Source organism: Chlorocebus sabaeus, chromosome 16 (assembly GCF_047675955.1).
Source record: "Chlorocebus sabaeus isolate Y175 chromosome 16, mChlSab1.0.hap1, whole genome shotgun sequence".
Taxonomy (NCBI): Eukaryota; Metazoa; Chordata; class Mammalia; order Primates; family Cercopithecidae; genus Chlorocebus; species Chlorocebus sabaeus.
This window is the reverse complement of record NC_132919.1, coordinates 58,149,411-58,293,589: the sequence shown is the minus strand read 5'-3', so window position 1 is coordinate 58,293,589 and position 144,179 is coordinate 58,149,411. Positions and strand designations below refer to the sequence as shown.

General features: G+C 42.7%; 3 protein-coding genes and 1 pseudogene across 5 annotated transcripts; 2 read left to right on the top strand and 2 right to left on the bottom strand.

The window, feature by feature from the left end:
- Positions 1-36,615: 36,615 nt before the first annotated feature.
- PRKAR1A (protein kinase cAMP-dependent type I regulatory subunit alpha) lies at positions 36,616-57,334 on the top strand. 3 transcript variants are annotated; one of them, XM_008011988.3, is made up of 11 exons: positions 36,616-36,759; positions 39,982-40,164; positions 47,376-47,546; positions 48,343-48,434; positions 48,634-48,695; positions 49,548-49,594; positions 50,386-50,544; positions 52,455-52,515; positions 53,483-53,604; positions 54,499-54,580; positions 54,858-57,334. In XM_008011988.3, the coding sequence occupies exons 2-11, from the start codon at positions 39,988-39,990 to the stop codon at positions 55,028-55,030; spliced, it is 1,146 nt and encodes a 381-aa protein (XP_008010179.2). In that variant the 5' UTR covers positions 36,616-36,759; positions 39,982-39,987; the 3' UTR covers positions 55,031-57,334. The 3 variants fall into 3 exon arrangements, with proteins under 3 accessions (XP_008010179.2, XP_008010178.2, XP_037849181.1); XM_008011987.3 differs by lacking the exon at positions 36,616-36,759 and adding an exon at positions 37,020-37,162; XM_037993253.2 differs by lacking the exon at positions 36,616-36,759 and adding an exon at positions 37,498-37,585.
- A 4,748-nt stretch (positions 57,335-62,082) lies between these two features.
- On the bottom strand, positions 62,083-123,973 carry FAM20A (FAM20A golgi associated secretory pathway pseudokinase). Its single transcript, XM_008011985.3, has 11 exons — positions 122,931-123,973; positions 79,283-79,467; positions 78,495-78,545; positions 76,330-76,408; positions 68,289-68,381; positions 67,373-67,488; positions 66,662-66,842; positions 65,518-65,627; positions 64,484-64,565; positions 63,940-63,999; positions 62,083-62,347 (listed from the first exon to the last, which is right to left on the bottom strand). The coding sequence occupies exons 1-11, from the start codon at positions 123,308-123,310 to the stop codon at positions 62,083-62,085; spliced, it is 1,602 nt and encodes a 533-aa protein (XP_008010176.2). The 5' UTR covers positions 123,311-123,973.
- LOC103243143 (glycerol-3-phosphate acyltransferase 3 pseudogene) lies at positions 87,640-89,323 on the bottom strand (annotated as a pseudogene).
- LOC119622134 (uncharacterized) lies at positions 123,321-127,322 on the top strand. The gene is made up of 2 exons (XM_073005090.1): positions 123,321-125,869; positions 127,074-127,322. The coding sequence occupies exon 1, from the start codon at positions 123,463-123,465 to the stop codon at positions 124,240-124,242; it is 780 nt and encodes a 259-aa protein (XP_072861191.1). The 5' UTR covers positions 123,321-123,462; the 3' UTR covers positions 124,243-125,869; positions 127,074-127,322.
- The last annotated feature ends 16,857 nt before the right edge of the window (positions 127,323-144,179 follow it).

The following is a 144,179-nucleotide window of genomic DNA, read 5'->3' as shown; positions in this document are numbered from 1 at the left end:
TATTTTGAAATTTCTAAACATGTAAAGTTTTTTTGTTATTGTTCTCTTTAAAGTTGATTTCAAATTTTGCAGAGAATATGGAGATGTGATGTTGATTTTTTGGGGGGGTTTTTAGGTTTCGTTGATGCCTTCTGTGTAGTTTCATATGTTTTTATGCATATAGCCTGGTCGATTTTGGCAAATGCTCTATAGTGTTTACAAATAATGTGAATGCACTAATTGTTGAGTGCCTAACTCTGTCTACTATGATATTTATAATCTACTATAATATTTATAATCTACTGTAGTCTCCTAGGTCAAGCTTTTAGACTGTATTGTTCAAAGCTTTTACCACCTTGCGTATGTTTGGGTTGCTTGATTGAACCAATACTAGGAGATAGTATGTTAAAAACTCTCACTATGGCTAGAAGTTGTTGTCATATTCTATTTGCCATTGCCAGGTATTTGTAGGCAGAAGGATTTCAGGGTATTTAGACTGTTATGTTGCAGGAAGTGGAGGTCTCCATTTTCTCCTTTCTTTATTAAAAGAGATATTTTTAGAAATAGATAATATACACACATTGCTCCCCCTCCCCGTCCCCCTCCCCCTCCCCCCCCTTCCCTCTTCCCCCTCCCTCCCTTCCTTCCTTCTTTCCTTTCTTCCTTCCTCCGTCTCTTTCTCTCTTTCTTTTTGACGGAGTCTCACTCTGTCACCCAGGCTGGAGGCAATCTTGGCTCACTGCAACCTCTGCCACCCGGGTTCAAGTGATTCTCCTGCCTCAGCCTCCCAAGTAACTGGGACTACAGGTGTGCACCACCACGCCCAGCTAATTTTTGTATTTTTCGTAGGGATGGGGTTTCACCATGTTGGCCAGGATGGTCTCAATCTCCTGATCTTGTGATCCGCTCACCTCAGCCTCCCAAAGTGCTGGGATTACAGGCATGAGCCACTGTGCTCGACTGAGATTTCTACTTTTAATGTCTGTTTTGTGCTCCCAAATTCTGAATCCTGCAGTATATCAAAATAATATGGCTTTTGCTATTTATTCATTTACAAATTTTAGACAAGGCCTTTAGTTGTCTTGGTACAATAGAGAAGTCCCAAACACTCACTTCTTCAGTCATATAGTAATTCTATAAATCCACAACAATCATCTTTGCTTATGACAGCAATGATCATAAACCTTTATTCCTTTACTCATCATGCATCAAATCTGGTTGACAATAAGAGGATATCGGAACACCATCTTTCCCTCCATCACTTCTAATTCATTTAATTATCTTCTTTCATCTGCTATATCTCTGCTTGTTGTAGCATTTTCTGCCATTAATTCATAATTATCATGTAAATTTTGTTCACTTCAGAACCAAGGCTCACTGTGAGACTGCAGTTTCACCAGTAAATATTCAGTTTTACAATCTTAATGTCATAGTGTGGAGAATGTTTCGAGTGTTGGGTTCAAATGAATTCTCCAGTTTAATGCTACTCCAGATCTTTTTCCGAACTCTTATCAGCCCGGCAAGTTGACAGATACCTTTTTTCCCCCGTGTGTACTTATTTCCATATTATTCAACCTATCTGGTCAAATTCAGATTCAGTGCTCTCTGGTTTTCTATGCTGATGATTTTCAATTACTTCCCTTCATTTTTTTTCCCCTATGCTCGATCTAATGTTTCAAATACAATTTTATTCTTTTTTTTGGGTATATCTTCCATTTTTATTTATTTTATTTGACATGGAGTTTCACTTTTGTTGCCCAGGCTGGAGTACAGTGGTGTGATCTCGGCTCACTGCAACCTCCACCTCCTGGGTTCAAGTGATTCTTCCGCCTCAGCCTCCCAAGTAGCTGGGATTACAGGTACCCACCACTACACTTGACTAATTTCTGTAGTTTTAGGAAAGACGGGGTTTCACCCTGTCGGCCAGGCTGGTCACGAACTTCTGAACTCAGGTGATCTGCCAGAGCCTCCCAAAGTGCTGGGATTACAGGGGACAGCCGTGTGCCTGGCCTGGATTACATTTTCAAGTAAGCTTTAACAAACTGTACTTGAGACACAACTTTATGAGTCCTTTAATGCCCCAAAATATCTATTATGTTTTCACATGTTTTTCGATATTTTGGCTTGGAATATAACATTTTGTTTAAAAACATTTTTCTTGGCTGGGCGCGGTGGCTCATGCCTGTAATCCCAGCAATCCCAGAACTTCGGGGGGCCAAGGCAGGCGGATCATGAGGTCAGGGGATCAAGAATATCCTGGTCAACATGGTGTTGACCATGTTGACGTGTAGAGACATGGAACCTTGTCTCTACTAAGATACAAAAAATTAGCTGGGCATGGTGGTGTGCGCCCATAGTCCCAGCTACTTGAGAGGCTGAGGCAGGGGAATAACTTGAACCTGGGAGGCAGAGGTTGCAGTGAGCTGAGATCACACCACTGCACTCCAGCCTGCTGACAGAGGGAGACTTCATATCAAAAAAAACCAAAAAACAAAAAGACAAACAAACAAACAAATAAAACATTTTTCTCTCAACACATTGAAGGCAATATTAGATTGCATTCTAATATCCAATGTGTTGATGAAAGTTGATATCAGGCCGGGCGCGGTGGCTCAAGCCTGTAATACCAGCACTTTGGGAGGCCGAGACGGGTGGATCACGAGGTCAGGAGATCGAGACCATCCTGGCTAACACGGTGAAACCCCGTCTCTACTAAAAAATACAAAAAACTAGCCGGGCGAGGTGGCGGGCGCCTGTAGTCCCAGCTACTCGGGAGGCTGAGGCAGGAGAATGGCGTGAACCCGGGAGGCGGAGCTTGCAGTGAGCCGAGATCCGGCCACTGCACTCCAGCCTGGGCGACAGAGCAAGACTCCGTCTCAAAAAAAAAAAAAAAAAAGAAAGTTGATATCGCTATCTGATTATTGTTCTTTTGTCATGACCATTTAGAAATATGTGTGTGTATCTGAATGTGTCTATATTTTATATTCAGTGTTTGGAACTTTCACAATACTAGGCCTAGGTGTGTTAAACCCTATGGTTTTAATATGTATATGTTGAACAGTTTTTTTTTTTTTGAGACAGAGTCTCGTTCTGTTACCCAGGCTGGAATGCAGTGGCATGATCTCGGCTCACTGCAACCTCTGCCTCCCGGACTCAAGCAATTCTTCTGCCTCAGCCTCCCGAGTAGCTGGGATTACAGGCGCTTGCCACCATGTCCAGCTAATTTTTGTATTTTTAGTAGAGACAGGGTTTCACCATGTTGGCCAGGCTGGTCTCGAACTCCTGACCTCAGGCCACCCACCCGCCTCAGCCTCCCAAAGTGCTGGAATTACAGGCATGAGCCACCGCGCCTGGCCTAGGCAGTCTTAATCCATTTTTCCATGTAGATTTACTGTAGGCAAAAAACTTAGACTGCTTTAACTGTAGTTATCCACATTCTATTTTTATCCAGTATTTTAGTTTCTACATTGTTTTTATACTTTTCACATTGGTAATTATAGCTATTATTTTTATCCAGTAAAAACTTGTTTAGGTTTATTCACAGTCTTAATAATTTCTTTTGTTTTTATTTCTTGTGTTTTATTCCTTCATCTTGGTACTGTGAAAAAGTCAGCTGTGGATTGAATTGCTGTTCTATTTTAGGTACAGATGACATAACCTGTCTTTTTCCTCTTGTTGCTTTCTACATTTTCTCTTTGTATTTGGTGATTTTGCAATTTTGCTTTGCTATTTTTTGGGCTTGGATTTATGTATTCTGAATGGGACCTGGCATATTTTTCGATGCTCACATCTATGGTTTTCATCAGTTTTGGATGCCATCAGCCATTATGTTTCAGATCCTTCTACCCCATCATCTCTGGGGTTTTCATTGGGAATATGTTATTTTTAAAAATGTACTTTATCCTCTATGGCTCTTAACTTTCCTATTTTCCATTTTTTATTTTTCTGTGCTGTGTTCCATGTAATTTTATCAGTCTTTTCTTCAAATTTACACATTTTCTCTTTTTCTGCATTTAACATCCTGTTTAACTAGTCTACTGAGATTTTAATTTCAGTGATTCCTATATTATTCCATTCTCACGCTGCCATGAATAAATACTCGAGACAGGGTAGTTTACAAAGCAAAGAAGTTTAATTTACCCACATTTCCACATGGCTGGGAAGGCCTCAGGAAACTTCCAACCATGGTGGAGGGGGAAGCAAACACATCCTTCTTCACATGGCAGCAGGAGAGACGTGCTGAGCAAAGGGGGAAATGCCCCTTATAAAAGTATCAGGTCTTGCGGGAACTCACTAACACGAGAACAGCATAAGGGTAACCACCCCCAGGATTCAATAACCTCCCACCAGGCACCTCCCACAACATGTGGGGAATATGGAAACTACAACTCAAGATGAGATTTGGGTGAGGACACGGCCAAACCTTATCAATTCCGTGTTTCATTTCTAGAAGTTATTTGATCCTTGAAGAAAATAGCAGTTCTTTTAAATCCTATGTTTTCCCCTTAGTTTTGATTCCGTCTTTTATGTCTTCGATTATGTAAACATGCTTGAATGAAAGTATTTTTGGACTGTTTTATAATTTAAAGTTTTGACCGTTAGTTTTCTATTGTGAGTTCATCTTCTGGGTAGCGCTATTTATGAGAATCTCTATGGCCTGAGTTATAGGAAGGGCCTTCCAGGGAGGTTTTTGTTTCTTCTGTTAGGTGCCCCAGGGATATCATTATCCTGGGACCTTTTTAAACATTAATTTATCAGTTTAGAGGTTCCCAGACAACTCTGCTACTATATATTTCAGATCCAAACCCACTGGAAATGCAGGCTAGGGGGTTTAGTTTTTCAGGGGAAAACTATTTTATCCAGACTCAGATGACACAAGCTTTTTTAAATTTTTTTTGAAACAGTGTCTCATTCTGTTGCCCAGAGTGGAGTGCAGTGGTGCAATCATGGCTCACTGCAGCCTCAACCTCCTGGGCTCAAGTGATCCTCCTGTCTCAGCCTCCTGAGTAGCTGGGACTATAGGCATGCCACGAGGCTCGGCTAATTTTTGTAATTTTTTTGTACAGATGGGGATTCATCATGTTCCTCAGGCTGGTCTTGAACTTCTAGACTCAAGCGATCTGTGTGCCTTGGTCTCCCAAAGTGCTAGGATTACAGCCAACACAAGGTTCTTTATCTTCCTGAGCTACCGGGTAATTTTCTACCCTTTTACTTGGTAGTAGATCTTCAAAGTCCTCAGTTTTATTCAGGAATCTTAGATTCAATTCTCTACCTCATGCAGGTCCACAGCTTCATCTCTATGTCTATGTAGGTAATAAAATCTAAGCCTGTAGCTTGTCAGTCTAACAGTCAGGTGTCTCCCTCCCCAGTTACAGCAGCAGCTCACCCTCTTGTGGATGGTCATATTTTCAGTGCCATTTTTGTTTGTGCTTTTTATTTTGCCTGTTTGCCTGTGGCATGTTTTTGGCCCTTGAGGTTTCCCTTTCCTCTTTGAAAGCTTAGTTATGTGTTAAAACAGCAGTCCCCAACCTTTTTGGCACCAGGGACTGGTTTCGTGGAAGACAAATTTTCCATGGACCAAGGTAAAGTGGGATGGTTTTGGGATGATTCAAGTTCATTACATTTATTGCGCACTTTATTTCTATTATTATTATATGTAATATAGAATGAAATAATTATACAACTTACCATAATGTAGAATCAGTGGGAACCCTGAGCTTGTTTTCTGCAACTAGACGGTCCCATCTGGGAGTGATGGGAGATAGTGACAGATCATCAGGCATTAGATTCTCATAAGGAGCACACAACTAGAGCCCTCACATGCGCAGTTCACGATAGGGTTCGTGCTGCTACAATAATCTAACGCCCCTGCTGATCTGAGAGGAGCAGAGCTCACAGTACTGGTCTGTACCTCAGGGTTGGGTACCCCTGCATTAAAACGTTATATTAATTGATCCAGAATTTCCAGGTAGCCAGACATTTTCCTCTTTATCATAGTCTTCCATCTTTCTGGAACCCTGGGATAGTTTACTCATTCATCCAGCCATTCATTCATTTTTTTCATGTGATATTATTTAAGTACCCATTATATGCTGGGCACTGGGGACATATACAGATGAATAGAACGTGTCAAAGCCAGTGGAAGCTTGAGCTGACAAGGAACACTTCTCGGATGGAACTTAAACTGAGATTTGTTGATTACGGAAAAGGAAACAGATGCGTATTGAGTGCTTGGTACGTGCTAGGCAATGCCCCAGGTGCTAGGGCACAAAGTGGAAGAAATGCCCTACCTTTAAGGAGTTTCTAATCTAGTGGGTGGAGCCAGAGACAGACTAGGAGATGGGTCCTGACTGTGTGGCAAGTGCTGTGTGTTTCAGTGGGGGGATGTACAAGCCGCCAGGGAGCAAGAAGACAGGGCAGGTCAGAGACGATATCTCCAAGGACACACTGGAGTTGAATTTTGAAAGACGAGTGGTGGTTAGTCGGATGAAGCCACAGGGAAAAAGATAGACAGATTTGACTGCATATAATTTAAAACTTATGTCGTCTTTATTGGCAATTTACTATGTGCCAGGCATAGTGGTGCATGTTTGCACACATCCTCATTTTAGCTTCACAAAAACCTTATGAAGATGTTATTACTCTTTGACAGATAAGGAACTGAGGCTCAGTTGCTTGCCCAATGACACACAACTATTGGGAGGTAAAACTGGAATTCAAATACAGTTTCATCTCATTTATATGCTATAATATAGAAACAAGGATTATTGGGACTTTTTTACGGTGCTGTAATAAGGAAACATTCACTGACTTTTCAAGAGGAAAAAAATAAATATTTTAAATGGCAAAGACATTTAGGATTTTAAAATTCCTCTTTGTTTTTATGTTTTGTACTTCCTTCACTCTGCGGCAATAACCCTAGACACAAGGTGAAGGTTATGTAGCTCATCAAACTTAGCATTATCAAACCAAATATTGTCCATACAATAAAGGTAAAAAGAATGGGCAGAGAAGGAGGCTTTGTGTGTATATCCATTGGCTCCCTTATCTGTTTTTACTAAGGTCAATCGGTGGACAAAGGAAGGGCCAGATGTCCTCAAATTGCCTTCAGCATATAAACTATTTGCTCTCAGCAAATATATCAACCATTCCCACATGTTGGTGACAGATGACCTGGAGCAAGCTATGAGTTTTCCAGGCAGAAAGTATTTCTTTATGATTCTAGCTTGATGTCTGATCATATCTGGATGTGACTAATTGTCCTTAGTTTTGATGAAGTCCAATTTATCGGTTTTTTTGAACAAATCATGCTGTGGTGTCAAATATAGAAAACCTTTGGCTAACCTAAAGTCACAAAAAAATTTATTGTGTTGTCTTCTACATATTCATTAGTTTAGGCTCTACATTGCGATCTGTGATCTAGTTTTTTTTTTTTTTTTTGGTCTATGATGTACATAGACCCAAGTTCATATGGGTTCATACAAATCGTCAAATTGCTCCAGCACCCGGCCAGGTGCACTGGCTCATACCTGTAATCCCAGTACTTTGGGAGGCAGAGGTGGGCGGATCACCTGAGGTCAGGTGTTCAACACCAGCCTGGCCATTATGGTGAAACCCCATCTCTACCAAAAATACAAAAATAAGCTGGGCATGGTGGCCAGCCCCTGTAATACCAGTTACTCGGGAGGCTGAGGCAGGAGAATCACTTGAACTCAGGAGGTGGAGTTTGCAGTAAGCTGAGATCGCGCCACTGCACTCCAGCCTGGGCGATAGAGCAAGACTCCATCTTAAAAAAATACAAAAAAAAAAAAACTTCAGCACCATTTGTTGAGGAGGTGGTCCTTTTTCACTGCATTGCCTTCATATCCTTGTTAAAAATCAATTGTCAGACCAGGTGCAGTGGCTCATGCCTATAATCTCAGCACTTTGGGAGGCCAAGGCAGGTGGATCACCTGAGGTCAGGTGTTTGAGACCAGCCTGACCAACATGGAGAAATCTTATCTCTACTAAAAATACAAAACTAGTTGGGCATGGTGGCGTATGCCTGTAATCCCAGCTACTTGGGAGGCTGAGGCAGGAGAATAGCTTGAATTCGGGAGGCGGAGGTTGCAGTAAGCTGAGATCGTGCCATTGCACTCCAGCCTGGGTAACAAGAGCAAAACTCCGTCTCAAAAAAAAGAAAAAAAGAAAAAAAGATCAATTGTCCATATATGTGTGTGTTTGTTTCTGGACTCTGTTCAGTTCATTGATCTATTTTTCAATATTTATGCCAATATCATGTTGTTTTATTACTGGGGTTTTATAATGACTTTCGAAATTAGGTACCATTAGCCTTCCAAATTTGTTCTTGTTATTCTAGGTATTTGTGCATTTCCTTATGAATTTTAGAATCAGCTTGTCAATGTCTACAAAAAATCCCACAAACAACTGCAGGTATTTTTACTGGGATTGCCCTGAAGCTATAGAGTAATATGGGGGAGAATTGACATCTTAGCAATGTTATTTTGGCTCACAAACAAATTAAATCTCTGTTTATTTAGGTCTTTAAAAATTTATCTCTGTAGTGTGTTGCAGTGTCCAGTGTACTGGTCTTGCACATTGGTCAGATTTATTTTTAAATGTTTTGTATTTTTGATGCTATTAGAAATGGGAGTTTTAAACTTTAAATTTTTCATTGTTAGTATATAGAAATACAATTAATTTTTTTATTTTGACTTTGTATCCTACAACCTTGCTAAACTCACTCATGGTGGTATCTTTTTTTTTTTTTTTTTTTGGGTATTCCATTGGGTTTTCGACAATTTTAATTCTTCCTTTCTGATATGGATGGCTTTTATTTATTGCTTTTGCCTTGTTGAACTGACTAGATCTTCCATTATAATGTTAATAAGAGTGATGAGAGTGGATGTCCTTGACTTGATCCTGATCTTAGATAGAAAGCATTTAGTCTTTCATCATTGAGTAAAATGTTCCAGGTTTTTCATAGATGTCCTTTAACAGGTTGAAAAAGCTCTATTTGGGTCAGTTTTGGAATCTTATCAAACGTAGCAAGAAAGGCTGACAAACAAAGTAGCGTTTTCCATCCTGACGGAGAAAGCAAGTGAGGGTGAAGTCTCAGATTCTGGAGACAATCCAAACTAAGGAAATGTCCCTAAATTTGTCATGAAAATACAAGTGAGGAGTCACAGGATATTGTTCACTTTCATAGTTCAAGGAAAAGTTAAATTTGCTCTGTTCGCTTTAAAATGAATGTGTTTTCTGCTACAAGTGGCAAAGAACTAACAAATTAGCAGTTAAGTTTGTAAGAGATCCATGGAATATATTAAGACATTGCAGACGTTATCTGTTTTACCAAGGACTCAAAGAACAACTTGAACTTCTATGATTTGCTGGATTCAAGGGCAGACTGTGGGCTGCCTTTCTGCTAGTTAGATTATTTTACCCACGAAACTATCATGGAAAAATGATCAAACAAGCAGTAGTTTTAACTATTTGTCTAGAATTGAAGGTAAGCTCAAGACAGATGGAGAGTGGGATGCAAAGATCAACTTCGCTTCCACAAACAGCTGAGTGCTGAGTGACCCCTAAAATGAGCTAATACTGGGCAAGGATGTTGTCCTAGACCTCAGAGTTCCCCTTTATCCTTGGATTGTGTTGTATAATGCAGCAGTGGGTTTGCTTTGTAAAAGAGAAACAGCGAAGTAAAAAAGGAGAAGACATCTGTTACTTCTAGTGAGTTAAGCCTTCTAAAAATATTTCCCTTTTAGTGACCACTTGTTATTTTGACCCTTTGATCTTTTGCTTTGGAAATAGGACCTTTGAAACTCTTCTACGTTCCTCCCTGTGTTTGTCAAATGATGATAATGCCTACACCACAGAAGAGACTCCATTTTACATCCAAAGCTTTTGAGGACAAGGGGTTGAAGTGACTGAAGGAGAAAACATTCCAATTATTCTTGCGAGGCCTAAAGAATTATGGTTTTTCATCTAAAAATTTATTTTAGAATCATTCCACTGACCCTAAGGAAACATACTTTAAGTTTCTTTATTTTGAGACAGAGTCTCACTCTGTTGCCCAGGCTGGAGTGCAGTGGCACGATCTCAGCTCACTACAGCCTCCGTCCCCTGGGATCAAGCGATTCTCCTGACTTAGTCTCCCAAGTAGCTGGGATTACAGATGTGTGCCACCATGCCTGGCTAGTTTTTGTATTTTTAGTAGAAATGGGGTTCCACCATGTTGATCAGGCTGGCTCTAAGTCCTGTCCTCAAGTGATCTGCCCGCTTCAGCCTCCTAAAGTCCTGAGATTACAGGTGTGAGCCATCGTGCCCGGCCTAAGTTTCAGTGATCCCCACAATCCATAACATGTTTAATGATTCAGTGAACTGTTGTTGATTCATCAAAAGGAAGGAAGACAGTCTCCCAGCCATCAGCCACTTTGCAATCAGTTTCACCTCAGTCACACTGGTGCCTGGACTAAGAGAAGAGCTCATGAAATTTTTTTTTTTTTAGTGCCCGCATGATTAAGGAGTCTTGAACGTATACATGGCTTTGCAGGAAACTGTTCTATGAAGTGATTGGGCTGAAGTCTGTCATAGCATCAGGAGGCACAAGCTCCTTATCTTGGTGCTGCATCTTCCTCCTTCTTCTCATCCTCCTCTTCCTCTTATTCCTTTTCTTTCCTTCCTTCGTTCCTTCCTTCCTTCTCCCTCCCTCCCTCCCTTTCCTTCATTCCTTCCTTCTCCCTCCCTCCCTCCCTTTCCTTCCTTCCTTCTTCCTCCCTCCCTCCCTTTCTTTCCTTCCTTCCTTTCTTCCTTCCTTCCTTCCTTCCTCTTCCTCCCTCCCTCCCTTCTTTTCTTCCTTCCTTCCTTCCTTCCTTCCTTCCTCTTCCTCCCTCCCTCCCTTCTTTCCTTCCTTCCTTCCTTCCTTCCTTCCTTCCTTCCTTCCTTCCTTCCTTCCTTCCTTCCTTCCTTCCTTCCTTCCTTCCTTCTGCCTTCCTTCTTTTCTCTCCCTCCTCCTCCTCCTTCTAATTAGCTTTCTCCTCCCTCTTCCTATTATAAAAATAAATTATGCTCATTGTAGAAAGTGATGATATAGTGTGACTGTGTGCTCTTGCTCTGGAATGAAACTTGAGCTGAAAATCTGGTTCTATTGCTAACTAGCTGCATTACCTTGAAGAAGTCACTCATCTAATATGTCTGTTCCTCAGGTACCCACGTGTTAATGGGTATACTAGTGTTAGTTACTTCCCAATGTCGATGTTGCATGGATTTTTTTTTTCTGAGACGAAGTCTTGCTCTGTCACCCCAGCTGGAGTGCAGTGGCATGATCTCAGCTCACTGCAACCTCCGCCTCCCAGGCTCAAGCAATTCTCCCAACTCAGCCTCCCCAGTAGCTGGGATTACAGGCACACACCACCGCACCCGGCTAATTTTTGTACTTTTAGTAGAGATGGGATTTCACCATGTTGGCTAGGCTGGTCTTGAACTCCTGACTTTGTGATCCTCCTGCCTTGACCTCTTAAAGTGCTGGGATTACAGGCGTGAGCCACTGCACCTGGCCTGTTGTGTGGATTTAATAAGACATTCATGTACACACATTGCACAGTGCCTGGCACATAGGGAGAGCTCAAAATATGGTTTTATCAATAAAAATCAGAAAAATATAGATAACCAACATTATAGTTCAACTGCTGGGAAATAAACTTTACTTCCAGGTACATTTTTACATTCTGGTGTTTTCAAATGAATGCTACCAAGTTAATTAATCAATATTTACTTAGCCTAGCACTGTGGTATATAATGAGAGGCACATAGTTATAATTTTTTTTTTTTTTTTTTTTTTTTTTTTTTTTTTTTTGAGACGGAGTCTCGCTGTGTCACCCAGGCTGGAGTGCAGTGACGCAATCTCGGCTCACTGCAAGCTCCGCCTCCCGGGTTCCCGCCATTCTCCTGCCTCAGCCTCCGAGTAGCTGGGACTACAGGCGCCCGCCACCACGCCCGGCTAGTTTTTTGTATTTTTAGTAGAGACGGGGTTTCACCATGTTAGCCAGGATGGTCTCGATCTCCTGACCTCGTGATCCACCCGCCTCGGCCTCCCAAAGTGCTGGGATTACAGGCTTGAGCCACCGCGCCCGGCCCACATAGTTATAATTTAAGCCAACATTTCCTGACTTTCTCCTGTGCTAATAATTTTTCTAGTATTCATTCATTCATTATTGACTTATCAGAAAAGTGGTTTGGGGCCGGGCGTGGTGGTTTGCCTATAATCCCGGCACTTTGGGAGGCCAAGGTGGGTGGATTGCTTGAGGTCTGGAGTTCAAGACCAGCCTAACCAACATCGTAAAACCCCATCTCTACTAAAAACACAAAAATTATCCGAGGCTGGTGGTGGGCGCCTGTAATCCCAGCTATTCAGGAGGCTGAGGCAGGAGAAAAAGAAAAACAAAAAAGAAAGAAAAGTGTTTTTTTGGCTATTTTGCATTTTCTTTGTACCAGATAATGTTCTAGGTATCAGAGGCACAACAGTGAACAACAACAATAATGGAAAAAACCTCAGAAATAAACAAAAAAATGCACTCATGAAGCTTACATTTGTATGAGAGAGAAGGGGAATAAACAGACTAGAGAAATTCATGTAGTACATCAGATCATGATAAATACGAAGCAGAGGGGAGTAGGGGGGCGGCATGGGAAGAGTTGCAATTTGAAGATGGCCAGGTGGCTTTTGAGCACAGACCCAGGGAAGTGGGGCAGCGAGCTCTGAGGCTGTTTGGGGAGGTCTATGTTTTGGGTGGAGGGAACAGCCAGCCCTGAATCGAGGTGGGCCTGGCTTATTTGAGCAACAGCCAGGATATCTGTGACTGGAGAAATGTGTGAGCAGGAGAGAAGAGCTGAGGTCTGAGGCTGACGGTGGCCAGATCTAAGGAGCTTGCACGGCTCTTGCAAGGCTTCTCTGCCCCATGTACACAACCTGATTGGTTTCTGGCCTGCTTTGACCTATGAAATGTGACAGAAAGTGCCAAGTGTCCCTCTCAGGAAGAGACTTTAAGAGCCAGCATGGGGCCAGGTGCAGTGGCTCACACCTGTAATCGCAGCACTTTGGGAGGCTGAGGTGGGAGGATCACTTGAGGTCAGGAGTTCCAGACCAGCCTGACCAACATGGCAAAACCTCATCTCTATAAAAATACAAGAAAAATTAGCTGTGTGATGTGGTGCAAGCTTGTAATCCCAGCTACTTGGGAGGCTGAGGCAGGAGAATTGCTTGAACCGGGAGGCAGAGGTTGCAGCGAGTTGAGATCATGCCACTGCACTCCAACCTGGGCAACAGAGTGAGACTCCGTCTCAGAAAAAAAAAAAGAGTCAGTGTGGGCTTCTCCATCATTCCTTTCCCTCTGCCACACGGTCCTATAAAGAGGTCACCTTTTAGACCTGAGCTCTGGAGTGAAGAAACTATGGAACTGGATTTCAGGCTCCCTGATGGATATGCAGTGTGAGAAATAAGCTTTCAGAGGGTTCTTTCTCTATCCTGTGTCTGGATTGGGCTTGTCTTGAAGCTTTGTGTGTAAAGCACTTTACACAATTTTAAAAATATATATTTTTTTATTTTTTAAAAATTTGAAAAAAAATCGCTCAGTTAGATTTTTACTAAGGCTTGTCTGAATAAGTGTGGGCTATTTCTAAACCCCAGAGGTGGGACTGACCAGATTGAAGTTATTGGTTAAAGATTTAGGTAGCTTTCCTAGGAGAAATAGGATAGAGGTTAGGTAAATATTAAGTGAGCACCCATCTTGAAAGTGTGTATATATATGTGTATATATACATATACATATGTATATGTGTGTGTGTATATATATATGGAAAGCATATATGTATATGTATATATGTATGTGTATATATACACATATATATGTGTATATATGTATATGTACATACACATATGTACATATATACTTTATATACTTTCCATATATACATATATACTTTCCATATATACACATATACATATTTACATATACACATATACACGTATATACACATATACATATACATGTATACACATATATATGGAAAGTATATATATGTATATATGTACACATATGTATATACATGTACATACATATACATATATACATATACATATGTGTATATATACATATGTATACATATTATATGTGTATATATGGAAGTATATATATACACACACACTTCTCTTTTTGAGAAAGAGTTGCCCAGGCTGGAGTGCAGTGGTGCAATCTCAGCTCACCGCAACGTCTGCCTCCCAGGTTCAAGAGATTCTCATGCCTCAGCCTCCCAAGTAGCTGGGGTTACAGGTGCGTGTCATCACACCCGGCAATTTTTTAAAATTTATTTTTATTTTTAAAAAATTGTTTTAGTAGAGACGGAGTTTCGCCATGTTGATCAGCCTGGCCTTGAACTCCTGTCCTCAAATGATCCACCCGCCTTGGCCTCCCAAAGTTCTGAGATTATAGGCATGAGGCACCGCACCTGACTGGAAAGTATATTTTTGCTCCAAAGAGGTGTGGGATATTTAGATATTACCAGGGACTCATGGAAGAATGGTAATTGGTCCCTTAAGTAATATAAAGGGATGTGAATCTTTTCTTTTAGAGAGAGGGAATGCCATTTGCCCTGGTTACTCAACAGGATTTGGAGGAGAGTTGTTTAGTAAAGGAGATGAGCACAGAATAGGCAGCTTTTGCACCCCAAAGGGAAATGTATCATTTTACTTGCCACTTGAGAGTTTCCCTTGGCTTTGTCTTGTTGATGATGATGTCTGGTTTGGAAGCCAACCAACCTGAGCAGAGAGCCCTTCAGCTCAAGGCCATCAGGGGTTGGGATTCTGTCCCAGGGGCCCATTGGCCCTCTGGGCAGTCCCATTTCACTGGCCCAGCTTGTGGCAGAGGGGGCAAGCTGTGCAGGGCCTTTCCCCGTTTATCCCATTGGGGCACTTTGCTTTCCAGTGTCCTGGCTTTTTGTACCTCTGGCAGTTACCTGGAGGAGTATCCTTAGGGCAACTTGGAGAGTGCCGGAGAGCTTGTAAAGCAGCCAGTCATTGAGGCTGCCCCTTGTCTCCACATTTCTCCTTTTTCTTAGCCCCGTCCTCCTATTCTGATCTGGGTTATAAAAGACAGAAGAGGCGAATCTGAGGACCTCCTGCACAGGGGTGTTGGGTTCCATGGCTGAGTTTTGTAATTTCCTTTCAGTTTAGGCCAAGCAGTATTACAAAGGAAAACTTTTTTTTTTTTTCTTAAGGTTTGGGGGAATAAAACTTTTCCCAGTTTTGGGGATGCCTCTGAGGGGCATGTCCTGTGGTATGGAGACACGATTATCCACCTGCGAAGAGAGAACAGAGGAGGAAAAGGAAAAAAGAAAGCATTCCCTCTACTTTCCTATTATCCTGAATGGGGCATCCTTCATTGTCCTTTGGGTTCCAGAATGAAGCAGTCTTGCCATGTATCCTTGGTCCCAACTCATCACAATTACCCACTTGAGAATAGAGGAGATACTGGAGTGAAGAGTGAGTTCTCTGTTTATCCTTGAGGTTCCAGAGTGAACTGGTCCTATTGTGTACCCCTAACCTTGCCTTCATCTCTGTTATAATGGTAATCTGTTAGCCTGGGAGCAACCTCCATCTCTGTCCTATGGGTCTCTTGTGCCTGCAGCCGTGGACCAGCCTGTCTCTTGTCTCCAAGACCTTATAATGACTCTCACTCAGAGCATTTTAGCAAAAAAATGATTCTTTCTTTCTCTTTTTCTTTTTTCTTTTTTTTTTTTTTTTGAGACAGAGTCTGGCTCTGTCACCCAGGCTGGAGTGCAGTGGCATGATCTCAGCTCACTGTAACCTCTGCCTCCTGGGTTCAAGCGATTCTCCTGCCTCAGCTTCCCAAGTAGCTGGGATGACAGGTATGTGCCATCATGCCCAGCTAATTTTTGTATTTTTAGTAGAGATGGGATTTCGCTAAGTTGGCCAGGCTGGTCTTGAACTCCTGAGCTCAGCCGATCCGCCTGCTTCAGCCTCCCAAAGTGCTGGGATTACAGACGTGGGCCACCATGCCAAGCCAAAATGATTATTTCTTTTCTCAGATGCCTAGTTCCTATGTTCTTTAAGGAGACAGGAAGCCTGTTTTTCAGCTCACTGCCGCAAAGGGGCTGGACTTCCCTCCCTGCAAGCTTTGAATGTGACCTTGCAGGTCTTGATGCTTGTTGAGAAGGGCGTGGAAGTCATTAGAGAAGTAGAGGCTTCAGGAGGAAGTGGGAGGAAGTGAGAGGAACACTCGTGGAAAGCCTTCATATGCTTGCAAAAAGAGCAGCCCTTGGATTCAAGAGGGCAATGTTCATTTGCTATCTTGACATAAAGCAGCAACCTCTGGAGGAGTTGGGGCTTGGGGTAAGAACTCACAAATGGCAAAAGCAGAGTTTTGCCTCCTCCCAAAGTGGTGTTAACTCAAAAAACAAAACAAAACAAAGCAAAAAAGCCAGTAAGTGGGATCCTTAAAGGGCCAGAATAAGGCCTCATGGAGGCGGACAAACTGCTTCAAAAGCCACCAGAAAACTTGGCCCCGAGGCATAACAGGAACGAAAAGCATATGGTAAGTCATAAGGAGCTGGCAGAACCAGAATTAATGTCTATCCTGGTCATGTGCCAGCAGACAGGGGAAGGGTGGGAGGTCATACAAGCTATTAGGTTAAAACCAAGTATAAATCTCAGGGGATATCCTCAAGGAAGCCTGTGTCTTTGTTGCTGTGCAAGAACCGCAAGCACACGAATAACAGGGAGCATGTGTTTAAGAAGTCATGTGGCATTTGAAGTGAAAGCCAAGTGGCCAACTTGCCCCTGAGGCCGATTGGGTGCTCAAGGCCTCTTTTCAGAAGACACAGAGAAAACAGGAGAACAGGCAGTGCGGGTTCTTGGGAAAGAGCTGATCTTATGTGAAAAAGCAGAGGACACCCCGGAAATTGCACGGTTTGAGGCTTTAGCTCTACCACCCTCATGAGCCTCTTGTCCAGGAGGGTCATCAGTGCCTTAGTTCCACTTGGTGCAGACCCCAAGGTCCTTCCCACCGCCGTGAGCCAGCCGTCAGGGTGAGCTGAAAATCAGCCATGGGAGCAGAGCCACTGTGGCTGAGAGGAATTGTTCTGGGCATTGGTTAGAGAGCAGGAGAGCGAAAGGGAGAAGAAAACTGTACAGGGCTTGAATGCCTGCAGCCGAAGATGGTGTAGAGGTCTCTAACCACTAGGGAACACATGTCAGCTCTGCAGCACCAAAGTATGTTAGCGCTTGGGAACGTATCCAAGTCACACAGCACCCAAGTATGCTACTGGTGGTGAATCTGTATCAGTATGAGTGTGCAGCAACCTCAATTCTTGCCTCCTCAGAAGAAAGAATTTGACTGAGGGGCATAAGGCAGAAGGAGAGGCTGAGGCAAGTTTTAGAGCGGGAGTGAAAGTTCATTAAAATACTTTAGACTCCATCCAGGTCCCTGCAAAGGATATGATCTCATTCCTTTTTTATGGCTGCATAGTATTCCATGATGTATATGTATCACATTTTCTTCATCCAGTCTATCATTGATGGGTGTTCAGGTTAATTCCATGTCTTTGCTATTGTGAATAGTGCTGCAATGAACATACATGTGCATGTATCTTTATGACAGAATGATTTCTATTCCTTTGGGTATATACCCAGTAACGGGATTGCTGGTCAAATACTATTTCTGCCTCTAGGTCTTTGAGAAATCGCCACATAGACGCATGGTGGCGGGGACAACACACATTGGGGCCTGTCAGAGAAGTTGGGGTCAGGGGAGGGAGAGCACCAGGAAGAATAACTAATAGACGCTGGGCTTAATACCTAGGTGAGGGGATGATCTGTGCAGCAAACCACCATGGCACACATTTACCTATGTAACAAACCTACACATCCTGCACATGTACCTCTGAACTTAAAAGTTGGAGAAAAAAGAAAGCTTTAGAGCAGGAACAAAAGGAAGGAAAATACACTTGGAAGAGGGCCAAGCAGGCAACTTGAAAGGCAAGTGCTATGTAATATTTTTTAAAAGTTAAGTTTTTCATATCAAAAAACTAAATAGGGAGAAGCTCATGGAATAGCCCACTCCCCGCCTACCCACACTTTCTTACTTTTCTGCAGCTAAGCCTCGGAGTGGCCACTCCCTGTGCTGTAGCAATCGCTTCCCATTTTGTCTCCTTGCCAAATTGTTCTTTGCACTGATGCCAAAGATATTTTTCAACATGCAATTTTTTCTTTTCTTTTTTTTTTTTTTTTTTGACACAGAGTCTTGTTCTGTCGCCTAAGCTGGAGTGCAGTGGCATGATCTCGGCTTACTGCAACCTCCACCTCCCGGGTTCAAGTGATTCTCCTGCTTCGGCCTCCAAGTAGCTGGGATTATAGGTGCATGCCACCACGCCCAGCTAATTTTTGTAGTTTTAGTAGAGATGGGCTTTCACCATGTTAGCCAGGCTGGTCTCGAACTCCTGACCTCATGATCTGCCTGCCTCAGTCTCCCAAAGTGCTGGGATTACAGGTGTGAGCCACCGTGCCTGGCCCAGCATACAAATTTAATGGTATCTATTTCCTACTTAGAGCTCTTGAGTGGAAAAGCATGAAGATAAATGGAGAATGTGGCAACATCGTACATCAAAAATTTTGAAAGAAAATTCTTCACAGCATTATAAATAGTTTCTAGGTGGGAGAATTATGGATGATTTTAATTTTCTTTTTTGTATTTTTCTATATTGAAAATATTTAAAAATATGTAATCAAAAATGCCCTTTACTGACTACCTGTTCTAGTTGCCACAGATTAAAGATGGCCAAAGAGCTTTAACACTCTTTCCATTGACGGACTGGGTTTAATTCCCTTCCCCTTGAATCTAGGCTGGCCTAAGTAGTTTGTTTGAATAAGTAAATATGGGCCAGTTGTGGTGGCTCATGCCTGTAATCCCAGCACTTTGGGAGGCTGAAGTGGATGGATCACTTCAGGTTAGGAGTTCGAGACCAGCCTGGCCAGCAGAGCGAAACCACTTCTTTACTAAAAAATGCAAAAATTAGGCAGGTGTGGTGGTGGGAGCCTGTAATCCCCACTACTTGGGAGGCTGAGGCATGAGAATCGCTTGAACCCAGGAGTTAGAGGTTGCAGTGCGAAAGATGGCGCCACTGCACTCCAGCCTGGAAGATAGAGGGAGACTTTGTCTCAAAAAATAAATAAAATAAAATAGCAGGAGTGCTGTACTGGGACTTCAAGGGTAGGTTATAAAAAGCCATGCAGCTTTTGCCTGGCTCTCATGGAACATTCTGTCTGGGAGCCCTGACCACTGTGGAAAAGTTGGATACCCTGAGTCTTCCATAATGTAAGTGCCTGGCACACGGTGTCAGCCAGCTGGGCCTGGTATATTAATCTTCCCCACCAAGCAGAAGCCACTTGGAATCCTTCAGACCAGCCCATCCTCCAGGTGAATGCCACCCCTGACCTCAGTCGACACCACATGGAACAGAAGAATCCCCCTAGCTGGGCTTGTCAAATGTCCTGCTCCACAAAAGGAGATATAATTATTGTTTTAAGCCTTATGTTAACTTGTTAGATAGCCATAGATAATTGTAATTCTATTAAACAAAGAAAGGCTTCTCAGCAGGGCTAAGATTCTCCTAGATCTGGCCTCTGTCTACCTTCCCTTCCTACCGTACTCTTCTTTATCTCTCAGGCTCTTTTTTTTGGGACTGGGTCTTGCTGTGCTTCCCAGGCTCAAATGTAGAGTATTTTAGCCTCGAACTCTGGGCCCTGCTTCAGTCTCCTGAGTAGCTAAGACTACAGGTATGTGCCACCACACCCTGCTGAATTTTTTTAAAAGTTTTTTTTTTGTAGAGATGGGGTCTCGCTATGTTGTCCAGGCTGGTTTCAAACTCCTGGCCTCAAGTGCTCCTCCCACCTTGGCCTCCCAAAGTGCTAGAGTTACAGGTGAAAGCCATCACACCTGGCCCCAGGCTTCTTCTAGGTTCCTGAACCAACTATGGTCTTTACCTTGGTGCCATTGTCTATGCCAGCTTCTTTTTCTTATTTATTCCATTTGCCTGGACTGACATTCCCATCCTTACTCCATTCCTCTGTCCTCACCTGTCTGTCACACCACCAGCTCCTCCATCTCCCTGGTAAATTCTTGTTGAGCTTTCAAAATTTACCTCTGATGGTGCTTCTGGAAAGACTTACTTCTCTGCATACAGGGTTCTATATCTTCTCTGTGCTAATGCTTCTATTGCACGTGCTTCTCTTATTATACTCATTTACTCATCAAGTACATTGTAGCACATTTGTTCTCATGTCCATTTCTTCTACTTATCTGTGTATTAGTTGCCTTTTGATGCGATAACAAATTACAAAAAAACTTAGTGCCTTAAAACCATATAAATTTATTATCTGGAATTCTGAACCTTAGAAATCCTAAATGGGACTCATCAGGCTGAAAGCAAGGTGTTGACAGGGCTACATCGTTTTCTGAAGGCTCTGGGGGACAATCTGTTTTCTTGCCTTTTATAGCTTCTAGAGGCAGACCACATTTCTTGGCTCCTGGTCCCTCCCTGTGTTCTCTCTCTCTCTCTCTCTCTCTCTCTCTCTCTCTCTCTTTCTTTCTTTCTTTCTTGAGATGGAGTCTTGCTCTGCCACCCAGGCTGGGGTGCATTGGAGCCATCTCGGCTCACTGCCACCTCCGCCTCCTGGTTTCAAGCAATTCTCCTGCCTCACCCTCTTGAGTAGCTGGAATTACAGGTATGTACCACCACGCCTGGCTAATTTTTGTATTTTTTGTAGAGACGTGGTTTCACCATGTTGGCCAGGTGAGTCTCGAACTCCTGACTTCAAATGATTTACCTGCCTCGGCCTCCCCAAGCGCTGCGATTTCAAAGTGCTGTGGCATGAGCCACTGCGCCCGGCCCTCTCTGCATTTTCAAAGCCAGCAATGGCCAGATGAGTCTTCCTAATGCTGCGTCACTCTGATACTAGCTTTCTATCTTCCTCTTCCACACGGAAGGACCCTTGTGATTACACCGGCCACATCCAGATAATCCAGGACAATCTCTCTATTTTAAGATCATCTGATTAGTAACCTTAAATTCATCTACAATATGAATTCCCATTTGCCATGTATTGTGACACTTTCATGGGTTTCAGGGAGTAGGACACGGACATTCTTGCGGGAGGTCATCATCTGGCTGACTGCGGCAGTCTGTGAGCTCCTATGGTAAAAAGACTGTGACCTATATATTGCTCTCCCTGAATGCAGAGCAGAATCCTGTTATGTAGTATATGAGGAAGACATGATCTTTGTTCAAATGGAGTTTATATTCTAAAAGAAGGGGTAAACAAGTTTTGATCTACTACCTGTTTCTGTACAGCTCATAAGCTTAATTTTTTACTTTTTTTTTTTTTTTTTTTTTGAGACAGGGTCTCATTTTGTCTCCCAGGCTAGAGTGCAGTGGTGCAAACACAGCTCACTGCACTTGACCTCTCAGGCCCAAGAGCTCCTCCTGTCTCAGTCCCACAAACAGCTGGGACTATAGGCACACACCACCATGTCTGGCTCATTTTTATATTTTTTGTGGAGACAGGGTTTTTCCATGCTGCCCAGGCTGGTCTCGAACTCCTGAGCTCAAGTGATCTGCCTGTTCAGGCCTCCCAAATTTCTGGGATTACAGGTGTGAGCCACTGTGCCTGGCCGTATGTTTTTCAGTGGCTAAACAAGCTCGAATGGAGAATGATATTTTCTGACATAAAAATTAGATGAAATTTACTTTAAAGTGTCCATAAGTCAAGTTTTATTGGAACACAGCCATGCCCATTCATTTATTTGTTGTCTATGCTGCTTTCACACTATAGTGGTGAAGGTGAGTAGTAGCAACAAAGACCTTATGGCCACAAAGTCTAAAATAATTACTTATTTGACCCTTGATAGAAAAAAATTGCTAGTCCCTGCTCTAGAGGGAACTCTAGAACTTTCTGTGAGAGTGGGATTGTACTATATCTGGACTGTCCAATATGGTAGCTACAGCTGGCACTTGAAATGAGGCTAGTACCCTAAGGAAAAGAGTTTTAAGCTTCATTTGATTATAATTAATTTAGATTTGAAGAGCTACCTGTGGCTAGTGGCTACTGTACTGACAGCCCTAGGAGACGAGATGATGATTATGGAGATGCTGATAAAAATGTGATAATTTGCCATGTGCCAAATGCCGTGCTAAGAGAACAAGGGTGATGCTCTTAAAATTCTCATTTTACAGATACAGAAAACTGAAGCTTAGATGGATCAAGTATGTTGCCCAAGGTTACACAGCCAGAGCGGGGCAAGCTGGAACCCAGGGAGGCTGACTCCTGAACTGTTGCTCTAACATTAGGCTATGCTGCCTCACGAAAGACAAGATGCATAGACTTCGAATTGTAACATGTGAGAGAATGTAATGAGTGCTATGAAAGAAGCAACAACAAAGCAGAGAAATAATTAAGGGGAAAAATTTCTGACCAGGGAGGGAAAAGACACCTTCTTCATGGGTGCCAAACGACTTAAGATGGACTTTAACATTTGGGCAGGATTTTGACTGACACTTAACATGTTTGTAAGCTAGGTAGATGCAACCACCTAAACAGAGGTGTGATGGGGGAAGTAGAGGAGGGGTTAAGGGATTGGAAAGCAGTCCACTTTGAAAATTCATGCCAGACCTTTGCTAGCAAAGGGCCCCAAGTTTTCTTGGCAGCTGGTGCACTTCCTCTTTTCTCTCCATAACAACCATGTAAATGACCTTGCCTTCCTTTTCACTTTGACTGGAAGTTTAGCTTCAAACTTGAGCTTAACTTGAGCAAGAGCAGAGAACCACACAGCTTGAATGTTTGAGTTTCTTCTCCTTTCCTCCCCGAAAGCTCAGTTTCTCCTCTAATGAGTGCTTTCTCTGGTCTTAATATTTGTTTTTATCTGTATTTTAACATCATTTCATTACATGTTTATTTCTTGCAATGCCCCCGGGGCCCTTTTGTGAATACGTATGGGTATAAATGACGGAATAGGTTCCAGTTGCAGGAGGATGTGGACGCAGGGAGATAAGTTTGAAAAGATAAGTTGGTGTCAGGCACTGGGTACAGTCAGGGTCAAGGAAGCTAGTGGGTGCTCCTGCGTTTGAGAAATAGCCTGAACCAGTTAGGTGCCATCCCCATGCTCTTATCTCCTGTAGCCTTGGCTGCAATCCTGGCAGCTCCCCACTCAGCTCTTGGAAACCTGGCAATTGGCCCTAGTTCCATCCCACGCCACTGCCCGCTTGCTTCCTCTGCTAGCTCTGATGTCTGTTGGCATCTTCTTCAAGTGTTAACTCCCAAACATCCTCAGTTTCAGTCTTGTTATTGGCATCAGGGGACACACTGGCATCTTACAACCTCTCCAAAGTACAGGCTGATCAGATCCCTCCCCTCTTTGAAGGTCTTTGGTAGCTCTCAGGTGGAAGTCCAAGTTCAGTAGCTTTGCTTAGGGTCCTTGTTCACACCCCAGCTCTGCCTCTTCCTCACTACATGACTTGGGCAAGTTGCTTAACTTCTGTATGCCGGAGTTTCCTTGTCTGTAAAATAGGAATAACAATAGTACCTACCTCAAAAAGTGCTGTGAAAGTAGGCTGTGGGAATCTATGTGAAACATGACAACCGTTCCTAGCACAAAAGATCTCTCCATGTGGTGTTGTCACTGTCGTGAGCTCTTCAGACTCACCTCTTGCCAATGCCCTTCACACAGTTTCTGGCTTCACATCCAACGGAACTACTTGTAGTTTCCTAACTTTGAGTTTTCTAAATTCAGATGAGCGTGAATTTGCTCATCTTTGGGTGTTTTGCACATTTCCTCTGCTGGAAAGTGTTCCTTCTTCCTCTTAACCTATTCTTCCTCATTCTTCTTATATCAGAGAGCAGGGATGTCATGAAGGTAGAAGGGAGGAAAAGAGGAAGAGAGAGAGAGAGAGGAGGGATATAAGTAAGCAAGACAAACTCAGCAACAACGGATGAGAGAATATTCAGAAATTAAGTGCTGAATTGCATTCCAGAATCCAAATCTAGGAGCAGGCAGGGCCGGGACAGCAAGCCAGGCTTCTGTCCAGATGGGCTATCCATCAGGGTTGCTTACTACGGCTCACTAATGACCATTATTAACACCATTGCATGTAAAATGTTTATTTCAAGGTAGAAAATGCACGTTGGGTTTTTCAGAATAGGTGTTCGAATTTCTTCCACAATTTTCTTCAGTATACAGAGGAGAATTGCTTGTGTTGGTCCTCTACAGTTGAGATCGCCACTGTGCTGTAAAGTAATGAGTTATAAGTGGTGGCCAGTGATCACAGCTCCTTGCTCTGGGCTGCCACCCCAGCCGGTGGTGTGGGTGAGTCAGGGTTGGTCAAAGTGTGGCCAGCCAGCCCAGGCTCTCCATGCAGTTATGACTTTTGACTAACTGAGCACGGTCACTGTTTCATGGCCTTCCCTTCTTGGATGACATGAAGACCATACATTAACAGGTCACCTCATAATCATCCAAACAGGAACCTAGAGATTTTTGTAATATTCTTTTCCAGGACAGGATATGGGACTTATATCATCCAAAGTTCTTATTTGCAAACAAAGAAACATAACCTAGGTGATCTAAGTAGAATCAGAATTTATTGATTATATACTAGATGACTCACAGAACTTCTGAGAAGGTATAAGAACAAGGCTTGGGGGCTGTATCAATTGGAAACAGTTCTCAAAATCACACTGATTTGGTTTGGCTATGTCCCCACCCAAATCTCATCTTGAATTGTAACTCCCATAATTCCCACGTGTGTGGGAGGGACCAGGTAGGAGATAATTGAATCAGGGGGGTGGTTTCCTGCATACTATTCTTGAGGTAGTGAATAAGTCTCACGAGATCTGATGGTTTTATAAGGGGAACCATTTTTTGCTTTGTTCTCATTTTCTCTCTTGTCTGCCTCCATTTAAGACATGCCTTTTGCCTTCTGCCATGATTGTGAGGCCTCCTAGCCACATGGAACTGTAAGTCCATCAAACTTCTTTTCCTTTGTAAATCACCCGGTCTTAAGTATGTCTTTTTTTTTTTGTTTTTGTTTTGAGATGGAGTTTTGCTCTTGTTTCCCAGGCTGGAGTGCAAAGGCGCGATTTTGGCTCACTGTAATGTACACCTCCCTGGTTCAAGCGATTCTCCTGCCTCAGCCTCCTGAGTAGCTGGGATTATAGGTGCCCACCACCATGCCCAGCTAATTTGTTTTATATTTTTAGTAGAGATGGCGTTTTACCATGTTGGTTAGGCTGGTCTTGAACTCCTGACCTCGGGTTATCCACCCTCCTCGGCCTCCCAAAGTGCTGAGATTACAGGTGTGAGCCACTGTGCCTGGCCTCAGGTATGACTTTATCAGCAGCATGAAAATGGACAAATATATACACTGTCAAAGTGCTCAGGTAAGGACACTATCGAGGATTCGTTCCCTGAGATGTGAGTAGAAAAGCAGTTAATGGAAACAACGCAGTCTTCACATTCTGTATATTTTCCCTGTGCCTTTTGATACAAGTTCCAAATGAACATTTAGCAGCATGACAACTTCTTGATTATTTATTCTCTCATCTCTTACTGGTTGGTCCATGCACATAGGTCCAGGTGGAGAGAGCTGGGAGCATACTCCTCCTGGGCGGTGGATCAGAAGTGTCATCTTGGTTTCCAGTATCCTGCCTGAGCTGTGAATTGCCCTGACTCTTCATTTCTCACTCTGACTCTCTGCAGCATCTGTCTGCTTCTCAGAACACTTGCTTCCCTTGGCTTCCGTGACCTCCTTCCTCTCCAGGTTTGCCACCTGCTGTCTAAATGTTCCTTCTGGGCTCCCTTCCTCCCTTTAACCTCTCACTGTTAGCCTTACTTATGATTCTATGTTCAGCTGCCTTTCTTCTTCCCACTTCTCTCTCAATAGCCTGTCCCAGAAGGGGTTGCATTCACTCCTATGGCTTTGTAATCAATAAGTTGATGATTTCAAAACCCTCAGCATTCTCTCTCTCTTTTTGAGACATGGTCTTGCTGTGTTGCCCAGGCTGGAGCACAGTGGTATAATCATGGCGCACTGCAGCCTTCAACTCCTGGGCTCAAGCCATCCTCCCACCTCAGCCTCCCGTGTAGCTAAGACTACAGGTGTGCATAACCATGCCTGGCTAATTTTTAAATTTTTTGTAGAGAGGGTCATCTCACTATCTTGCCCAGGCTGGTCTCAAACTCCTGGCCTCAAGTGATCCTCCCTCCTCAGCTTCCCAAAGTGCTGGGATTACAGGCATGAGCCACCATGCCCAGACCTCAACTCTCTTAAATTTCCAACCAGCAAGGAAGCAACTAGATGGCTCTTTGTGGATGTTCAACAGCCCTTCAAATGGAACACATTTCAAATGGAACCCTGCTTCTCCTCCTGTGTTCTCTGATTCAGTGAATAGCAGCGGAATCATTGTCTGAGTTAGAAATCTAGGTATCATCTTTGAGTCCTTCCTGTCTCCTCCTTATCCTTCACATCAATTCCTAGGTTCTCTCACTCTTATTTTCTTAATATCTCTCAAATCTGCCCAGCTTCATTCACCAGCATCAAAATCTTTTACTTTTAGCTATTGCCATCCCTTACTTGGATCATTGCAACAGACTTCTGAGAAGTGTTCAGGCTCCAGGCTCCAGAGAGCCCTCGCAGTCCCTACTCTTGTCCTTGCTTCATTAGAATCCAAATGATAAAATGTATACTTGGTCACATCTCCTCCCTGCATGAGACGATTCAGTGAACCCCCATGGCTATAAGAAAATTTAAACTTCTAAGGCAGGGGTTGGTAAACTCTGGCTTATGGGTTGAGTCACCTGTTTTCATGCAGCATGAAAGCTAATAATAATTTTTACATTTTTAAATTATTGAAAAAAATCAAAGAATGTGATACATGAAAATTATATGGACCTTATCCAAAATATACAAAGAACTCTTAAGCTCAGCAAGAAAACAAACAACTCAATTAAAAAATGGCTAAAATGGGGTCGGGTGCGGTGACTCACGTCTGTAATCCCAGCACTTTGGGAGGTTGAGGTGAGTGGATCACCTGTGGTCAGGAGTTCAAGACCAGCCTGACCAACATGGTGAAACCCCTGTCTCTACTAAAAATATAAAGATTAGCCGAGTGTGGTGGCAGGCGTCTGTAATCCCAGCTGCTCTGGAGGCTGAGGCAGGAGAATCGCTTGAACTTGGGAGGTAGAGGTTGCAGTGAGCTGAGATTGCACCATTGAACTCCTGCCTGGGCAACAAGAGCGAAACTTCGTCTCAGGGGGAAAAAAAAAATTTGAATCTGGTTCTGAGCTAAAGTTAAGTAAATTCTTAGCTAAGAAAAAATTGGAAATCCATCATCTATATTAGCAACAGATCTCAGAGTAAATTCTTAACTTCTATGATTTACGATAATTGAGCTGGACTTGATCATACAAGTTAGTCTAATAATGTATTGTACCAAAATATATACTTCATTGGGCAGAGTCAGAAGTGTTCATGCTCACAAGCTTTGGGAAAGTGAAAAATAAAATCATTTTAGATTAAAAAAGAAATGGCCAAAAGACCTAAACAGACACCACCTCAGAGAAGACACACAGGTGGCAAATAAGCACACAAAAAGATGCTTACCGGCATATGCCATTAGGGAATTGTAAATTAAAACAAGGAGGAACCACTACACATTCAACAGGATGCCTAAAATCCAAAGCACTGACAAATGCTGGCAAGGATGAAGAGCTACAGGAGCTCTCATTCATTACTGGTGGAATGAAAGATGGTACAGCTACTTTAGAATCTAGTTTGACAATTTTTTTTTACAAAGCAAAAGGTACTTTTACCATGTGATCCAGAAATTGAACTTCTTGCTATTTACTCAGAGAAGTTGCACATGGATGTTTATAGCAGCTTTATTCATAATTGCCAACACTTGGAAGCAAACAAGATGTCCTTTAGTAAATATGGATAAACAAACTGTGGTACGTCTATACAGTGGAATATTATTCAGTAATAAAAAGAAATGAGCTATCCAGTCACAAAAAGACATGGAGGAATCTTAATTGCATGTTACTAAGTGAAGCAGCCAGTCTAAAAAGGCTACATAGTGTAGGCTTCCAACTATATGACATTCTGCAAAAAGCAAACATATGGAGACAGAATATATAAGGAGCTCGAACAACTATACAGGAAAAAATCTAATAATCCAATTTAAATATGGGCAAAAGATCTGAATAGACATTTCTCAAAAGAAGACATACAAATGGCAAACCGGCATATGACAAGATGTTCAACATCACTGTTCATCAGAGAAATGCCAATCAAAACTACAATGAGGTAGCATCTCACCCCAGTTAAAATGACTTTTATCCAAAAGACAGGCAATAAGAAATGCTGGCAAGCATGTGGAGAAAATGGAACTTTTGTACTCTGTTGGTGGGAATGTAAATTAGTACGACCATTATGAAGAACAATTTGGAGGTTCCTCAAAAAGCTAATAATAAAACTACCATATTATCCAGCAATCCTACTGCTAGGTATATACCCCAAAGAAAGGAAATCAGTATATCGAAGAGATATCTGCACTACCATATTTATTGTAGCACTATTCACAATAGCCACAATTTGGAAGCAACCCAAATGTCTGTCAATAGTTGAATGGATACAGAAATGTGGTACAAGGCTGGGCACGGTGGCTCACACCTGTAATCCCAGCACTTTGGGAGGCCAAGGCAGGCAGATCATTTGAGGTCAGGAGTTTGAGACCAGCCTGACCAACATGATAAAACCCCGTCTCTACTAAAAATACACACACATACACAAAATTTAGCTGGGCATGGTGGTGCACACCTGTAATCTCAGCTACTCAGGAGGCTGAGACATGAGAATCGCTTGAACCCAGGAGGCAGAGGTTGCAGTGAGCTGAGATTGTGCCACACTGCACTCCAGCCTGGGTGACAGAGTGAGGTTCTGTCTCAAAAAAAGACATGTGCTACAAATACACAATGGAGTACTATTCAGTCATAAAAAAGAATGAACTGCTGTCGTCGGCAACAACATGGAAACAACTGGAGGTCATTTTGTTAAGTGAAGTAGGCCAAGCACAGAAAGACAAACTTCACATGTTCTCACTTATTTGTGAGAGCTAAAAATTAGAACAATCGGATTGATGGAGATAGAGAGCAGAAGGATTGTTACCAGAGGCAGGGAAGCGTAGTGGTGGAGGGGATGTAAGGATGGTTAATGGGTAAAAAGTAGTTAGAAAGGATGAGTAAGACCTAGTATTTGATAGCACAATAGTAAAAAATAATTTAATTGTACATTTAAAAATAATTAAAAGAGTATAATTGGATTGTTTGTAATGTAAAGGATAAATGCTTTGAGGTGATGGATACCCCAGTTACCCTGATGTGATTATTACCCATTGTATGCCTGTATCAAAATATCCCATATACGCCATAAATATATACACCTACTATGTACCCACAAACATAAAAAATAGACAGAAAAGCATAGGGAGACAGTATAGAAAATCAGTGGTTGGACAGGCGTGGTGGCTCTCACCTGTAATCCCAGCAATTTGAGAGGCCAAGGCAGGCTTTCTTGAGCCCAGAAGTTCGAGACTAGCCTGGGCAACGTGGCAAAACCCTGTTTGTACCCCCTAAAATACAAAAACTAGCTGGGCATGGTGGTGTGCACCTGTAGTCCCAGCTACTTGGGAGGCTGAGGTAGGAGGATGGCTTGAGCCTGGAGGTTGCAGTGAGCCAAGATTGTGCCACTGCACTCCAGCTTGGGTGGCAGAGCCAGACTCTGTCTCAAAAAATATATATGTAGATAATAAAATAAAATGAAAATCAGTGGTTACCAGGGCCTTAGGGGATGGAGAGAGGGATAAACAGTGGACCACAGGGGATATTTATGGCAGTGAATCTCTTCTACAGGATGCTATAATGGTAGATGTAAATGTAATTACACATTTATCAAAGTTCATCGAGTATACAACAGAAAGAGTGAACTCTAATATAAACTATGGACTTCAGTTAATAATAATGTATCAGGCCAGGTGAGGTGGCTCACGCTTGTCATCCTAGCACTTTGGGAGGCCCAGGTGGATGGATTGCTTGAGCTCAGGAGTTTGAGACCAACCTGGGCAACATAGTGAGACCTGGTCCCTACAAAAAATACAAAAATTTGCTGCATGTGGTGGCATGTGCCTGTAGTCTCAGCTACTCGGGAAGCTGGGATAGGAGACTGGCTTGAGCCCGGGAGATGGGAGGTCGCAGTGAGCTGAGATTGAGATTGTGCCACTGCACTCCAGCCTAGGTAACAGAGCCAGATCCTGTTTCACACATACACAAGTATCAATATTGGCTCTTCAACTATAACAAATGTACCACACTAATGCAAGATGTCAATACAAGGGAAAACCATGTATAAAGGGATGATGAGGTGGTATCTGGGAACTCACTGTACTTACTGCAATTATTTTGCAAACCTAAAATTGCTAAAATAAAAAGTCTATTAATTAGGATAATTATATCAATTTCAAATTCAGTGTTCACAAATTTTTATTGGAAGACACCCATGCCCATTCATTTACATATTGCCTATGGCCACTTTTCTGCTACAATAACGAAACTGAGAAGTTGCCACAGTGACCAGATGGCTTACAACATCTAAAGCATTTACTATCTGCCCCTCCCCGCTACCACAGACCACTGATTACTCCTCCAGCCTCACACCATCTCCCATCTTATCCTTAGGCCATCTCGAAAAATATTTTCCTTAGAAATCCATGCTCTCTTGCCCATCAGTTCCTCTACTTGAAATACCAGGCAGGACTAACTGGGTACCATCATGTCCCAGATACCTTTTTTGGCTGGCTTTTTCTGATCACCTATGCCTGAGTTAGATGGCCTTTCAATGTACCCCCCAACCCCACCCCCATAATTTGGCCTTTCTATTGAAAGAACTCATGTTATTGCTGGTCCCTTCAGACTGTGAACCTTTTTTTTTTTTTTGAGGTTGAGTCTTGTTCTATCACCCAGGCTGGAGTGCAGTGGCCCGATATTGGCTCACAGCAACCTTCGCCTCCCTGGTTCAAGTGATTCTTCTGCCTCAGCCTCCAGAGTGGCTGGGACTACAGGCGTGCACCACCACACCCGGCTAATTTTTGTATTTTTAGTAGAGAGGGGGTTTCACCATATTGGCCAGGCTGGTCTCAAACTCCTGACCTCGTGATCTGCCTGCTTCAGCCTCCCAAAGTGCTGGGATTACAGGTGTGAGCCACTGTGCCAGGCCCAGACTGTGAACTTTTAAGTTTGAGGTCATGGCTTATTTATCTCTGCATCCCTGTTACCTAGCACCTGTTAGTATCCACTAGCATGGATGATCAGGAATCACTTTATAAGGGATTCTAAACTTGGAGTCCATACATGGATGGGCTTTAGGATCTGTGACCCCCTTGAAATGGGATGAAAAAGGCTGTGTGTGTAAGTTTGTTTGGGCTTATTTCCTGGGGAGAAAGCCCATTGTTTTCATGAGCTTCTCAAAGGGAACCATGACCAGCCTCCAACAAAGAACAAAATGAAGAATTCCTGGAAGGGTATAGGTACATGGTCAGTACAGTGCCAACCTGGATAAATTAACAAGATTTGCTGACTTTGTCAGATTGACAAAAACAAAGAAAGTTAGTAATCCTGGTCAACAATCATACCATCTATGACACAAAGATCTGTGTGACAATAGCAAAGACATGGAATCAACCCAAATGTCCATCGATGAAGACTGGATAAAGAAAATGTGGTACATATACACCGTGGAATACTATGCAGCCATAAAAAGGAATGAGATCATGTCCTTTGCAGGGATGTGGATGGAGCTGGAAGCCATTATCTTCAGCAAACTAACACAGGAACAGAAAACCAAACACCTTATGTTCCCACTTATAAGTGGGAGCTGAACAATGAGAACACATGGACACAGGGAGCAGAACATCACACATTGGGGCCTGTTGGGGCAGTGGGGAGGGGGAGCATCAGCTAATGCATGCAGGGCTTAATACCTAGGTGATGAGCTGAGAGGTGCAGCAAACCACCATGGCACACATTTATCTATGTAACAAACCTGCACGTTCTTCTGCACATGTATCCCAGAACTTAAATTAAATTAACAAACAAACAAACATACATACATCTGAAAAAAAGAAAACCACGATCTTTTCATATTTAAAAAAAAAAGATCTGTGTGGGTGTGTGACTCATCCTTATTTTTTAAAGTCTCAAATCCATAACAAAAGGTCTGCCTTGTTTAAAAACAGCTTAGACCTAGGAGATGAGTATTCAAAGAAAGAACATTTTAGAAGAGATTCATACAAATATCTGGATTTCACTGAATACATGCTTGTGATAGTTAATTTTGTGTCAATTTGGGTAGGCCATGCTACACAGTTATTGGTCAAATACAAGTCTAGATGTTGCTGTGAAGGTATTTTTTTTTTTTTTTTTGGTACATGTGATTATCATTGAAGTCAATAGACATTGAGTAAAGCAGATTACCCTCTTTAATGTCTGTGGGCCTCACTCAGTTGAAGGTCTTAACAGAAAAGACTGAGGTTCCCTGAGGAAGAAGGAGTTCTGCCTTGGACTTGAGACTGCAGCATCAACTCTTCCTTGGGTCTAGGCTGCTGACCTGCCCTGCAGACTTTGCACTGTATATACCCAAAGAAATACAAATCATTGTATCATAAAGACACATGCATGCTTATGTTCATTGTAGCACTATTCACAATAGCAAAGACATGGAATCAACCTAAATGCCCATCAATGACAGTCCGGATAAAGAAAACGTGGTACATATACACCATGGAATACTATGCAGAGATAAAAAGAATAAAATCATGTCTTTTGCAGCAACATAGATGCAGCTGAAAGAAATTATCCTACGTGAATTAACACAGGAACAGAAAACTACCACATGTTCTCACTTATAAGTGGGAGCTAAACATTGGTTACTCAAGGACATAAAGATAGAAGCAATAGACACTTGGGACTACTAGAAGGGGGAGTCAGGCAGCAAGGATTTAAAAACTATTGGGTACTATGCTCACTACCTGGGTGATAGGATCACTTGTACCCAAAACCTTAGCATCACACAATATACCCTGGTAACAAACCTGCACATGTATCTCCTGAATCTAAAATGCAAGTTGAGTAAATAAGTAAATATGCTATTTTTGATGAAAATATGTTTTAGATTAAGATATTTTTACTTGGAACACTTTAGTGTTAGACCGAAGTTTGCCACCCTTCTGGTTTCTTGGTTAATATTTTCAATTAATGCTCAAGATAAACACCCCTCCTTAGTTTAAATGAGCATTTGCCAGTGAGAAAAGTAGGAAGACATTTTGGCATTTGGGTGTTTGCTCGAATTAGTTACATCTGAACCCACAACTTTGGGTCTCCTAGGAAGTATAAATACTCAGTACCATTGTCCACCGTAAGTAGGTGGTGATGGACTTGAAATTGGAAATGTGGATCTGTGTTTAGCCATTGGAAACTTTAGGTACAAGAACCACCAAGAAATGGACCACCAAAGTATTCCTTCCTTTCATGTTTTAGCTTTCTTAGTTCTATTTCTGCTTATCACTCGTATTTATTTTACTTTTATGGTTTTTGGTATTGTTTCACAAACATTGTAACAGCAATTGTGAAATTCTTTTCTCTTTTTTTGAGTGGGAAGGTCTTGCTGTGTGGCCAGGGCTGCAGTGCAGTGGTGCGATCATGGCTCACTGCAGCCTTGACCTCCTGGGCTAAAGCAATCCTCCCAGTACATGCATAGGTCACCACATCTGGCTAATTTTTAAATTTTTTTTTTTTTTTTTTTTTGTAGAGACAGCGGTCTCACTGTGTTGCCCAGGCTGGTCTTGAACTCCTGGGCCCAAGCAAGCCTCCAGCCTGGGCCTCCTAAAGTGCTGGGATTACAGATGTTAGCCACCACTTAAAGAGGAAAATTTACTTATAATCCCACTACTCTAGAAACGTATTTTAAAACTGAGTTTCTCAAGGACATAGGCCAAAGGAAAGGCTAACAGACCTTTGAAGCAAGGGCAGAAGGCCTCTGGAGAAGGGAAACCATACAGAAACTACAGTGGAACAATGTCATTTCTGAAAGGTAATTTATGAATACCAGCAAGTTGGTATTCTCACAGCGGCACAGTGGCACTGAAAGAACATTTGCACCATTTGGAAAGCACTGAGGCTATTTAGTTTTTCAGAACAGCTGTCTCACTGAACTCTCCCTGGGCTCAACTGTCTACTGCCCGTTTCCCTTTATGTCTCCTAAAGCCCCAGCATATGAGGATTTGGCACCTAGAACAAGGTTGAGTGTGACTGACACAGGAAACGGCCCGTGGCTGGACTGGCGCCTGCATGCAGCTGAATGGGGACACACAGCCAGGCCAGAGCAAGGAAGCAGCTGTCACTCAAAGCGCTCAGCTCAATGTCACCAGCTTGCTTGTTTCCTTATTCTTAGTGTCTTAACTGCACTTAGAAGGTAACACTAATGGTGGGATATAGCATCACTCTGACTTAACCTTGTAGTTTGGGTAGCTCTGCAGGAAGAGGGAGAAATGGGAAGTAAATTAACATTCATTTAATATATACCACACTGTACTGAACACTATATATATATATGGGGGGAGAGAGAGAGAGAGAGAGAGAGAGAGAGAGAGAGAGAGAGAGATCTATCCTGCAATGGAGAGTGATTAAGGTCACTGCCTGAGTTTAAGCCATGCTAGCTGTGTGGCCTTGGGCAAGTCACTTCTCCATGTCTCATGTTTTTTTCTGTAACAATAACAATATTACCTATGTTAATAATTATTATGAAGATTAAATTAATTAAGTGTAAAGCCCTTAGTTCAGTGCTTGGAACACAGTAAGTGCTATATGTGTTTGCTGTTATTACCCTTATTAGTGAACTTTAACACAGTCCTGTTCATCCTTTTATGACCGAGGAAACTGACATCCATGGAGATTAAGTCAATTACCGGACATGGCAGAGCCTGAAACCAAACTCAGATTTACCTGACTGCAATATTTTCTTCCCATAACATGACCGGGCCTGCTCAATGGTATCAAATTTCCTCTGCTGCTTGCCAGCGTAGGGTTCAGTTTATCAACTCTTCTTTGTACTGTCAAGAGTGAAATCCTATATGACTGAGGCTCTGTCTTTAATCCCCAATTCCGATCATCCCTGGAGAAGGGCCAATGGTCAACATTTGGGGAGTCAGTGAAAGGAGAAACTTCAATCCTCCATTCCCCCCTGTAGGCCTGATTGCCCTTTTGATGTCACCTATGTGTCCCTGACTATCAGAAGGCAGTGAGTAACATAACTAAATAAATCATCTGATAGACAGTACCCTTAGAGTCCTGGTGGATTTGGGGGAGCAGTCGGCCTCTCAGGGCAGCGCTGTCCAATAGGAATATAATGGGAGCCATCTGTGTAACTTTAAAATTTTTAATAGCTACATTAAGAATTAAAAAACAAAGGTGAAATTAATTTTAATAATATTTTACCTAATATATCAAAAATATCATTTCAATCTGGAATCAATATAAACATTATTGAGATACTTTTTTGTATTGAGTTCATTATTTACTTTAAACATACCATACAGCCCTTGAAGTATATACAATGTTACTACAACAGCTCCTAGACACTTGCATGTGTATTTTGCTTTTTTGTATTGTGTTGAATTCATTACGAATTTTAAGCACATAGCCCTACAAATATATACAATGCTACTACAGCAGCCCCCAGCCAAACACTTGGATATGTGTCCTTGATGGGCTTTCTTTATTCAGTTAGAGACTTCATGTGTCTAAAACTGTACCCTGTCTCCCTTTTCTTCCTCCTGAGACAGATACTCTGATGGGAAAAAAAAAAAAAAAAAAATGGCTGAAAGAGTAAAGTCGCTTTTCCTCCGAATTTCCCTCATTAGTGCAGCTTGTACGGACAGCTGCGATTTCTTGTTGGGTCACAGAGCGTTTGTGACAATCTGCACGCTTTGCATTTCTCCCCCTGTGAGGTCAGGAGTGATGGGCGAGGGGGGGCACTTCAGTTTCTAGAAGGACCCGGCAAAGTCCTTTCCCGTGCCTGGTTTCCACAGGGACGGTGTGGCCTGCACAGAGGACAGCACCCCCGGCGGGGAGAGCGGCCGTGTCGGCCCAGCGGAGACTCGGCAGGGCTCAGGTTTCCTGGACCGGATGACGGACCTGAGCCCGGGGCCCGGACGGCGCTGGCCAGGCACAGGATGCGCAGCACGGAGAGCGCATCCCGGGCATCCGCCCGCGCTCGGCCCCGCGGCGCAGCTGCTGCAGATCCGCGGGGGCAACCACCTCCTCCGGGGGCTGGCAACCGCAGGACTCTCCCCGCCCCGGCCCGGAGCCCTCCCCTGCAAGGGCCGCGGGGCGGAGTCGCCCACCTGTCATCCGAGACGCCCCACGTGGGTCAGCCGGGGAGGGGGCGGAAAGGAGGGAGAAAAGGCAGAGGCGTCGAGGGAGGCCGGAGAGAGAGTGGGGTGGACAGAGGAGCGGAGGGACTAGAGGGAAGCTCACGGTAGCTGCGCGGAGAGGGGGCGAAGAGCAGAAGGAGGAACAGAGGCGACCCAAGACACCCAGAGAGGGACAGGTAAGGAGGGGCAGGTGAGCAGGAAGGAGGAGAAAACCGGGCTAGGGAGAGTGCGGAAAGGAGAAGTGGCGGGCGTGAGAAAACTGCTGTGGATAAGGGACGAGTAAGATGGAATGAATGGCGGAAGGCGAAAGACTGCAGAGTGAGGGTCCTTCCAAGAGCGACGGGGGAGGAACTGGGGCTGTTGCGCCCTTAAGGTTGCTAAGGCGACGGCTCTGGCCAGAGCGAGGCGCATTGACGTCAGCAGCCGAACGCTGATTGGCTGCGGCCAGGCCGTTTCCGGTGGAGCTGTCGCCTAGCCGCTATCGCAGAGTGGAGCGGGGCTGGGAGCAAAGCGCTGAGGGAGCTCGGTACGCCGCCACCTCGCACCCGCAGCCTCGCGTCCGCCGCCGCCCGTCCCCAGGTGAGTGGGGTCAGTCGGGGGCTCAGGCTAGGTGAGCTTCGTCGCTTCGCCGCCCGTTTGGGGGAGCTGGACCGAGCCAAGATGGCGTCACGGGGAGCGACCTGCGGGGGGACGGCCGCACCCCCCTGCCCCTCCCCGACCCGGCGGGCGCCTCCCCTCAGGCCTCACGACCCCAGCTCCGAGTCTGCATCCCCAAGGCCATCTGGGCGTCGGCTTTGGTACGGGGCTTCCCAGCCGCCCAGCTCCCGCGCGCTGCCCCCACCCCACGGCGCTTGGAGCCCTGGGCCCTCCGCGGCCCTCCCCGGCCGCTTTCGCCCCCGCGCGCCGCGGCCTCCTCGCTCACCCTCCCCCATTTCCTGAAGGACAACGGCTCTATTTTGCTGGGGTCCGCCATCGTTTTGTCCGCTGGTCCTGGCTCTTCTTGTAAGCCGGCAATTTTCCTCTCCACTCTAACGACTCCTAGTCATTGCTAGCAGTAGCCTTTCCTCTCCATAGCGAGGTGATCTTTCCCCCAGCACGACGGTCTTAGTCGGGCTCCTGAATTTCCTTTTGTCTCCTTTCACCTCCCTCCCTTTCCCGATTTTTCCTCCTAAGGCCTCCTCGCCACCACTGTGGCCTTCCGACTGGCGTAGCTTGAAGTCTCGGCTTCCCTTCTTCATTTTGTGGTCATGACCGTGGCCTATGTGAAGTGAAGGGCATTTTCCTGCCCTTCCTCTAGAAAATACACGGTACCTATTAACCCCTTCAGGTCAGAGCCTGTGGTGACGACCGTCTTACTCCTTGAGAGAGTCCCAAGAGATCCGTCTTTTCAGCAGAGCAAGGAAAGCAAACACTTCCTCAAGATGACCCCAGGGAAGCCGTAACTTGGCAGGTCTAAGGGGGTGCGGTCTGAATCAGGAACAGTCTCTCAAAGTGTTTTTATTTATTTCCCAGAATGTAATCCTTTCGAAGCAATTTTGTCACAACTGAATTTTCAAAAGAATGAATCTGGGTATAGAGTCAATGCAGCGAGAGTTTTAAAGCAGTTAAATAATTGTGTGTGGGGAGGGAAGGCTAGGTTGTTGGGCTTTTACAAATAAGTACACATAGAGAATCCAAGTAACTCTATTAAAAATATTAAGACTGTGAAATCTGGTTATTCAGGGATTTACATGGTGACTGCATTAATCTTGGGACATTTCTGTTCGTATACTGGCTATCTTTTTGGTTTTTGTAATACATTAGTTGTTTCAAACAAAAACACAGTTTCACGCCTTAGGCCCAGTTCTCTCATCTCTACCAGCCAAAGACCTGATCTTAGAATGATTGATCGGTTGAATATTCTTGAAATATGACTGTGTTTTGAAGCATGAAAGATCTGATTTATGATTGTTCTTGGTGGTCTTCAAGTATTACTTGAAATGCAGACAATTCTACTGAAGTGGATTTTCAGTTCATAGGATTTGCCTGACCTGGAGAAGTGGCATGTATAAATCCTAATTTTTTTTTTTTCGTTGCCTGTTTATTTCTAAAGTAGCAGCATGATTCTTTTTCCATGGCTTCTAATTTATGTGCTTGTCTTGGAGCCACAAACTTTCTAATAGTTTGTTAATTAGTCTACTTGTTATTGACCTTTATGGTGAAAGTTGTCAAAACAAAATGACTGACAGTGTAGCACTTTAGAATAGCTCTTTACTCTGGTATTTCTTTCTATAAATTCTTTTAAATGTACAGTTTCATCTCAGTAGTTTACAATGCATTATAATTGGAAAAGTCTGATTAGTATTGAATTCAGTTGCTGAGTGGAAGGGACCACACTCTTGTCTTCTACTCTTAAGTGCTTAGTAATTAGGAGTTGGAAGAAAAACAATATATGACCCTGTTGTTAAGTTACTAAATTTTTAATTCTAGGGTAGGGTCAGCTGCTCATTATTATCTCTGTTTGCTTTACTTTACATAAAGGTACCATAATTTGAATCCTCTAAAATCCATTAAATGCAATTTATCCGTTAAATGTAATCCATTAAATGCAATTTATCTATTGATTCTTCATTCAAGTTTGAAACAAGTGTTAACATTGACCTGTCCAGATGAAGAAAATATTTTGACAATTTTCTATCCAAATGTTTTACAGTTTACGTGGTAAGGATTCTTCCCTCCCCCAACTTAGGATTTTCCTTCTTTTACCAGTAGTATATTATCATTTAGGGGTGGAATCTGGCAGACGATTCTGGAATAATAAAAGGTTGCTTTTAAAACTCATCTGAATTTTCTTGCATGGTTTTAAAAATTTTCATTACGCTAGTAGTTGGCTAATCAAATCCTCACTCCAGTGGTTTGCTCTGTGACATTAGGACACTCCCATGGGATAGAAGTTACGTGTAGGGAATGTCAGATGTTCTTCATTGTGCTGACTTGCTTTCACTTAGAGTTGACTTGTGTGCCCTGGTAATTCTCTGTCCTGTTTACCGTTTACCTACTTCCCACGTCATCATGATTTCTTTTGCCAGGGAGAACTGAATGAAATTCCCTTAAGGGCCTGACTTCAGCACCCGCCTTTATGGAGGATAGTGGCTCATACTTCCTCCCAGGAGCTGAGGTTATCGACTCACTGTTGCCTGCAAAGATCCTGCAGCAGGAACTAAATGAAATATTTACTTGGAATAATGCTATTTCTGTACATATTTTATTCCCTAGTCCCCACTTCCCTGTTTAAAAACAAAATCTACTTAGAAGAAAATCCCTATGAATCAGTTGCCTAATGAATTTAGCAAGTTAAATGCCAGGTTGGCATTTTGCTTTATAGTTTATACAAGCATATGTGTGTTTTTTTCTCGCAGAGAACCATGGAGTCTGGCAGTACTGCCGCCAGTGAGGAGGCGCGCAGCCTTCGAGAATGTGAACTCTACGTCCAGAAGCATAACATTCAGGCACTGCTCAAAGATTCTATTGTGCAGTTGTGCACTGCTCGACCTGAGAGACCCATGGCATTCCTCAGGGAATACTTTGAGAGGTTGGAGAAGGTAAAAATAAATGTAGGGAGATGATGAGGTGATTGTGACAGTTGTTAAATTTAATAACTGGAATGTTACTAATTTGTGTTTTTTGGAAGAAGAGGAATCTGACTAAATAAAAAGTCTAAAACAATTTCAAATAAGAAATACAAGTAGGGCATTTGTAATAATTAAAAAATTCTTAATTAGTAGAATTTATCAGAAAATGAACCTGTATGCTAACTGTACTTGGCTAACAAAGGGTTTACACACAATTCTTTGTGACTTTTTAAATTAGTGCATAAAACTATAACAGATAAAACTGATCAGAAGTAGTATAGCAGTTCTGTGAATAAGAAATTCTATAGTACTTGAAGGCAGTTAATGCTTCCCCCTTTTTGAACAAAGCTAGTAAGTGTAATAAATCTTATCCCACTTTTAAAACTAGTGTAATGAAACATGAATCTAGCTTGTGATTGATATATCAGAAATTTTCAATTAGATTCAGTCTATTTTAGTGTAGAGTATATCTGATGAATTACTGTAGAGTAGAGATACTGAGCTTGATGGTCCTCAGACATTTTACTCCATATTATTGTCAGGACTTGTTGCCCCTTGAAAAAAATTAATCCAGTTTTTCTTTTTTGCTCTTCCTCTTTGCGTGTAGGTCATTGTGACCTACATATATGGCATATGTTTTTCTAAGCAAAGTGATAATTTTACATCAGGGATAATTGAAACAAATGAATGCTTCAATTGAATGCTTCAGTTCATCTCCCTCAAGAAATGATGAATGCGAAAGTCTAGATCACCAAATATTTTCAATAGTGTATGTGATTTGCTTCTGTAAATCAGTGAGAGAAACTTACAGATTTTCTCTTGCATGTGGAAGTTATGAGGTGGTTCATAATGATTATGAATCAATTGAGGGACATTTCTTTGGTATATGATTATCTAATTGTATAATAGAAATAATTTGCGTTATTTTCCATTGGTTTTTATTCATCAGCATAGGTTATTAGTTTCTTATAATCAGCATAGGTTATTAGTAAAATAATCTGTACTAAGCTTTAAAAAGTATTTGGGTAGCTCAATGATCAGGTATTTCCTATTTTCTTTAAAAACTGATTGTTAAAATTTGTATTTAGTACCATGATCAGAATAATTTTAAAAAAACCAAAAAAAACCCTAGTCACTGTGAATGTTGCTTTGCCGTCTTGAAATTATAGTGGATGTTCTGGCTTTCTCTCATTTATGCAATTTCCAAATCGTGGAAGTATTATAGAGCCAGGCCATAGATGTACCTTGTTTTGAAGTCAAGTGCGTTCCTGGAGATCCGGTTTTGAAATGGGTCACTGTAAGGTGATCCCTCTTCTTTGGACATCAATAGAAACCATCAAATGAGGGGATTAACTTGGTGAGACATTAAGTGTGTATCTTTTTATAGGGAGTGTTGAATGTGTGATGCTAGTTTCAAAGCTTGTGGTTGCCACAGTACTGTTTAAGGACTAACAAAGGTGGAAAGCAGTGAATAATTATTAAAATGGTTTCTTTGCAGATGGGATTTTAGATTTAATGTGTTTCAGCTTCTTTACCTTTTAATAATTAAAGTCACAGTTCAGCGTCGTTTTTACTATAATTCAGGGGTCTTTGTTCACATGTATACATTCCTTCCAGGGTTGAATATAGATACCTGGATCTTTAAGTAACTAGATTTTCAACTTTTTAGTGGGTCAGTGTTCTGTGTATTAGGTGTTAATTTGTATGTTAGTCTATTAGTCCGTTCTCATGCTGCTAATAAAGACATACTGAGACTGGGTAATTCATAAAGGAAAGAGGTTTAATTGACTCACAATTCGGCATGGCTGGGGAGGCCTCAGGAAACTTATAATCATGGCAGAAGGGGAAGCAAACCCGTCCTCTTCACATGGCAGCAGTAAGGAGAAGTACAGAGCAAAATGGGAAAAGTCCCTTATAAAACCATCAGCTATTGTGAAGACTCACTATCACAAAAACAGCATGAGGGTAACCCCCCGCCATGATTAAATTACCTCCCACCGGGTTCCTCTCAGGACCCATAGGGATTATGGGAACTACAAGATGAGATTTGGGTGTGGACACAGCCAAACAATATCATTCCACCCCTGGCCCCTCCCAAATCTCATGTTTTCACATTTTGAAACAAAGTCATGCCTTTCCAACAGTCCCTCAAAGTCTTGATTCATTCCGGCATTAACTCAAAAGTTCAAGCCCAAAGTCTCATCTGAGGCAAGGCAAGTCCCTTCCACCTATGAGCCTGTAAAATCAGAAGCAAGTTAGTTACTTCCTAGGGGCATTGGGTAGATACAACCTTTCCAAATGGGAGAACTTGGTCAAAACAAAGGGACTATAGACTCCGTGCAAATCCGAAATCCAACGAGGCAGTAATTAAATCTTAAAGTTCCAAAATGATCTCCTTGACTCCATGTCTCACATTCAGGGCACACCGATGCAAGAGGTGGGCTCCCGTGGCCTTGGGCAGCTCCGCCTATGTGGCTTTGCAGGGTACAGCCCCTCTCCTGGCTGCTTCCATGGGCAGACGTTGAGTGTCTGCTGCTTTTCCAGGTGCATGGTGCAATCTGTGGGTGGATCTACCATTCTGGAGTCTGGAGGATGGTGGCCGTCTTCTCATAGCTCCACTAGGCGGTGCCCCAGTGGGGACTCGGTGTGGGGGCTCCAAACAATCCCACATTTCCCTTCCTCACTGCCCTAGCAGAGGTTCTCCAGGAGGGCCATGCCCCTGCAGCAAACTTCTGTCTGGGCGTCCAGGCAATTCTGTACCTCTTCTGAAATCGAGGGGGAGGTTCCCAAACCTCAGTTCTTGACTTTTGTGCACCCACAGGCCCAGTACCACGTGTGAGCTACCAAGGTTTGGGGCTTGCACTCTGAAGTGATGACCAGAGCTGTACCAAGCCTCTTTTAGCCAAGACTGGAGCTGAAGCAGCTGGAATGCAGGGTACCATGTCCTGAGGCTTCATAGTACAGGAGCCCCAGGGCATGGCCCAGGAAACCTTTTTCCCCTCCTAGGCCTCTGGGCCTATGATGGGAGGGGCTGTCCTGAAGGTCTGTGACATGCCCTGGAGACATTTTCCCCAACGTCTTGGTGATTAACATTTGGCTCCTTGTTATGTGAATTTCTGCCGCAGGCTTGAATTTCTCCCCCAAAAATGGAGTTTTCTTTTCTATTGCTTTGTCAGGCTGCAAATTTTTCAAACTCTGCTTCCTCTTGAATGCTTTGCCGCTTAGAAATTTCTTCCACTAGATACCCGAGATATCTCTGTCAAGTTCAAAGTTCCACAGATTTCTAGGGCAGGGCCAAAATGCTGCCAGTCTCTTTGCATAGCTAGAATCACCTTTACTCCAGTTCTTAACAAGTTCCTCATCTCTATCTGAGACCACTTCAGTCTGGACTTCATTGTCTATATCACTGTCAGCATTTTGGTCAAAGCCGTACAAGTCTCTAGGAAGTTCCAACCTTTTCCACATCTTCCTGTCTTCTGAGCCCTCCAAGTCTCTAGGAATTTCCAAACTTTCCCACATTTTCCTGTCTTCTTAGCCCTCCAGACTGTTCCACCCTCTTCCTGTTACCCAGTTCCAAAGTTGCTTCTACATTTTTGGGTATCTTTGTAGCAGCACGCCACCATCTGTGGTACCAGTTTACTGTATTAGTCTGTTCTCATGCTGCTAATAAAGACATACCCAAGACTGGGTAATTTATAAAGGAAAGTTGTTTGACTCACAGTTCCGCATGGCTGGGGAGGCCTCAGGAAACTACAATCATGGCAGAAGGGGAAGCAAACACATTTTTCTTCACATGGCAGCAGCAAGGGAAGGGTCAAGCAAAAGGGGGAAAAGCCCCTCAAAACCATCAGATCTCATGAGAGCTCACTATCACAAGAACAGCAGGGAGGTAACCACCCCTGTGATTAAATTACCTCCCACCAGGTCCCTCCCACAACACGTGGGGATTATGGGAACTACAAGATGAGATTTGGGTGGGGATACAGCCAAACCATATCAGTCTGAAAATATAGTCATATACTCATCACCTTCTTCCTCACTACTGGGGGGGTTGTGTTTCTGTTTCCTTCGACTGCTCCATAAGAAATGTACCAAAACTCTTGACAGTTGGTCTTTTGAAAACTTCTGCATTTTAATTCAGTCATCCGGAATTTGAGTCTTCTTTTACTGTTGTATTTATTAGAACCTTAAATAAGAGGAACTAAAATAACTGTGACCTTGTGTCTGGTGTGTCAGGTACTGTGTGAAGCACTTTACATACATACATACTCATTATTTCAAATGTATGAGGTAGGTGATTATCAGCATTTTACAGACATAGCAGTAAAACTGAGAGAAATTAAGTAATGTGGCTGTGGTCATAAGACTGTAGTCTGCTTTTGTTGGAGCAACATACAACCCCCAAATTTCACTGGTTACTACAACAGACCAGTCATGTGCAGTTCTTCTGATATCAGCCTGTCTTGTGTTCTGACACCACATACCTTGTTTTGGGGCTGAGCAGAAGGAGCAGCCCTATATAGGGCATGCTGTTCTCAAAGCAGAGGGAGGGCAGAAGCTCAAGGTGGACAGAGCCAAACCACACAGGCAAGCATGGTATGGCATGTCCACTTACATTCCATGGCCAGAGCAAGTCCTGTAGCCAAGCCTTAAGTCAGTGGGGGTGGGAAGTATACTTTACCCACAGGGAGGAGTGACAGAAGCAGGGAGGGAACAAATAATCATGAAAACATAGTAAGTTAGTAGTGGGGACAGAATTTGAACCTAAGAGTCAAGAAGATAGTGCAGAATTTAATGCAAAACCGAATGCAGAATTTGAACCTCAGAGTTAAGAATATAATTAACCACTGAGTAGACTGGGAGGTTTTTTCTAATTTTTAATTTTTTATTGATACATAACATTTGTATGTTTTTATGGAGTACATGTGATATTTTACATGCGTAAAATGTGTAATGATCAAGTCAAGGTATTTAGGTTATTCATCACCTCACTTAAAGAGCTGAGGAGGAAGGAGACTGACAGCAGGATGACAACAGCAAGAGAAAAGATGTAAAAATATATCAGTATATACTAGAAAACTCATGATCTGAGTAATGGCTCTGAGTTGTCAGATTAGGTTATGTTCAGACTGCTGTTTTTAAAAGACTCACTAGACTCCATGAGACAATGCTGAAATCAAAATGCTTTTGTTACTTCACAATTAATCTTAAAAATTCAGTGAAGTAGAATATAGTCCCAAATGAAATGTTGTTTGTGAAATTTTTCCTGAAATTTTTGTGAAATGTCACTGACAAATTTGGGGGGAAGAATTTGTGTTTTCATTTATACTCTTAAACTGTGTGTGTGTGTGTGTTTAGTATTATTATTATTATTTTGAGATGGAGTCTTGCTCTGTCACCCAGGCTGGACTGTAGTGGCGCAGTCTCGGCTCACTGCAACCTCTGCCTCCTGGGTTCAAGCGATTCTCCTGCCTCAGCCTTCTGAGTAGCTGGGACTACAGGTGCCTGCCACCATGCCCGGCTAACTTTTGTATTTTTAGTAGAGATGGGGTTTCACCATAATGGCCAGTCTGGTCTTGAACTCCTGACCTTGTGATCTGCCTGCCTTAGCCTCCCAAAGTGCTGAGATTACAGGCGTGAGCCACCATGTGCGGCCTATTTTTTGAGACAGGATCTCACTCTATTGCCCAGGCCTGAGTACGGTGGTGGGATCATGTCTCACTGCAGTCTCTACTTTCCAGGCTCAGGTGATCCTCCTGCCTCAGCATCCCAAGTAGCTGGGACTACAGGCGCGTGTCACCACGCCCAACTAATTTTTATGTTTTTTTGTAGAGATGAGGTTTTACAATGTTGCCCAGGTGGGTCTCGAACTCCTGGACTCAAGTGATCTGCTCCCTTTGGCCTCCCAAAGTGTTGGGATTATAGGCCCGAAACACTGTACCCAGTCATGTACTCTTAAATTTTAAACTTGGGGGAGACTTGAGTTTTATAGCCCTGTGTTAATATGAAATGAGAAACCCTTACTGGTTATTGGAAAAAGCAGAATTAGCATGAAATGAGTTTTCTAAAAACCGTATTTTAAAAAGTAGTTTACATATTCACATATTTCAAAGTTGTGCAAGTACAAAAGGACATAATAATGAAAGGTCTCCCTCCCACGCCATTGCTTTTCTTGAATGCTGCCAATGTTCTGGAGATTAATATATGGACACTTACAGGCAAATTTATATATAAAAGAGAAGTAATGGGTCAAATGAATGAGAAAGTAGAAGGTAACACATTTTTATTTTTTCCCTTTTACTTCAGTCATAACAACGAATTCTTTAGATCTGAGAGGAATTTGTTTTTAAGGCTCTAGATATGAAAAAAGAATGCTTAATAGTTTATCTTAGGTTTTATTTGAATTGGTCCAATAGGTAGTTTTAAAAACCTAGTAAACTCTTTTTGTCTTTTAACTTCAAGTTTAAACCTTGATTACAAAGAATGATCCTGCCTCTGCTGGGAGAAGTGTTATAGATAATGATCTTATTTAAATTCATGATTACCATCACATCATTTCATTATTTGTTTTTATCTGGGATCAAACTAGAATGTGAATTCCACAGGCTCAGGACCCTCTCCTATTTGTTTTTATATTCCTGTTGCCTAGCATAGGTCTTGGCATGGCAGATCCAGAAAATGGCTTATTGAGTTGATGAAGTAACTCGGTAATCTAGACATTCTTGGATCACTATGTTGGGCTTGAATTGTTTTTCCTGATAACATTTCGTTTGGCAGGAGGGTCTCTTGCTATCTGCAGTAGCATCCAAAAAAACCCAGTTTTCAGGATTTCGTCTTGCGGTGTGTTACTGTTGTGTGCATCACAGATCATTGTTGTCAAGACATTAATGAATATCTGATTTGTTACTCACATGTGAGTACTAATGGCTTGTACCAGTGGCTTTTGCCCATTAATAAAGGATAGCGTCTGTTATCATCTGAGGTACATTCTCTTGAGAGTGTTTCTTTTCAAGTGTTACTCTCTATTTTTTTTCCCTTTTGGAATCGGTCTTTTCTTCTTAACTTACGTTGTTAATGGAAGAAGAGATTGGAAGTGACTAAGATAGACTATCCTTGGAACGTGAGAATGCCAGCTTTACATGCTGAAGGATCTCATTTTGCAAACTTGTAATTTCTTTCAGGAGGAGGCAAAACAGATTCAGAATCTGCAGAAAGCAGGCACTCGTACAGACTCAAGGGAGGATGAGATCTCTCCTCCTCCACCCAACCCAGTGGTTAAAGGTCGGAGGCGACGAGGTGCTATCAGCGCTGAGGTCTACACGGAGGAAGATGCCACATCATATGTTAGAAAGGTAGTTTTGATATTTGAACATCAGGGAGATGCTTTTGGGACCCATTTGGTGGTCATCTAGTCTCCTTTGATGAGTGAATCGTAAAATACAAAACGGGGTGGAACTTCATTCATCCTGTGCAGTTCTTGGGTACTGGAAAACAGGTTTCTGTAATAGCATGCTGTCAGAGGAAATAACTAATAGTGATTATAAACCAGTGAATAATTGCATTTTGGGGTTTGTTATTTCCTTGCTGCTGCTGTTTTGCAGTAGAAGGAGGTGGGCTTTTTTTCTTGAATCATGATGTCCGGTTTCTGCTATCCTGTTAAATGTTGTGACTTTTAACATTTTATTCTACGAGCTTCATTTGTCCTATATTCTCCTCTTCCTCAGAGCCAGGCTGCTATTTTAGTTATGCTGTTAACCTTAAATGGGAACAGAATTGTCGCACTTGAGGCTTATGAAACTAACAGATCACAGACTTTAAAATGACTAATTATTATAAAATGCTTAGTTTTGCCTCAGAATAATGACCTTGGTCAAGGTGTTTTGGTTTGTTTCTTTAGTTGTTAACTGGGAACCAGGTACCAGACGTTATATTTAGGCCTGGCTGTAGGCAAGGAGATTAATTAGTCAATATTTATTGAGTAGTTTATGGATCAAAGATAGTACAAGTGTGTTGTAGTGAAAATATTTAACTCGAAGCAGTCTTGTTTAAATACCATAATGTGGCTTGACATTTAATTGAAACACAGGTTGCAAACATGAAATGTTTTTGGTTTATGGAATTGTCGTTTGACCTTCAATTCTTTTCTAGGTTATACCAAAAGATTACAAGACGATGGCTGCTTTAGCCAAAGCCATTGAGAAGAATGTGCTGTTTTCACATCTTGATGATAATGAGAGAAGGTAGGAACAGGCTCTTTCTTAACATTATTTTTCAAGTAAGGTTGTGATCCCAAATTATTTTCAGCACTTGTTGCAAGTTTTAGAACTCTTAATGATTGTTCACTAGATGACAATCAGGGGTCTTTAATACTAAGCTTAATGTTTGAAACTCATGGAAGAGACATGTGAAATGTAACACAAGGCCTTCTCTCTCTTGCAGTGATATTTTTGATGCCATGTTTTCGGTCTCCTTTATCGCAGGAGAGACTGTGATTCAGCAAGGTAAGGGCTTCTGGAGCATGCAGTATTGTTACGGGAGAGGAGGCGAGACTGCAGGATTTTTTTGGTTTTGTTTTACTGAAGTTTGTTTTCCTTGATCCTACCACTTTTTTTTTTTTTTCTGTTATGCTATTGGATTTTTCTGTTTCTTTTAAATTAAAATTTTCTGAGATGGACAGAACACTTTTTATTGGGAACTAATATTTTTGATACAGTTTTGTTTATAATTTAAAGGAAATGCCTACATTGTCTTATCTTGAATGTCATATAAAATTTCAGAAGCATATATATCTCTCATGTCCTTTATATTGATTATTAATCACTTTTAAAGTAAGAAATAAATGAAACACCTACATTCTTCATTGTATATAGCTCTGTCTGTTAAGAAGGTTCTAGGACTTATATAGATTTCTCACTTTGCCTACATAGACTAACATGGATCTGACTTTTTGACTATCTTCCTCTTTTTATTTTCTTATTTATTCATGACATTTTATGAATTGTTATATATTTCCATTTTGTGGCAACCTGATAATTTGCTATTAACTATTTGAGTTGTTTCTAATGTCCTTGTTATAGATGCCATAGCAGTTAATAACTTTGTAGACATATGTAGCTTTTAACAATTTTTTTCAGAGATGGTATTCACCATGAGATGACTAAAAAAATTTTTGATTAATTCTGTGACTTTTAAAATATATTGCTTGATTCCCCCCCCCCAAAGATTGTGTTACTTTGTAACACAGTCTTCTCTCACAGTACCACTATAAAATAAGTTTATTATTTTGTATTAATTTTGATAGTTTGTTTCTTTAGTTTGGAATATGCTTCTAACATTTTTACCAACTCTTTTAGGTGATGAAGGGGATAACTTCTATGTGATTGATCAAGGAGAGACGGATGTAAGATTTACTCATATAAAAAATATGTTGATCTTAAAAGCCAATGTATTGATTGCTTCTGAGCAATAAGATTAGTGATTTTGAAGGATCATTACATCCCTTGTATGTCAGATTTTATTAATACCTTTTGCCAAGTATTTTCATGACACAGAGAAATTTTTTAAAGGTAATTTTCTGTTCAGAACTTTTGCTGGAGTGGTGGTTAGGAAGTGTGTGTAGCTGGGTGCAGTGACCCATGCCTATAATCCCAGCACTTTGGGAGATGGAGGCAAGAGGGTTGCTTGAGCCCAGGAGTTCAAGACCAGTCTGGGCAACAAAGTAAAACCTCACGTCTTTAAGGGGGAAAAAAAAAAAAAAAGGATTCTAGACCCAGCCATTAGCTAGCAAACGTAATACAGCTTTCTTATTCACAGATGAAATGGGGACAATAATAGCATTGATCTTTTAGGATTATTAGAAAATTCAGTGACCTAATGCAAGTAAAATGATTAGCATAGAGCTCAGCATGGTTCTCTAAGTATCCATGACTGGTATTAGTGCTTAGCCAACCTCTTTCCCTTACATCCTTACAGAGTGCTTTTTTGTTATCAGATAATTAAATCAGGTAAATTTTAGACACTCAATGTAACTCATCAGAAATCAACTATTCTCTATTGTGTACTGCAAACATAATATATTCTATTTTTTAAAACAAAGTTTAGGATTGTGACGTTTTTAAAAGGTTGAGGGTTTCTAACATTTATGTGTTTGTATCTAGAAAAAAAACTTTTTTGATGTCACTTGCACTTTAGGTCTATGTCAACAATGAATGGGCAACCAGTGTTGGGGAAGGAGGGAGCTTTGGAGAACTTGCTTTGATTTATGGAACACCTAGAGCAGCCACTGTCAAAGCAAAGACAAATGTGAAATTGTGGGGCATCGACCGAGACAGCTATCGAAGAATCCTCATGGTAAGAGACCATGCTATTTGAGAGTGTGATTTAGAATTCTCATCTATGTAACTAATGTTTGAATATTACCAAATTAAAAAGAGAATCTTTCTTTCTTTTAATGAGCAAATATTTCTTACTTTTAATGAGCAAATACTTTGCATTAAGCCCAGCTTAGCATTATTCATTATGCCATTTTAGGCAGTGATATTTTAGAACAAAACCTTGGGAAACAAGATCTGGTATATTTTTGCTGATCATCTCATTTTGGGAAATCTATCCATTTGCGGGTAGGCACATCTTAATTTACCTGATTATACCCATTACAGCATGATAGGTGCTGCTTTTAAGTGCTTAAGGTTATTTGGGGCCATTCAGAAATAATCAGCTTCCCTAACCTGTGAAAGTGGATTATCAGTAATGCATATGTATGTCATGTCCCCTCTAGTTAAAGGAATAAACAAAAACTAAAACCATTGGAACGTTCTGGTGATACAGTCAGATTTTTTGAGAACCTTGTGATAAATTTATAGGATAGCTTTGGATGTTTAAGTCCCAGTCAGTGCATTGGTCATTTTCAGTGGTTTTCTTAAATTTGTGCAGTGTCCATCTGACCATTTGAAAATGTACAGTCTGATGTACTTTGAACTTTTTCTGCATTTGGGATATATGGATAGATGAGATTAGATTGTCTTGTCCTTTGTAGCAACATAGATAGAGCCGGAGGCCATTTTTCTAAGCAAAATAACACAGGAACAGAAAACCAAACCGCATGTTCTCGCTTATAATTGGGTGCTAAACAATGAGAACACATGGATACTAGAAGGGGAACAACAAACACTGGGGCCTGCTTGAGGGTGGAGGGTGGGAAGAGGGAGAGGATCAGAAAAAATAACTGTTGTGTACTTTGCTTATTACCTGGGCCACAAAATTATATGAACACCACACCCCCGTGACACCCAGTTTACCTATATAACCTGCACATGTGTCCCTGAACCTTAAAAAAACACAAATGCTTATGGCAAAGATAAGTCTAAATTTTAGAAAGATTGGTTTTGAAGTGATATGACAGTCTACTGGAGAAGAAATTGACCATATAGTCAGTTCTGCATTTCCTCTACAGGAATACTATTAGTAAAAGGAAACGTAGAGTGTTTACAGCTTTATCTCATTGCCAAAGAAGGAAGAGTTAGGACCTGGAACTATTGGTTTGAAATAAAATATTTTACTTTCTCATAGTGGGCCTGAAAGGAAATTAGGGCCTCACAATGCATTGGCTCTGTGGATGGGAATTAGGAACTGTAGATATGGGGTGAAATATCTATGTAGGTGGTTAGGGGAGGGTATGGTCCTTTCTTATGGAATAAAGACATGTCAGTTGTATAGGGGGTGAGGAGCCAAAACTAATGGAGGAATCCGCATGTAAATATCAGCATTGAACAGGAAGAACACTAGGATTATTGGGTTGTAAATGAAGACCTAGATCACTTTTGTGAGAAAATATTTTCAGAGATAAATTGGGTTGGCAGTGGCGCAAAATCACTTTGAGAGTAAACATGGAAATTGGGCATGGTATATAAAGTGTGTGGAAAAATATCTTGAGTGATAGGCTCAGGTATAAACCGGTATTTCGACTGTATTTGGAAGTTGGGAAATGCTTTGTGAAATATGTCAACATACTGGTTACAAATGCTAGGAATTGGGCATAATATTGGCAGAAAATAAAAATCACAAGAAATGTCATTCATTACCTGTAAAATAAAGATGAATTAGTTAAAATTAAACTTTCTTCATTAAAAAAAAGTAGCAGCAAGAAGCTTTGACTTTCTGGTTTTAAAATTTATTTGAAACTTAATATTTATTATTCCATAGCATTATATGGTGATAATTACACATCTTGGGGATATCACTTTTGTTATTTTTATTTTTAGGGAAGCACACTGAGAAAGCGGAAGATGTATGAGGAATTCCTCAGTAAAGTCTCTATTCTAGGTGAGTTGTGAAGTGTGTTGACTTTGCTAGTATATGAGATACCCCTGAATTAGAATTGGTTGGACTTGGGAAAAGCCTTCTGAAAGTATAATTGCTACTCATTCCCCCTGAAAAGACAGAAGGGCTGAAAGTCCTGACTGTCGACATTCACAGTTATTTCCTCTGTGACTTCTGTCTCTCTTGTTCCATCATTGAGTTGATTGGTTCAGAAAAGTGAGTACTTCCAAGAATGCATTTCCTCTGTGGAAAGATTAGGTATCATTTGCTGGCATCCTCTGCAAACATGCCAAAAGTTTGTTGAAATTTAGAGTAAAGCAGATTAATTGAAGATATTCTTTTGTGCATTTTGTTATGTGGACTTGGAGATGTTCGAACCTGTTCTTCACGAAGGGGGAATGGGGATTTTTATAAGGTAACAGGCTTCGGCCACTGTTTATTGCAGTGAATTTTTCGCCCCTTATTTGTCTTTTTTTTGAATTGGTTACGGTTGCTTTGTGTTTTGGATCGTAGTTTGGCCTTTGGGAATAAAAGTTATTTTCTAGTTCTAGTTTCATAAAGTAAACCAAAGATTTAAGTAGATTAAATTATTTCTACGAAACTTTGGAATGATATGGGTGGAGATACTATGACTTTTGAGTATTGTAGTTGTAGGTTTGATATGCATTGATGGCAATCTTCAGGAATACTTAAGGATTACATTTTCTTATTCCCTTGCCATTGGGTACAGTTGGTATAAATTAACCTAGCCACTGGGCTACTGAAGGTAAGGATCTAAGGGCAATCTGCAGGCAGTATGAGAATCCTCCTCAGACTAGAGGTAATTGAAGACAGGTACCGTGTTTAATCTGAGACACTACTAGAATGTTGAATGGGCATGGCTATTTGGTTGAATCTCTTTATACTTTCTTTTTACCTTTATAACAGCACCAAATAATACAGAGGAATTATGTTGATTCTTGTCTTTCAGAGTCTCTGGACAAGTGGGAACGTCTTACGGTAGCTGATGCATTGGAACCAGTGCAGTTTGAAGATGGGCAGAAGATTGTGGTGCAGGGAGAACCAGGGGATGAGTTCTTCATTATTTTAGAGGTAAAGAACTCGGAATTTGATACTTTAAAAAGTTGTACACTCTAAGAGGGAAAGAGTGGGCTAATTCTGAACTATAGCTTTAGTTTTTAAGAATATCTGACAATTGTATTTTAAAATTATCTTTTACTTTGAAATGCTGTTGTTTGGTTTTCTGCCAGGTCACTACATTTTTAAATGAGTTTGAGGCAGAATTCTTGAAGGGCCATAGACATGAATAGCCAAATTCTAAAAACCATTTAACATAACAAACTGATGATTCTGCAGTATCCTTGTTAAAATGCAAGTGTTTGGGCTATCTGGCAAATAAAGATGAAAGGTAATTATTTAAATTTGAAAAATTACTGTGTTTGTGTATCTCCACATTCCATGGGAATGTATAGCAGATACTCTTGCTTGCCAAGCAGATCCAAATGGCAGATTTTTATGAATGTGGCTTCATAGTTGCTAATTGATTTTATTTAAATCAGGAGTCAGGAGACTGTAAAGGGCCAGGTGGTAAGTAAGTGAAGCTTTGTGGACCATAGGGTTTCATTCGCAAAGACTCAACTCTTGCCATAGTGCAAAAGCAGCCGCAAGTAATGTGTAAATGAATGTGTGCGGTATTCCAGTAAAGTTTTATTTGCGAAAGAGACGGTGAGCTTGGATTTAGCCCTTCATCTACAGTTTGCTAACCCAGGTCTGCACCCTTTAAGCACCTTAGCTTGGTAAGAAGAACCTCGCTAGCAGGAGATGCTGGTAAAATAGAAATTAAAGATCATGTGGTGACTAATTTTAAAGTCATCTTTTATCATATGCACATATTTGCAAGGTAGCTAAAATTGCATAGGATGTTTAAGATGCCACCCTGGGTTTGAGAGTGTGTGTTTGTTGAGCTTTTTGGTGATTTTATTATAGGGGTCAGCTGCTGTGCTACAACGTCGGTCAGAAAATGAAGAGTTTGTTGAAGTGGGAAGATTGGGGCCTTCTGATTATTTTGGTATGTATGAATTCCCTCACAATAAATACGTGGTTTCTTTAAGTCACCTCTCAGTGAGATATTGTAGTCTTCCATAATTTTGTCTTCTGAATTTTATTTTCTAATTGCAGTCTTTTTTGGCTCAGAGAGACGGTGTGAGATTTTGATCTTTACTCATTTAATGAAATTACTGATTGTCTCATATCTATTGTCTTCTTTCTCAGAAGTGCACTGCTTTAAGGAAATGTTTTTCATAGAAGTTAGCCTGTTCTTACCCTTCTTCTTTTCCTTTCTCCAGGTGAAATTGCACTACTGATGAATCGTCCTCGTGCTGCCACAGTCGTTGCTCGTGGCCCCTTGAAGTGCGTTAAGCTGGACCGACCTAGATTTGAACGTGTTCTTGGCCCGTGCTCAGACATCCTCAAACGAAACATCCAGCAGTACAACAGTTTTGTGTCACTGTCTGTCTGAAATCTGCCTCCTGTGCCTCCCTTTTCTCCTCTCCCCAATCCATGCTTCACTCATGCAGACTGCTTTATTTTCCCTACTTGCAGCGCCAAGTGGCCACTGGCATCGCAGCTTCCTGTCTGTTTATATATTGAAAGTTGCTTTTATTGCACCATTTTCAATTTGGAGCATTAACTGAATGCTCATCCACAGTTAAATAAATAGAAAGAGTTCTATGGAGACTTTGCTGTTACTGCTTCTCTTTGTGCAGTGTTAGTATTCACCCTGGGCCGTGAGTGCCATGCTTTTTGGTGAGGGCAGATCCCAGCACCTATTGAATTACCGTAGAGTAATGATGTAACAGTGCAAGATTTTTTTTTTTAAGTGATATAATTTTCCAGTTCTAAGCATATTTAGACTGTGGCCATATATGCTGTATTTCTTTGTAGAATAAATGGTTTCTCATCATGCTTTAAAGATTAGGGAAAATGGATATAGAAAATCTTAGTATAGTAGAAAGACATCTGCCTGTGATTAAACTAGTTTAAGGGTGGAAAAATGCCCATTTTTGCTAATTATCAATGGGATTGGTTCAATTTTTTTTTTTTTTCCAGAATTTTTGTTTGCCAAGCTAATCTGCCTGGTTTTATTTATATCTTTTTATTAATGTTTCTTCTCCAATTCTGAAATACTTTCAAGTGTGGCTATCTATACCTGCCTTTTAAGTTTGAAACTAACTCATAGACTACAAATATTGGTTAGTATTTAACTACATCTGCCTCGGCTCACAAATTCCGATTAGACCTTTATCCAGCTAGTGCCAAATAATTGATCAGATGCTGAATTGAGAATAAGAATTGGAGGTCTGCAATCTTGGTTGTTAATTTAGAGCTTTTGGTTAAAGTATGTCCTTCAGCTGACTCCAGTATAATCTCCTCTGCTTATTAAACTGATTCCAGGAGATTGGATTTGCTATGACTAGATACAGATGGAGCAAATATCCTAACCGAGAAAAGAGGTGATGCTGCTAAAGGGAGAAATGGCAGGTGGACAAAGTTCAGTGTTGGGAATTTTCCCCGTGAGATTCACTGGGGCATGAGATTTTGGAAGAAGTTTTTTACTTTGGTTTAGTCTTTTTTTCCTTTTTATTTCAGAATTTCTGGTGGGTTGATGGTAGGGTATAATGTGTCTGTGTTGTTTCAGATTGGTCTAAAAGGCTATCCTGCTGAAAGTCCTGCTTTCCTATCTAGCATTTGTTTCTCTGGCAAACTTTTCTTTCTTTCCTTTCGTTTTTAAAGTAAACGTGTATTGAGTCTTAACTGTATTTCAGTATTTTCCAGCCTTACGTGTTACATTATTCCAATGATACCCAGCAGTTTATTTTTATTATTTTTTTAAACAAACTTTCACAGTTCTGTAATGTAGGCACTTTTATTTTCGTTGTGATTTATATATAAGGTAATGTAGGGTTATATTTGGGAGTGACTGCAAGCATTTTTCCATCTGTGTGCAAATAACTGACACTGATTATTGAGCCCCTCTCCTGCCCTTTCCTAGGTAATTTAAATTGGTCATGGTAGATTTTTTTCATACATTTGAAAAACTTATAGGTTGTTACCAAGTATAAAGTATAAATCTGGGGAAGAGGCTTTATGTACATTTTAGGGTGGGTAAGAAAGCCACCTTGTTACAGATTTTTTAATTTCCAAAATAATCTATATTAAATGAGAGTTTTCTGATCTGTACTTTGTGTTTAGCTACCTTTTTATATTTAAAAAGTTAAAAATGAAAATTATGTTCTTACAAGCTTAAAGCTTGATTTGATCTTTGTTTAAATGCCAAAATGTACTTAAATGAGTTACTTAGAATGCCATAAAATTGCAGTTTCATGTATGTATATAATCATGCTCATGTATATTTAGATACATATAATGCTTTCTAAGTGAGTTTTACTCTTAAATCATTTGGCTTGCTGTTTACTCCCTTCTGTAGTTTTTAATCAAAAAATTTAAAGATAAGTCTACATTAAACAATGATCACATCTAAAGCTTTATCTTTGTGTAATCTAAGTATATGTGAGAAATCAGAATTGGCATAATTTGTCTTAGTTGATATTCAAGGCTTTTAAAAGTCATTATTCCTGGGCTTGGTAAGTGAATTTATGAGATTTACTGCTCTAGAAAGTATAGATGGCCAAAGGACCGTTTTGTATTGCTTCCTGATTACCAGTCTGATTATACCATGTGTGCTAATATACTTTTTTTGTTATAGACTGTCTTAATGGTAGGTCAAGTAATAAAAAGAGATGAAATAATTTAAATTCTTAAATGGATCAGTTTTTCTTCTCTTTCTCTTTTCCGTCTTTCTCTCTCTGTCCTTCCCCTAAAGTCTACTCTGATGGGCAAAAATGAAAAGGGAAAGTGAATTATGGGATCAGTGTTTTGAAAGACTGCTTATTTTCAGTGCTTTTCAGTTTGTCAAAGAGTGGATCTCAAAATCTTGCTTAAAGGGTAATTGAGATGTAGCAGATTTATTTACTTAGTCATGGAAGGAAAAAATTCAGTCAGAAGCTACAGATTTCCTTTTGATTGAAGATAGATTGGTTCTCTGGCCTTGGAACTTTCCCAGACTTAATGGGGAAACATCATCTCTGGATTAGCATAATCTTTGGTTTAAATTTAATACATACATTAATGCTACTTGGGATACTTTTATATTTTGCATAAAAAGCCTTATTTCTGATGCTGTTTCCTTAGGTTTCTGAGGAATGAGATGATTAAGTTGTATTCATTAGTAGTGTGTTGGTATGTTTTCACATTCAGTGATGCTGGAGATATATTGTATGTTAGAAGAGATTCTTTAATTTGTGCTGCTTTGAACATGTGTACCTTTTCTAGATTCAGTAATCCCTTCCCTGCCATCCTCTGGATTTTGAAACCTTTAGAGTCACAATAGAATATAAATAAAGAAAATTTCTCTGGGTTGACAGTCATGGTTATAGTTGAAGTCTCTCTAAGCAGTGGCCCAAGTAGACGCTTTTTTTTGGTTTGTTTTATTTTTTAATGATTTAAATACTGACATTTAAAAATTGAAGTAGCATGTCAGTTTTCTTATTACTACTTTATCTCCAACCACAAATAATAGCTGAACCTTTTGTACTTATGTTAGGCCCTGGCAGTGTATGTTTAGATGGGCTAAGACAATATCAAGAAGCAATGGCTAGATAACCATTTAATTTGTCCCCAAATGTATGTTTTTATCTATCTATTATCTATCTATCTATCTATCTAAGACGGTGTCACTCTGTCACCCAGGCTGGAGTGAAGTGACATGATCACTGCAGCCTCTCCATCTCCCAGATTCAAGTGATTCTTGTACCTCAGCCTCTGGAATAGCTGGGACTAGAGATGTGCGTCATCATTCCCAGCTAGATTTTTGTATTTTTAGTAGATAGAGGTGGGGTTTTGCCATGTAGTCCACGTTGGTCTCGAACTCCTAAGTGCAGTCTGCCCACCTTGGCCTTCCAAAGTGCTAGCATTACAGGTATGAGCCACCGTGCCTGTCCCCCAAAGGTATTTATTATAATAGCTATCAGTAAAGGCTGTAGCTGTGTAAATTTAAATCTCTTCCTTCTTATGCTATGGGATTTTTACATAGAAAGCAGCATTGTTATGCACATGTACCACTAAAATTTGTTTCTTGACATAAGTTCAGAGCTGTGACTTCATCCTGACTACACCTAAAACCAAAACCACTGAGTAAGGTTTTTTCATTTTGTGAAAGTTCTGGCAATTTTGCTTAAGTAGCTGTGTGATTTTAAAGGTTGCCACTAGATGGAGAGCTTTTTAAAATCTTTGTTAATCTTAAATGAGTTAACCATTGGTCCTCATCATTCATGGATTCTGTATTTGTAGTTTGCCTACTTGCTATACTTCATTTGTAACCCCCAAAATCAATAGTCACAGGGCTTTTGCAGACAAGAGAAGAGCAGTGAAAAGTTTGAGCCTCCCAACATGCGTGTTCCCAGCTGAAGTGGAACAAAGGGATGCTCAGCCTTGTTTCATCTCTCATACTGTGAGTAAGTATCCTTTTCTTGGGTCTTTTTATGCCCCGCCCCCCCCTTTTTTTTTTGTCTTTTTGTATTTTTTTGTTGGTGATTTCACTATTTAAAAAGCCACTAAGTGTAGTGATGAAGTGCTGACTAGTGTTCCTAAGTGCAAGAAGGCTGTGTTGTGCCATATGTAGAAAATATGTATATTGGATGTTTTCTTTTAGGCCTGGGTTACAGTGCTCTTGGCCTTGAGTACAGTGTTAATGAATCAGTATATATTAAATATTAAGTATCTTTAACATGCCTTAACATAAAACACACACAGCAAGATTATGTATTGATTGGTTGATGAAAATGTAACTAGAGACTCCCAGCAACCTAACCATGTATTTCCCATAGGAGCAATGTTCAGTATTTGCCAATGCAGTGTTTGTGGTGACTTATGGAACATAAAACTAACTCATAAGAGAATGACTTTTTTTTGTAATCTTCAAACTCAAATTGTCTTCCTGACTTCTGAGAAGGCTGAAATGAATTCTTCCAAATGGCTCTTTCCATCAGTTTACATGCTGTACAGTTCAGTTCCCTTTCTTTCTTTTTTTAGTTTGCTGTCAGTAGTAACTTGAAAAGTTCTCAAAGAGTCGAGAGAATTTTTATTTCATGGGACATTAACAGTTCAAAATGAACATGTTGGAAGAACTTGAGTAAGAATGACATTGGCTTTCTGAATGAAGTTGGTTTTCTGATATTTTTGAGAAATGAGTCTTATTTTTGTTTAATCAAAAAGTAATGGAAGGTTGAAGGATAAGTGAATAATAAGGTAGGTATACCACATAACATGGTGAAATTCAAGCCTATTACTTTGAGTTTGTAGAGTGCAGCAAAATTTGTATATAGGCCATTGGAAAACCAGTCCTTCATTATAGGAGGTGGCGGGTTTTGAGGTGGAGCTGTAGCCTACTTTCCTGAGAGTCTGTTATTTGGAAGTCCCAAACCATTTTGTGCTGTTCTTTGAACGTTTTTACCCAGATGTTTTCCCATTCCTGTGTGTGATCTCCTGGTTCTTCATCCAGAGGGAAGAAAGAACTTGAAGCAGGAGAGACAGTGGATGAAGTGGGGAGCCCTGTGCTGCAGTAGGGCCACAACAGTTAAGGAAATCTTTGGGATTAAGGTTTCTCTGTTAAAGAGTTGATTTAAAAAAAAAAATTTTTTTTTTTGTATTTTTTGTAGAGACAGGGTTTTGCCATGTTACCCAGGCTGGTCTCGAGCTCCTGAGCCCAAGTGATCTGCCTGCCTAGGCCCAAAATGCTAGGATTACAGGTGTGAGCCCATGTCTAGCTGATTTTTTTTTTTAACAACAAAAAAATATATAACTTCATAAATTGGGTGGGATACTGTTGGGTTTTTTGTTACAGTGAAAAGAACACTTTGGAATAGGTCTAAACCACTCAATTGTGTGATTTTGCTTACTGTCTCTGAGCCTTAAAGTTCTTCCATGCACATTGGAGGTTAGGGGGTTATATCTATGTTCGAGAGGATTGGAAACCTGTGTGTTGCTTCTGTAACGTTGGTGAAGCGCCTCACGTGGTCAGATCTCAGTCAATGGTAGCGATTTTATAGAGACACAAAATTCAGGGGCAGCATACTAGTAATGTGGGAGTACCAAGGGGTCAGAAGTGTTATTTGTCTTGTCAAGGCTATGTTTGCTCATACTGCAGAAAGTTTGGAGGCATTTCTGGTTCTTGACCTTGTACTCTCTTTAGTGACAGCTCCATTCTACTCCTGTCATGCTTACAGTGTTTGAACCTCTGGCCTTTACTGGAAACGTTGATTTGGTGAAATTGGGCATTTTTACTTGTTGACTGACTAGTGACTCCCTGGAATGAAGACCTTCCTGTCCTTTGTGTTTTTGGTCATTAGTTATGGAATAAGCAACAAAGCCTCCTATTAAAAGGAGTTTCAGATATCAACAAGTCAGTAGGGAGAAGGTAGAGGAGACAAGGAATCCCTACTACACTTACTTTTAAGGGAGGCTTCAATAAAAAGCCTGACTTAGTCTTTTTTGAACGAGCCGCCACAGGGAGGAGCATCTAGAGGGCCTCTCCTTTCCACATAGCCCCTTTCTCCTTTTGGGGATGGGCCAGGGACAGTCCTGGGGTCTTAGGGAAGAAGATTGTGGTTGGTGGGCTGTGGTCAGCCTTGGCTCTTTCCTGCCTTATTCCAGGCTTGTGTCCCTGCTAGGCCTATTACCATGCCATCCTGACCTTGGAGGACTTTCCTTTTTTTTCCTTCATTGTAATTATTTATTTTGTTACTGGCCGGTAAGTTTGACATATTTGATGTTATTTCAATTGTAATGCTCTTCAGATTGGAACACTCCTTTTCTGATATTGTGAGCAAATCCCTATTTTATTTTTGTCACTTGTAATAATCTTCTAAGAAGTTACTCTATTACTGGGCTGTAGGGATTACTTATTCAGATGGGACCAGTGACTAGAATGTGAGTCAAAAGTGTGAGGTCTAATTTGAACCTGTCTGAGAGTTACTATTGCCTGCCTCGGCCCAAAGTGCAGATTTTTAAAAAGTCAGCTTGTGATAGGCCAGGTGTTTTGTCTGGACTGGGAGTTATCTTTGACTTGTAGATAGAAGAAGGATCCTGAGGACAGTCAGGTCTCCACTTGATGTCTTTTTATTTGACTTGTTACCGTTAGTACTCTCCTGGGATCAAAGCTGTCAAGCCTGACCCATACCCAGATTTCCCAGTGCACTCAGAAGATCGTCTGTGGCCTTGATGAAGCCAGTGCTTTTTGGGAAAAACGGAGCAAGGCAATGCACAACAGAAGCAGTGCACCGGAGTAAAGATCAAGTTCTGTGGACCCCACTTGCTGTTTGAGAAAATATCCTTCTTCCTTCCTAGCTGACTTGACCTCCAACATTAACAGGTGGAGGTGAAGAAGCAGGGTCTGCACTCGAGTCTGCTGCCCTGGCTCCAGGTGTATTTTCTGAAACTGGACTCTTCCAGCCCTTAGCTTGTCAAGTTATCCCGCCCAGAGTCTGGGGCCGATTGTTCCACTGGGCCGTCGGCTATGACACTCTGCTCTCCATGGGCCACTATGCACCCCTCCACTGTCCTTAGGATGGTTTGGAGCCTTCGATCTAAGGCAAGGAGGTGGGGTTCAGTGAGGACAGGGCTGAGCTGGTCTTCTAGCAGTGATTCTCGCATCACATCGCTGAGTCTGTAGTCGGGTTGGGCCAGCAGTTGCAGGTGCAAAAGTGTTTTCTTTTTTATCCTGAAAAGACAAAGTTATAGGGACCAAATAAGCAAATGTAAAGAAAATAACTTGCCTGAACTTAACTTCTTTCCCCACAAATAGCTGTTGTAGTTGATACTCTTGGCGCCTCTCCCCGTGTCTTCTCAGGCACATTTTAATGGAAACCAGGTAAAAAAGCGAATAAATGGAAGGCAAAATCCAGTATCTTGCAGTCCTTTGCCCAATTGCCATTTGCTCAAGAGCCTGCATAGCCATTTGTGCTCTAATAACGGTGATGCCGGGCTATATGCATTTTCTCTGACAATGCTAAGGGAATCAAAACCAAAGTGACACTTAGATTTTTCAAGGAGATTTAAAGCTAATGGGAAAAGTCTCTAGTAGGTGAAATGATGAGCTGTTTGCCATCTCAAAAGCCCTCAGTACTGCCAGCCTTTAAGTTGTTTCTTGCTAACTTTATTTGTGTGTGTCAGATTTTAAAATCACAGATGAAAATGTGGTGGGACCCATCTTTAGGATTTGAGTTTCTTTTTATGTGGGAATCTGACTTGGACTCTGATGCGTAAGCAGCTTAATTGACTTCTGTCATAAACAGGTACTGCTCATCCAGTCCTGCTCAGGAGGCAGGGAAGGGAGGCCAGAGGGAAGCATGTTTAACCTAAGACGTAGATGAAGAATACGCATGCTCTGCTCCAAATTTTCCAGCTGGAAACAAATGAGATGTTTTTGCTAGGTGTGAATATCATATTTATAATTAGCTCTGGATACTGCAGCTGAGCAGGTGGTCAATTTTACAAGCCTGGCTGAAACACCGGAGAAGTATGGGAGTAAGTTAGACATTCTCTAGAGAAATGGTGGCCAAGCAAGGGCCTTCGTGCTGCCTTCCAGTCTGCACAGGTTTACAGGACTTTAATCAGGGTTTTGCTTAGATGGTGATCAGGTAGTGATATTTATGAGCTGATATGAATGCCGGGCAAAGCAGAGGTCTGATTAGTAATATCAAAACCCAGCAGACTGCAAAAATAGGTGATGATCTGAGTGGGTCGCCGATTAAAGTTGGCAATTGAAAGGTTTAAAGGATTAAATCCTAATTCATCCTATGTGGAAGGATGAAAAAGACAAATGTGGGGGAAATTTTGATAGTTGTAGTACAGTCGTGAATCGCTTAGTGATGGGGATATGTTCTGAGCAATGTTTCCTTAAGCGAAGGTTTTGTCACATTGTGAACATCATAGAGTGTACTCAGTCACACAAACCTAGATAGTGCAGCCTCCTGCACTCTTAGGCTATATGATATTGCTTGTAGGCTACAAACCTTTACAACACAGTGGTGAATAGCTGTGTATATAAACAAAAGATAGTAAAACTGTAAAATGCAGTAAACATACCATATTATTAATATAATCTTATGAGACCAGCATCATATATGCAGTCTGTCACTGGCTGAGATGTCATGCAGTGCACAAATGTGTAAGAAATAAGGCAGTTCATGTCACTACCCACTTATGTCCTAGACCAGTGAAAACTGATGAAGCCCTTCAGCCCTCGGCTGCAAGCAGCATGAAGGGTCACAGCTATTCCTTGCCAATATTATCTGCTGCAGGAAAACTTACATGCAGCACTGGGAGAGAGGCGAGAGGATGGAGATTTCATCATGGGAGTGTCGTCCGAACCTAGGAGGAGAAACAGGCTTTTATGGGTGGCTGGCAGCATCCTTCACGTTCCCCTGAGGCTTCCTCTCTCCTCTCAGTATTTTGTGAATCAGAGATTGGGGTAAAATGCCAGGGATCATGGCAGCTGCCTCTCCAGCCCCTCTCTGCAGTCAGATCACAAAAGCCTCTGTACAGAGATATTAGAGCTAAACAATCCTTCATTCACTAGCTGCAGAGGGCCAGCCACTGAGGATGCACCTTGCTCTCGAAAACCTCACCCTATTTCACTAGAGGGCACACGAGTGCTCTCAGGCTGGAGGTGAATCAAGTGGTACTTGCAAAGGTAAAGAGAAAGAAGGAAATGGAAGAAGCAGGGCTAGAAGGAGATAAGGCACGTGGTGGTGGAGGCCCTCATTTGCAGGGCATCTGTTTCCCCCGAGCAGCTGGCTGCACAGAGCAGCACATCTGGGAGAGGGGAGTGTTGAACACACGTGGGGACACTCACCCTCTGGCGTTGTCAAGGTGAATAAGGAACCCATCATCCCCGAACTTGGTGAACATCTCATAATGGTGCCGGTCCATATTTCCTGTGAAGGAGGGGAGGACTCAGAACCGGGACCAGCAAGCCAGGGGGTCAGGTGCTCCTGACCTGAGTTCTCTCCAGGGAATGGAGGCCTGTCGTCACTTGAGAGGCAGGGGTCTGAACAAGCTGGGCCTCACACTATCATTTCCCCAGGGCCATCAGTGAAACAGCCACAGGAGAGAGAAGGAAGCGAAACGAGCAAACCCTAAATGGACTGGTTTCAAGTCTAAGGCTTTCATCCCTGCCTCTGCCCCTACCCCAGCCTTTGGCCAGGGATTTGAATGTGCAGAAAGTCACCTTTGCACCTTGTGTACGTATTGATACTGGCTTTCCTGAGCCCAGAGATCCTCAGCTAATCCTGGTTATAGTAAACAGACACAGCGAAACTTCTGAAAGGCACGATGATGAGCCGGCTGTCTGACTTGCTTCGGACCTAAGCTCCTGTGTGATGGCCACCTTCATGTGTCTCCTCTCCCTAGAAGTCCCTGTGGGCCTGGAAGGTGGAATTACTAGTCTTGTGTGTCCGTGGCCTCGCCTGAGGCCCTCCCTGCTACATATTTGTTGTGTACTTTCTTCCTTTCCTACCTGGTGTCCCCTCACTTGGTGAAGTGAACGTACAACTTCCAATTGGACGCCCACTCAGGCCTTGCCTTATGAGTGACGCCCACTCAGGCCTTGCCTGATGAGTGACACCCACTCAGGCCTTGCCTGATGAGTGACGCCCACTCAGGCCTTGCCTTATGAGTGGCGACCCCTTCAGCTTCTTCCAGTTCTTTGAAGAGAGGCGAGCCTGTTGCCTTCTGTCCTCTGGGACCTCCACCGCTTCTGAGGCTATGGGAGGTGCAGAGTTACTCAGTCCTCATGAGCCAGGTTGTAAGTTTGTGCACAAGGTCACAGGGAACCCCTGCCACACAGCAGAGCCCATTTCCGCTGGGGGCCTGCGTGTGGGGACCTACCTATCAAGAAGTCGAAGATGGCCATGTCGATGACATTGAGGAGCCGCTGGCTGCTGTTGTACGGGTAGATCTGTTTCACTGTGTCACAGTAAAGGGCATTGACCTCCCACCTGAGGGGGAGAAGAAGTCCTGGGGCTGGAAAAGCCAAGATGGCAGGGTGTCGGGGGTCCTCCCCACACCTCCCCCCGCCCTCCAACCCCTGCCTCCCTGATCCTGCACTGGGCCGGTGGCCGCTTCTCACATTTAGAAAGACCCTGGGCAAGGACATGCAGATTCCATATGGTGAGAAGGTTCTGGGTCCTTTCACTCTGGTGGACACTAAGCCCATGGCTGGGACACTGCATGCCAGAGGGGAGATGTCGGGGCAGGCAGGAAAGGAGGGGGCAGTGACCCTCACCGGCTTTCTCATCCCTTCCTCCACAGTCCCTCTCACCAAGCCTCTTGGACCCTGGCCCTCCAGGGCTCTGCACCACTCAGCACCTCCATGGGCTGTTCCTGCCCTTTCTCTCTCACACGTGGTTTTCTGCCTACAATGCTCCGATGCCCATTTTCATCCGAGGGCTCTTCTCAGCCTTCACAGAGTCCCTCAGGATCTGTCATGTCCTCCAGAAATTCTGCCTGGTTACTTCTCTCCCCACTACAATCATGATGGCTTGATTGATGGATCGATTCCCTCAGCTAGTGTGGAGTAGCTGCTGCGTGCCAGGGAGGCTGCTAGGTCCTGGGGATACAGCATGAGGTCCTTGGCCTCCCAGGGCTTGCTCAGGGGATCCAGGTGTCCCTCCCATGGGATTGTCGTGTGCACTCTGGTTATAGCAAGTGCTGTGCTGTGTTTTTGTGATCTGGCTACGTGTCTGTCCTCCGCACTAGACCAAGGAGCTTCCTAAGGAGAGAGTCTGAGTCTTCCATTTCTGTATCCCATAGCACCTAGTGTTGGGTACATGGAAGGTTCTTTAGAACTGAATAAATGAACTAAAGGGAGATTACAGACCCAGGCCTGCTGATCCCAGGATCAATATGAAATGGGGCAAAGGAGTATTGAGGCAGCTTTTCAGATTCAAAAGCCAAGTTAGCGACAAGTCACTGGTACAGGATCTGTGGCTGCTGTCAAGGACTGGGCTGTGTGGCTTGGGGATCAACTCACTCCTCTTTTCCTGCCAGTGTGTAGGAGCGGATCCAGGGGTTGGGCACAGACAGCCTGGGGGCCAGGTTGAGGGATGGCAGGAAGGCAGAGAGAGAACCCTCCAGCAGGTGTGGGTTGCCACAGACAGCATACTCCGTCTTGCACATGTACGGACACTTGGCAAAGAAGCACACGTTGCTGGCTGGAGGATGGGGAGGAGAGAGGAGAAGGAGTAAGAGGAGGGCTCTGGAGGCATGACATCTTCCTGCCCTAGGAAATCCACTGGGAGGGAAGGGAAATCCTGAACTCACAGCTTGGGAAGAGACAGAAGAAGGAAACACTGACTTTTCCAGAAGTGAGGGTGTGAATGCTACTAAGCTGAACCTCTTGGGTACCTGCTTTCAAATGTCCCAACCTCACTGCATTCTATCCTTATGAGTAGAACACTCTTTATTACCCTGGGTGGATAACCTCTGGTTCCGGGGAGGCCAGCATTGTAGGGTCAGTGCCCACACACACTAGGGAGCATCTCACACACAGCCTTTCCCATCCACAGTTCATCTTGTGTTATGGTCAGGCAGATGACAGTGGGAGTGTCTTACAACTTCATACGCCCATCCCAGTAATGGATAGTGCTAGCAGCAGGGTGTCAGGCCACTGATGAATGGAGGGGTGGACACTCTGGCTTACCATGTACTCAGACCCGGAATATCACTCGGGCCAGTACTCTACCTGGAGAGACAAAGAAAACACTCTGCAGGATTTCATTCTTGGTGACCTCTAGGATTTCCTTGGTGACATTCACTAGCCTCCCCACTGTTGGCGGCACCCGTCGGAAGTCCAGAATCCTGCAAGAGAGAAAGCTGTGTTCCATCTGAGCGATGATCAGGGAGTGAGGAGGAGGGGTTTTGTCCCCCGGCCAGTGCACATTAGGAATTGGTTGGTGTACCCAAGAGGGTGGCCAGTGAGATGGGTCTCTGGCCTTTAAACCTAGGTCTAAAGGAGTGGAAATGGAGTAGAAAATGAATCCTTATTCTATCAAACCTCCTGGGAAAACCTTGCCACCATCCCATCTGTGTTCTTGGTCAGTGCTTCTCATATTTCAGTGTTCCTGTGAGTCACCTGGCAATCTTGTTCAAATACAGGCTCTGACTGAGTGGCTCTAGGGTGGGGCTGACATTCCTTGTTTCTAAAAAGCTTCTTGGAAGTGCCCATGACGCTACAGACCACACTTTGGGGAGCAATGACTGAGCAAATAGAGGAACTGGAATGTTTAGAAATGTGCTTTCACCTGATATAACAGTGAGACTTCTTGGATAAATAACAGTGGGTGCATTCTCCTCGCTCTCAGATCAGGAAACTAGAGCAACTGCCCCAAGCAGCATGGCGGGAAACGTGTTCTTTATAAATTGTTCTTTCCATTGTAAATCATTCTTTAATGAATGTTCATTGCATTCATTAAAAGACCTTGTGTTTTTCAATCTAGGGGGTTGCATGGGACACTTTGGGTTCAAAGACACCACGATGAGGCACGAAGAAGATAAAAAGCCAGAAGGAAGAAATGCCAGGGAGTTCCCACCTGAGGATCTGTCTAGTCACCCCTCCCAGAGGATTGGTCCTCATAGGCCTCTATGGGGCCAGACCCTACCTGTCCAGATGGAAAGCTGCGATCTCAGCATTGTGTCTCTGAAAGTCAATGAAGTAGAAGAAGTCCACGGGCGTCTCCTCATCTCGCTGCTGTCTGGAAGGAAGGAAGGAATCACGCCCTGGACTCAGACTTCAGCTTGGAGCCTGAGAAGAGAGCTGATGAGCATGACCAGTGAGAAAGGAAAACAGGCTTTTATGCTTTTCATGTACACACACAGACGATGGCACGGCTTGGCCAGGAGAAGATATGCAGAGTGGGAGGAGACAGGCTTCTTGCAAGACTTCGTCCTGCAGGCACCAGCAATGCCAAGTTTCCTACTTAAGAAGCTGTGGTGACAGTGGCTGATTATTTTCAAAACCCAGCAGTTGAGAGGGAAGAAATAGACATTCTTCTGCAGGTATAAACAGAAGAGAGACGAATGGTTAGCAGAACCAGAGGCAGTATAGACCCAGATGTCCAAGGATGAAGAAAGGTGGGAGTATGAGCCAGGAATTGGTAATGGAAAAGTGGCCCAGAAATGCAATTTAGTATGCTGAGGTTGAAGAACAGAAAAGTTCTGGGTCTTAGGGGGATGTGGGGGAAATATGTGGGCCATCATCCTCTCAGAGAAACACAGCTGGATCATGAGGGCTGAGGGCGGCTGGTGCAGAGGATATTGATTTATATACATTGAATCTCTAATGAATTCCTGAAAAGCGCCAGGCTGCCTGAGAGTGGTGGGGCCTGCTGGGTGTGTACATTCAGGAAAGTGCTTCCTAATCATTAAGGGCATCGTGGTGTGAGTTCTGGCCTCTAGGCTGACTTTGCCTTGATGCTAATAAACATGGAAGAATGACGATCTTCGAATAATTTTATAATCCACTGTGTGGGGCTGTTAAAATGACTGCAAAGCAATTTAAATGTAAATAAACGTAACGTTGCAGAAAGCTATAAATAAGAAACACTGGCAATTCAAACCGTGATGTGCATTTTGCCAAAAAACACAAGTGAGTCCTGGAAACCACAGCGAGGTGCTGCCAAAAGTAGAGATTCTATTTTAAAAGGTAGAGCCACAGTTACAGTACAGCCCTCTGTGCTCAGGCCTGACCAGCTTATCATCATCATCACTGGATGTCCAGGCTAGCAAGGACAATCCGTCCTCCCAGTCTTGTTTTAATTTCTGAGTCCCACCTATAGAAAAATATCATCTCCTAGACACCCTTTAGGGTCTTCTAAAACATTTTCTCATTTTCGTATGACATAAGATAGAAGTGATTTTAAATTTGAAGGTTGTTTTCACTTTATATCAATGCTTCTCCTACTTTGAGAAGCACAAATGCACGTCTCATTGCACATTATATTGTATACATTACATTTTAAAAATATAAGTCTTTATGTTCCTAGTGTGTATTTTCCAAAGATAACGTTCTACATTCTCTCTAATCAGGAAAAACATGGTGCTCACCTTAAATTACTTACAGAAAAATAAAAACCACATAATTTTTCAAGAAATACATTTTAAAATAATATTATTTTAGATTTTGGACTGAATTTTATAAAAATGTAGATTACACTGTGTTGTGGTATAAAAATAGGTGAAGTTGGTTCTATCACTGAATGTTGGAGGGTTTTGCGTTACATTTGGGGAAAAAGCTGGTTAATTTGAACAATTTTTGTATAGACACACCTCAGAGTTATTGCAGGTTTGCTTCTAGACCACCGCAATGAGGCAACTATGGTAATAAAGTCATTCATGCACATTTTTTGGTTTCCCACCTAATGCATATAAAAGTTATGTTTTTGTTATACTGGAGTCTTAAATATGCAATAGCATTATGTCTGAAAAATGTATACATCTTAATGGAAAAACACCTTATTGCTAAAAAATGTTAAGACTCATCTGAGCCTTCAGCAAGTCAAAATCTTTTTGCCGACTGAGGTGGTGGTTGCTGAAGGTTGGTGAGGCTGTGACAACTTTTAAAAATAAGACAACAATGAAGTTTGCTGCATCGATTCACAAAGGATTTATCTGTAGCACGCAATGCTGTTTGATAGCATTTTACCCACAGTAGAACTTCTGTCAAAATTGAAGTCAATCCTCTCAAACCCTGCAGCTCCTTTACCAACTAAGTTTGCCTAATATTTTAAATCCTCTGTGGCCTGTTGGGAACAGGCCCCCCAAAATCTGGCCATAAACTGGCCCCCAAACTGGCCATAAACAAAATCTCTGCAGCACTGTGACATGTTCTTGATGGCTGTAACACCCATGCTGGAAGGTTGTGGGTTTACCGGAAGGAGGGCAAGGAACACCTGGCCCACCCAGTGCGGAAAACCGCTTAAAGGCGTTGTTAAACCACAAACAATAGCATGAGCGATCTGTGCCTTAAGGACATGCTCCTGCTGCAGATAACTAGCCCAACCCATCCCTTTATTTCAGCCCATCCCTTCGTTTCCCATAAGGGATACTTTTAGTTAATCTAATATCTGTAGAAACAATGCTAATGACTAGCTTGCTGTTAATAAATATGTGGGTAAATCTCTGTTCAGGGCTTTCAGCTCCGAAGGCTGTGAGACCCCTGATTTCCCACTTCACACCTCTATATTTCTGTGTGTGTGTCTTTAATTCCTCTAGCGCCGCTGGGTTAGGGTCTCCCCAACCGAGGTGGTCTCAGCAGTGGCCATTTCAACAATGTTCACAGAGTCTTCACCCGAAGTAGATTCTATCTCAAGAAACCAATTTCTTTGCTTATCCATAAGAAGCCACTCCTTATTGGTAGGGCATGGTGGCTTACACTTGTAATCCAAGCACTTTGGGAGGCTGAGGTGGACGGGTCACAAGGTCAGGAGATCGAGACCATCCTGGCTAATACGGTGAAATCCCGTCTCTACTAAAAATACAAAAAAATTAGCCAGGCATGGTGGTGCATGCCTGTACTCGGGAGGTTGAGGCAGGAAAATTGTTTGAACCGGGAGGCAGAGGTTGCAGTGAGCCAAGATCGTGCCACTGCATTACAGCCTGAGAAACAGAGTGAGACTCTGTCTCAAAAACAAAACAAAACCAAACAAAAAAAGAAGCAACTTCTTATCTGTTCAAATTTGATCATGCAATTGCAACAATTCAGTCACATTTTCAGGCTCCACTTCTAATTCTAGTTCTCTTTTATTTCCACATCTGCAGTTACCTTCTCCACTGAAGTCTTGAACCCCTCAAAGTCATCCATGAGGGTTGAGATCAGTCTTCTTTTAAACTCCTGTTAATGTTGGTATTTCTCCCTCCTTCCACGCATCATCATGAATTTTCTTAATGGCATCTAGAATGGTGATTCCTTTCCAGAAGGTTTTCAAATGACCTTGTCCAGGTTCATCAGAAGAATCACTAACTGTGGCAGCTATAGCCTTGTGAAATATATTTCTTAAACTGTAAGACTTGAAAGTTAGAATGACTGCTTGATCTGGGGGCTGCAGAATGGATGTTGTGTTAGCAGGCATGAAAACAACATTAATCTCCTTGGACATCTCCAGCAGAGCTCTTGAGTGACTAGGTGCATTACCAATGAGCAGTAATATTTTGAAAGGAATCTGTTTTTTTTCCCCCCTTGAGTAGTAAGGTCTCAACAGTGGTCTTAAAATATTCAGCAAACCATGCTGTTAACAGATGTGTGGTCATCCAGGCTTTCTTGCTCCATTTATAGAGCACAGGCAGAGTAAATTTAGCATCATTCTTGAGGGCCTGAGGATTTTTTGAATGGTAATTGAGTATTGGCTTCAACATAAGTCCCCAGCAACATTATCACCTAACAAGAGAGTCAGCCTGTCCTTTGTATCTTTGAAGTCAGGCATTGACTTTTCTTCTCTAGCTATGGGGAAAGTCCTAGGTGCTATTTTCTTGCAATAGAAGGCTGTTTCATCTACACTGAAAATCTATTGTTAGTGTAGCTACGTTCATCAATGATCTTAGCTAGATCTTCTGGATAACTTGCTGCAGCTTCTCCATCAGCACTTACTGCTTCACCTTGCACTTTTATTTATGGAGATGGCTTTTTTCCTTAAGCCTCATGAACCAACCTCTGCTATCTTCCAACTTTTCTTCTGCAGCTTTCTCACTTGTCTCAGCCTTCATTGAAGAGAGTTAGAACCCTGCACTGGATTAAGCTTTGGTTTAAGGGAATGCTGTGGCTGGTTTAATCTTCTACCCAGATAACTTAAACTTGCTCCATATCAGCAATAAGGTTGTTTTGCTTTCTTATCATTCGTGTGTTCAGTGGAGCAGCGCTTTCATTTTCCTTCGATAACTTTTCCTTTGCATTCACAACTTGCCTAACTGGCACAAAAAGCTTAGCTTTCAGCTTATTGGCTTTCAACATGCCTTCCTCACTAGCCTCCTGAATCATTTCTTGCTTTCCATTTAAAGTGAGAGATGTGACACTCCTTTCATGTGAACACTTAGAGGCCCATGTTGGGTTACTAACTGGCCTAATTTCAATATTGTGTGTCTTAGGGAATAGGGAGGCCCGAGGACAGGGAGAGAGATTGGGGGAATAGCCATTTTGGAGCAGTCAGAACATCCATTTAGGCCAGGCGCAGTGGCTCACACCTGTAATCCTAGCACTTTGGAAGGCCAAGGTGGGCAATCACTTGAGGCCAGGAGTTCGAGACCAGCCTGGCCAACACAGTGAAACCCCATCTCTACTAAAAATAGAAAAAATTAGCTAGGCATGGTGGCACATGCCTATAATCCCAGCACTTTGGGAGGCTGAGGTGGGCAGATCACCTGAGGTCAGGAGTTTAAGACCAGCCTGGCCAACACGGTGAAAACCCATCTCTACTAAAAATGCAAAAATTAGCCAGGTGTGGTGGCCGGTGCCTATAGTCCCAGTTATTTGGAAGGCTGAGGCAAGAGAATCACTTGAACCCAGGAGACAGAGGCTGCAGTGAGCTGAGATTGAACCATTGCACTCCAGCCTGGGCAACAGAGTGAGACTCTGTCTCAAAAAAAACAAAAACAAAAAACAGTTTGAAATATTGTGAGAATTACCAAATGTGACACAGAGACATGACGTGGGCACATGCTGTTGGGAAAATGGTACCGATAGACTTGCTTGATGCAGGGTTGCTGCAAGCCTTCAATTTGTAAAAAACAGTATCTCCAAAGCGCGATAAAGTGAAATGCAGATACAGCGAGCTATGCTTGTATTTTTTTGTTGTTGTTCTTTGAGACGGAGTTTCGCTCTTGTTGCCCAGGATGGAGGGTAGTGGCGCGATCTTGGCTCACTGCAACCTCCGCCTCCCGGGTTCAAGCCATTCTCCTGCCTCAGCCTCTCGAGTAGCTGGGATTACAGGCACCTGTCACCATGCCTGGCTAATTATTTTATATTTTTATTAGAAACGGGGTTTCACCATGTTAGCCAGGCTGGTCTCAAACTCCTGACTGCATATGCCTGTATTTGTTTTAACTGACCAGGCAGAGAAGTTGTTTTAGGCTGTGAGTTATGTTATTTTATTTTCCTGCAAAGGCAACACTACAGTTCAAGACCAGCCTGGCCAACATGGTGAAACCCCATCTCTACTAAAAGTACAAAATTAGCCAGGTGTGGTGGTACACACCTATAATCCCAGCTACTCCGGAGGCTGAGGCAGGAGAATTGCTTGAACCCGGGAGGCCGAGGTTGCAGTGAGCTGAGATGGCGCCATTGCACTCCAGGCTGGGCGACAAGAGTGAAACTCCATCTCAGAAAAAAAAAAAAAAGGAAAAAAAAAAAAAAGAAATTAGAGACATCCTATTGTGCCACATAAAAATTTTGCTCGGAGAACAGAATCTATGGCCCTGGTGATTTGAAGATTTATCATTACTTTTATGCTTCTCATTAACATCTCCTGTTTCTCTATCAGTGTTCCTTAGGTTGCCTCTCTCTAACTGGTGCTGTCTTTTGAGTATATATTATATGTGCTTGACTAACTGTAACAATGATTTAAACTCTGTAACATCCAGAACCTCACTGGTGGCTCTTGTGTTCAGCTGAGCATTGTGCCAAAGAGTCACATGTCTACTTGTGGAACCTCTGCTAATTGCCATGTGTATTCGCTGTTATAGCTCTCATTTCAAAGGAACGCAATGTATTTATTTACATATTTTAGTACTCTATATGCCTGAATACAAGCTGAGGTCTCTCCTGAAACTGTCCCTTGGAAAGGAGTCTCTATATTCAAATCCTGTCATAGTTAATCACTTAATTTTGTTTGGGACAGATACATTAACCTGGAATGACTTGACTTTGTGCTGGTTTTACTGCCTGGTGTAACTGGTTACAATAGGTTGTTGGTAGTGATGGGGGAGGGGAGCGGGGAAATAATTTAATATGGATTTAACATTCACCCCAAACTTGACTCTAAGTGATGATGAAACCAATGCCCAAAATTTTTGACAAGTAAAATCTATAGTGGGAGAAAAAAAAGCGATATTTCTAAATCTATATACTGTTTTATATGACGGGATTTTTAAATGAATATAAATATAAGCAGACATTCAATTGTTTCATGTACATTTCTGGAAAGTTTTAAGTTGATCTAACAACTAGGATTTTGGATCTTTCACATAGGAAAAATGGGGGAACTCTTTCTTGTTTTTTTTTTTTTTTTTTTGAGATAGAGTCTCCTTCTATTGCCCAGGCTGGAATACAGTGGTGTGATCTTAGCTCACCGCAACCTCCTCCTCCTGGGCTAAGACATTCTTCTGCCTCAGCCTCTCGAGTAGCTGGGACTACATGCATGCACCACCACGCCTGGATAATTTTTGTATTTTTGGTAGGGATGGGGTTTCGCCATGTTGGCCAGGCTGGTCTCAAACTCCTGACCTCAGGTGATCCACCTGCCTTGGCCTCCCAAAGTGTGAGCCATCGTGCCCAGCGGAGGAACTCTTTATACAGCGGTGGTTCTCAAGGTTGCCTGGGCCTTGGGCAGGGGTGTCCGCTGGACTCCCTGAGGGTGGGACTCAGGCATAAGGATTTTTAAAGGCTCCTCAAGTGAATCTAACATGCAGCTGATCCACTCCAACCCCTTCTTTAAGGAGGTGCTTTTGCGAAAGCAGTTGGGACTAAAACTCTTTATTCAGTGCTTATTCAAGTAGGCCCTGCCCTAAGAACCATCTACTGGGGCATTCAATGGGCCTCCCCTTGAATGGCTGAGGGTTTGGAATCTGCCAGTCTAATGGCATTCCACTGGAAGAAGCACATTCTGGAGGAAAGCATCACTTGGGTAACGGGGTCCCTCTTGGGGCGATTTTCTTTTCTGCAGGTTGTCTCATCATCTCAAGGAGGAACATTTTCCTGGGCTAAGGCATTGGGGCCCAACTCTAGGAGACCCCAACCTGGGAGTTGCAGATCCTTTGGGGGCCAGAAACCCAAACTCACACCAAGCTCTGTTTAAAGACTAAAATACATATTATGTCACCCATCTCTATATTTTGCAAAATTTTCAAGGCATGTAGTTACTGTTGTTATGAATAAAATATAAATTAATATAAACATGGAATTGACTTCCTAGTAGTCTTTCTTGATCGTCTAGGTTTTCAGTCGAAACAAGTGTTGTTGTATACAGGTCTGTAAACTTTTTGATGTCAAAAAGAGAGTGCTATCCCTGGAAAAAAGTGGGGATCCATTAAAGTGGTGGAGTGTGAACTTAGCAATCCAGATGCCTGGGTTTGAATCCCGGGTCCACTGTTTGCAGCTGCAAGATTGGGATGAGATGGTCTCTTTCAGCCTCAGTATCTTTATCTGTAAAGTGGACATTATAAGAGTATCTGGCTCATCAACTTGCCCATGATCCCAGGACACAACCTAGGTCATTGTGTGGCATAGATGCTAGTAAGGGCCTGATAAAGAGTAGCTCTTAGTATTTTCAATGATGATTATTATTATGATCACCCCAAACAGTTCTGTGCTTGTGCAGATTAGAGAATCTCTGAATAACTGGCAGAAAGACTTTAGGTCACTTTTATTAGTTTTTGGTCCAAATCTTCCCAGGACCACCCCAACCAGTTGTGGAAAGGAGGAAGGCAGTCACTTACCTCATGGGTTTGAACATGGCCTTCCCGAAATCTGAGAACCTCAGCACCAGCTTGAGGTGGACCCCACTGGGTTTCACAACTGTGAAAGGCAGAAGAGTGAGTTAACCATGCTTCTGGGCCTCAGCCCAGGCTTGTGACTCTGGTCCTTCAATAAGCCCAGCTGACTTCTCTTTCCTCTTATGTAATGAGACCCTAAAGACTAGGATGTGCTCTCCATAACCTGCAGGGCAAACGCCATGGTGTCAGGCCATAGTGACGGTGCCCGGGGCTCAAGACAGTACTTTTTACTTTGGGAGGTGAAAAGGAGGATCGCTTGAGCCCAGGAGTTGGACACCAGCCTGGGCAACATAGTGAGACCCCCATTTTGAAAAAAAAAAAAAGGTACATTTTCTGCTGACCATGGGAAAAGAGCAACAAATACAGTGAAGACATTTACTGAAAACCCCAAAGAATGTTTTCCTAAGAATGAACCTTTTCCTCTTTGTGTTTCAACTATATCTTTGTAGATTCGACTTATGCCTTCTGTTATATTAGACTAGTTGTTTTATGCCTCTTTCTACTTAAGACTGTACACCTGGGCTGGGACCAGAGCTTGGCAAGTGAGTGCTTCTTAGGTGCAGGGAGTACTACTTCCTTAAATGTTGCATCCTGAGCACTTCACTTGCCTTACCCTGTCCCTGGTCCTGGAGGGTCAGGACAATATCTCACTCACCTTGTGTTATATAAAATGGTCAATGGCAGGTGCTTAACTGAAGAAAAAGGAAGCCTGGGGCCCTGTACACCTTTATTTTCAAATCTTAGTGATATAGTTAGGCTTTGTGTCCCTACCCAAATCTCATCTCAAATTGTAATCCCCTTGTCTCAAATCTCATCTCAAATTGTTGAGGGAGGGATGTGGTGAGAGGTGACCAGATCATGGGACAGTTTCCCCTATGCTGTTCTTATGATAGTGAGTTCTCATGAGATCTCATGGTTTTATAAGGCGCTCTTCCCCGTTTGCATCTTCTCTCTCCTGCCACCATGTGAGATGTACCTTGCTTCCCCTTCCCCTTCTGCATGATTGTAAATTTCCAGAGACCTCCTAGCCATGCTTCCTGTTAAGCCTGCAGAACTGTGAGTCAATTAAACCTCTTCCTTTATAAATTACCCAGTCTCAGGCATTTCTTAACAGCAGTGTAAAAATGAACTAATACATTTCGACGTGCCTCATCAGATGTAGTCACATGTAGACATTTCTGATGTGTGTTCCACACGTTGAAGTAAAGGGACAGGGCCCCTCACGGCTGGTGATGACTGGTCTGAGGGTTTTAGGGTCCAGACCCACCTATAACCAGGTCACAGCACTCCTGGAGGGAGCTCTGCCACTCTCAGTCCTAGCTTTTTGATTCCCACTTATCCTTGTGAATTTCAACTCTGGCTATATGGAGGCTGGGCATGAGCACTTTTTAAAGCTCCCCCAGTGATTCTAATACATACGTGTGTGTGTGTGTGTGTATATATATATATTTTAGCTGGAGTCTCACTCTGTTGCCTAGGCTGGAGTGCAGTGGCATGATCTCAGTTCACTGCAACCTCCACCTCCTCGGTTCAAGCGATTCTCTTGACTCAGTCTCCTGAGTAGCTGGGATTACAGGTGAGCACCACCATGCCTGTCTAACTTTTTATATTTTTGGTAGAGATGGGTTTTCACTGCGTTGGCCAGGCTGGTCTCAAACTCCTGACATCAAGTGATCCACCTGCCTCGGACTCCCAAAGTGCTGGGATTACAGGCGTGAGCCACTGCGCCCAGCTGATTCTGATATTTTGTCAGTAGTGGGAACCATTGCTTCTTGAATTTGAAAGCCACTCCAATCACTTGAGGATTTTGTGAAAACTCAGATTCGGATTCAGAAAGAGAGTGAGACCCTGCATTTCTGACGAGCTCCTCAGTGATGCTGCTGATGCTTTTCCTGGGCCATGCATTGCCCAGCGGGGCCTACACAACCCTTCCTCTTAAGTGCCTTTTCTTATTGTGGGTGGATGGGGAGAAATGTTGAGTTCTCAGAGGTTACACAGAGAACCATACTCCTTCCACTCTTGCCCAAGGTCACCACTGGAGTGGATTTTGGGGTTTGCACAGCTGTGAGGGTGAAGAGGCTGGGTGGGGGCGGGGCCAGGTCACTTACTCTGGGTGCAGTCACACGCCCCCAGCAAGGCTTTCTCATCCTGACTGTAATCTGCAAAGGAGGAGAAGGGCAATGAGAACTTCCAGTCTTATTCCTGGGAGAGCCTACAACATGGGGGTCCCTTGACTCTGGTTCAGATCACCAGAGGGGAGACTGTGATGTAGCCTGTGGCCCTTGCCCACTCTGTGGGAGATCTCTTGGAGCCCAGGAGGCTGCAACCTCCTTCCCCTGCTCTGTCCCAGACCCCTGCTTTCTAGCCCTTCAGTGGACACTCCAGCCATACCTGGCTGGGAGACTGAGTCTGCTTTTGTCTCTGCTAATACTTTGCTGTGTCATTTTGATTGTCTCAGTGCTTGACAGCACAGACTTGGTATCAGCAGGCCTGTGTTTGAATCCCAGCTCCACCCCGTAGGTCCTTGGCCAAGCTACTCAACCCTTCTGAGTCTCAGTTTCCCTATCTATAAAATGGCAGTGGTAATATCCATGCCACAAGGTCTTTGGGTGAAAGAGAATGTGTTGCCTGCTTCAAAAGCAGCACTCAATAAATGGTAGTGATCGCCTTCCTTTAGGTGTACCAAACAACAGCATACCTCCTTATGGGATCAGGACGAGATTATTGCTATAAGATCTCTGTCAGAGGGGAAAAGATCAATGTGTATGTTCCTTTTCTGTCTCTCAGGTGTCAGTGTCAAGCCTTTAATGTTCCACTCTGGAGCCTGGCCTGGGATGCCTTACCCAGACTCTCTGGGAGAAAGTCAGTCCCCCTTGCCTGATCCCATGAACTTTACCAGCACTGATGGTAGGAAAGTTCCTCATATCTTGCAGAAGTTTGCTGACAACAGGACTGGACCGGGAGTAGAGCCCATGGCGGTTAATACCCAGGTGGAACTGGACCCAACTGGCCTCGAGTTGGAGCTGCAGTGGGGGGTCCAGGGAGGTGAGGTTCATCTGCTCTCTGTACATCTTGTGTCGCCTGAAAGAGCCAGATAGTTGTTCATTAGAGGAACGAGAATGCAAAGACCCACCAAGATACCTTGTCTGCAGTTTTCATTCATCTTTTCATTTATTCCACAAGTGTATTAAGCATCTAATGAGGGCTAGGCTTTAAGCTGTGCTTAGGATATCATGGGAAGCAAAACACCTGTAGGGTCCTTTCTTACCCTCAGAGAGCTTACACTCTAGTGAGTAAAACACACAGTTATACAGTATCATACACAAATACTTAATTACAAACCAGGACAAATCCTGGGAAGGAAAAAAGGCAGACTGCTAAGAATAAAACTAGGGGCCTCATATAATCTGGGATCTCAGGGTGAGACTGTGGGTCTCTGTGCACTTTCCCATTAAAACTCTCTATCTTACATTTCCCAGTATTTTACGTTCCAAGGAATCAGAAGATAGAGGAGAGAAGGCAATTGGTGAGAATAACAAGAAGAGAGGGTGGAGATCTTTCAGTGGGGCTGGAAGCTGAGTTAGATTACAAAAGAAAAGAATTAATGAGCCATTTACTGTTTGTTCTGCTTGGGTAGCCTTTTTCTGCCAGGAAAAAAAGAGAAAAATAAAAAATGATGGTGCTACCATTTAGAGATGTAGACTGTAATTTGGGAGACAAGTTGTAAGTCTGTGAAATAACCAGAGCAAAATACAAGGCTGTTATAAATCAACTGCTAAACATGTGGCTCAGATGGAAACGCCTTAACGTTTTGGAGAAGGGAAAAGATGAATCTATGATGAAGTAGCCTGAGGACAACCACAGTGAAGAAGGCAGACTTCAGCTGGATCCTAAAGAACCGGGGGTGTTTGGCTTGAAGGGGACAGGGAGGGTACTCCTGCATTAAGGACGACATGAGCACTATGAGAGGTGGGCAAGAAATGGGTGCATCTGGGGATGAGAGAGGCAGGTTGAATAAGTGCACTGTTGAATGAGAAGGCGGAGGCCTCCGGTTTGGAAGGGAAGGCAAATCAGTACGAGGTCCTCTGGTAGGGAAAAGCTGACTGGGAGAGGTAGGTGGGATTATAGGAGTAGGGTTTTGCAGTTCCTATATATCCCTATTTCTCAAACTGTGACAGTATACCACTCAGGTCTGGGGCGGGGTGAAAAACGAAACAAACATGGCAGATCTGGGAGTGTCCAATTTTCTCATTGGTGGAGAGTTGTAAAAATTACCACATTGCGAGGCTGAGGCAGATCACCTGAGGCCAGGAGTTTGAGGCCAGCCTGGACAATAATGATAAAGCCCCGTCTCTACTAAAAATACAAAAATTAGCCAGGCGTGGTGGTGCGCACCTGTAATCCCAGCTACTTGAGAGGCTGAGGCAGGAGAATCACTTGAACCCGGGAGGCAGAGGTTGCAGCGAGCCGTGATTGTGCCACCGCACTCCAGCCTGGGCGACAGAGCGAGACTCTGACTTTAAAAAAAAAAAGTTACTTTTCTATCAAAATAAAAATAGATGTATTATGGGGAAGGAAATAAAATATACCATAGGGATCTGAATCCATTTGTGATCTTAGTGATTGCAATGGACTGAATGTTTATGTTTCCTTCAGATTCATATGTTGAAATTTTAACCTCCAAGGTGATAGTATTGGAGGTGGGGCCTCTTGGGAGGGGGTAACCCTCATGAATGGGATTAATGCCCTCATAAGAGAGACCCCAGAGAAATCCCTCACCCCTTCTGCCATGTCAGGTTATAGCAAGAAGACAGTATCTGTGTACCAGCAAGAGAGGCCTCACTAGAAGAAATGGAATCTGCCAGCACCCTGGTGTTGGACTTCTCAGCCTCCAGAACTGTGAGAAATACATTTCTGTTGTTTACAAGTCACCCAGTTTATAGTATTGGTTATCACACCCCAAACAGACTAAGGCAATTTTGCTTCACCATTTCTTTCCTATTTCTGACACCCAGAATGAAGTGTAATATATTCCCAGACATGACTGCCCAGTGCAGAGGAGAATACGGTAATTACCATCCCCATTCATGGCGTTTTCCTTGTGTGAATGTAACCCAACACTGAAAATCTTTGGGAAATCATATCACATATCTCTAAGAAAATATGATTTTATGGTAAGCAGGATTCTAAAATTGGCTTCTAAGATTCCATGCCCTCATTTCCAGAACCTGTGACTATGAAGAGCTCTCACTCCATGATTATGCCATGTTCACGGCGTAGTTGAATTTAGGGAGGTTGTCAAGGTGGGCCTGATTGAATCGCATGAGCCCTTGAAAGTAAAGTTTTTTTTCTGGCTGTTATCAGAAGTCCAAACGATCCAGAGCGTCAGAAGGATTTGACACACTATTGTTGGCTTTGAAGATGGAGAAGGTCAAGTGGAAGGACCAGAGAGCTGCCATGAAGAGCTGAGAATGCTTCCCAACTGAAGCCAGCAAGGAGATGGGGGCAAGGAACTGAATTCTACCAACAACGAGAATGAGCTTGAAGGAGGACCCCTGAGCTGCTGATGAGGTTGTAGCCAACCAACGCCTTGATTTTAGTCTTGTGAGATTCTAGCAGAAAATGAGTCATACCATCTGATATGTTGCAGATGTTTGTCCCCTCCAAATCTCATATTGAAATGTAGTCGCCAGTGTTGAAGGCGGGGCCTGGTGGGAGCTAATTGTAACATAGGAGTGGGTCCCTCATGAATGGCTTAGCACCATCTCCTTGGTGATGAGTGAGGTCTTGCTCAGAGTTCATGTGAGATCTGGGGGTTTAAAGGCATATAGCGCCTCCCCGCTCACTCTCTTGTGCTCCTGCTCTTGCCATGTGCTGTGCATGTTCTGTATCACCTTCTGCCATGAGTAAGTTTTCTGAGGCCCTCACCAGAAGCAGCATGCTTCCTGTACAGCCTGTGGAACCATGATGTAATTAAATCTTTTTTTTTTTTAAATAAATTACACAGTTTCAGGTCTGTCTTTTTCTTTCTCTTTCTTTCTTTTCTTTCTTTCTTTCCTTCCTTCCTTCCTTCCTTTCTTTTTCTTTTCTTTCTTTCTTTCTTTCTTTCTTTCTTTCTTTCTTTCTTTCTTTCTTTCTTTCTTTCTTTCTTTCTCTCTCTCTCTCTCTCTCTCTCTCTCTCTCTCTCTTTCTTCCTTCCTTCCTTCCTTCCTTCCTTCCTTCCTTCCTTCCTTCCTTCCTACCTTCCTTTCCTTCCTTTCTTTTCTCTTTCTTTCTTTCCTTCTTTCTTTCTCTTTCTTTCCTTCTCTTTCTTTCTTTCTTTCTCTTTCTTTCTTTCTTTCTTTCTTTCTTTCTTTCTTTCTTTCTTTCTTTCTTTCTTTCCTTCCTTCTTTCCTTCCTTCCTTCCTTCCTTCCTTCCTTCCTTCCTTCCTTCCTTCCTTCCTTCTTTCTTTCTTTCTTTCTTTCTTTCTTTCTTTCTTTCTTTCTTTCTTTCTTTCTTTCTTTCTTTCTTTCCTTCCTTCCTTCCTTCCTTCCTTCCTTCTCTCTCTCTCTTTCTCTCTCTTTCTTCTCCTTCCTTCCTTCCTTCCTTCCTTCCTTCCTTCCTTCCTTCCTTCCTTCCTTCCTTCCTTCCTTCTTTCATCTTTCTTTGAAGTTTTGCTCTTGTTGCCAAGGCTGGAGTGCAATGACACGATCCTGGCTCACTGGCTCACTGCTACCTCTACCTCCCCGGTTCAAGCGATTCTCCTGCCTCAGCCTCCTGAGTAGCTGGGATTACAGGTGCATGCCACCATGGCTGGCTAATTTTGTGTTTTTGATAGAGATGGGGTTTTACCATCTTGGCCAGGGTTGTCTCAAACTCCTGACCTCAGGTGATCTGCCTGCCTTGGCCACTCAAAGTGCTGGGATTACAGGTGTGAGCCACCATGCCTGGCCAGATATTTCTTTATAGCAACACAAAAATGGCCTGAAACATTATCCCAGACTTCTGACTTATAGGGCAAATGGGGAGTTGCTCTGAGTGTCTAAGTTTGTGGTAATTTATACTCAGAACTAAAAACCAAATGCATATTTTGTTCACAGAGAGGCTCAAAAGCTAAATGCTCTTATTTTAAGCATATGCTTTTATTTCTTTTAAAAATAACCCCAAGTAATATTTTTTATTAGCTCTAGAAAACTATTCACATAAGTGTTCTTGTTTGTTTGTTTGTGTTTAGAGATGAGGGTCTTGCTCTGTCATCCAGGCTGGAGTGCAGTGGCATAGTCACAGCTCACTGTGGTCTCGAATTCCTGGCCTTGAATAATCCTCCTGCCTCAGTCTCCCAAGCAGTTAGGACTACAGGCATGCCCTACAAATCCTAGCTAATTAATTAATTTTTTTTTTTTTTTTCAGAGATAGAGTCTTGTTTTGTTGCCCAGGCTGGTCTTGAACCCCTGGCCTCAAGCAATTCTCCCACATCAGTCTCCCAAATTCTTGAGATTAATACATGTGAGCCACTGCCCCTCACGTAAGTTTTAGATTTTTATTTTGTCATTAAAGTGGTTAATCAGCTTTCAGATGGGACTTATATTTCTGAGTTCCCCAGGGTCACTTAACAAAACAGGTACAGGCTGCAGAACTATCATGGCAAGAGGGTCCACAGACTTAAATACCTATAGAATACCTACAGAAACAGGCAGGCAGCATGAGTGAAGAATGCAGGCAGGAGGGGTGGGGAGTGTGGCAAACTAGAGAGCACACTCTCCATGTAAAGGGGAACAGCCACTACTAAGTTTCAACTGATTGTAGAGTTGTTCTGACATTGTTTATTCATCCATTCACTCATTCATCAACTATTTGTTGAGATACTAGATACTGATTTATGTTTTGGAACTAGGGCTGTGTACAGATCTACAATATTTCTGTTCATATGAAACTTATAATTTCCAGGGAAATCATTTATTCTAGTTTTAAAGAAAAGCTAGAATCCAGACTTTGATCAGGATTTGGATTCTCCTTCCAAGTGTTGACTCAAGAATGAAGAGTTGAGCTACCATTTGAGCCAGCAATCCCACTACTAGCATATACCCAAAGGAAAATAAACCTTTCTACCAAAAAGACACACGCACCTGTATTTTCATCACAGCACTATTCACAATAGCAAAGGCGTGGAATCAACCTAGGTGCCCATCCATGATGGATTGGATAAAGAAAATGTGGGACATATACACCATTTTATGCAGCCATAAAAAAAGAATGAAACCATGTCCTTTTCAGCAACACGGATGCAGCTGGAAACCATTATCCTAAGTGAACTAACGCAGAAACAGAAAACCAAATGTTGCATGTTCTCACTCACAAGTGGGAGCTAACTACTGGGTACACATGGACACAAACGGGAGCATCAGACACTGGGGATTATTAGAGGGGGAAAGGAAAGGGGGGTGGATTGAAAAAACTGCCTATCGGGTGCTAAGCTCGCTACCTTGGTGACAGATTCATTCGTACACCTTGACATCCCATGGTCTACCTTTGCAGCAGGCCTGCACATGAACCCCTGATTCTAAAATACAAGTCCAAAAAAAAAAAAAAAAAAAAAGTGTTGACTCAAATTAAAAAATATCCTGTGTGGGCCAAACAACAACAACAACAATTGACATCCAGTTTGTGTTCTCTGCCCTGTGCTGTTAACGCAAATGAAGAAGTGAGCTGGTCAATGTGAAATCCCCCTGCACACATATTATGTGTAAATCCCCCTGCACACATATTACTCTGTGGATGTATATGAATGGAGGAGACAAGGCAAAGCAAAGGAACACATTATTATTATTATTATTATTATTATTATTATTATTAGAGACAAGGTCTTGCTCTGTTGCCCAGGCTGGAGTACAGTGGCACCGTCACAATTCACTGTAGCCTTAACCTCCTGGGCTTAAGCAATCCTCCCACCTCAGTCTCCCGAGTAGCTGGGACTACAGGCATGTGCCATTATGCCTGGCTAATTTTTTTTATTTTTTGTAGAGACAGGTCTCCATATGTTGCCCAGGCTGATCTCGATCTCCTAGGCTCAAGTGATGCTCCTGTTTTGGCCCCCCAGAGTGCTGGGATTGTAGGCATGAGATGCTGCGCCCAGCTAGAATACCCTATTATTTTAAGACTTTGGTCTCCAAGAGCAGTAGAAAGATGGCTGGGACTTCTCTCCCAAGACAGCAAGCCCTCAGCCAGCCTTCCAGCTTGGCGTAGGGGAAGGGGACTGAAACTTATTCCTCCCCTAAAGGTCAGCAGCGGGCTCAGGAGTCCAGCCACCATCAGTCCATCGCACCCCCTCCAAGACAAAGGAGCAATCTGTACTGTTGGTATAATTACCCAAAGTGACAAATGTTAAAGCTGCTTCAGATCTAGCATTTGATGAAAACCAAGGGCAAGGGCAAATTGTTGACCAGGTCTGTATGTCTCCAGCTGGCTTTCCCTTACTTTACTAACATTTATTTTTATTTTAAAAACATAATCATTTTTTTCCATTTAAATATCTGAGAGGTCTAGAATTTATTTAGATAAAACGTGTTAGGTATGGGTTCACCTTTTTCCGCCCTCCAAGGTGACTAGCTAGTTCTCTAACAATCATTTATTAAACAAATTTATTTTTTAATTTCACTGATTTGAAATGTCATTTTTATCAGATAAAACATTTCCATTCGTATTTGGGTCTATTTCTGGCAGCTCCATTCTGTTTCATGTTCTGTCTGGCCATATTCCAAGGAAATGCTGTTGAACTTTTTTAACGTGATAAAACACTTTAACAGCTGGTGGGGCTAGTCTTTTTGATTGCTTTTTTTTTTAAAGAGTTTTCCTATATAGTCCAACTTGTATACTTATCCACATGAATTTCACAATTATAAAAACCCTTTCAAAATGGAAACCTTAAAAAGTTTTAAACAGGCTTATCAAGTAGCATTATTATAATGCCTTCTTGAATTATTGATGAGAGTGTAGTTGGCACATCATTCTAGAGGGTAATTTCCCAGTACGTTTCTTTTTTTATTTTTATTTTTATTTTTATTTTTATTTTTATTTTTATTTTTATGGAGTCTCCCTCTGTTGCCCAGGCTGGAGTTCAGTGGCATGATCTTGGCTCAGTGCAACCTCTGCCTCCCGGATTCAAGCAATTTTCCTGCCTCAGCCTCCTGAGTAGCTGGGATTACAGGTGTGTGCCACCATGCCTGGCTAATTTTTGTTTTTTTTAGTAGAGACGGGGTTTCACCATGTTGGCCAGGATGGTCTTGAACCTCTGACCTCACATGATCCACTGGCCTCTCAAAGTGTTGGGATCACAGGCGTGAGCCACTGCACCAGGCCCCCAGTACATTTCAAAACGTGTAATGAGTGTACCCTTTGACTTAGCAATTTCACTTCTGCAACTTCTCCTGTAGAATGATTTGCACAATTCTGCAAGAAAATATGTTCAAAGATGTTCACCATTGTTTGTAACTGTAAAATCTGGAGAAAAGAGAAATGTCTAGGACAGAGGTATTTAAGAGATATCTCTATATGTAGTGACGTAGAAAGCTGTCTAATTTCAGAACAGTTGTAGAGTGGGTCTTTTTCTTTTTGCTAAAAATATCATATACAGGTGCTTATATAGACATAGACACATTTAGTGTGCATGAAAAGAACACATACCAAACTCAATGATGGTGCCCCTTGGGGGTATGCATGAGTAGCTTCATTTTTACTTCATGTATTTCTGTAATTGTGCAATTAAACAAATTACATTGAAAGTTGTTTTTGCATACCTCTTTCTCACTCCTCATGTGTCTCCCTATCTAGCATCCTTTTCCATCCCCCCACCTTTTTTTTTTTCTTTCTTTTTTTTTTTTAAAGCATTGCATCTTCTCATTTGAATTGCATTTCCAAGATCTGGCCAAAAAAAAAAGAAGGCTGGGCGCGTTGGCTCAAGCCTGTAATCCCAGCACTGTGGGAGGCCGAGACGGGTGGATCACGTGGTCAGGAGATTGAGACCATCCTGGCTAACACAGTGAAACTTTGTCTCTACTAAAAAAAAAACAAAAAACTAGCCGGGTGAGGTGGCGGGCGCCTGTAGTCCCAGCTACTCGGGAGGCTGAGGCGGGAGAATGGCGTGAACCTGGGAGGCGGAGCTTGCAGTGAGCCCAGATTGCGCCACTGCACTCCAGCCTGGGCGACAGAGCAAGACTCCGTCTCAAAAAAAAAAAAAAAAAAGAAAAAAGAAAAAAAAATTTCCTCTTGTACTTGTGTGATCTGTGACCCACAATTTCAGATCACAATGCCCCATCTCCTTGAGTCCCTGTGGTTAATTCAAGCATTAACCACAATCATCTTGCTGTAATTTTTCTGCTGCCCCTCCTTGAAGGTGTCCTTCACCTTTGCTCTCTTTAGTCCTCCATCCCGGGGAAGTTCAGTCAGGCCTCCTTGTATAGCAATAGCAGACTTAACCCTGTTAGCAAAGTGAACTGTATCTTCTCCTTCCTTTCTGCTTATGGGGGGCATGTACCACACATCACTGACAATGGCCCGGCTGGTCATCATTCAAAGCAGGTAGCTCACCATGTTGTACTTACTGCTGTTCCAAAATGCATCACCAAACTGAGGGTTATACTTAATTGCAACTGGATGTATGGTTCCTCCAATTTCAAAGCTCCCCTTTTTAAACATCATGACTGAAGTACTGTTGATGCAAGTTCCTTCAGGAAAAATTAATATGGGTCATTTCTTCTTATCAGCAATATGTTCTTTTAGTCTCTTAGTAACCAGGTGTCGATCCTTCATTTCTGAGCATTCAAACCAGACATCATGAGGACAAGCCTTGACCATAACTCTCTGCATAATTCTCATCAAACCACCAAGAACCTGGCCAACCATAGCATAACATCCATCTGTTGTCAAGATTAAAACATCAATTGGGGAAGTATGGTTGGCAACACAAATGCCTCCCTTCTGGGGTCTGTACTGCTTGTTATGATAATGAATGGTACCAGAGAGGGATCGCGGACAGATCTGGCAGCAAGTTAGATGGACCAGTTCACTCAGTCAGTTTTTGAAGCCGCTGTCTGGCAGCTGCCCAACCAGTGTAGTTCCTATAACCAGCAAACTGATCCCAATGAAAGCCAAGGTAGCCCTCAGAGGCAGTAGGACACAATAGCGCACTATGACACCCAGCACCCACACCATAGTGAGCCGCAGACTGATGTACTGGAAATTTACATTGGTTCTTGTGAGGAGATTCCATGACACTAGCTCCTCTGAGGAAAACCTCTGGGTCACTTCATCTTCCACAATGGCTTCCAATCCCTTCTTGGAGAAATAAAACACGTCGGACAGCTCAAAGTCCCTTCCTCGTAGACCAGAGAGCCCTTTTCCCATGGGTGACTCATCTCTTTGGAGAACACCAACAGAAGCAGAGTTTTTAAGAATTTATTCCTTTGGGGTTCCTTTTTCAATTCGTATTGTGGCTCACTCTAAAGTTTTCACCGGGATCTTCATGTAGATCTCAGAGATGCCCAGAGACACTCCGAAGACCGAACACAGAAGGATAAAGCCGAGAACCAGCGTCAGTCGTGCGGAAAGGATCTTTCCTGGCCAGCTCTGCGCCCTCCATGACTCGGCGCACCCACTCAGGAGAGGTCCGTAGTGGAGGACCGAGCACCACAGCAGTCCCTGTCCCCAGGCAGTCCTGTGGGAGTTCCAGGAGCAGAGCGCTGAGCCCAGCACTTACCTCTGACTTTTTTTTTTCTTAAACAAACAAAACTACTTTCCTAAGATGATCTTATAGGTGAGTCAACATGATAGGCATCTTTCTCAATAACCTTCATTATCACGCAGTACATTTGTTTCATCACCAGACTAACTTAGAGTTACCGTTGTTGTTTTTTTTAACCTCTCTAAATCTCCCTAACTCTTTTTCTTAGGATGCTTCCAAGATTTCAGTCCATTTCAATATCGATCTTCACCTACAGAAGTCCTTCAGGGACCATCTCAAATGTCTCCATCTCTAGCATTAACCTTTCTTTGACTCTCCCAAATAAAGGATAAACAGCACAAAGGCCAAACAGAGGGCTCTGTTTTGGTGTCACTGGTTGGTGACAATGATGACAATGACATAGTTCGACTCCTATTGTAATGAGGTGAGAGGGTCACCGAATGCACAGCGAGTCGAACAAGAACTAATCAGTAGTGCAATAACAGAAATGGATGCAGAGTCTGTGTCACAAGGACCTGGTTCTGCCCTTCACCAGTGGAGCATCAAAAATCAATGCTAGTGTCGTTGCTATGAACACAATGTCTCATGGGATCCTGCAGCCCCCAACGAAATACATATTCTTATCCACAATTTGCAAATGAGAAGACTGAAGATAAGGTACAGGCTTAAAAAGTAGTTTAAGCCCTCTGAGTTTCAGTTTACCCATTGTGGGAAACGGGGAATGCTGATACTACCTCCTTGTATACCATCAGAATTAAGTGCAGTAATATTCAACCACAGAGTAGGTATCCAAGAATGGTGGCTATTTTTAATTATGATTTTTACCACTTATAAAGATGAGAGACCAGGTGGATGGTGATTTTTTTCAAAAACACTGTTCTACTGGGTAACCAGAAACAACCAGCTTTGCAAGCCACCGCAAAAATCCCCTGGAACATTCCATAAGCAAGGGAATGGCATCTATGTCATACTTGCATTAGACACCACCACCATTTGCATGCCTTGGCATGTGTGTGAGACTGTAGATCATCTGAGGGACCTTGGAATCCTGCTGTAGCTTTTCTGTGGTCTCTTGGTGTGCAGAGTAAGCAATAGGCAGGTTATCAAGGCATTAGAGGGAAAGCCAAGGCAGGTCTGGGCTTGGGCCTTAGGAGGTGGGTGTCTGTAGGCATGGGGGAAGGCAGGAAGCCTGGAAATGGAGCTTAGGTGGCTTAAGTGGGAGCCTGGAGTTCCATTTGCTTCCTGGGATGTGGGAGCTGAAGGCATGAGGAGGTTGCCAATCTGTACCCTGTTTTCTTCTGGGACCCTGAGGGCAGAGTCACTGGGGTGCTGTGAGTGCTCCAGACAGGGAGGGGAGATGACTCAGAGGGCTCAGGGAGGATTTGGAAGGTTCTCAGAAGACTGGGCAGCTCCCCATGCTCCTAGTCACTAACCACATGGCTTCAGGTCTGAAAATCTTCCCCAGTGCGTCAATTTCCTTGTATTGAGGAAATAGAAGGAATACGATTGGACTCCCACCTCCAACTTAGTTTTAGAGCATAGACTTATGGCTGTTTTATTTAACAGTTCTTTGTGGGTTGAGGTCAGACCCCTTTGGACTAATTTTGATACCTGACCATGCAAATATAGACACAGCAATCCTCTCCAATGGGTGTTATAGTGGAGAAGTGGGGCAGTAGCAGAAGGGGAAGTCGAGACCCCTGTTTGTTCCCCTCCAAAACTACAGAGCTAAGTTCTAAGTCCTCCCAGCTGCAGGGCACAGACATCTTTGGTTCCTGCCTTTTCCCAATCATTTCTAAATCCTGGAGTTTAACCTCCATTACCTTTTTTTTGTTTTTTGTTTTTTTTGGAGATGGAGTCTTGCTCTGTTGCCCAGGCTGGAGTGCAGTGGCCCGGTCTTGGTTCACTGCAACCTCCGCTTCCTGGGTTCAAGCAATTCTCCTGCTTTAGCCTCCCAAGTAGCTAGAATTACAGGTGCATGCCAGCATGCACTGCTAACTTTTGTTATTTTTAGTAGAGATGGGGTTTCACCATGTTGGCCAGGCTGGTTTTGAACTCCTGACCTCAACTGATCTGCCTGCCTCTGCCTCTGCCTCCCAAAGTGCTGGGATTACAGGCATGAGCCACCATGCCTGGCCATCCATTACCCCTTAATTTCCCCCCCCCCCTTTTTTTTTTCTGTCGCCTGTGCCTTAACCCTCTTATCTGGATCCTGGAATAGTCTCTTTACTGATATTCACGACCTCAGTCTTCTTCCCTTCTCCACTCCAGGCCTCCTTCACTGCCAAATTCACTGTCCAGGGCCAGTTCCAAGCACTTATTTCCTTCCTATGTAATCCTTCAATAGGTCCTTGCTGTCCATGAACTCTCATCCAAATTCCTACTTTAGCATTTCCCCAAATGTTTTAGTTTTTTAAATCTTCCTCCCCACCCGTTGCCCTCCTACCTAAGTTCTATGTTTAGTGTTCCTGTACTTTCCTCCCACCTCATGCTGTTCCATCACCTTGGAATGCCTTCTTCTACATTTTCATCTCCAGAAATTCCTCCTAGCCAAACTCCCATGGACCTTCCTCCTTGAACCTTTTCCAGTCCTACAACCAACCAGATGTGAGCTTTCTTTCTCACTCCCCCAAATTTTCATAAAATTCCAATTTCTTTTATTGTTCTTATCATATTTTGAGTAATAGTGATTTGGGCACATTTCTCGTTTCTTCTAACTGAGCGCGGGCAGAGGCAATGTCTTACTCAACTTTGTGCCCCTTCCAAAACTTAGCACAGCACCTTGTGCACAGAAGGTACTTAAAGTTTATTATGGAAAGAAGTTGGAAGCTCTCCACTAGTACTGACATATGCAGCTATTATGGCCTGAGTATATTTTTGGTATTAGTGGGTTATGAAATATTTTAGGGGTTTGATGGTTTATAATCCAAGACAAATATGGTCTTTTTCAGAGTATTTCGCTCCAAGCTGTGTACAAAGAAAACTTTCTAAATAAAGGAATTCCCCAGGAGTGAGGTAATGGTACAGCAGGGTCAAAGAGGGAAAATGGCAAAAGGGTTAGTCAGGATTAGACACTTCTCTATGAATTTGAACATCACTGTATAGTTCAGAGCTAAGGGTTTGCATAGGTATACAATATATCTCTCTATGTTTTTAGTTGCATTGGAACAAACTAACTCCATAATAATTTTATTCAAAATCATTTTGATTGCCCTGGAGAAAATACATTTCTTTTGATGGGTAGTTTTAAATGCTGACTTTCCAGGAGAAAATAAAAGCTTTCATTGTCTTCAGACATAATAAATGGTCAACAAGAAAGATGTTTTTCGGATGTTTCAAATTTTAAGGAACTTCCTTGGATTTACTTCTGCATCTTTGGCCACTTAATCTGTGTCTCCTTTTCAGTCTACCTTGGCCCATCATTAAATACTACAATTCTGAAAGCTTCTGTTCTGGCTCTTTTTCTTTCTGCCTCTAGCTTTGCTTTGGATGTGATTGCATCCACCCCCTAGCTTCAATGATCACTTGTGTGCAAAGGACTCATAAATGTTTTCTTCCAGCTCTTTCAGCTGTAGACTCACAAATTCTGCTGCTCATATCTGTAAAGGACAAGATAGCAAATATTTTAGCCTTGGTGGACCATATGGTCTCTGTCTCAACTGTCCAAACCTTGCTGTTATTGCACGGAAGGAGCCTTAGGCAATCTGTAAATGAACAGGCAAAGCTATGTTCTAATGCTGCTTTTTTTGTTTGTTTTTACAAAATCAGGTGGTCATGGGCCAGATTTGGTCTGCAGGCCACAGTTTGCCAACCCCTGCCTTAAAAGCATCCACATTCAACATGTTTAAAACTAAACTCTTGATTGTCTCTCTAAGCCTGGGCCTCAGGTGTGGCTTCTGTTCTTCCCAGTGAAGGCCACCTGTCATAGGTCAGGTTCTCCCTGAAGCTGGCCATGGGCTTTGGGTTTAGGAGCAGATGATTTATTATGAAGGCGCTCCCTGGAGAAACTAGTAAGAAAGTGAGGACAGGGGAGGAAGAAGCCAGACAAAGAAGTCCTAGTCTTGGTCTGATCCTTTGGGGAGCTATTAGGCTTGTTATACCTGAAAGTTTGTCCTGCATTGAAGCAAAGGAGCTGAGCCTTTGTACTCTGATATGGTTTGGCTCTGCGTCCCCACTCAAGTCTCATCTTGAATTGCAATCCCCACGTGTCAACGAAGGGACCAGGTCAAGGTGACTGGATCACGCGGGTGGCTTCCCCCATGCTGTTCTCATGATAGTGAGTGAGTTCTCAAGAGAGCTGATGGTTTTAGTGTGGTACTGCCTTGTTCTTGCGCTCACTCCCTCCTGCCACCTTGTGAAGAAGGTACCTGCTTCTCCTTCACCTCCCGCCATGATTGTAAGTTTCCTGAGGCTCCCCAGCCATGCAGAACTGTGAGTCAGTTAAACCTCTTTTCTTACACATTACTCAGTCTTGGGTATTTGTTTATAGCAGTGCAAAAATGGACTAATACATACTCTTACTCTGGTCAATCAGTCATTGGCTATGACTGCTCTTGGGGAAAGAGAGAACAGAGGGAGTGTCTGAGTTTACTGAGGCTGCCATAACACATGACCACAAACTCAATCATTTAACATAAAAGAAGTGGCCAGGTGCGGTGGCTCATGCCTATAATCCCAGCACTTTGGGAGGCCGAGGTGGGCAGATAACAAGGTCAGGAGATCGAGACCATCTTGGCTAACATGGTGAAACCCTGTCTCTACTAAAAATACAAAAATTAGCTGGGCGTGGTGACTGGCATCTGTAGTCCCAGCTGCTCGGAAGGCTCAGGCAGGAGAATGACGTGAACCCGGGAGATGGAGCTTGCAGTGAGCGGAGATTGAGCCACCGCACTCCAGCCTGGGTGACAGAGTGAGACTCCATCTCTAAAAATAAATAAAAAAATAAAATAAATAAAATAAAAGAAACTTACTGTGTTATACTTCTGGAGGCCAGAAGTCCACAATCAAGGTATTTTCAGGACTTTGTGCTTTCTGAAGACTCTGGGGGAGTTTCACTCTCTAGGGCAGAATCCATTCCTTGTTTCTCTTAGCTTATGGTGGTTCCAGACATCCCTTGGCTTGTGGCCGCGTCATGCTAATCTCTGCCTCTGCGGTGACCTTGTTTCTTCCTCTTCTGTTTATTCTTTCCTCTCCTATAAAGATTCTTGTGCAAGCATTGAGGACCTACCCAGATAATCCAGGATTATCTCTTCATCTCAAGATTCTTAACTGAATCATACGTGCAAAGGCCCTTTTTCCATATAAGGTAACATTCAAAGGTTCCAGGGATTTGACACGGAAATCTTTTGGGTAGGGGTGGGAGCAGGGGTGGGGAGTTTCTAACAGAATAAAACTCCCAGGCACTTCTAGATCTTTCTAAGGGTGAGGTCAGTGTCTTAGCCACTAGCCACAAAGCATACAGAAGCTACCTGCAACTGAGTCAGAATTCCAGGAGTTATCCTTGAAATTTCTCTCTCCCTTCCCAAAATGTCCCCTGCATCACCAAACTGTGTAGATGTTATCTCCCTTAATAGCTCTTGATCTGTCCACCCCTCATCTCTACCACCATCACTCTAGCCTGTCACCTGGACTTTTCCAATAGTCCTCTAACTGGAAGTTCCACTGGGACTCTCTTTGATCAGCACTCCTAACTGTAACCAGAATGATTGCTTTTTCAAAATGCAAATCTAATCCTTTAGCCTCCTGCTCAGAAGCACTCAATGTCTCTTTATTGATGTTAAATAAAAATAAGCTTCCTTAGGCCTGCACTGGCCAGTATGCAACAGCTACTAGCCACATGTGACTAATTACATTTAAACTAATAAAAATTAAAGTTGCACCAGCCACACCCACCACATTTTAATTGCTAAGTAGCCACATGTAACTAGTGGCTACCCTTTTGCACAGCACAGATGATAAAACATTTTCATCATTGTGAAAAGTTCTGTTGGACTCAGTGGTCTAGGTTCATGTTCTACCGCAGCTACAAAGGCAATGATCTATCCACCATGGGTGCTTGGAATAGCTATTTCCTTGGTGTGGGGCACACTTTCCTCATCTTTGCCTCCTTACATCCTTCTCAGTTGTCTACCAGCTCAGGCCTTCATTCCTTGGAAGTCTGCATTAGCCTCCAGACAGGTCCCACGTCTCTGTTTCTGTGTTTCATTGCACAGTATCTCTCTCCTTTATCCATGCTGCCCTTACAGTTTCACATTTGCTTGTGTTCATCCACCCTAGACACTACAAAGGTAGAGTCTGTTTCTGTTTCTGCTTAACCCTTCAATCCTTAGCATCCTGAGCACATAACGGATGCGCTCTCTCTCTCTCTCTCTCTCTATATATATATATATATATATATATGTATTGAGACTGAGTCTTGCTTTGTCGCCCAGGCTGGAGTGTAGTGGCGTGATTTCAGCTCACTGCAACCCCCACCTCCCAGGTTCAAGCGATTCTCCTGCCTCAGTCTCCCAGGTAGCTGGGATTACAGGCGTCTGCCACCACACCTGGCTAATTTTTGTGTTTTCAGTAGAGACAGGGTTTCACCATGTTTGGCAGGCTGGTCTTGAACTCCTGACCTCAAGTAATCTGCCTGCCTCAGCCTCCCAAAGTGCTGGGATTACAAGCGTGAGCCACCACACCTGGTCAACAGATGCTCAATAAATATTCGTTGGATGAATTAATGTGCTCCTTATCTCACACCTAGTGGATAATAGCTTTAGGAGAACTACCTTCTGTATTTTTCTGGAAAGACAGCTAATGGGAACCACAAGCTTACTCAAGCCCAGTATAAGAGAAGTTGATCTGCATGCTCTCTGGATATGATATGTTTGCTATAATGTTAAAATTTCCAGAAATCCTACCTCCCATTCTTCCTTCTTTCCAACTCTGTCATCTCTTAAATTTCCTGGGGCTTTCCTGAGTTAGGATGAACTGAAATGCTAACGAGAAATAACTTCTGTCCTTTCTGCTGAAATAGCTAGTCTCCTTTTGGCATCTGGCCACAAATTCTCTCCAAAAGCAGTGATGCCAAGTCTTCTCAAGTATAGCTATTTAAATTGCATGCCACAGAATTTATAATTTGCAAAATTCACTGGTTACTAAGCTTTTATGAGAAATGGCACTCTTTCTGTTTTGAGAGCTCATACTGAGGTCTCCTGGGGAGGAATTTGGTGATAATCCATTAAGTATTTTCTAATTATTTGAACCCCTGCACATTTCGTGGAGCTGTTCATTTCTGAGCAACATTCCTGTGTCAGATGGAGAGGTATGATGGGGTCCCCCCAGTCCCATCACCTGGGTTAGGATGGTTGACCTGCAGAGGTTTATGAAGCCCTGGTCATCAGGGCCTAGGATCCCAAACAGTGAGAGGAAAATGAGAATGGGGCTGTCAGGCACTCAGGAAAAATCTCTTTGTTGGAAACTGAATTACTGCTCATTGTGCTATACCATCAGAAGAGAAATGGAACAACAGAGAAAGGGGTGGAGCCACATATTTTCTTCTCAATTAAGTTCTAAGTTTCCTGAGGGCAAAGATCTGCCCTGGATTTCATTTGCATCCTCCCCAGTATTTGAAGGAGCACTCAGAAGTGCTATGCACACAGTAAATATTCTACAAATAACTGATAATTAGATGCTCGAACACGTTTCCTGCTGCCAAAGCTCCATCATACTCCAAAAGACTAGTATCAAAACTTGGGGAAGAAAACCCCTTGAACACAGGAATTGCACTTGAATCCTATCCATGGAGTTCTTAAAGTTGGTCTCACTCATTTAAAACATTTTCGAGAGCACTCTGTCGCACAGACAATTAGAAAAGCATTATAGTGAACTTCTATAGCACTTGGCTTTTAAATTAAATCTTGCATCTGTTTGATCCATATGTCTCTTTCAGTGTTCTTATCCTTGACGTAGGTCCTAGAAAGAACATTTTCTCAAGGTTGGTTTTTTTTTTCCCCCATGGCTGTGATGAGTTTGGAAGAATCCTCCTTCATACTGTTCTATTTCTCCTGTGACATGGAAGGATTCAGGTTTTGTGAGACCTGAAGTTAATATGATCTGGAGGGCCATCTTTAAGAAAAAGAGTACAAAATTATGAATACAAAACCAGGTATGAGAGTAACTGTTTATATTAGAATGAAAATGAATCAACAAACTACTGGTGCCTTGAAGGCTTTTTTCTGAGTTATCAAACTTGTGTGGAAATATATATATATATGTGTGTGTGTGTGTATGTGTGTATGTGTGTGTGTATATATACATATTATATATATAATGCAGCTGGGACTATAGGTGCATTCCACCACAACTGGCTATTTTTTGTATTTTTATTTTTGTAGAGACAGGGTTTCTTCATGCTCCCCAGGCTGGTCTTGAACTCCTGGGCTCAAGCCATTCACTTGCCTTGGCCTCCCAAAGTACTGGGATTACAGGTGTGAGCCACAGTGCCCAGCTGTATGTAGAAATATTTCTTGATTGTAACCTGGCTCCCTTCTCAACTCTACAGTGCTCAGCATCCACAGGGGAAGTGAGGGGAAGTGGGCTGAGGCTTCATCAGCTTCATGGTAAATCTGCCTCTGACAGGCAATTGTGCAATTCACAATCCAGACGTATTTGTTGAGCACTTTCAGAGACATTAAGTCTGGGTCCTTATCCAATGGACTTTCTTGATTCTTCTAACCAGTTTCTGAGTATGAGACCATCAGAGCAGTAACACTGAGTAGGAGCGATTGGGCCAAGAAGGGCATGGGATTTGGAAATGGCTTTTTGGTGTTCACTGTTGGAATGGGCTTCATTTCTGAAACCTCAGCACTGCGTTTGTGCTGGCTGCCTGTGTTCATGATAGGATTATGCAGAACGATCAGCTCTCCCCAAAATGCATCTTCAGCAGAACGAGCTGACTCATCATCAGAATTCTATGGGTTGTCATAAGCAGGCTGAAGAATGGTTTCTTTTCTCTTTTTTTAAAAAATTTATTTATTTATTTTTTTTGTTTTAAGAATGGTTGACTGACTTCTTCCCACTGATCTATCTCATGCTTCGCTTCAAAAAACGTATTTATCATTGCTTCCCTTTCTGTGCATCTGCCTCCTCGCCCATTTATCTCTGTGTCCTTGAGGCCAAGGGAAGTCCAACCAAAGCTCTGAGGCAATGTGAGCGGGCTGGAGCTGCAGTGATCTGCTAGACCCCGGAGTGAGCTCCCAATTGCTTCGCTTTTCCCCTCCCCAAAGAGAACTGCACCCACCCTTTGGAGGCTGTCCTTCCAGCCCTGAAAGAATATCTGCTTCAGCTAGCTCATGAATCAAAGCTTGATTTTAAGGAGCAGGTGATAGGTGGCCATGCTGCTGTATCTGTAAATCAGAGTCACCATTAGTGATGGGTTTGTGAATCTAGAAAGGAGAAAGGGTGGGAGAGACAGATCCCTCATCCCAAGTCCTGGCTCTGCCACTCACAGCTGTGTGACCTAGGGCAAGTTATCTAACCTCTCTGTGCCTCACCTCATGTGAAAAGTCAGGATAATAAATGTACCCACCTTATAGAATTTTAGTGAGAATTAAATGAGTTAAAGTTTATGTTTCTTAGTCGGTTTTTTGTTGCTTATAACAAAATACCTGAAACTGAAACTGGGCAATTTATAAGAAATAACACGTCTCTCTCCTTTCCCTCCTCCCTCCCTCCCTCCCTCCCTCCCTCCCTCCCTCCCTTCCTTCCTTCCTTCCTTCCTTCCTTCCTTCCTTCCTTCCTTCCTTCCTTCCTTCCGTCCTTCCTTCCGTCCTTCCTTCCTGCCTTCCTTCCCTTTTTCCCTTCTTCCCTTCTTCTCTTCTTCCTTTCAGCGGAGTTTGGCTCTTGTCACCCAAGCTGGAGTGCAATGATGTGATCTTGGCTCACTGCAACCTCTGCTTCCCGGGTTGAAGTGATTCTCCTGCCTCAGCCTCCCAAGTAGCTGGGAGTACAGGTGCCAGCCACCACGCCCAGCCCAGCTGATTTTTTTTAGTATTTTTAGTAGATACAGAGTTTCACCATGTTGACCAGGCTGGTCTTGAACTTCTGACCTCAGGTGATCCACCTGCATCGGCCTCCCAAAGTGCTAGGATTACAGGCATGAGCCACCACACCCAGCCACATTTATTTCTTACAGTTTTAGAGGCTGGGAAGTCCAAGGTTGAGGGGCACATCTGATGAGAGCCTTCTTGTTGGTGGGAACTCTCTCTAGAGTTCTTTTTTTTGGGGACAGGGTCTCACTCTGTCACTCAGGCTGGAGTGCAGTGGTGCTACCATGGCTCACTGCAGCCTCAACCTTCCAGGCCCAAGTGATCCTCCCACCTCAGCCTCCCAAGTAATGGGGACCACAGGCGTGTGCCACCATGCCTGGCTAATTTTTTTATTTTTGTAGAGACAGGGTCTCCCTATGTTGTCCAGGCTGTTCTCAAACTCCTAGGCTTAAGCCATCCTCTGTAGAGTTCTGAAGGGGCACAGGGCATCACATGGCGAGGGGGCTGAGTGTACTAGCTCTGGTTTCTTTTCCTCTTCTTATAGTATCACGAGACCCGCTCCCATGATAACCTGTTAATCTGTTAATCCGTGGATCCATAAATGAGTTAATCCATTTGTGACAGTAGAGCCCTCCTAACTCAATCACCTCTTAAGGACCCCACTTCTCAAAATTGCCACATTGGAGTTTAAGTTTTAACATGAATTTTGGAGAAGACAAGCATTCAAACCATAGCATCATGTGAGTTATTGTTACTATGACTTCTGGGACTCTGTATTGGTAACTTGATCCTTCGCAAAGGGGAAGGAGCACTGTGAAGAATTATTTCCAACTCCTGCTTAATTTCCCAGTTACCTGAATTCTGCTTACCAAGGTGAAGTCAAGAGCTCTATTTGGCATTCCTTAGGATGGTCCCTGGGGTAGGCTGAATAATGATGAATAAAGAGATCTGTGTCTTAATCTCTGGGACTTGTACATACCCTATGTGTCCAGATGGGCTGGCAGATATGAATAAAGTAAGACTCTTGAGATGATCCTGGCTTATTTGGCTGGGCCCTACATGTAATGACAAGAACCCTTATAAAACAGGCACATAGAGAAGAAGACAGAGAAAAGAGGATGAGGTGGTATGACCACAGAGGCAGAGACTGGCATGAGGTGGCCACTAGTCAACAGGTACAATTATTATGTATCAACATGTTTTTAGAAAAGAAATTCCTGGAGTCACCAGAAACTGAAAGAGATAAGAAAGGGATTCTCCCCCAGAACCTCAGGAGGGAACACAGCCTTGCATACATCTTGAGCTTGGACTTCTGGCCTCCAGAAATGTAAGAGAATAAATTTATGTTGTTTTAGGCCACTCAGTTTGTGTGTTTTGGTGGCTTTTACATATATACAAGCAGGCCAGGCACGGTGGCTCATGCCTGTAATCCTAGCACTTTGAGAGGCCAAGGCAGGAGGATGGCTTGAGGCCAAGAGTTCAAGACCAACCTGGCCAACACACAGAGACCATGTCTTCACTTTACATATATATACACACATACACACACACTATATATTATATATTGTATATATATTAGATATAAAATATATATAATATATTGTATATATATTAGATATAAAATATATATAATATATTATATATATAAGATATAAAAATATATATTAGATATTGTATATATATTATATATACAATATATATATTATACTATGTGTGTATATATACACACATACACACAATCAGCCATTGGCAGTTACAGCTGATGGAACCAATGGAAACCACCAGGCAGGGCGTGGTGTTTAGGCATTGCTGCTGTTTCTGAGAACCAGGTTTAAAGGGTGCCCCCTAAGAATGGCCTTTCCCTTGCCCAGGAGCTAACCCCAGGGAAGTGGATGGTGTTAGGCTGGAGAGAGGTTCTTGCTTCTTCATCTCATCCCGAATTCTGAAACTTGGCTGCATGCTGAGCCCTTTAAACAGGTCTGGCCAGCCAATGGGACTAGCTCCCATAAGAGCACAAAAGCCCAGTGCTCAGCCAGCTCCAAATTCATGGTGCCATGGTCCTCTCTGGCTCTCTAGACCCTGCCCCCATACCTGCCTCAAGCACTCTTTGCTTTGATCCCCCGCACCCTCGCATGTAATAATTGTCACCATTTCTGGAGCCCTGGCTCTGTGCCACCACCTTTTATGAGGACTTCGCATGTGCTGGCTCATGATTCTTCACAGCAGCCCCGTAAGACAGGTCCATTCTTAGCCCATTTTACAGATGAGGAAACTGACATAAGTCAGGAAACTGACTTGAGCTAGCTAGCTCAAGGTCACCTGCCTGGTGAGTGGCAGGCACAGTGCAGTGATTTGGACCTGGCCAACTGGCTTCCTAGGCCAAGCTCTTCATCATGACCCTATATGCTGACTGCATCATGGTCCATTTGGCACCTCCTGGCTCCTCATGCTGCCCTGAGCCCAAGGCTCCCTTTTGACTGTCCCAGCCTCCTCCCCAGGAAGAGAGAACTGTAAGTCCATAAATGCTGTGAGGGTGCTCAGTCTGGGCAGGGAGATCCTCGCTGTAGACATCTTTCAGATACCTGGTAGGGGGTATCACAGAAAATCTTAGTTACATGTAGTCAGGGACCTAGGGACAAAGCAACTTGCTTAACTGATGAGGCAATCTGAGAAAAAATTAGGAATCAAAATATGATTGTTTCAAATGGTTTTATCAAAGTGGCTAGACTTGCCCTGTTGACTTTGCTCAGCCCTGTTGATTCTGGATAGCCTAACAGATCTGAGTCAAAATGACCCCAGACTGAGCTATCTGCCTACGGCAGGCCAGGAGGGACATTCCAGGAGCTGGGACTCTGGCTATAGTGAAAAATCTGCTTCTCTACCCTCACAACAACTTTCAGACACCCTGGAGAAGAATGAAAGAATGATCCCTCATCTAAGAGTCCCCAGAGTCGAGTCAGGGAACTAGCAGATGTCTTCTATCCGGGCCAAGTTTCCCAGATTCTTGTTTTGGCTGTAGAGCTAAGATCCAAAACATCTAGCTCCACACAAATAAACTAAGAGCGAGCTGCAAACGGTAACCACTCTGCGGGAGTGGCCATGTGCAGAAAGACAGTCAAGGCTTGCAGAAGTCCTGCCATGAAGTCTCCTGCTCAGAGGGCATCTCTTAAACCATTTCCTTACATAGCACACACCAATTCCCCTCTATTCCGTATGGCACACGACACATTTTGGGAAACATGAAATATTAACGCTGGACTGCGGAGCTCCTCAACCTAATTGTGATGTGATGATTCACACAGCACAGCGGCCTTGCAGCTGCAGAATCTCCCTTTAGGCAGAACTGTTTCCTCCCTGCTGTAGACCAGCGGTTCGCCACGGGGGGAGATTTTACTCAGGGGACATTTGGCAACGTTTGGAGACATATTTGGTTGTCATAGTTGGTGGGGAGAGTGCTGAGGGCTGTTCTAAACATTCTCCAATGCAAGGGACAGCTCTGCACAAGATAAAATTATCTGGCCCCAAATGTCAGTAATGCTGAGTTAGAAATCCTGGGCTAGAGCCATAGAATAATGAGCAAATAAAGCACTTAATCCTCTGATGATGGCCTGAAAATTGCTATGATGGATTTTGGACTCTGTGTAATTTAATATTTTCCATAGACAGCATAAAAGCGTTCCTCAGAGCCTTTCCGCCTTTCCACTCCTTCTGTAGCTTCCGCACAGCAAAATATTAAAAATGTTACTTAATTGTTTAAATAAAACCAATTTGAGTCAGCAAGCATTTAGTTGTCAGACTTCTACCAACCTAACAAGCGTATTGATAAAACACTAACACGTGTTAGTTGCAAAACATGCAATATTGATTCATTTAAATGTCATAATTGTGGTTCTTTTCAATCTTCCAACTGTGTAATCCTAAAATAAATAAATATATGTTTCACATACCCCCCCCCCACACACACAAACACACACTCTATTAGCAAGTGACACTGGATAGACAGGTGTCCTCTCTTTCCTCTACCACTCTCCTGAAAGCAAAAAGAAGAAATGTGGCGTAAAGGCAATACTCTGAGCAATACCAAGACAAAGCAGGAGCTTTAAAAATCCACCCCTGGGTCCTCTAATAATCAAAGGTTTACCAGAATATATTTATTTTCAAAAGTGTCTGAATTCTGCCTTACTGCCTATCATACAGGCATGGGCATTTGAAAGGGAGCTGGATTTGAATGTTGAGGAATCTGCATGTAGGTGGGTACAATAGGGGGTTAGGCTGGGGCACATATTTTCATGGTTCATAAGCAAATTTCCTTGTGGTTCACTCAGATTAAATTCCTTCAAGTCCTTGGCCTGTGAGCTAGTGCTAATTTGCGTGGTATTATTTTTCCACCTGATCTGGAAACTGAGAGCATGATTGCAATGTTGGCCTCCTTTCCTCTTCAGCATATGATCAGTCACCCATGTGGGAGGATAATTTATTGAGATATTAACGTGTTTTTTGTTCTTCTGGAATTTTACCCACCCTTGTTCTCAGAAGATAGCTGGGCTTTTGTGTTCCTTGCCTCAGAGGGTGTTTAGAATCCAGGACCAAGCGGAAGTTTAGACAGGTAGCCAGGCTTCTTTAACTCCTTCCCCAGGGTTTTTTTTAAAAAAAGTCTAGGCTCGGCTGGGTGCAGCGGCTAACGCCTGTAATCCCAGCACTTTGGGAGGCCAAGGAGGGTGGATCATGAGGTCAAGACATCGAGACCATCCTGGTGAACATGGTGAAACCCCGTCTCTACTAAAAATACAAAAAAAAAAAAAAAAAAAAAAAAAAATTAGCTGGGCGTAGTGGCGGGCGCCTGTAGTCCCAGCTACTCAGGAGGCTGAGGCAGCAGAATTGCTTGAACCCAGGAGGTGGAGGTTGCAATGAGCCGAGATTGCGCCACTGCACTCCAGCCTGGTGACAGAGTGAGACTCTGTTTCAAAAAAAAAAATAAAAAATAAAATAAAATCTAGGGTCTGTGAAGGCATCTGTTAGGCAGGGGGTTTTAACAGAGAATGTGAAAGTGCATCAAGAAGCACAGAATTTTGGGGAAGCTTGAAGAGACTCCAAGGTTGGGAAAGGAAAGTTGGCTGGGGTCCTGTGTCTGGCCTGTTTCTTGGAGGTGACCCAATGTGCTGGGGAACGGTTAGGTGTGTGCAGAGAAAGACTCATTTTAGGCACCAGAAACCCAGCCTCAGCCAATAATCCTGTGCTTGAACTTGATGCAGAACCAACAGTGCCACCCACCTGCACGAGACCAGCTGATGGAACATGGACTACGAGTCCCTGTCAAATGTTGTGCTCCGAGAAGCCCTAAGGACATTGACCCAACAGGAGGGGCTTGGGGTAAGGAGATCCTGTGATGACTCAGACTAAATTTCTAGCCAACCAAACAGAAAAGAGGGCCTAGAGTCTAAGGTGACTGGACTTTTGAAAAATAAAACAATGCTACGTTATTTTCACTTTTGAGTTTGTAGAGCAAAAATCTATCTGAATTCATTTACCTATTGAGTGAGAGTAGGGTAGGTTCTGCTAGAGTAACAACTTAATCCTGAAATCTGAGTGGCTTATCAAAACAAGAGCTTATCTCTCACTCATGCTACTTGTCTCGTGAAGGTCAGTAGGGATTCTGCTCCACACACTGACTCAAGGACCCAGCTTGATGAACACACCAAGATCCCAACAAATGGTCTTTCACAGTCATCAGGGCAAGAAAAGAAAGGAATTGGAAGATGAAGCGCTGGCTCTCCAGTGCTTTGGCAGGAAGCGACGCAGGTCACATCAACTGATAACCCACTGGCCAGGTCTAGTCGCATGACCCCATCTAACTGCTGGGGGCTGGAACACACGGGAGAACAAGTGGACTTTGGTGAACAGTAAATGCCTCTGCCACAGCCTCTTGGTACTTATCGAGCATAGGATGTGTCGTTTGATTTAATACTATTAATAACCTGCATTTGCATAAATCTCATTATAAAGGCATTTTAGGTTCTTTCCATTTATTATCGTATTCTCCTCTCCTCAAGCTCTTAAAGAAATTAAGGTCCACAAAGTGGAAGTAACAACATAATAAGTGGAAAGGAGGACTAAAAGCCAGGGTTGTGACCTGAGCTTTTTCTGCTCTTCCACAGTGGCTGCAGAGAAACGAATGCTTTGTCAAGAATTTAATTTGAATTTCCTTGGAGCCTTCTTAAAGATCATGCTGGTGGTGGGTGGGGAGAGACACAGAACCTAATTAACTGTTCGCTGTTGAGAAAGCAATGACTGTACCAAGATTTTGCTGAGATTTTTGCGAAATGGGCTGGTTTCCCGACACAAACTCATTCCCTTCTCGTTAAAATACAATTGCTTCCTCTTCTGGGAGCTGGTTTTATGCTATGTTGCAATGGACCCCTTGTTTCCACTCCAGCTAACTGGGTCTTTAACCTCATCCTGACCTCATAGAACCACAGCCCTGGCTCAGCACTTGAGTAAAACCTGCCCAGAGAAGGACTTGGGGCTTCTGAGCTGGAGTGGCCCTGAACTGGAGGGGACTTGAATGAGAAGGGGCATATCATGGATTGTCCCAGGGTGGAAACCACGTGGACTTCTGCCCTGGTAAGCAAAAGTCAGACTCGAGAGGAACCAGTGTCCCAAAATGGGCCTGCAGTGTGAATGAGGAAAATAGCTAACTACCTCTTACGTGGCACTCACACGGGGCCAGGCAGTTTTAAGCACTGTGCCCTTTTAACTCATTTAACCCCCACAGAAACTCCTTATAAGGTCAGTATTATTATTATCACCGCCATTGTAAACATATGGGAACCAGATATAGGCAGCACAAATGACACCTCCAAGGTGGCACTGCTAGTACGAGGCAGCATTGCAATGGGACCCGAGTATGACATCCGAATATGATTTTATCCCCCTGATTAGGATAATTATTTTATCCCCCTGATGAGGAAAACCAAAAAACTTTATTATAAAAATTTTTAAAAAATGGTGCATAAGGATGGATGAGTAGGATAATTTTTAAAACGTCGATGCTTATTGCCAACTTGCCCTTCAGAAAGGCAAAGCAACATACACTTCCAGAGCAGGGGACTGGGAATAATTCGGCCTCCATAATCGCTGGGCCCAGATGCGAAGGGGTGTACTGTGACAACACTGCCCACTAAGCCTCCTGGACACAAATCTCATCTCAAATTTGTTTCCAGGATCGGGCTCAGACATGAAATAAAGTTAAACTCAGTGTTGAGTTTCAGCTCTGGAGTTGAAAAAGTATCTCTGAAATGCAGTTTCTTCCTTTCTTTCTCTTTTTGAGACAGAGTCTCGCTCTGTTGCCCAGGTTGGAGTTCAGTGGCATGATCTCGACTCACAGCAGCCTCCACCCCCCGGGTTTAAGTGATTCTCCTGCCTCAGCCTCCTAAGTAGCTGGGACTACAGGCGCGCACCACCATGCCTAGCTAATTTTTGTATTTTAAGTAGAGACGGGGTTTCACCATGCTGGCCAGGACAGTCTCGATCTCCTGACCTCGCGATCTGCCTGCCTTGTCTTCCCAAAGTGCTGGGATTACAGGCATGAGCCACCCTGCCCAGCCAAAGCCCAGTTTCTTGTGTAACCTACCCTGTCTGAGCCACTTTCTTCATCTGAGAATGAGGATAAGGACTGTACCTACTTACGGAGTTGTTGCAGGGACTAAATGTGTGGTGTGTGAAGTGGTCAGCACCGTGCTTAACACAGAATAAGTGCTGCACAAGTGTCACCTGCCATCGAAGTCTCACCGAGTCACCAGAGGCACGGTTTGAAGGGAAAGTCTCCAGGGAGCAGAGATTAGCCTGTTTAACTAGTTTAGTAAATGCTTTAGTAAAAGAAAAAGAGTTGTTCCTAGAATCAGCAGAATTCCTGTCATTTCAAGGAAAGTCATTGAGAAACATGGGCTCAGCAGTTTGCACCGAGAAGGGTGTGTATGTAGGAGGGGAAGGGGGGCAGAGTTTCCAAAATAAGTAGATTGGTTGTGTTCTGTGTTTTCTTCCCATTTGCAAGCATTAGGGAATTGAAGTCGAAGTGACGGAGGAGAGATCGATGTGTGTGTTTTGTCTCTCTAGAAGCATGAGAGACAGCTAAGTCAAGCGAGGGCGATGGCTGGGCTGGAAGCACTGGTGCCTTTCCCTGGCAACGGGAGGCCACAAAAGCCATTCCTTCCTCCTCATCAACCCAAACATCAAACATAAATGGATAAGGCTGCATATTGATGAGTATCAGATAAGCTGTAAGGAGGACTATGAAAGCATAATCAACTAGCAGTGGTCCTTTATCTGCTTGATGATCAGTGCTGTAGGGAACCAGGCACACTGATCAGTGCATTCTGTACATGATCTGACTCCATCTTCCCAGCCACCTCTTGGGGTCCACATTACATCCCACTTTATAGACCAGGAAACTGAGGCTTGAAGGAAATGAGCCTTGGCCCTAATAGCACTTAGGTGGAAAAGCCAGGATATTTTCTTTCTTTCTTTTTTTTTTTTTTGAGACAGAGTCTCGCTCTGTAGCCCAGGCTGGATGGACTGTAGTGGCATGATCTAGGCTCACTGCAACCTCTGTCTCCCGGGTCCCGGTTCAAGCAATTCTCCTACCTCAGCCTCCTGAGTAGCTGGGATTACAGACACACACCACCAGGCGCAGCTGATTTTTAAAAATTTTTAGTAGAGACAGAGTTTCACCGTGTTGGCCAGGCTGGTCTTGAACTCCTGAGACCTCGTGATCCGCCCACCTCAGCCTCCCAAAGTGCTGGGATTAGAGCCAGGATTTAAACCCAAAGTTGCCTGACTGCCAAGTTTCTCTTAGCCATTCATTCACCAAACATTTATTGAGTGCCTACCATATACAAACAGCATTTTGGATACCTGGGTTACAACGATGAAGACACAAAGAAGCCTCCATCTTTCTATTTGTTTTCTGTTGGGGCCCTAACAAATTACCACAAACTTAGTGGCTTAAATAACAAAAAAATTATTCTCTCAGTTCTGGAGTCTGAGAGTTTGGAACCAAGGTATCAATAGGACTGTGCTCCTTCTGGGGACTCTAGGGGAAAGCCCCTTCTTTGCTGCTTCTGCCTTCTGGTGGCTATTGGTGTTCCTCAGCCTGTGACCACCTCACTCAACTCTCGGCCTTCGTGGTCACATTGCCTCCTCCTCTTCTGTCTGTGTCTAATCTCCTTCTGCCTTCCTTGTATAAGGACACTTGACATGGAACTTAGGAGTCACTGGGTAAGTCAGAATGATCTCCTCATCTCAAGAGTCTTAATTATATCTGTAAAGACCTGTTTTTTAATCATATAAGATGATAGTCGGCCAGGTGCAGTGGCTCACACCTGTAATTCCAGCACTTTGGGAGGCCAAGGCAGGTGGATCATGAGGTCAGGAGATCGAGACCATCCTGGCTAACATGGTGAAACCCCATCTCTACTAAAAAATACAAAAAATTAGCCGGGCGTGGTGGCAGGCCCCTGTAGTCCCAGCTACTCGAGAGGCTGAGGCAGGAGAATGGTGTGAACTGGGAGGCGGAGATCATGCTGCTGCACACCAGCCTGGGGGACAGAGTGAGACTCCATTTAAAAAAAAAAAAAAGATGATAGTCACAGGTTCTGAGGATTAGAACATGAATATCATTTGGGAAGCCATTATTGGGCCCACCTCAAGGGCCATCCTAAGGAACGTAAAATAGAGCCACCACTCAAACCAATCTAACCCTTGAAGAGTTTAAGATCTGGCCGGGCGCAGTGGCTCACACCTGTATTCCCAGCACTTTGGGAGGCCGAGGCAGGTGGATCACTTGAGGCCAGGAGTTTGAGACTAGCGTGACCAACATGGTAAAACCCTGCCTCTACTAAAAATAGAAAAATTAGCCAGGTGTGGTGGCGCATGCCTGTAATCCCAGCTACTTGGGAGGCTGAGGCAGGAGAATGGCTTGAATCCAGGAGGTGGAGGTTGCAGTGAGCTGAGATCGTGCCACTGCACTCCAGCCCAGGAGGCAGAGTGAGACTCCATCTCAAAAAAACAAAAAACAAAAAACAAAAAGCTTAAGATCTAATGAAGCTACACACTAAGCAAATCAATACATAAAAAGGCATTAAGTGGCGTTAAGAACCCAGCTGAAAATAAAACAGGGCTTGGTAAGGATAACATCTGGGACCCCTGTGGGTCAGCAGGACAGGAAATTTCTCTCTGAGTGGGCAGTTTTGAAAGTAGACCCAAAGGACAAGAAGAAGCCCGCTGATCATCTTCACATCTTCAGTAGGGCCTGAGCATTCTGGTTCATCAGTTTGTTAATTTGTACCTTAATGAGTAAACAATGCTTTTGGATGAGTTGGGCATAGCATCTCCTGCCAGGAGAGTGAGGAAGAAGCATTTTCTTATATGCAAATAAAATGGCTTTAATATCATAAACTGCAAGCAGCCTTAACAGACCACTGTCTTCACAACTGCCAAAAAGAGCTGCTGCAGACCAACTGCTCTAAATCCTAGCTCATCATATTTGGCTGACTTCCCTTGCCTTTTAATGATTTTATAGCTAATAACAGAACAGGATGTCATCTCATTCAGTTATCTGGGGTGTACATTTTGCAATGAGTTAAACCCAGAGAGGCCACTGGTAAGTTATGCTGATTAAGTTAAGCATTCAATGATTGCTTTATTGATGTTTTTTAATACCTAAGGTAGGCGTTTGGTTACAGTCTCTTGGAATATTTTCCAGCCAAACATTTTGCAGCCACATTCCATGGCATGTGGCTTTGAGGTATTGATTACCCGCTGGCTCACCCATCACAGCAGATTGAAAGGTATGAGGGGAATCTAGGCTGGCCCTTAGACCTGTGGCTTTCCTGTAGACAGAGGTCAGTGGCTTTGAGTTCACTTGCCTATCCTGTTTGACTCCACGATCTCAGAAAGAGTCTTTTGTTTCTACCTCCAAGTTCAGTTAATTGGCAAGTCTATTTCTCTGTACTGAATGACAACCCTGAAAACCTGCACTCGAGGTGTTCCTGAAAGTTTTATCCTAAATGCACTGCCACTCGATGTCAATGAAAAGCCCTGCTAAAAAAAAATCCAGGTTCATGGAGGGCTGCCCATAGAACATGCCTGCTGCCCTTTCTTCTGGAGCCTCTGCAATTTAAACTCTCTTCTGAGATGAGACAAGAAAGCAGGCTTGATCACCATGACCGCGAATGGGTGGGGTGGTGCCTGGGACATGATTTTGGAATTTGCAGTGGGGCATGGTGCTAGCGGAAGGACTCACTAAGAGCCATCACTGGGTAATTCCCCTATGGATGTGATGGAAAATGCTAGCCCTGACACCACACAGTGTCCTCTCTTGGAGGAGGTGAGGTGAGAAGGACAAGGAAAGTATTTCTCTGCCTAGTCACTACCAGGAATTACTGTGCCCTTCTTGGGTCACTGGCTACTTTTTACCTTGTAGACATGGTTGGTGGCTCCTCACCACCAAACAGAGCTGACGCTGTGGTAGGAAGGTTCTCATGGCAAGTGTTCTGAGAAGTTCCTCACTCTTGGCCCCACTGGTCTTGTGTATCCTTCTTTTTCCTTGGACACCCTTTCCTATTTTATATTGTGATATATCAGAATTATTTTGTGATTTATCTAAAAGGTTAACTCTTGGATATAGATATAGGTATAGATAATCTACTAGGTAATCTTTTATCTAAAAGATCCAATTTTTTTTACAAGAGTGAAAATAAAATGGTAATTGCATAGCCTTTGTATTTGTCATGGAATATGATTCAAGTGGGCTGAATGGTCCCCCAAAAGATAATCCCTGGAACCTGTGAATGTGACTTTATTTGGAAAAAGAGTGCAGATTTAACTAAATTAAGGATCTTGAGCTGAGATCATCTTGGATCATTTAGGTGGACCTGATAGCCAGTGGCAAGTGTTCTTATAGGAAAAAGACCCACATAAAAGAGGGGAAGACACAGACAGACAAAGACAGAAGAAGAGGAGGCAACATGATCATGGAGGCGGAGATGGGAGTGATGCATCCAGAAGCCAATGAAAGCCAGCAGCCACTGGAGGTTGGAAGAGGCAAAGAACAGATTCTCCTCTCAAGTCTCTGGATGGTGTGCTGCTCTTCTGGCAACTTCATTTCAGATTTCTATCCTCTAGAACTGTAAATAATACATTTCTGTTGTTTTAGGCCATCCACAGTGGCTTAAACAGTGACAATTTGTTACAGCAGCCCTAGGAAACAAATATAATCACCAAATTCCCTTTCAGACCTTGCTCAGGCAATGCTAAGAGATCTGATGGTTCAAAACTTGACTTCCAACTTTCTTTTTTTTCCTTTTGAGAAAGAATCTCATTCTGTCATCCAGGCTGGAATGCAGTGGTGTGATCTCATTCACTGCAGAATCAGGGGTTAAATAAGTGGTTCTTGTTTTAAGTCACTAAGTATTGTGATGGTTTGTTATACAGCAAAAGCTAACAGTACACAGTGCCTAAAAGATACTCTCTTAGGTTCAAGTGGTAGAAGCATTGTCAAAGTCATGGAAAGGAGTTATCAAAGACCAATACCATGTTCTTACTAGTGATAATAGTTTGGAGTTAGGGGCAAGGGGAGCAGGAGGCTTGGGTTTGGGCACATCAATTTTGGAGACAGGAAGAAAGTGTACTCTATTTTCAAATATTGCAAATCAGTGGTTTAAAAAAAATTTCTAGAAGTGACAGCTTCTTTTCAAAAGAAATATACAGAACCCCCAAAGTATAAAACAGACACAGTGTGTGATATAAATCTAACTTATGTGGTCAAATATATAAAATTATTTAAAAAATTAATCAATGAGAACAAGAAGGATAATAGGATTACTAATGCAAGCATTCAAAATTGGATGTAAGGGGAGACAGGAATAATCTTTTTATATTTTATTTATTTTTTTGAGACAGAGTCTTGCTCTGTCACCCAGGCTGGAGTGCAGTGGCGCGACCTCGGCTCACTGCAAGCTCCACCTCCCAGGTTCACGCCATGGAGACAGGAATAATCTTATTTTAGCACCTAATCTATTTCTATATATTATTTTGGTAGCAGAGTATTGAAAATTCTGATAAACATCTGTAAGTAGTTGCAGCAGGAAACAGCTTTTAACAGCTCACTTTGCAATCTCAGGATACTCCTCAATTAAACAGAGATGAGAGGAGAAGCCATCTGTCAGCACAGTTACTGGAGGCAGGATCATAATGATGCATAATACAATTGGATGTAGGTTTTCTTAAATTATATAAAGATTACCTTAAAGTGTATTTTTTCAAAGTGAAAATGTAATCAATTATCTGCAGAAGCTGTGAAGCACCTCCCAAAAGTTCATGAAGCACACTTGGAAAACTGTCTGATATTTCATTAGGGTAGACTTTGAAGAGGAAATTCGGAAGATGTGCAAAGCTTGGAAAACAGAGTTGCAAGGGGGCCTCAGGGGCCACAGACTCCCCCTCTTCCTTTCAAAAGCAGGAACCGAGGCCTGGGGAAGAAAACGCTTTTCTCATGACTTACACACAGGTATTTTCACTCCCAGTTGAGATCTTTTTTCAGGAGAAAGAGACGTGAATCCGTGAAAGAGCTGGGTCCCCATCAATTTCTTTTTTACGCTCTCACAAAAAGACTAAAGTCGCTTTAAAAGAGTGCCCATATAAAGATTCCTATTTCCTTGGGAAGATTTTAATAGATGGTATAAAAAGTCTGCACATGTGAATTTATGATTGAATTTGCTTTTTAAAAGTCCTATTAAAACCTTAGAGCAGCAGCCATAGGAGTCAGTGACTGTAGCAGACACAAGTTGAGGAACTTTCTGGTATCATGTTAGTCACTACAGTCCCTCCACCACCCTGTCAGTCTGCATTTACAGCTTGGTTTGAGGGAACTGCTCTTCCCTCCTCTGAGCCACGTGTTTCCAATGACTCCGACTCCCTGGCATCAGTGATTGGTTGGAGGGTGGGCATCAGCCTCCATCTGGGCCAACTGTAGCCCTCTGAAGCCTGGTTGTATTCCCAGAGCTGGCCAAAGAGCATCTTTGCCCAGGATCTTTCTTTCTGGAAATTGGAGAAACCTTCTCTCTCTAGTTCCAAGGCTCTGGGGACTTGTGCCACAGGAAGGGATGAAGATAAGCAGATAAACTATGGAAAGAGAGAGCAGGGACAAAGACATAGAGTTCAAGGACTATTTTTTTTGAGATGGAGTCTTGCTCTGTTGCCCAGCCTGGAGTGCAATGGCGCAATCTCGGATCACTGCAAGCTCTGTCTGCCGGGTTCACACCATTCTCCTACCTCAGCCTCCTGAATAGCTGGGACTACAGGTGCCCGCTACTACACCTGGCTAGTTTTTTTGTATTTTCACAGAGAGGGGGTTTCACTAGGTTAGCCAGGATGGTCTTGATCTCCTTACCTCGTGATCCGCCTGCCTTGGCCCCCCAAAGTGTTGGGATTACAGGCGTGAGCCACTGCACCCAACCCCAAGCGTGTCTGGAATTTGTGGGTTCTTGGTCTCCCCGACTTCAAGAATGAAGCCACAGACCCTTGCCATGAGTGTTACAGTTCTTAAAAATGGTGGGTCCGGAGATTGTTCCTTCTGATGGGTTCGTGGTCTCACTGACTTCAGGAATGAAGCTGCAGACCTTCGTGGTGAGTGTTACAGTTCATAAAGATGGTGCGTCCAGAGTTGTTCCTTCCTCCCAGTGGGATCGTGGTCTCACTGACTTCAGGAGTGAAACTGCAGACCTTCGCAGTGAATGTTACAGCTCATTGTTACAGCTGGTAAAGGTGGTGCGGACCCAAAGAGTGAGCAGAAGCAAGATTTATTGCAAAGAGTCAAACAACACACCTTGGTAGGCCCAAAAGGGACTCCAGTGAGTTGCCCCTGCTGGCATGGGTGCCCAGCTTTTAGTCCCTTACTTGGCCCCACCCACATCCTGCTGATTGGTCCATTTTACAGAGAGCTGATTGGTCCACTTTACAGAGTGCTGATTGGTCAATTTTGACAGCGTGCTGATTGGTTTGTTTACAAACCTTTAGCTAGACACAGAGTGCTGATTGGTGCATTTACAGTCCTCTAGCTAGACAGAAAAGTTCTCCAAGTCCCCCACCGGATTAGCTAGACACAGAGTGCTGATTGGTGCATTTACAATTCTTTAGACAGAAAAGTTCTCCAAGTCCCCACCTGACCCAGAAGCCCAGCGGGGCTTCTCCTCTCAGGAGAACTCTTTTTAATGCTGTGAGGGCAGTTCCTCCTGCTCTTACTAAGGTTTGGTGATTGAGTCTCTACACTTCCTTTTCTTCCTACAGTGAGTTTGAATTGAGTTTCTGTCACATGAAACTGCAGAATGCCTATGAATGTGAGGAATACTTAAAAAATAAAATAACTTATTGGCTAGTGATAGAGACAGGAGACAGCTAAGGGTCCTGGGCGAAACCCCACCTTCAAGCCTAAAACTGCCTGAAGGTTGAACAATCGGACTGCTGGTACCGGAAGAAGCCCTCCCCTTCCCAGCTGATTTTTTTCTGAATCACACTGGCCTGCGCCTGCGCACTGGGAGGATGGGGGGTGGAGCCTCGGGAAGTTCACCCCATTTGCAGTGGGGAGGAGCCTGGTCTCTCCTGTTCCTGTGTGGTGACCTGGGATTCGATTTGTGAGGCGGGAAACTTGCTAGCAGGACTCTCGCTCTGCTAAGAGGTATCTGTCCTTTTTCCTTTTTGCTCAGTAAATTCCGTTTTCCTCACCCTTCTATGTGTCCGTGAGCCTAATCTTTCCTGGTCGTGTTTTAGCTGAACTAAGGAGAAAGTTGTGTAACACTAGGAAAATGAACATGGATGCAGATTTTGCATGAAGCTTAAGGGGAAACTGGACCTCACCACCTGGACTCAGTGGGATCCAATGACCCCAATTACAAAACTTCTGCAATGAAACTGGTTAACAAGGGGCTGGATTTGATTATGGAATTGAGGTTGGTCAGTCTAACTTTTCTCCTATCTCTGAGTGCTCAGGTCTCCATGGAATGTGAAAATAAGCAGCTACTGGTTGTGCATAATTCTGAGCTATGAATTAACTATGAATGGGGTTAAAAAAAAGTGCATGAGCTAGCTGTGGAGGCAGAAAGACATATTTTCCCTATGGGATTTATGACTATTCAGCCACTGAAGAAAATCAATCAGAATTATAAAAAATTCCATTTCAACTGGTGGAACTGAGGCCCTGTAAGGACACTTGGATTGGCCAGGAGAGACAGTCTGTCCCTCCGTATATATTCCATTTTGGTTGGCATCATCAAAAATATTTACCTACAACCTATGGAGCTCAATCCAGGTGTTGACAATTGAAGGCAAATTTGCAATCTGAGAGCTGCGTTTCACTTGCCAGGGCTGAACAGCTGTTTTTCTTTAGTGGACATCTTTCCTATCCCATCAACCTCTCCCAAGCTTTTAAAAATCTCATCTCTTTCCACGCCACCTTGTTTTTCATGATCCAGCTTCTCAGTCCATGTACCCTGTGCCAACACTTCTTAAATTTCTCTTTTACTTTCCATATTTTGCTGAATTTTGACAGGCTCTTGGCTTCTTAGGAACAGTACTCCTCTACTATGCCGTGTTCCCTGGGGCCTCTTAAATTTATTATCTGGCTTATTGCTAGTGAATTCAATAAAACAGGCTTTTCCCTGGGACTTGACTTTGCCTCTTGCTCAAGCCCGAGTCTACTGGCTGCCCCCAGTGCTTGGTCTCCAAAGCCAGGCTGCAGGAATTGAAAGTCAGGGATGCTGCCATCTCCATAGCACTTCAAACTCAGTTCTGTCCTGGTTTCACATTTCAACTATAGGATGTTCTGCCAAGTGACAGGGCACAAAAAAAGCTAAGCCTCTTTTCTGTACTGTGGTTTTCATTAAGCGCATATGTGTGTGCCTGCCTATAATAACAGGTAAGAACTTATGCCTAGTAACTTCTGTTCTGCTACAGCTGCAGCTGTTTAGAATGTTATCCCTACTTGGCTTTTGGCCATATGCAAGCCTACTTCAGCAGAATCCACAGGCTCTCATCAGCCTCTAGCTTAATGAATAATTACAAAAAATACAGGTCAGCACCTGCCAAGGGGGCAGAGCAGGGATAGCTTTGGCTAAGTCAAGGTCTCTGTGTTTCCCATTTTTCTTTAATGCAAGACTTCTTGGCTGCTCTTCCTCAGAAAGCACAGGAAGCTGAAGAAATTCCCTCTTTTCTTGGCAAATGATGCTTTCTCAACGTTCCTTCATGGCTTTTTTTTGACATTGATTTTATTTAGGCTACTGCAATAAGAAGAGCACTTCACATCCAAATTTCAGAATGTCTCAGCAGGGGGTTTTGCTCTAGACTTCTACAGGGAGGAGTAGACAAGTGGGATGATTTTACAGTTGGAATTGTTTTTGTTCAAGGCTATTTTCAAAGAAGATAATAGGCCATTGACTAACAGCCCCCAAATCCTAGTGTCATCTGTTTCCAATGATTTGTTCCACAGATATTTACTCTGGCTCTGAAACAGCTATATTAGAGTGACCAGGGCAAGCTGGGGGCTTTTCATGCCAAGGGCAAGTGACCATTCCTTCTCACATGAAGCTCCAGACAGCTTCCATGAAGTCACAGCTGGACATAGTGGATGATCAAAAAATAATATGGTATATATGGAGAGGATGTATATAGTTAGGGATGGACCACAGTGGGGAGAGGTATTCAGAAAAGCCTTCCCAAAGGAGGAAAAGCTGGGATGTCTGGGCATCAAAGGACATAAGGTGGTGGAACTGATGGTTAGGAGTATGGATTCTGAAGCCAGACCCTTTGGGTATAAACCCTGCCTGTGGTTTTCTAGCTGCCTGACTTTGGGCAGGTTATATAACCTTCTGGTTTCCAGTTTCCTCTATAAAATGAAGTAAATAGCAGTACTGTATTTGTCTTCTACTGCTATATGACAGAGTACCACAAACCTAGTAACTTAAAACAACACTTATTAATTAGCTCACAGTTTTGTAGGTCAGATCTCCAGCTTGGTGTGGCTGTACCCTTTGCACAGGGACTTAGCTGAATTTAAGGTGGTGTCTAGGTTGATTTCTCATCTGGAGGTTCTGGGGAAAATAATGTGCTTCCAAGCTCATTCTTGGTGGTGGCAGAATTCACTTCCTTGTGGCTGTAGGACTGTAGTCTCTGTTTCCTTGCTGGCTGTCAGCTGGGGCCAATCTTAGCCTAAAGGTCGCTGCTATCCCTTGCCACATGGCCCCTCCATCTTCAATCAGCAATGGCTCATCAAATCCTTATTCTGCTTTGAATCTCTCACTTCCTCTCCTTTGATCAGCCCAAGAAAACTCTGCTTTAAATGGTTCATGGATTAGGTCACGCTAACCAGATAATCTCCATAGCCCAAGGGTAACTGGTATGGGGCCTTAATTACATCTGTAAAATCCCTTGTCAGCAGTACCCATATTAGCAGTGGGCTGAACAACTAGGTGAGGTGTGTATGCCAGGGCTGGAAATCTTGGAAGGTTGTCTTGGAATTCCATCTATCACATGCACCTATTTCTACAGAGGTTATGAGGCTTAAAATAAGTGTATGTAATGTGCCTGGCACATAACAAGCATGTTGCAGGTAGGAGCATTTGCATGCAAAAAATTCGCCACTGGGGTTCTCAGGATTGATGAGAACTTGGTTGTGGTGAAAGAAGATTGTTGCTGGGAACAGTGGAGCGGTCTCTGGTTCTAGCTGAAGGGCTTCGTTTTGATCTATTTGGAAGCAGGAAGTGCCTGTCTTTTTTGGGTGAATGACACTGATGTTCTCCCTGAGTTAGGTTTTTGCTGTGGCAGCAGCAGTGAGGACAGGCTTTGGAATGAGGGAGAAGAAGACCTGACAATGGCCTTCTGGACCGACCCCCTCAGAAACCATCTGCTTGGAGCCTTCGATTCTGAGAGGAGTGGAGAGGTTTCCTCTAGCTACAAGTTCAGGGATTCGGAAACCACTAAAATAATATCTTTTCCAAAACTAGTCCAGCAAGGCTTTAATTGGGAGAAATGGGAAATGGAAGTCAGGCTCCCCACTCCCTCTGCTAACCACACACGGGCCGTGGTTGAGGTCCATTTCCAAATCACAGGAGGCCACTTCCTGTCTTAGCCTAGCATCCTTGGCGGGAGAATCCAACAAGGGGCCAAGGCCCTGTTGACTCTGGGAGAGAAGCAGATGGCCACCATCCATAAGTAAGAACCTGGACTTTCATCTAGCCTGCGGGTTGAACTGCCTGCTCACAAGAAATCTAGGTTCAGAGCGTTCTAGGGCAGGCACAAAATAAGCAGGACAGAGATAAAAAGATGGGGGTGAGAATGAAGAGATTGTATTTTTCCTTCCACAGATGCCATGGGTGGGGGGTTGGAGCTGGGGCAGGGAGGAACTTATCTTCCCCAAGCTCCTGGACGAGGCAATTCTTATTTCTAGCTGAATTCCTTTTCATCTCTCCTGACTTCTTCTCCACCCTTCTCTATCTGCCTTGGCTTCTGGATCTTCTCAAAGCATCCCCCAGAAAAACTTCAGCCAACTTACTCCCTTTGACCAACTGTCATTTTTGAAAAGCTGCCCAGTCTCTTTGCGGTGATTTTCAAAGAGAGACCCAGGACTAGGTTTTCTTTCAGTGACAGCAATAGGTAGGAGGAGGGGGGAAGAAGACAGGAGCTTCTGATGTGGGAAACCACACACACACCCACCCACCCACCCCCTAAGAAATGCTGAATCTGTAATTGCAAGACAATATAACCTTCCTAACATCTGAGGAAGATGTCAAGAAAGAAAAGCAAAAACTCATATTTGGGTTGTAGCTGCTGGAGTTTCTATATTAGGGAGATCTGACCCTGTTTGACCTTGCCTGTCAAAACCAGAGGGTTACAGAGAAACTGACCAAAGATATGTGGCCAAAAGGCCAGTGATAATGTGGGCAAAACTGGCCAACCTGATCAGTTTGACACGTCAAAAGACAGATGTTGTCTGACTTGGGCAACTTGTGGGTGAGGGAAGAAATCCAAAGCTCAGCGTCTGAGAATGCAAAGGAGAGCCAACAATGTGAACCATCACCTGTGCTCCAGGTAAGCCTGCCCACCCTGCGTCATCACTTATTCAAGCAAAGGACTAATAGCAGCACAATTCTGGCTTGTTAGTGTATGGCCTGAAATAGTGAAGACTTCGTTTCCCTCCTTCCCTGTGAACTTTCCTCGTCGCTATTCAAGACAGGTGCCAAATGTGTCATCATGCTTGATGGAGCCTGGCGTTGGCTGGCTGGCTGTGATCAGTAGCTGACCACCTGACAGAAACACTTTCCCTAATTACATTTTTAACTTGGATTGTGCCACACTTAGTTACATTTTTGGGGGGAAAAGAAAGGAAGGGAGGGAAGAACAGTGAGTGAAGGAGGTTTGCGGAAAGCTTCAGGGCCAGATAGCACACAGACAGCCCACCTTAAAAATCAACATGTCTTCCCATTTGAAACTTAACTGTCTAAATGTTGACATCCAGTGAAAACTATTAATGAAAAATCCAAGACATTCAAAACTGTAAAAATGTCATCTTCCATTGTGTGAAATTAAAAAGCAACGCGTAGGGGAGTAGGGAGGTGGGGAGACACACCACAGCCTATCTCTTATTGGTAATGAGCTTGAATTGTGGAAAGGCACTTTCTGACTTCATACCATTTCTTATATTAGTATGATGGTCAAAATTACAAAAAAAAATCACTCAGACTGATGGGCTCTTCTGGGCAAGTGGCAAAGAACACTGATTTGGCTTATGTTATTCTCTGTACCTCTCCTGGTATGGTAGACAGTTTGCTGGTACAATTATTTTGGATAGCACTTCATGTTAGGTATTGGCATGGAGGTATCCACATTTTTTTTTGAGATGGAGTCTCGCTCTGTTGCCCTGGCTGGAGTACAGTGGCACTATCTCTGCTCACTGCAACTTCCACCTCCTGGGTTCAAGCGATTCTTCTGCCTCAGCCTCCTGAGTAGCTGGGATTACAGGTGCCCGCCACCATGCCCAACTAATTGTTGTATTTTTAATAGAGATGGGATTTCACCATGTTGACCAGGCTGGTCTTGAACGCCTGACCTCAGGTGATCTGCCCATCTCAGCCTCCCAAAGTGCTGGGGTTACTGGTGTGAGCCACTGTGCCTGGCCCACATATGTTTATAAATCACTAAATTTTAAATATTGGCAGGACTACAAACAAGGAGAGCTTGTCTGTGCGAGAGAAAAACAATTAGCAAGGTCCTTCATTGTTTCTTCCTCTGCTGTCCATTCTATTTATTTCTCTGTTGCTGGGATCTGGGGGTGTCCTTTACCCTGCACATTATAGCAGGCCCCCTGTCTTCATCAGCAATGCTATGTCCTCATATTCGGCAGGGGAGCACTCTCATTTAAGGTAATGAGTGACTCCCTCTCACAACAGTACTCTGAGTGTGGCTCAAATTCACCCTGGCTAATGAATCTCTTTTTTCTTTTCTCTGAGACAAGGTCTCACTCTGTCACCGAAGCTGGAGTGCAGTGGCACAATCATGGCTCACTGCAGCCTCAACCTTCTGGGCTCAAGCAATCCTTCTGTCTCGGACCCTCAAGTGACTAGGACTACAGGTATGTGCCACCACTGGCTATTTTTTTTTTTTTTTTTTTTTTTTTTTTGAGACGACATCTTGCTATGTTGCCCAAGCTCATCTTGAACTCCTGGACTCAAGGGATCCTCCCTCTGCCTCTGCCTCCCAAAATGTTGGGATTACAGGTGTGAGCCACCGTGCCCGGCCTTGTGTTTCATTTTTAATCCTGATATAAGTAACAACACATCTGCTTATTAATATCTTCATGTTAACAATTACTATCCAGTTTGGGTGAAGGGAGAGTGTTCTCTGCCTCTGAGGTCCAGTTTTAACATTTATAAGTGCAGCGGGTCCTCCTGTTATGGCCCACAAACCTTACTTGGGAAAATGTCGCATTTGACCAACCGCACAAACCTAGTCTGTGATCTCTGAATATAGCAAGGTCACCAGCCCCCACTTGATCTTCTGTTAAATGACCAAGATGATTTCTGGTCAGAAAGTATGTGTTTTTGTAAGTTTTTTTTTTTTTCTTTTCTTTCTGGTCTTTTTTTGACACATAATGATGTAGAAATCAAGCTTAAAACTGATTGTAAAATGGCTTCGTGAGAAAGATTTTTGCTTTTCTGCCATAATATTCCCCTGGACTTTGCTTCGGGTCCAAAGTAACACCGGGAAGTTTAAGACCACAGAAATGTTACTGAATGAATGCTGATCACATTTACAAAAGCAAGTGACTTTGTCCAGTCTCTCATTCTCATATCCATAGTAGACATGTAGATACTTTTTCTAAGGGCAACGTTTCCTGGTTCACTAATCCAAACTTCCATGTTATTGATGAAATAAAGATAATATTGAAAATGACAGTGTCTGAGAAGCAATCTCAAACTGCCTTTTATTACTGCACGCAGTTAACAGTGGAATTGAGAATCACTTTCTTTCTAACATAAAATCATGAGCCATAGACTTACTACTGAAATTCACCACAGTGATTCAGCCAATAACTCAACTTCTTCCTTTGCAAAATTTTCCTGAAGGTTTTTTTTTTTCTCCCTCCAATCGCAGCATTACAGAATAATGAGCAAACAGTTAAATCGGCCCAGCTCTGAGTTTCAAGAGAGATTTATGGTCTGCTCATCCTCTGGAAGGACTATAAAACCACCCATGACATCTTACTTTGAAATCTCTTGTATCAAGTAAAGAGATGGGTGTGGTGCGATAGTGAACTCTGAATGTGAGTGGTATTTAGACAAGTTCTGTACTTCAAAATAGAGTCCTTAACTCATACGAAGGCTTCCTGCCATTAGCAAGGGATGTCAGTAATGAGCATGCTGCCTTCCCCAACACCCCCATCCTTTTCCAAAAAGATTCTTCTTAATTTTATCCTAAATATATTTGATTTTTTTTTCCTTTGTATTTTGCTTTGGGTTTTAAAAATTCCCTGGAAGATTTTTATCTCCTCTGTGGAAGCATCAAGCCGCAGATCCAAGTCAGGCCAAATCACCCGGATCATACAAGATAAAACTGCCTTCAAGTTGTAACACTTGCTGGAGGGACCAAAGCCGCGTTTTAAATGTGAACAATGGGGTGGCTGCGGCAGAGAACTGACCATTTACTTCCTGCCCCAGGTGACCCTTTTGTGATCTCTGAAACTGGGCAGGGGAATAAGGAAAGGGCAATAACTGGGTTTGGGGGAGAAGCACGCTTTCTGGAAGGCGCCCAGGTTTACCCAAAGAGCACAGTTAAGTGCTGAATTCCAAGTAGCTCTGGAGACGCCCTGTTTGGGGCCTCATTCTGGAAACCTAAAGTCCAGCGGCGGCTGTCCTCCACATCAGGACAGACAGAGGGGATTGGGAATGGACCAGGGAGCAGGAGTGGGGCTCAACGACGACCCAGGCGCTCAAGGGGAGGGACTGAGAGCGTTTCTTCGCCGCGCGGCTGCATAGAAACTTTTCCTCGCACTATCTGACTCCAAGACTGCACTGTGAGGTCTGGAACAGCTGGTGGGGTTCGGGTGGGGAACACACCCAAAGCCCAGCGCCAAGGCGGGAGCCGTGGGTGGAGCCGCTGCAGCCCTGGGCCGGGGGCTGCAGGGGACTGGAGACGGGGGCGCGGGGAGGCCCTGTTCAGAGCGCCCGCTCTCCCGCGTCCCGGGCGGGGTCCTCACCTGTTCCAGCGGGCCACCTTCCTCCGGTAATACCGCAGCGCCTCCTGGCTGGCCAGGAGCGAGTCCTCGGCTCCCACGAGAGGCGGCTCCTCCGGGACGTTGTACAGCGGGTGGGCGAAGAGGGCCTGCAGCTTGGAGCTCAAGCCGCTGCGGCTGCCGCCGGCTGGTTCAGTCCCGGGCTCGGCTCGGGAAAAGTTGTGCACAATAGTGCCGGGGTCCGAGGAGGCTGCGGCGCGGCCGGTGCACCGGCACCCCCGCGGGCGCTCCCGGGGCCGCAGCTGGCGCTGCACTTGGGGCCAGAGGTGAAAGTAGAGGTCGGCGGAGAGCAGCGCGCCCAGCAGCAGCAGAGTCAGCAGGCGGTCCCGGCGCAGCCCGGGCATGGCCCAGCCGGGGCGCGGAGCGGCGGGGCGTGCCGGCTGAGGGGGACGCCGGGGGCAGGCAAGCTGTCTCCGGGGTCCCGGGAGGGCTCGCGGCGTGCGGGCAGAAGAGGCGCCTGGAGTCCCGCAGGCGGGCCGGGGTCAATGGGACTGGAATGATCCCTGTGCGGGCTAGTTCCCAGTGGAGGGGTGTCGCTCCTGAACTAGGGGACCAGGTGCACGGAGCACCGGGGCTCTCGGTATCAGCGGGCGTTGCTTCTCCGCGCCGAGTGAGCCGAGGGAATGGGGTTCCTGGGGTGCCCACTTCTTGCGCCTTTTCTCCCCTGCGCCCGCCCGCCCGGGCGCCCGCAGCAGGTGAAGGGCCCCTGGGCGCGGGCGCCGGCTACCGCCGCGGGCGGACGGGCGACGGAGCAGGGGCGGGGCGGGGGGAGCGACCACGAAGAGCAGCGCGGAGGGCGGGCGGAGGCAGCTGGCTGCAGAGCCGGGGCGTCTCTCCTGAGGATGCCGTCGCTCGGCGGCGGCTGCTAGTGCTCCCGCGACTCCTTCTGCTGGCGGCGGAGACGCCAGTGCCCCTGGCTGGCACGGGTGGCGCAAGTGGGGAGTTGGCGAAGCAGGAGCGGCTCCGGGAGCTTGTCTGCGCGCCTGGACTCCTAGAGGCAGAGGTAGCGTGGGGCCTCCCTGAGCCTGGCCTGGCGCCGGCACCCCCGCCCACTCTCCGCTGGCACCTGCCTCTGGCGCAGCTGACGGCCAACTCCCGAGGCCGGGGCGCTGCCCTTGCACCTTGTCACCCACCCACTGCCTGCGCCCTCCCCCTCGCTCGGGCCTCCCACTTTCCCTGCCCAGGTCTCCGTCCAGTCACTTTAAGGGACGCGAGGGGTCCGAAGCCTCTTTTTACCATTTCTGGTTTTTTTTTTTTTTTTTTTTTTTTTAAGTAAAAAACACCACAAGCCCCCTAAAACCATGTTTTCCTCTGTAAGCTTTGCCAAATGGGTATGTGTGGGGGGTTGGGGGAGGCGGGGGTGGCTGTGTTGGTATCTGTTCTTTCTTTGTGTTCCCTTCCATCTCCGCTCCCCTGCAGGGCACAGAACACATCAAGATTCATTGCAACTATATACCACATGCCTGGCACGTAGTAGGTGCTCAGGAAACACCTCTTGGTGAAGGAAAGAGCTTGGCCTTTAAAAGTAAGGCATCAGTTTTACCTAGAATCTTGCTGATTTCCTGTTTGGAAGGAGTTTGATTCCAACTCTGCCTGTACTTTAAAAAGAGGAAATGTTTGTTGCACTCAGGGAGGGAGGGGCCCTGATGACCCCACTCCGAACTTTTGAGTTTAGCTTGGTGTGAAAGTAGTCCACCCAAATGAATCATTGGAGGACACATTTAGGCTTTCTCCGATATCCTGTGAGGTAATGTACCCTCCCCACACCCATTTTTCCTTTTGAGGAAGAGGGAGGGAGTCCTGAACTCCTGGCTCCTCTATTTAATGATCCTATAGTATAGTAAAGTGTAAGTCTGATTAGAGAGGCGGCCCCACCCTGCTGAATGTTCAGGAAATCCACCAGAAGCTGCTTGCCCAGGCAGCAGATCTTCCCATGTAAGTTAATTCTACTCTTTAACCCCCTCCCTTCCCTTGCTGGAATTAAGAACCTTCAGACATAGTTTGATTTTGTGGGTTCAGACCAGAGTTCTTTTCTCCGTGGTTCAGTGGAAGGTTTCTTCGGGACTTTGCAGTCTCCTCATCTGTAAATGAAGATAATGATGAAACCTACCTCCTGAAGTTGTTATGAGACTTAAATGAATTGAAGTACAATTATGTGTCACGTCTGAGAAATGCATCCTTAGGCAATTTTCCTGTGCGCGTGAACATCAGGGTGTAGTTACACAAACCTAGTTGGTTCAGCCTACTACACGTGGAGGCTATATGGCATAGCCTATTGATCCTAGGTACAAACCTGTACAGCATATGACTACTGAATGCTGTAGGGAGTTGGAGCACAGTGGTGAGTACTTGTGTATCTAAACATAGGAAACATACAGTAAAAATACAGTATTGTAATCTTATGGGACCATCGTTGCATTGACTAAAATGTTATGTGGCACTTGACTATGTATACATTGCTTAGAAGAGCCGCTAACTCATTCTAAATAAATGTGAAATATGTGTTTGCTATCATTATGATTACTTACTAGTTTCTGTAGTATACTAGGCTAGGTTAGAGACTGCTCATTGCTAGGACAAAAATAGAAAAGGATGGAAAAGGAAGATAGCAGGAAGGAACCTACTTTCAGGGGCACAACATTGTGACCTGAGTGCCCAGTCCAAGTGAAAAAGCCCAAGATGATACTATTGCCAGCTACTCCACTCCTCTGGGTATGATGGTGGGCATTTTGAGAGGTTCTAGAACCTCCTCCTTTTTAATCCGGAATTAAATTTTAACCAGTTTCCAATTTCTGAGAGACGTTGCAACTTCTAATGTGTTTAATTAGATGTCATGGCCAGCGAATGAAGAAGTCAGGCGCTGAACGGTGGTGCTGTATCTGCAATAACTGTATGGCAAACTGGTGAGCATTTTTCTGGGCTGGCAAAGGACGTGGATGTGATGACACTGCAGGTCTTGTGACTTCAATTCTCCTCAACCCATGGGGTCATACTCCCTCAGTAGACTCTTTTTTTTTCTGGCCCCAATTTAGGGAACGACAGTGTTACTCGCTTGGAAATTATGTAAACATATTTTCCATGCCCTTTGAAGGTCAAGGGCAAGTGCAGAACTGCGTGCGGGACTTAGATATTAAGTGTGAATGAAGCTGGGATAGGAGAGTGGAAATCGTACCAGTAGGATTGGCCAATAGGATGTTGGCATCCTCAGGTTTGCCTCCAATCTGTCTTTCCCCCTCCTAGAAATGAGCCTTCTCCTGCTCCTCTGATCTTCCATGTCTTGGTCCCTGGCGCGCTCGTCAGCCTCACATACATCCTCTCTATTCACGCTGAAGTTATCCTAAATTTCTGTGTGCTGGGCCCCATCGTTCTGTTTAATATCTTTCGTTGGAAGCCCCTCCCTCCTTTTCCATGTCTACTGATCTTGACGTATCTAGAACCTCATAATCTCTTGCTCAGACTTGCAAATAGGCTTCTAACGGTCTCTCTGCTTCCATGGTACCCTATTTCAGTGCCCACCTGCACTCTTGCCAGAGTGAGACTTCTGGTATCCTGATGCAACCAGGATGTTCTCCTCCTGAAAACCCCCTGAGCTGCTCCTTGTTTCCAGATTAGGTCACTCATTGTGACATAGCTCCTGGTGGTCTGGCTTCTACCTCTCTTCTTCTTTATATGCCCCCTCTTTGGTCTCTTCACCCCATAAGACTTTCTGCAATTCCCAAGTGCTCCAACCTCTCACAGATGTGTCTTTCATCAAAAGCTCTTTCTCCTGAAAACACCCACTGATCCACCCAAACTTTGGCCATTTATCCAATTTTTCTCTGATGCTTGTCCTCATACCCACTAAACTCAGCGCCATGTGCTCTCATGTGTCCCTATAGCTCCTCATATATTCCCATATTACAGCATTGGCCATGTTGGGTTTCCTTTTTAGTATGTGTTATGGGTTGACTATATCCCCCTCTCACATTCACATGTTGAAATCCTAACCTCCAGTACTTCAGAGTGTTGCCTTATTTGGAAATAGGGTTGTTGTAGTTAAGTTAGTTAAGATGATATCATACTAGCGTAGAGTGGACCGTTAATGCAATATGACTGGTGTCCTTATAGAAAGGAGAAATCGGGTCACAAAGACATGCATACAGGGAGAATGCCATGTGAAGATAATGACAGATTGGGCAATTCTTCTATGAGCCAAGGAACACCAAAGACTGCCAGCAAACACAAGAAGCTAGGTAAGAGGCATGGAACAAATTTGTCCCTCACAGCCCTCAGAAGAGACCAACTCTACTGACACCTTGAACGTGGATTTATAATTCTAGAACTGTGAGACAATAAATACATTTCTGTTGTTTAAGCCACCAAGTTTGTGGTACTTTGTTACAGCAGCCATTGCAAGTTTACACAGTACACATATCTGCCCTCTTCACTGGAGCACTACGCCTGAGTGTAGAGGGAGAATGCTACCTATATATGTACACAGAACTCTAAGGATGGGGCCTATCATTTGGGAAATGCTCAAGAAATGTTTTCTGAGTCAAGTCAGAGATATCGGCCATCTCTACAACTGTAGAATCTCACGTAGGGCCTACTATACAGTAGGGGCTAAATTATTTTTTACAATAAGATGACATAGCTTTGGACCCTGTAGGAGACACAAAGAAATATATGACACAGTTCCTTCCTGCCTTCAAGAGTCTTTTGTGATCATCAAAGAGTCAAGCTATATCTGTGCTCACAAGCCAATGGGAAAAAAGTATGAGGCGGTACACAGAGTAGATGAGCAATCTGTGCCATTGCGTGCATTAAGGAGCAAATGCAAAGGGCAGCTGTGTTTCCTTTCAGTCTGGCTAAATATCAGACTCTCTACTTGCAGGAGTTAAATCATGAAAACAATAGAGTCAACATTTAAACACCGAGTTCCTCAATCTGCGAAGGTTAGACTCTATTTTTGTCTTGCCCACATTCCCGTGTTTCTCAGAACATGACTAGTTGTTTTTTGTTTGTGTGGTTGGTTTTCTATACTAGACTATAACTCCATGAGTTCAAGGGTAACACATTTTCTTTTTTAATTTCTTGCCTTCATAGGATCTTAGACACAGCAAGGCATACAAATGAGAATTAATGACTTCCTGTAGAATAAATGGTGTTTATGGGTTTATGTGTGTTCATATATGGAGGTGGGAAGTGGTTTGGAAAATAAAATAAAAACATAAATGTGTAGAATCTAGCTGAAGATAAGTGTTAAGTTAGAACATCTACGTAGTGTTAAGTTAAACATCCATTATGTGTTTTTTGTTTTTGTTTTTGTTTTTGTTTTTGTTTTTTTAATATACAGTGTCTTTCTCTGTCACCCAGGCTGGTGTGCAGGTGGCAGAGTGCGATCTGGCTCATGGCAGCCTTGAACTCCTGGCCTCAAGTGATCCTCCCACCTCTCAGCCTCCTAAGAAGCTGGGACTACAGGCTCCTGCCACGAGGCCTGGCTAATTTTTTTTTTTTTTTTTTTTTTTGTAGCGATGGGATTTCACCATGTTGCTCAGGCTGGTTTCCAACTCCTGAGCTCAAGGTATCTGCCTGTTTCAGCCTTCCAAAGTGTTGGGATTACAGGCATGAGCCACTGTGCCCAGCTCCAGTAGACATTCACTTAGAACATTAATGGAATTTTCAGTGGTCCTATTGAAAAACCAATAGGTAAGAGACACATAAAGAAATAATTAAATGTAGACATCTATGTCTCTCACAGTTTTTATTACAGTATAGATGCATGTGAGGAATGTTACTTTTACCTGCTAGCTGTCTCAGTAATCAGCAAGAGATGCAATTGAAATTACTATAAATGGAAGACCTAGAATGGAGTGAACTTAAGAAACTGATACTGATTTAGTATTGCACTCAACACCTTATTTTGAGGTACAAAGTCCAAAATTTTCTATTCATGACCAACACACAGTGCCTCAACATAAGCCAGAGATTTCTCAAAGTGCAGCCTGTGGATCAGAATTGCCTGGTGTGCTTATAAAAATGCAAATTCCAGGGCCACATCATAGATCTAGTATATTTTTGGATGTGGGGCCAGGAATGTACATTTTCAATAAACTGATTCTTCTCAGCTTATAAGATTCTGACACACATTGAAGTTTGGAGATCACTGGTTGAAAGGACAGTGCTAATGAGAACAAAGTCACAGATTTGATTCCAAATAGGCTAGGTAGGATCCATTGTCTAACACTGGTCATCCAACTTGTGTCATAAGGTTCTAAGGGGCTCAAGAGAGAGAGAGACACAGTACGTGTTTCCCCATCATTGCTACTGGGGGGCACAAATAAACAAATAAGTGCCTGTTCTTTACAAATGATGGGTATGTAGTGTGATCTTGCTATAAAAAGTCATGGCCCTACTTGTTAGTAAATTTCCCCTGGAAAACTGAACTACCTTCTCTTGGTCTCAGTTGCCTCATCTGAAACATGAAACACTGAAGTGAATGATCTTTAATGACTTTTTCAGCTCTAAAAAATGAGAATTTTACATTTTTCTTCTACTAAGCATATACTAATCTAGATCTTTTCACACAACTTTATTTCCAGTATAAACCAAATAATTGAGAAAGCAAACCAAGGCATTTTGGAAGGAAGAGTAAGAGCACTGGATTGGGAGTTAGGGAGCTTACACTGTAATCTTGGCTCAATCATTAACTAGCTTGGTGGCAGGGGACAAATTATTTAATGTCTCTGGGCTTCCTTTGCCTCACATGTAAACAAGAATTTTGTGGTACACAATTTCAAAGTTCCCTTCCAGCATTTAGTTCCTTCAGGAGTGAAGATGAGGTAAAGACATTATTAGATGAAAGAAAACTAAAAGAAATAATCACCAGCAGACCTGCTCTAAGAAAAATGCTAAAGAAAGTTTTCAGATGGAAGGCAAATGTCACCAGAGGGAAACCTGGAACATCAGGAATGAAGGAAGGGCAACAGAAATGGTGAACATACAGGTAGATATAACAGATCATTTTTTCTCATCTTAAGTTTACAAAATACACATAATAATTGAAGACAAAAATTATAGCATTGTCTGATAGAGATTCAGCACACAGAGACATACTACCTATGACCACTACAACATGAAGGGAAGAGGGTAAAAGGACTTATATGTTGGTAAGAATTCTGCATTCCACTTGATGTGGTAAAATATTAATTCCAAATAGCTGAGAAACATTAAATGTATATAATTCCTAGATTATAATACTATGCTGTACTAAGAGATATAATAAAACTAAAAACTATACTGAGAGACATAATAAAAATAATAAATATATTAAAATGAAACACTAAAAATACCCAAATCATAAAAAGAAAGCAGAAAAAGGGGAAAGAAGAACAAAAATATAGGAAATAAACAGAAAACAAAATTATAAAATGGTAGCCCTAAATGCAAACATACCGATAATTATATTAAATGCTATATATTTAAATATATATGGTAATATATATTTTATATATATTTATTAAATATATATTATATTAAATACCATATATTTAAATATATATGGTAATATATATTTAATATATAGGGTTTTATAATATATAAATATATGGTATTTAATATAATTATATAATATAAATTTATAATTATATAATATAAAATGGCCTAGACACACCAATTAAAAGACAGAAATTTTCAGAATGAATTAAAAACAACTCAGTGTTATGCTGCCTACAAGAAACCAGGTGTATATATGACCACTGGTAACTTAAAAGTAAAGGGATAAAAAATGACATACCAGACAACTGGGCGTGGTGGCTCATGCCTGTAATCCCAGCACTTTGGGAGGCTGAGGTGGGCAGATTACAAGGTCAGGAGATCGAGACCATCCTGGCTAACATGTGGAACCCCCATCTCTACTAAAAATACAAAAAAATTAGCTGGGTGTGGTGGTGGGCACCTGTAATTCCAGCTACTCAGAATAGTGAGGCAGGAGAATGGCATGAGCCTGGGAGGTGGAGCTTGCAGTGAGCAGGGATCGTGCCACTGCACCCCAGCCTAGGTGAAAGAGCAAGTCTGTCTCAAAAAAAAAAAAAAAAACAAACAAAAAAAAAAAGAAAATGACATACCAGACAAACACTAATTAAAAGGAATCTGGCATAATTATATTCGTATTACTCAAAGTAGCAATCAAAAAGACAATTCACCAAGAAGTCATAATAATCTTAAATGTGTATGCCTCTAACAATAGAGCTTCAAAGTACATAAGTAAAACTATAAAACTGAAAGGATAAATGGGACAATTCAACGATTATAGCTAGAGACTTTAGTGTTTCTTTTTCTGCCACTTATAGAGCAAGTAGACAGAATATCAGCAAGGATATAGAAGAACTGAAAAATACTATTGGCCAACTAAATCTAATTTAACATTCATAGGACGCTTCACTCAAAAGCAGCCTAATACACATTATTTTTGAGTGTACATGACATTTACCAAGATGGACTATATCCTGCGTTATAAAACAAGCATTTAAATTTAAAAGAATCAAATCATACAAACTATGCTCTCTGCTTATAATAGAAATAGACTAGAAATAAATGACAGAGATATGTGGTAAATCTCCAAACATCTGAAAACATAAACATGTACTTACCATATGACCCAGTAATCCATTGCTAGGTATTTCTCCAAATGAATTGAAAACTTATGTGTGCATAAAAACCTATTTATGAAAGTTTTATAGCAGTTTTATTAATAATTGCCAACATTAAATAATACATATGTCTCTCAATGGGCAAATAGATAAACTGTTGTAGATCATACAATGGAATACTACTTAGAAACAACAAAGAACAAAATATGGGTATACATGACAGCATTGATGCATCTCAAAGGCCTTATTCTGAGTGATAGAATCCAGTCTCAAAAGGTTATATATTGTATGATTACATTTATATGTTAGTCTAGAAATGGAAAAGCTATGGTGACAGAGAATAGATCATTGGCTGCCAGGCATTAGGGACCATGATGAAGGTATGACTACAAAGGTATAGCATTAGGAAGTTATTTTGGGTGATGGAACTGCTCTGTATCCTTATCGTGATGGTGGTCATGTGAATACCTCTATGTGTTAAAACTAACAGAACTATACATTTAAAAAAGGGCAACTTCATTGGTCCTATTATTCAATTATGTTAAAACAAAATAAAATAAAAAACAAAGGTCACATACCTCCATCCAGAAGAGTTTTAACTGCAATCTGGCTTATGATTAATAATTGTACAAGAAAGTAAATGTATATCTATAGGAAAATACATTAATAAATTGTGGTATGATCATATAATGAGCAGTTAAAATGAAGGAAGCATAACTATATATTTTCTCAGCAAAGATACATCTTCAAGTTGTAAAAGAATATGAATATGGTGTGTGTGCATGTGTATGTGTGTAGCATTATGATACTATTTAGATAAGCTTCAAAACTGGCCAACTAGGCCAGACACAGTGGCTCATACCTATTACTCCAGCACTATGGGAGGCCAAGGATTGAGGATCACTTGAGGCCAGAAGTTTGAGACCAGCCTGGGCAACATAATAGGACCCCTCTCTACAAAAAATTTTAAAAATTAGTCAGGTGCAATGGTGTTCACCTGTAGTCTGAGCTACATGGGAGGTTGAGGCAGGAGGATCTCTTGAGCACAGGAGTTTGAAGTTACAGTGAGCTATGATCATGTGGCTGCCCTCCAGTGTCTGGAGACCCTGTCTCTGAAAAACAAACAAACACAAAATTGGCAAAATTATGAAAACATGCATGAGAATAATGAATACTGTCTTAGTCAGTCTGCTGCTATAACAAATATAGCATAGATTGGGTGGCCTAAATAAAAGAAATTTATTTTTCACAGTTCTGGAGACTGAAAATTCCAACATCAAGGTGCTGGCAGATCCAGTGTCTGATGGGGACACTCTCCCTGGTTTGCAGATAGCCCTTTTTTCATTGTATCCTCACATGTTGAAGAAAGAGTGAGCATTGGTCCTTTCATTTCCTAATAAGTGCACTAATCCCATTCATGAGGGCCCCATCCCAATTACCCCTTGGTATGATTTGAATGTTTGACCCCTCCAAATCTCATGTTGAAATTTCATCCCCATTGTTGGAGGTGAGGCCTAATGGGAGGTGTTCATATAATGGGAGCATATCCTTCATGAATATATTAATGTCTTGGAGGGTAAGGAACACTGTTCTCATTCTATTAGTTTCCGTGACAGATGGTTGTTAAAAAAGAGCCTGGCACCTCCCTCCCTCTCTCTTTTGCTTCCTCTCTCTAGCCATGTAGTCTCTGAACACATTGGCTCCTTTTCACCTTCTGCCATGAATGGAAGCAACCTGAAGCCCTCACTGGAAGCAGATGTTGGTGCCATACTTCTTGTATAGTCTGCAGAACTGTGAGCTAAATAAACTTCTTTTCTTTATAACTACCCAGCCTCACATATTTCTTTATAGCAACACTAAAATACTGAGACACCTCCCAAAGACCCCATCGCTTAATACCGTCACATTGGGGATTTAACGTATGAATCTGAGGAGAACGCAGATATTCAGTTCTTAGCAAATACCAAATTCAGCATAGTGATTACATATGGAATTAAAGTGAGAAAAAGGTGCTTGTTGAAGATTATACATGGGGCTTCAGCAGTATCTGAAATGATTTCTTAGAAAAAGATCTGAAACATCCATGTTAAATTTTGACAGACTTGGGTAGTGCTATGTGGATGTTGGTCACATTATTCTCTATCATACTATGACTCATTCTGTTTACTTTTCTGTATATTTACAATATTATTAAAATCTGACTTGATTCATTTTGTGACCTCATATCCTGGGCAATTCTAGGTTTTTAAAGAGACAATTGAAAGAAAGCGTTGGGCTTTGATATTAAGGTGAAGCAGGTTAATAAGGAGCAGCAGTCAAAGAAATTTGTCTATATTTTAAAGGAGATACATGGTAGAGGGCAAGGACTATGTGTAAGAGCAATTTCAACTTAAATTAACCGAATTTATATTTTAAAAGGGGAAGAAATTCACAGATTTTATGTGTGGCTGCTTTCAGACTGTGCAATTCATCTGAACAGAACCCTTGCATATATTATGTGAGCTTTACATGCCAGACTGAACAACAACAGATGTGTTTTCCCTGTTTCAGTTTTTACTACCTTGACAGTATAGCTATTCTTAGAAGGTAGGAAGTTGGGACTTCTTGGGTCTTTAGAATGTCATGTCTTAAAGCATCATAAATGTTTTCTAGCAACTCCTAATCCATCATATGAATTCACAGCTAGTGGGTGAGACAAACATTAAACAAATGTAACACAAATAAATATCTTGGTCTAGCTCAAAGTTCAGTGTCAGAACGTCAATACAGCTAAAATAAATAGAAATGACTCCAAAAAGCTTTGAAAATTAACATAGGTCTTCACTCAGTAATTTTTGAGGGAATGGAAAAGTGAGAATTACATTATGGAGGTATACAATTATTAGTATTCCTTTCTAAATATCCTTAATACATGTCTCTGTCTTCACAAAGTTCAGGCTTTGTAATCTCCTTTTCCTTTTTACCCTCTCACCCCAATTCCCACAAACTCCTCCCCACCATGCCTGTTCTCTTCTCTTTATTTCATCCCACTTCAGTCCTTTCAAACGTAGGGCAATGGGCTCCATTCTTAATGGCTTTCGTCTCCCTCTCCATTCTCAATGCAGTTCAGCCTGACAGAGGTCTATTAGCTGGCTGAGTAATTAAACGACTCTTCTGTCTTGGAAGGAGAATTTCAAATATTTATGTTTTTGTGATATTTTAGTTCTGACAAATGAAGAATCACAAAATTATAAATCACAGTGGGGACAGACACAATGACATCATCTTAACTCTCTTCATGCTGCTTTTGTTTTTTAAATTTGGAAGCGAGGATGAAAGGTGTAAAAGATGATTGATCATTGTAGAAATAGATGCATGACTACAGCCTAAGTCTGTGGTGAACCAGTCGTGCTGTCTTCCTTTCTCTGGGTTACACTAAGTCCCACATTTCACAACCTTCCACTGCGTTCACTTGATAACTAGGAAAAGGCAAATGGACCCCATGGCTTCTACACTCTCCCTCTGTTCTTCCACAGATGTATGTTGGCCATATTTTATGAACTGGAAATTTGGACTTAGGGTCAAACTCATGAAACAGGATATTAAAAATCATGACTCATCTATCCCAGAAGAGTCAGGAACCATTGTTGCCATAATCGGGCACATATGCTAAGCCCTCACTTCCCTTTGATGTTCTAGATGCAGCCTTAGAGGGAGAAGTCAGTGGTCATGACTGGAGCCCATGGTATCAGGTCCGGATAAACCAATTTCAAAGCTGAATGCTCAGTTTTGCTAAGGAAGGCAACAACTCTGACTAGCAGCAGTAGAATCTAGGCAGACAGAGGACTCAGTAGCACCATATCTTCATGATGCATTTATTTTTAATTCTATAAATAATGCATGAATATTCTCTCTTTGTAAAATATTTGGACAATAGACAAAATTTTAGAGTAATAAGTGAAAGTCTCCCTTCCTTTTTCCTCTTCCCTATCTGATTTTCTTCCCCACAGGTAACCATTATTGGTTTGATATGACTCCTTCCAATGCTACATATACTCAAGTAGCTTTGCCTCTACCTTAATAGTAATCAGATAAATGCAAATTAAAACAATTGACAATAGATCATTTGTTTCTTATCACATTTTCATTGTGAAAAAAATATGAACAAAATATCCAGAATTGACTAGGACTTGGGGAAGGAATTGTAAATTGAAGAAACCATTCTGGAAGTTAATTTGGTAATGTAAATGCATACAGACTTTATATCAGTCAAGATCCAGTTAGGAGATGAAAAGCATACCAATTGTTTGAAAAGGAAAAATTTAGTGAATGAATTATTAACTAGTAAAAGTGATAAGACACCTACCTGTAAAAGGGATCTTTTACAAAAAAGAAGCTGCTACCTCTAAGCTGAGGAAAAGTGGATCTAAGGACTAGGAGGATCTTAAGCCAAGGCTCAAGTTTAGACCTCATTGTAGAGAGTATGTTTACCACTGGAAAACCCAGCCACTGTTGGTGAAGAAACTTTCTGGATAGCAGACCATGTTGATCTGTCTAAGAGCCCATGGGAGGGGCTACCGATGCCTGGGGCCATGGTCAGAGCTACTGTGGAAACAACCACAGAGTGGTGGTGGTGGTGGGGAGTGCAACTTGATAGTGTGGTTGGAGTTAGTTGGTGAAGGCTGCAGGGCTCCCATGCTGAAATAAAATTGAGGACTGGGACCCAGAGAAGTGTCTTCTTATCACTACTGCCTTGCAGAGTTCCTCCAGCGCCCTCTATTGACACAGCCTATTATTGTGGCAACTGGTAAATGAGAAATGTCCAGAGGGTCCAGCTCCAGTTTCATAAAGCACAACAGAGAAAGGTAGATTTGGACCTGAGAGGCAATAAATTCGTAACTGGTACAGACTTTGACTTCTGAATCCCATTTATAAAAATTTGAGGAAATCATTAAAGTTGTATGTAAATATTTAGATGAAAAAATGGTTATTACAGTATTACAAAATGGAAATAAGTGTAATGTTTGAAAATTGAAAACTGAGCAAAATAATAGTTCATCTGTAAGACGAAGCTATATTTATTTATTTTCATAAAAAGATGTTTATATCACCAGATGGAAAAGTGTGTTAATAACAATCATATCATTACCCATTAAAACATATTTATATATATATTTCTATGTATGCACAGATTAAAACTTTGAAAAGTTTGGTGTCTTTTTTTTTTTTTTTTTTGAGACGGAGTCTTGCTCTATCACCCAGGCTGGAGGGCAGTGGTGCGATCTTGGTTCACTGCAAGCTTCGCCTCCTGGGTTCGCGCCATTCCTCTGCCTCAGCCTCTTGAGTAGCTGGGACTACAGGCACCTGCCACCGCGCCCGACTAATTTTTTTTTTTTTTTAATAGAGATGAGATTTCACCATGTTAGCCAGGATGGTCTTGATCTCCTGACATTGTGATCCTCCCACTTCAGCCTCCCAAAGTGCTGGGATTACAGGTGTGAGCCACTGTGCCCGGCCTGTTTGGTGTCTTATACACCAGCTCCTTGGTATAATATCTGAGTGACAATTGTTCAATAAATATTTACTGAACAAATGTATTAGCCTCCTCAGGCTACTGTAACAAATTGCTACAAGCAACAGATATGTGTTCTTCCATCATTTTCGATGCCAGGCGTCTGAAATCAGAACACTTGTCATTAGATATAGGGCCTACCAGATAATCCAGACTTGTCTCATTTTGAGATCCTTAACATAATTACATTTGTCTTTGCAAAGACCCTTTTCCCAAATAAGGTCACATTTACAAGTTTTGGGTGGACGTATCTTTTGGAAGGTGAGGTGAGGGATGAGCACTACTCAACTCATTGCATGCATAAATAAATATATAGCAACATTTTGCATTGGTTTCTTTGGGTGGTGGGATTTATGAATAATCCGAATTTTCTTTTTCCTTTTTTTACTTACTAGTATTTTTATGATTTTTTTATCCAAAGATATTTACACTACTTTAGAAATAAAAGGAAAGTAAAAATGTACTTGGCATATGAAAACTGAGCGACTACATTCAAAAGTGCTGATTTGATCGTCTTGAAGTTGTGATTGAACCCATGGTTCACAAACCCCAAGTAGTTGTGTGCACTACAGAGAAGGAAACAGTAAGAGAAAATAAAGAGCCTCAGGAGGAGGGCAAAGTCATCACACAGAGACCTAAGTTGATTTATGTTCTGTGGGTAAGCTACAGACCTCCCAGCTGAAAGCTGACACACGGAAGCTGATAACCAGAAATCCACACTTAGCCTTCTGGGCATCTCTGAATTGAGCAAACTTGTGGTCTGCATAACACTTGCGATTTAGGACAGCAGTTTGGAATCTTCCTGCACTCTGGACCTCCTCTTCCCCTTCCTTTTTGTGTTATGATTCATTGATGAATTCTTAGAAGGTGCTGCTCCATTAAAATAGGAAGGTCTGTGACGTCAAAAGATCCGAGGATGAAAGGCATTTTAAAAGGCTGTCATCTTCTTTCTTTTATTTAGAGAGGCAATCTTTTCCAAAGGAAAGACAGAAAAACATTGGAATTAGGGCATACTCATCTTTTTATTTCTCTTAAAGCAGTAGATATTTTATTTCCATTCTCTTTTGGGGACTAGATTTTTTTTTTTTTAATTCCAAAACCTGAAGTTTAAACCTCTATCCTAAAACATGGCCGAATATCAAGTGTTGGAGTCAAGATTCTAATGTCATCCGAGAAAAAACACAAATGTCATCTGGGTAGAAGATGATTAAAAAAATAGATTAATTAAAAATAGTAACCACATATTAATCAAAGAAAAACAGCATGCATTATGATCTTTAAAAAGAGTTATCTGATTTCAGATTGACACCTATTAACCATGATGTTAACATGTTAAAATGTCAGTGAAATGAATGGATAAATACCTGAAATATAATAGCATATGATAATTTTTAAACTAGAACAGGGGTTGGCAAATCTTTTCTGTTAAGGGGCAGATAGTAAATATTCTAGGTTTTGTAGGCCAAATGGTTTCTGTTGTAGTGACTCAAACTCTGCTCTTGTACCACAAAAGCAGCCATAGAGAGTATTTAAACTAACGGGCAGGAATGTGTGCCAATAAAACTTTGTTTAAAAAACAGATGAGAGGTCAGATTTAGCTTATGGGTGGTAGTTTGCTGACCTCCAAAGAGAACATTAGAGGTTTTCAGTAGTACACCAATAATAGTGGCTCTCTGAAATTGAGGAAAGCAGATTTTTATCTGCTTTGTTGCTTTTCTTATAAGAAGGAAATGCCAACGTATTTGCAGGTATTTGTGCTTTGCTTGGGAGATTATTTTGTGCTAAATGATGATGGACATAAAAGGAAGGAAGAGAAAATGAACCTTTGTCTTTGTGAAATAAATGGTTGGATTCTCAGAAACAAGGACCTTTTCAATGAATTCTATTGACAATAGTCTTGGCCATTATGTTCTGGGAACATATTTAATACCTGCCTTATAAATTAATCTTATTATATTGAGCTGTTACCATATGGAGTTATGTGTTGAATGATTGTGATTTATACCATAATATAGCTGAATCTGGACAGTATTCGGTAATGATGCACACAAAGGGCCTCGAATGCATTCCTTTACTTGTGATGTTATTAATTTATTCTTACTCATTTTTCCTACATATTTGATTGCAAGATAAAACTTAAATGGAAAGTAAGACAACAGAAATGGACATTTTGGAAGGACTGTTGATGAAATATGGTTTTATTCTGGGTTAAGAGAGATGAAAAACCAGAGAGGACTGAGCACATGAATTAGAAAGTGAAGTGCTTTGAGTCAGAATATCTGTGTTTGGTAGTTTTGGTAAGTTGAAGAAATCATTAACCTACCTCTTCACTTTGAAAGTAAATGATTTTATACATATTTAATTAAATCAAATAATACATGTTAACTTGTACAGCCTCTTAATCTCCAGCTGGGTTTTCTGGCAAGGAGATGCTGAAACAGAGTTAGGTCATCAAAAGATTAGTTGGGTAGAAGGAGCTATTTGACTGCGATGCAGGTCTGATGGTCTCTATCAGTCTGATGGAGAGCTCTGGAACAAAGAGGGCCTGTTAGAGAAGTCCTGTTTTGGGTGGAAGTTTTGTACCATGCGTTGCTCAATCATTTGCAGAACTGCACTGAGAAGTGATCTTTGCTTACCGTGTTACTCAGTGATTGGCCAGGAGCTAGCCCAAAAAGAGTATGACCTTAAAACGGAAGTAGACCATGATGGAGCTGTCAACCAATGACAGCTGGAGGCTGTCAACACATCCCACTCCTTTCAGATAGGCAGTGAGTCCTTTCTTGACTCACACTTCTTGTAGCTAGGAATCTGAGCAGACGATCTCTAGGTCTGACACATCCTTTTAACTTTCTGTCTCTTCCTCCCAAGTCTCATTGGCTGACTTCTCTCCCTCTGCTTTTCGCATTGAGGTTCTCCAGAAATCGGTGCTTATTTTCCTCCCCATTGTATGGATTCTTTCTGGAAGATCTCTTCCACTTCCATGGCTCTAACATGATCTCTTATTCTCTGCGAGGATTACCTATAAACTGATAGTGATTTAATGTATCATTTAGGATTGTGCTTTGGGGGATAAAACATAAAACCCAAATAAAAGTTTACATGTAAAACAAGTCTGGAGGTGCTCAGTCCAGTGCTGGTACGGGGGCTCCATGGTAATTAAGAACCAAGGGTCCTCTTATCTTTCTGCTCTATTTTCCTGCTGTATGGTTTCCATTTTCAAGGTCACATCATGGCCAAAATGGCTGCTGGAGCTCCAGCTATCACATTCTTGACCTCAGCAGAAGAAAAAAGGAAGAGTGAGAGGGCGAAGAGTCTACCTCCCATTTGAGTTACACTAATTAAAGTAGTTTTCTTAAAAGTCCCACACAGCATTTCTACTTAACATTAATGAACAGAACATAGTCACGTGGCTACATCTAGTTACTAGGGAAACTGAGAAACGTAGATTTTTTTAAAACATTCTAGCCTCTGCAGGAGAGGAAAGCATGCAAGAAGAGGTTTGGGATGGGTATTGAGCATGTACATCCACAGTATCTTTCACACTCCTAAACCTGTGTTTCCAAATCTTTCTTCTGAGTTGTGGAAACGTGTATTTCCCTGGCTACTAGACATTTCCACCTGTATGTTACATAGACAACTCAATTTGAACATCTGTGAAATTGAACTCCAGTATATTGACTCACAATAATTACAATCTTTCCTTTTATATAAGTATGCCATTAACTACTTGGTCAACCTAAGTTCTCATTTTATACTTTTCTGTTTCCCTCAATTTCCATACTCAATTTGTTTCATAGTCTTATTAATTCTCTCCTAAATATTTTTCAAATATATCCTTCCCCCTCCATTGCCACTTTCAGGGTCTTTGTTCAAGAGGATTTTTTGACTAGAAGATTTTTATTTTGCTTTACTAATCTCAGTCTTGAACATTCTGATCCATCCTTCATACTGTTGCTGAAGCTATTTTTGCAAAATGCAAATCTGATCATCCTGTTCCACAGCTAAGAGTCTTATACCATCTATACTATGAAGGTCAAGCTCTTTCAGAAGGCATCTTTCATGGTCTGACAACTGCTTCTACTTTGGCTTTATCATTGACAACGTCTTACCATGTACTCTGTGTCTCCATCCATGCCATTGTGAAACGGCCAGAACATCCACGCAGAGCTAAGCCATGTTAAGACAAATCTGAAATTCTGTCTGTTTCATCTATGTGTACTATACCCTCCCCCCTTTGAAGCTCTTGGAACTCATGTCCTTTTAACAAAGCTCAACGGAGTTCTTCATCTTAATGACAATGACACAAGGCTTGTTGATGTTGGGTGAAAACTGATGAGTTGGATTTGCATATGTTGCATTAAGCAGATGGTATGAAATCCAGGTGGAAACATCTAGTGCCCTGAGAGTCTAGGGATGGGAAAGTTTGGAAATTAAGATTTTCGTAAGGTCAGCATAGACCTCACAATATATTCTGTGAAAATGGATGAGGTAGAAAGTTTCAGAGGAATGCCTCAATGTATCTGGTTGCAAATAATACAAACATAAACAATAGTTCTCTGCTTATATCTATACCTGTTGTCATTCTAATATGTGTGTAGTTGCAACATTGACTTGGCAGTTCCAGATGTCAGGACACAGCACTGGCTTCTGTATTCTTCTTGACCTTTTCTCATGGTGGCAGGATGACACAGCTCAATGCTTTATGTTTTTAATGTGGGAATGTCCCAAAAAGAAAGGGAGGGGCAGGAAGAAATGTTTCTTCTCATTATGTGCCTCTTTTATAGGGAGTCAAATATTTCCCAAGATCCTCTTGGAGGTCTTCCTTTTACCATTGATCAGAAATGGGCCACATGCCTGCCCTTACATCAATCGCTGCCAAAGGGGAAGAGTTTGCCATGATTGGGGCTGATCAGTTGTTGATAGATGGTGAGAATGGCAACTGAAAGTGCCTGGCACAGAGTTCACGAAGATTTAGGATTGAACCACAGTTTTAAAAGAAAGAACATGAGGCTAAGGTCAGAATGCGATGAACAATGTCAAATGTAGCAAAGATGTCAAGACAAATGAGGACTGAAGAAAGACTGAGGAGTGACAACAAAGAAATTGTTCTTGAACTCTAACAGCAATTATTTCAGTTGAGTGATTAGGCTGAAAGCAGAAGGTCAGGGAGCTATGGAGCAATCCAACAGTGTGGAAATACAGGTAGAACATGTGGGGTGATGTTTTTAGTTTTCTGATAATGAAGGGAGGGTGAGTGAAAGGGTAAGATAGCTAGAGGTGGGAGGGGACTGCAAATAAAGTGAGAAATGAGAGGTTTTTTTCAAAACAGGGATACCTGGCGATATGATTAGGCTGTGTCCCCACCCAAATTTCATCTTGAATTGTAGTTCCCATAATCCCCACATGTTGTGGGAAGGACCAGGTGGAGATAATTGAATCATGGAGGCAGTTACTTCCATGCTGTTCCTGTGATAGTGAGTTCTCACGAGATCTGATGTTTTTATAAGGGGCTTTCCCACCTTTTGCTTGGCACTTCTCCTCGCTGCTGCCATGTGAAGAAGGAGGTGTTTGCTTCCCCTTCCGCCGTGATTGTAAGTTTCCTGAGGGCTCCTCAGCCATAGTGAATTGTGAGCCAATTAAACCGTTTTCTTTTATAAATAAAGGACATGTCCAATCTCAGGTATGTCCTTACAGCAGCATGATAATGGACTAATACATTTGGCTATGTTTAAAGGTAGGAGGGAAGGAATCATTGTAGAAAAAGAGATAGAAAGGATGTAACAGGAATGGAGAAAAGTGGATATACTAGGTACTATGGGGGATAGAAGAGAGGAAGACAGGCATATAATCCAAGGCTGGAGGGAAGGATGGAAAAAGGTAGGTTTGCATGTATTTTGAAAGGATAACAAAAGAAATACAAAGGCTCAAAATAGCATTTAGAGAATCAGGAGGCCTGGTCATCTATGGAATTTATTAAGAAGTAAAAGGGAGAGGAGAGGTAGAGGAAAAGAATACTTTAGAAGTGATAGATTAAAATGAGAGGGGAAGATCTATAAAATCAAGAATGGTAAACATTCTCCAAGTTTAGAACAGGAACTAAAAAAAGCAAACAAACCCCAAACAAAAACACAAGTCCTGGGAAATTAAATTTAATGACCAAAGAGAAAGGAAGCCAGAAACCTATAAATTTCCTTGAGAAGGGAAGGGTTTACAGATGAAGAGAAATTTGACATGGAAAATCCATTTTTGGCTTTTCCCAGCCTCATGCTGTTTGTGAAATAAATGATGTTTCTCAAGCCTTGAATGTTTCAATTTCCTGAGTTGAAAGATGCCATGTTACTGTTATACTATTTATAAAGTAAGGCTTTGTTTGCTCAATCTTACTCAGGATGAGAAAATGGAAAATATGCCTCTGGGATAGAATTCAAGTCAGTTAAATTGAGACACCTATAGCATATGCGTAATATGTATGAGATGTTAGGTTTGAGATGACCTAAAAAACAACATCCTTCCAACCTGCATCAATTGGAACGTGTTGAAAAATAGACATAAGAATAAAACAGAGGTAGATAAAAATATCCCTTTTGTTACTCATAAAGCTCTATATCATAGGCCATAGCTTAGATCTAGCCAAGAGGCTTGCATGTACTACCCTGAGTCAAATTTATATCCGTCCCCCAAACTGGAGGCCTTCCATGCGGGAATAATCCTGTCCCAATTAGGGACGTCTCAGTATATCCTCATTTGTTCTTTCTGGACGGCCAAGAACAAATGAGGATATACTGAGAAAACAGGTTTCCTATAGGTGGCTGGATTTTCAAAGAGAGATTGAGGGTGCTAAGTTAAGCAAACTCAGATCCTTTCACCAAACTCATGAATCAGATAAGTCACTTCTTCTTCTCTGGGTAGAGTCATTGAGGAAGGCAGAGAGAGTCCCGCAGTCTAGCTCTAACTGACATCCTTCCCATGGCGTGCAGGCAGATGGAGTTTCTTCCCCCGAATAAGGAATTGTATTAGGGACAAGGACACAGG

Excerpts from the sequence above, each read along its gene's own strand:
- PRKAR1A (XM_008011988.3), top strand. The coding sequence starts at position 39,988 with ATGGAGTCTGGCAGTACTGCCGCCAGTGAGGAGGCGCGCAGCCTTCGA. Across the intron at positions 47,547-48,342 it reads CCACATCATATGTTAGAAAG|GTTATACCAAAAGATTACAA; the intron begins GTAGTTTTGATA and ends ATTCTTTTCTAG. Across the intron at positions 48,696-49,547 it reads AGAGACTGTGATTCAGCAAG|GTGATGAAGGGGATAACTTC; the intron begins GTAAGGGCTTCT and ends CAACTCTTTTAG.
- FAM20A (XM_008011985.3), bottom strand. The coding sequence starts at position 123,310 with ATGCCCGGGCTGCGCCGGGACCGCCTGCTGACTCTGCTGCTGCTGGGC. Across the intron at positions 76,409-78,494 it reads GGCGTGTGACTGCACCCAGA|TTGTGAAACCCAGTGGGGTC; the intron begins GTAAGTGACCTG and ends TGCCTTTCACAG. Across the intron at positions 64,566-65,517 it reads CATCTTCGACTTCTTGATAG|GAAATATGGACCGGCACCAT; the intron begins GTAGGTCCCCAC and ends CCTCCTTCACAG.
- LOC119622134 (XM_073005090.1), top strand. The coding sequence starts at position 123,463 with ATGATCCCTGTGCGGGCTAGTTCCCAGTGGAGGGGTGTCGCTCCTGAA.